The sequence below is a fragment of the Parasteatoda tepidariorum genome, chromosome 8, assembly GCF_982258835.1.
Source record: "Parasteatoda tepidariorum strain Cologne lab strain chromosome 8, Ptep-v5.0, whole genome shotgun sequence".
Classification (NCBI taxonomy): domain Eukaryota; kingdom Metazoa; phylum Arthropoda; class Arachnida; order Araneae; family Theridiidae; genus Parasteatoda; species Parasteatoda tepidariorum.
Genome location: NC_141762.1, coordinates 108,600,316 through 108,744,494, shown reverse-complemented (window position 1 = coordinate 108,744,494; position 144,179 = coordinate 108,600,316). Strand labels below are relative to the sequence as shown.

At 29.7% G+C, this 144,179-nt stretch overlaps 2 protein-coding genes across 3 annotated transcripts; one reads left to right on the top strand and one right to left on the bottom strand.

Annotated features, from left to right (window-relative positions):
* Positions 1-26,516: 26,516 nt before the first annotated feature.
* Positions 26,517-131,589, bottom strand: Nedd4 (E3 ubiquitin-protein ligase Nedd4). Its single transcript, XM_043053387.3, has 22 exons — positions 131,133-131,589; positions 119,267-119,346; positions 116,059-116,140; positions 112,693-112,731; positions 104,246-104,296; positions 101,273-101,379; positions 98,531-98,627; positions 96,184-96,377; positions 91,177-91,327; positions 89,417-89,464; positions 85,744-85,878; positions 83,022-83,120; positions 81,019-81,073; positions 78,932-78,990; positions 74,997-75,062; positions 69,322-69,551; positions 63,261-63,382; positions 59,841-59,911; positions 53,353-53,522; positions 42,540-42,768; positions 39,236-39,405; positions 26,517-31,199 (listed from the first exon to the last, which is right to left on the bottom strand). The coding sequence occupies exons 1-22, from the start codon at positions 131,199-131,201 to the stop codon at positions 31,097-31,099; spliced, it is 2,427 nt and encodes an 808-aa protein (XP_042909321.1). The 5' UTR covers positions 131,202-131,589; the 3' UTR covers positions 26,517-31,096.
* Positions 131,590-131,848: 259 nt separating this feature from the next.
* Positions 131,849-143,330, top strand: Ntmt (N-terminal methyltransferase). 2 transcript variants are annotated; one of them, XM_016070384.4, is made up of 3 exons: positions 131,849-132,149; positions 136,058-136,247; positions 141,376-143,330. In XM_016070384.4, the coding sequence occupies exons 1-3, from the start codon at positions 131,982-131,984 to the stop codon at positions 141,693-141,695; spliced, it is 678 nt and encodes a 225-aa protein (XP_015925870.1). In that variant the 5' UTR covers positions 131,849-131,981; the 3' UTR covers positions 141,696-143,330. The 2 variants fall into 2 exon arrangements, with proteins under 2 accessions (XP_015925870.1, XP_042909323.1); XM_043053389.3 differs by lacking the exon at positions 131,849-132,149 and adding an exon at positions 132,179-132,474.
* The last annotated feature ends 849 nt before the right edge of the window (positions 143,331-144,179 follow it).

Here is a 144,179-nt window from a genome sequence, read left to right as displayed (position 1 = left end):
AGAAAAGGGAATTTCCAACGGATTTATGTTGCAATATTTGTGTGTCTAACCTCGAAGGCGATTCACTTAGAAGTTGTTTCCGATTTAGCAACCGATGCTTTTTTTTGCTACCTTAAAGCGTTTTGTGGCTAGGCGTGGCAAATGTGCTACAACATCATCTGATAAAGCAAAAAACTTTGTTGGGGCTAGTAGGGAATTGCAGCGATTGCAGAATTTAACTAGATTTCCTGACGATAAACTAGCATCCTATTTGGCATCTGAAGGGATAGTTTGGAATTTTATTCCTCCCAGAGCTCCAAATTCCGGGGGCCTCTGGGAGGCAGGGGTCAAATCCTTTAAGTTTTACTTAAAACGAGCTGCAGGAAATCTGAAATTAACATTTGAGGAATTCCTTACAATAACAATACAAGTCGAAGAAATCCTGAACTCTCGGCCATTAATACCTTTGTCAGAGATGATATTGATGACCTGGATGTTCCTACACCAGGGCATTTTTTAGTTGGAAGGTCCATAACTGAACCAAGTTCGTTGAATAAATCGGAAACCCGACTTTCTTGATGGCAATGGTTGACAAAAATTGTTCAATACATTTGGACTAAGTGATCTCGCGACTATTTGAACAATTTGCAACAAAGAACAAAATGGAAGGTAGAGAAACCCAACATAAATTTAAATGCGATGGTTTTAATAAAGGAGGATAATCATCCTGTAAATCAGTGGACGAATTTAAAAACTATTTCCTGGAAGGGTCAGGGTAGCGGAGATTAAAACAAGCACTGGACAATTAAAAAAGTTATATGTTATGTGTACCTACAGCATTTATTCAATCTTTGTAAATTTTATACTGGAATATGTTTATGTACCATTGTTATGCTAATTTGTATGTTTATTGAATATAATTCAACGGCGGGTGGATGTTCAATATCTCAGAAATATAGCGCCAACTTGGCATCTTTGTCTTAGCATCCTCGCCACCTTTTCTTGTAACCCCAGTCAGTTGAAAATTAGTTGTTGTTATTATAGCATCAGCGTGCTCGTAGCACCAATCATAATAAAATCTTAAATACAGTCCATATGATATCTTATTCATTTGCTATCAAACGAACATTAGAACCTTATTTTTTTTTTTTGGATATGAGTAAAATATCATTTATTATACAGTCAAACCTCGAACTTGAAGGGAGAGAAGAAAAAATTCGAGATATCGAAAATTCGAATTATCGAAAATCTCATGTTATCGATGGTAGAATAAAGAAAAATGCTCTTTACATACCTTATTTACTACTCCATATTTATTCTAAAAACACTTTTTGCACTTTCATTTAAAAAAAGATTCAGTTGTTGTTTGCTTTAGAGATGTGTAAGAAAGTTTGCCTATAACACTTTCTAAGTGGACTATAGCTTTAAATGTCTCCTCTGACATATTCGTCTGCCTCTCAATAAATCTCCTTACAGTGTCCACTGCAGAAAGTGCTTGTTTGTTACAGGGTTTCCGCTATGGTAGCTTTTTTCGCAAAATGCGAAAAGACCCCTCAAAAATGCTAAAATTCAACAAAGCATTTTCGCATTTTTGCTAAAGGATTTTACTAAATTCCATTTAAAAAAAAGCTTCCGAGAAATTACTGATAGATTGGGAGATTTGGATAAAATCGAAATGTTCAATATATTTATACCTAGCAGGATGCCCCATAGTTCGGAAGAATTACAGCATTATGGTGTAAAGGAAATCCGTTGCATTTTCAATTTGTTTTCGGAATCTCCCAGAAAAGATTTTCAGTTTACAGAAACTGAATTACTTTGTGAATGGGGATTATTTAAACACATCTTAATGCAACGATGTAAAAACATGTCATTTAATGAATTACTTTTATTTTTATATACCAATGATGTGTCTGAACAGTACCCATTAATAACTTCTGTTATAGAGTATTGTGCAACAATACCAATGCCCACTGTTGACTGTGAAAGGGGCTTTAGCTGCCTTAATTTGATTAAAACTAATATTCGAAACAGGTTGTTAATCAACCATGTAAACAATTTGTTAATGATTAATATTGAGGGCCCTGAAAGTGCATTTAACTTTCAAGAAGCATTTGTAAAATGGGCAAACATGAAAGAAAGGAAGATTGTTAATTATAAACCAAAATGTTTTGATAAATAATAAATGTGTTTTTTTTTGTTATAGGTATTCTTTTTGATATTCTTGTACATTAAGCTATTCTTTGTCAGATAACTTACAGTACTTGTTTGATATAAAGTAATTTTATAAACCTAATGGCATTTTAGCATTTTGCTAAAACTTTTTTTCAGATTTTAGCTTTTTTGCTAATGAATGTTTAGACTCAGCTTAAACCCTGGTTTGTTAGTAACATTGAGCGGTAAATCTTCGATTTCCTCATCCTCTTCTTCTGATAGTTCACAAGTCATCCCACTGACTGCATCATCTAAGTTTACAAAGTCATGAAATTCCATGTCATCAAGTTTCATGAGTCCGGACAATCTGCTCCAATCATTTTCGGTGTAGTTTTCAGCAGAATTAACGATATTGATTGTTTGACTACTTTTGTGATCTTTAATGAATCCAGACTTCTCGAAGCCATTGACACATTCCGTGCCTTCAGCCATTCTCAAAAGTTTTTATTTTTTTGGAATATTTTTATAATTTTAGAAAAAAAATCTACACTATTTATGGAAAAAAAATTCAAGTTATCGAGGGATTAGAAAAAAAAATTCGTAAATCAAGTTTTTTTTTAACATTGAGTGTATAGGAAATTTGATGGGAATTTTTTCTTTTCTTCGAGATATCGAAAAATTCGTGAAATCGAGGTTCGAGTTAGCGAGGTTACTGTATTAATAAACTGTTCATAATGTTTAATGGGTAAATCATTTTTGATAAGCTGTTCATCACCGGGTGCTTATGCAGGGTGTTTGATAAGGACCCATCTTTGCATATATTTTTTAAACTTGTCGGAAACAAAATAAATAGTTTACGCGTTTTAAAAAAGCAAATTAATAAAGCGAAACATATACACTGTCGAAATCTAAAGAATCACCAGTGATGAAAGTGAGACTTGTTTGACAACCTGATGACGACTTCCTGTATCTAATAATCACAATTCAAGTTTTTTCTGTTACCTCCAACAATCAATCAGTCCTCTTTCTTAATACGTTTTTGTTTTTCCTGGCATAAATATTATTTCGCAAACCTCTAACTTAGTACTAAATTTCAGAAAACTTTCCTTAAATATATATTTAACTAGATCGGAAAAACCTAGCATTGACCTATTACCTATCCTTAACTATTTTATTCGTTTTAAACAGTGAAATAGAGAGATTTTGCAAAACGTTTGTCTTACATTAACTGCAGCATTAACGTTTTTTTTCCACCCCTTATCGACTTGTATGGAAATTTTTGCCTATCCACTAGGAAGTACAAATAACATTATGCAAAATCTTTATATAAATGAGGTCAAATATGATACATTTATTTTTAACATTTCTTTTAAAACTCCTGTGAAAATAAGCTTCATGCAATACGGAGAAATAAATCAAAGAAGCTAATTATAAAACATTAAGATATTTTCTCATTTTTTTAACTTGCGTTAATAATAGCATTATCTAATAATATTTTTTTAAAAACTTTTTGTAGTTGAGCAGTAATAAATAGTAAATGCAATTTCAAAAAAAGTTAATCACAAAAATTTGCCTATATAATTGATAAGTAGTAAAAAAAAAAAAAAAAAAAAAATGTGTCTCAGACTTTTAATTGATCGATCCAGTAGCACGTGACCTCGAATATTAACATTGTAGCTTCTTTGTGATGATTTATGCCGAATAAAGTAATATCTCTGTTTCGAGTTTCCCCCAAGTTAGCATTTGGTGGTGCACTTTAGAGACTAATAGAAGAAGTATCGCCATTTCTTCTTGGATTTCAGAATTGTTTATTTTTGATGGAATCAGTGTTGGTAACTATAAATTTTTTTACGATTTCTGTGTTTATTTCAATTACTTTTTGTAAAAAATGTTGTTTTTATTTACATTACAATGTCAACTTCATTATACGTCTATAAATTTCGGTAATTTTTAATTATGTAATTTGTTTTTGATATTCCATGTGAGGCAAAAGTTCTTAAAAAAGAAGTGTGAGTTCATGCATTAATTGAAATGATAAACTCTCTGTGGGATAAAATATTTCAATAAATGCATGTAAAGGTAAACATTTTGAGTTGAGACTGTCGTTTTCATCATTTGTTCTTTTAAATATCGTCTGAAAGCTTCCGAACTTTAATTAAACTTAATTCGCTTAAAATAAATATTTAAATTCAAATAATTTTTAATTATATATTTCCTAGACAGAAATAAAATTTCAAGAATTTTCTACATTGCTAATATTTATCAATTGCATTTCCTCAAAAATTTATTTTGAATTTTTAGTAAAGATATTGTGGTTTGAAGGTTAAAGATATTCATAGTTGAAGCAATCATTTCCTTCTTTTATTTAATATCGTTTGATAGTAATTTCGAAAGTTTTAAACATTTAAATAAAAATTAGCAATGCCTGAATTTGTACTTAGTTATTTGTAAGCTATTCATGCTACTTGTAAAAATTAATGTATATATGAGCAAGTGACTAATCATTTAACAGTGATAAATAAAAGAAAACAAAGAGACATATTTTATTTAATATTTTAGTGGACTGACTGATCGTTAAGACACAGTTCCATTTCAATTAATATTTTAGTCCCGCAGTAGACTGATCGTTAAGACACGGTTCCCAGCAGATCACCGAAGACAAGCATCGCTGGTTGCGGTCAGTGTACGGGTGGGTGACCACTTGGATCAGTATGCGTAGGGACCGAAGATGTGCGGTATGGGTCCTCGTTAAACTGTTCTACCGCAAAGTGCTCGACTTCGCGTGCAGGTCGTCGGGCTACCGAAGTGGGGGTGCCATCCCCTCTGCAGAGGATCAAAATTTTGATGGCATGTCTTCGGATCATCCTCCGGGATGTTTCCCAGACAGTCGCCAATAGCCCATTGTGCAGTTCTAGTGCCACTTAAATGAACTACTACCACAACAACAATTAATATTTTAAGATACTGATTAGGACTGGGTGATAAATCGATATATCACGAAAAATCGACTTAACGCATAAATCGTCATGCCGATATAGCGGATTTTGTACTCAAAATGATTGGTCTAATAATGTTCCAAGTTCTTGTTTACAATCAGAGTTGCGATTTCATCAGGAATAAATCTGTTTCTTTCAAAACACTGAAAAGTGGAAAAAATGGAGGAAACTAAATGTTGAGAAATACAATTGCTTAATGATAACCAATATATGAATCGTTCATATTTATAAATTGTTTTTTAAAATATTTTGTATCAAAAAAATTTTGTTAAATTTTTTTAAATAATTTATATATAATTCTCTTACGTGGCTCCCACATTTTGGCTGTATTTCTTTTACGCCGGTGGCAATGTTTGCTTTGTTTTGTTTACTTTACTATTTCTCTTACACGGCGAATCGACCAATGATTGCCGCTAAAAATGTCACATGCCAAATCTAGCTAAGGTGGCTCAACATATAGCGCTTTTAGAAACGGAAACGGAAATAACCAGAGAGCATCAGCTGTGGCAATCTCATACTATTAAGCTAGGCAGAAATGAGTAGTCTTTGTCAATAGATCTCTATTTTAGTATTTTGTCGAAAGCGCTTTTTTTCACGAATATTACGAATTTATTTGACGATTTTTGATTTATATCACGAATTATACTATAGCACATTTCTAATAGGTTTAACGAATTACATGTCATTTATTTGAATTCAAATTTATGTTAGTGACTTAGTATTTACTAAAAAGATGTAATTTTTTTTAAAGAAAAAGTTTTTATATGGATTTGAATGATTGTTTTGAATTCTTAGGATTTTGTGCATTTGCAATGTACCTAAGTTAGTAGCGAGAGAAGGGAGCTTGGTTTGCGAAGCAAACCATATAAGATTGCGTAGCAATTTCCAGGGGTTGGCGAGCGTTAGCGAGCAGGGGGCACAGCCCACTAGTAATTTATATTTTAATTTCGCTGGAGAAGATGGCCGAGCGGTTGGCGTGTCTCACTGCGAAGCCAATGGTTGAGAGTTCGAAACCCGCCCAGGGCATTGATGCAACTATTGAATGAATGATGAGATATGTTCTAAGACTCAATCTTAATTGGTTCAGAAAGGTGACCTCAAATATGCCAATTACTTAGTGCGACGATTATATTTTAGGCTACGAAATCCGATACAAAAACGTATGGTCCAAATCGTTTGACAAAGGGAGCAGTCCAAATCTTGGACTCCAGAATGTTTATTTTACTTTTAGCGTATTTCACCATATCTCGAGAATTTTTTAAGAGATATGAAAAATGTTAGCTCACAATTATAAAAAAAAATCGTCTATCAAAAGATAATTCCATGCAAGAAAATACATTTCAGTAAATATTTATTAATTTATTTAATAATTGTCTTAACTGTAAGCTCTACAGCTTGCTTACATCTTTTTAAAGTACGTGATTTTGCATGGAACAATGCAAAATTTGAGCAAAATCGGTTGAAATGTTCCTAAGAAAAGGTTTTTTTTTAAAAAGTTGTATACTTAAATTCACTCAAATTTTGTATTCCGCCGTGTAAAATTAAGTAGGGGAGAGTCGGGTACCCCCGCCCACTGTCAATTTCATATGTATAGAGTATTTTTTGAAGTCAATGGGCCATCGGACATTAATTGTTATATTAAAAAAAGAATATTTTCAAGGTTTCAAGCATTTATGCAGCTGTTAACATGGTAAACAATAGTTTTGAAAATATGTTGAATACAGTAGTGATGAAATTAAGAAAAATTGGTTGAATGTTTCGATTAAACTTCATTTTAATACTAAAAAAATAATTTTTTCTATACATACAGCATTAAAGTATGTAGTCTTAAGTTTAATTTGCACAAAGAAAGAAGTTTATATGTGAAAAATTGTTCGAGTCATTACAAATTTACAAAAAAATTGGATTTCGGGTAGCCCCGGGTATCACCGCCCAATTTTATTTCGTCGATAAATGTACGGTTGCAAAGATTATTATTTTATTGCTTCAAATTTGAATGTTATATGCATTTTTAACAACAAATATTGTTGTTATTAAATGATAGAATTCACTAAAAGTATATAAATATGTAATAAATAAAATAATTTTGTGATAAAAATGATAAGCGAGGTTTATCTATTGTCAATACATTGGTCATTTTCATTTACACCTGAAAAAACAGTCAAAAAACATAATTTTTGTAACTGGGCGGGGCTACCCGACACATTTTGAAAAGAGCTGAAAAACATGTTTTTTAAAATTTCTATTTTTTTAAGTTAAACTTTTCTTTTTCTGGTTTATTCTTTTTGCATTATTTAATTAGATGATAAAACAATAGAAACATACAAAAATATTGATTATTACTCAATATTATACAGAAATACTCCTTAAGTGGGCGGGGCTACCCGACTCTCCCCTACTTTAAAATTATGTTAAGAATCTTAGAACCATTCAAAAAATTGTCGACAATTATTAAGCAAAATAATAAAAAATATTTGCTAAAATTTTCTCAATTATTTTTAATGCAATTATTTTTGAATAAATGAATTTTATAAAAGTGTACAAATAATTCGTTTAAAATAGGTATGCACAATCTTTTTCAATGAAGATGCACAACAGGTAACTAACAGGTAAGGTCTTCGGGCTTATTTTATTTGGACATTTTGACGGCAAATGTAGTAATATTTAATTAAACATTAAGTGTACTAAGCACTGACTTTATCTCGGTAAACTTAGTACTATATTTTTAAAATATGCAAATATAATGTGCTTGCAATTGTCTTCTGGAAGATAAATGGAAAAACGAAGTTTGAAACAAGATATTTTATACTAAACCACAAGTTTTCATACTTCCGTTTTTTTTTTTTTTTTTTTTTTTTTTTTATTTATTTAGCAAGTCAATTTCGTGATTTTTTCGACACCTGTAGTTTTACGAATTAAGAACGATTGTTTTTTTGTATCATTTTTTTTTCTGTTTTATTATAGCTTAACATTTTAACGGAACATTTTAGATAGCTTATTCGTTTATTGTCACTTTTTCATTTACTGTAACAGACAGAGAGACTGTAACAGACAGTACTGTAACAGTAACAGATAACATAGAAGAATGCGTTATTTGATGAAGGAACTTTAAAAAAAAAAATTCCCTTTTTTAAAAATAAAAATAAATCTTCTTACTAACTTTTTTTATTAGCGTTTTAACATGACTCAACATTTTTTAAAGATCGCTTATATTAAACTTCATAGCAATTTAAATTGAGAGTTTCATTATTAAAGTTTTAAATTTGCTTTTATTTTATAAAGCGAAAATTTTTAAGAGCGTTTTTGTGAGACTTTATTCTTTACTTTTTTTTTTTTTTTTGAAAATACGGTAATTGGAAAACTGAGATGTCTAGCTTTAAAATTTTCTTTCCAGTATTAAGATTTTTGTTTTCTTAGTTTCGCTTTTGTATATATTCTTTTGTTTTTATGAACCATTTCTATGAGAGCGCGGCATTTTCAAAAACTTTTCTGATATGCTATATCTTTAACGTTGTTTTACGAATAAGTTTTGCACAAAAATATTATTAGCATTGAAATTTCGATTTAAAATGTTACTTTGCTGTTAAATAAAATGTTGCTATCTGGCTCCGAAAATATGGAATTCGGCCGATTTTTTATTTTCGAATATTCGGTTGATCCTCCAAATCACCTTCGTCACCGAGAAAACGATGGAAAGATAACTCAGATTTCCGATGCAATTGAACCGAATTAAATCATGTCAAAAAGTGATTATTTAAATACGCGATTAGAAAATCTAGTGACGTAATAACATTGTACTTAAAATAATGGGATCGTCAAAATCACGCGGAAAAACATAAAAATAAAAACTGAAAAAAGTGAAAAAAATTAAAAATACTTAAATTTACGATAAAATCAGCACGAATATATACAAGATTTAAAACCCGCATGTTCGTAATAAAAACTTCGGATTTTAAAAATTGTGGGAATGTATAGTTTACTTTTATTTTATAACCGTCGTTGTTTAGATGACTCAATTTTTTGGGTTTACGACTACTAATGTTCAACTTCGTAGCCTTGTATTTTTGAACCCAATCCAGAAGACAATGGAACTTCTGCATCAAATATTGGGAGAAATTTGCCTTCATGAAGGACTTTTTGATGGAACTAACCCGCATTTGCATTACATGAAGAGTGTTAAAAACAGAATACCATTTTTTTTTTAATTAGTTAACGAACTAGAGGGCGCCACGAGATCTAGAACTCTTACTAATTAACAATTTTGGCAGACGAGTATGTTTATGTTACTGGCGATCGAGAGATCATCAGGGCTGATTGTGCTCCGGAAAAAATCCTGATTTCCGGAATTTTCGCTAACAGTGATCCGGGAGTTTCCGGAGATCGAAGGTCCAGACGTTTCAAAAAATCATTGATCACAGAAGTTTCCGGAAATCAAATTGTCAAAGGTGGAACTTAAAAACACTGTTTATTTTATTTGTTAGTAAGGGAGAGCCAGAGAGATACTTTATAAGCTTATATTCATGATTAATATTCATTTTTTTTTATCAGTAAATAGTTGTTATAATCATAAACTCAAGAAAGAAAGACATATTTGTAAATTTTAATTACTTCTCCAGGTCATCATAGCTATGTGTAAATGGTATAGGTATGTGTAAAATTTTAAATATATTTTAAGTAAACTAAGAAATATTGAGAGAAGGAAAAAAACCTTGTTTAAATTTTTTCATTTTAAACTTTTTTTTTTAACTCAAAAAATTTTACGGAATTTTGACTTGGTCTCACAATCACCCCTGGATCATGCTGTATTTGTAGTGTTGTTTCTGTAGTGCTGTTAATATGCATATGTTAACTAATTCGAAGGAGTATTTATCCTTGAGTTTATGGTCTTTATTTAGATACGAACCGCCCGGGTTGAAGAACAGGTAAGAAACCTTTCATTGATACCTGTTTCAGTTGAAGATATAAAAGAAATAAGTTTTTTTTATAACAGAAAGGAAGAACACGAGAAGGTTAGCCTAACGACAAAGGGACCCCTGAGGATATTTCACGTCAGCACTGTGGTCGGTGCAAGCCGGATAAGGATTTGTTTGGACCAATCATAATTGAGGATTCGAGCCCGGTTCACCTTAATCAAGGGCGAAGGCTCTATCCCCTGAGCCATCGCGACTCTGGGGGAATGTAGAGTAATAACTGTTAAAATGTAGAAGGAAATAATTTCAAACAAAAAAAAAAAGAAAAAAAAACACTTGAAATTACGATTAAATCGAAACAAATAAAGTGCACCAGAAAGTGATTATTTAAATCGAAGATTTGAAACTTTAGTGGTTAATAATATCGTTATAAAATATGGCATTTTCAAAATCATGTTAAAAAGCAGAAATGACTGTTAAAAAAGTCGTTTAGATTTACGATAAACTAAACTCAGAGGCGCGACAGCCCTAAAGGGCCAGAGCCTACTGTGCCCATCTCAGTTTTCTTGCCCTTGGGCTCTGGGGTGCAAGAGCAGATGTTCCGGTCAGGTGGTCAGCCGTTCGCGGAACCCCTAGTGTTTAGTTTCCAAGCATGCTTGGTAATCGTTTATCGACCCACTGAAGGGATGAAAGGCTGAGTCAACCTTGCCCGGCCCGAGGATCGAACCAGAGAACTGTGGCACGACAGAGCTACCGCTCAGTCACCGGGCGTCTAGATTTACGATAACATCAGCAAAGAACGCGTTAAAAAGTGATTATTTGATGACTTCATTGAGATTCATAATATTAAAACTATTCAGGTTTTCAAAACTAACTGAAAAGAGGATTTTATGCAAAGTATTACATGAAAAGACTTACGAATTGTAAAAAACGACTAAAATTTATATCAATATCCAGTTCTTTGTCTAAAGCTCATTGTGGCGGTATAATATGGCGCAGGGATGCCAACTGCTCCGCTTTCTAGAACAGTTTTAATAAAGTGATAGCAAATTATATAGTAAAAATCGTTAAAAAAGGATAGTTACGCCTACTTTTTAATAGAGTAACCAGTAGATATATGCTTTAACGTTGCATTTTATATGATAGGGGAGAGGGGGGCACACGTGAACAAATTTTTTTATTTCTTCACTTTTCGAAAAATATCATCAATTTTTCATAGTAAAAAAGTCCATATGTTTAAATAGTATTTTCTTTGTCTAGTGGAATTTTTTGAGATTTTTCAATAAAATATTTCTTTACTTTAAATTATTTTAGAAAAATGGCTTCAATTGTTCACATGTGCCCCTATTGGGGGCACATGTGAACAGGTCTGGGGCACATATGAAGAACATAAAACACAAAGCAATCATCATATTTCAAAGAAAAAAAATCTTTAATATAACAGATATAGATACGCATTATACTGAGGGGGTTGTAGCTTACTATGTGAATTTAAATTGTACAACAGTACTGTCAATAAGAAAATAATTTTTCAGCTGTACAATAATTTTTCCGTAATTGGGTTTTTCGCAACTTCACGTTCCACGGGTGTTGTAATGGGCCTTTTTCTTTCTTCTCTAATACTCTTTCATGCTTTTTTTTCATTTTTTCTATCTTTTCATTTGTAGCTTTAGCAATTCTATTTTCTCAGGTGTATCAGTTAATATGCGTGATGCGCGATCAACCATTTAATAAAAAAAAAATTTTTAAGGAAAAATTTATAAATTAATTATGGAAAATTAAATAATGATAATTTTAAATGCATACATATATTTTAAACTTATAATATCATGAGGATAATAATCTTAATACTATGTAGGGGCACTTGTGAACTGTTCACTTCTGCCCCAGATGTTTTGTTCACAAGTGCCCCCATCATCCTTCTTAAACCTAACTTGAAAAATAAAGAACTTTTAATTGAGTAAAAAAAAAAAAGAATAATCGTCATAAACTTACCTGAATGTTCATATAATGATCTGCAATAGTTAATTTTAGTTTATTAGTTGATTTATATTATGCTTTCACTTGAAGAAGCGAGCGATTATAATATATGCAACACCAGCTGATACAAAGAAATTGTCAGAATAGACTAACAAAATGTCTCATTGTTCTGAAAGTTTCTCAGAGAGGTAGGACTAGTACTGCCATCAATTGAAAATTTTTCGAGATTTTTTATTTCAAATCATATTGGTAAAACATACCATGTTCACATGTGCCCCCCTCTCCCCTACTTATAATTTTTGATATTTAGGGGTGAAAAAGTTACTTAAAATGAAAATAGCGAAACTGAAAGTAACTTAAATTTCGCTACCACTAGAAAATGGTATTTTACAAAGCGGAGCAAGTTGGCATCTCTGTATGGCGTCCTGCAAGGGAAGCCCAATGAGTTACAGGCCGCCTTAACGTTTCACTTCTTTTTTTAAAAAAACATTTTTTAGCTAAATAGCATTAACTTAATTTTTTTTATTTCCCTTGATCCTTTCTACCACTTTAAATAACTTTTCCATTTTCTTTTTAATTTTGAAACTAAAATTTATACTAATATCTACTTCTCTGTCTAAAGCTCATTGTGGCGGTGTAAGATGGCGTCCCGCTAGGGAAGCCAATTGAGTTACAGGCAGCCTTAACCTTTTACTTTCTGTACTAATATCTACTTCTCTGTCTAAAGCTCATTGTGGCGGTGTAATGTGGCGTCCCGCTAGGGAAGCCAATTGAGTTACAGGCAGCCTTAACCTTTTACTTTCTGTACTAATATCTACTTCTCTGTCTAAAGCTCATTGTGGCGGTGTAAGGTGGCGTCCCGCTAGGGAAGCCAATTGAGTTACAGGCAGCCTTAACCTTTTACTTTCTGTACTAATATCTACTTCTCTGTCTAAAGCTCATTGTGGCGGTGTAAGGTGGCGTCCCGCTAGGGAAGCCAATTGAGTTACAGGCAGCCCTAGCCTTTTACTTTCTATACTAATATCTACTTCTCTGTCTAAAGCTCATTGTGGCGGTGTAATGTGGCGTCCCGCTAGGGAAGCCAATTGAGTTACAGGCAGCCTTAACCTTTTACTTTCTGTACTAATATCTACTTCTCTGTCTAAAGCTCATTGTAGCGGTGTAAGGTGGCGTCCCGCTAGGGAAGCCAATTGAATTACAGGCAGCCCTAGCCTTTTACTTTCTATACTAATATCTATACCCAAAAATTAAAGTGTCCACCAAATGATCCTCACAAAACCAGCTACTAAGAATAATTAGAAAGCAATGAAAAGGAATGCCTATAGGTGAAGTAGACAATAGTAAACATTAAATGTAGGCTATTCAAAAGTTTTTAAGACGCCTCATATCGTGTTTTGCATCAACATCGATTATAGCGACACCTGTGCTGACTATTACATATTAAGTAACATGGATAAAGTAAAATATGTTTTCAAAATGTTTTATACATATTTCTTAGCATCTGTATATGTTTTTTGAAATTTTGACACTTATACTTTGATTTGGTATTAGTATCAAAGCTGTCACTTGAACCCAAAAATTATTAAAGTGTCCACCAAATGATCCTCACCAAACCAGCTACTAAGAATAATTAGAAAACAATGAAAAGGAATGCCTATAGGTGAAGTAGACAATGGTATACATTAAATGTAGGCTATTCAGAAGTTTTTAACACGCCTCATATCGTATTTTGCATCAACATCGATTATAGCTACGTCTGTGCTGATTATTACATATTGAGTGACAAGGACAAAGTAAAATATTTTTTCAAAATGTTTGATACATATTTCTTAGCATATGTATATGCTAAGAAATTAATATTTAAATAGTTTCAGACTGGTTATAACGAAACCGTCGAGAGGGTAAGTATTACGTACCCTTAATAACGCCTTGTTCACCTGTTTTTATTTCAATTTATTTTTTTCTTTAATCTTCTATTTAAATTTTATGTAAATTGCACTATTGTCCTGCTAGACTAGTCTTAGCCATTCCCAATGCATCAATTATTTTGAGCGTCAGGAGACCTCAACTGTTCTAGGCGATGACGCCACAATGACTTCGGTGGGCCGGGATAGCCTGGTTGGTTGTGTCTTGGGCTTACGTCCGAGGGTTGGTGAGTTCGATCCCTGCCGCCCTTAGAATCATAATATATGTATATATATATATATATATATATATATATATATATATTTCATCACTAATCTTTCGATTCACTTTTTATTATTTTAGCCACTGATGGATGGTGCTGCTTAATTATGAAATGTATAACCTTTATTATCACTTTACTACTCATCTATTCTTCTTGTTAAGAGCTCGCTTACTTGCTAATTATGTTTATTTAATAATAAACTCTTATCTAAAAAAGCGAACTTTTTACTGATTTAATAATGCTTTAGTTATCTTAAGTAAGTAAAACCTGGTATAATAGCACTATTGAAGTAAACACAAGTGAAGAAAAACGCAAGTGACCAGACACGTACCAAAGGTAAGCAATATTTTCTCTGCTACCTTTTACTATTTTCTAAGTCCGTGATTACCAGCAAAGACTCTATGTGTGGTAAATCGTGATGGGTGCACGTGAAATTAGTCCTCCGTGTTTCCATAACAAATCAATACCTCTTGGGGCACTGAATTAGAGATTGGTCTTTCTCTGGTTCAGGTCAAAATTACGATCTGTGGATGAATGGTTCCTGTGACGAGTGTGTGTGACTGATGTATTCTTGGCTATAGATGACGCTGCAGGAAAACAAGAAACGCACCTTCTGCCTTACGTTCACTTGACTTCCAGCAGGTTTGGATATTGGCAAGTAGCTTTAGAGGCAACAACAAGAAGACTTCTGTAGTTTCATTAAAATCAGAAATATCTTTTTTTTTTAATTAAATTATGCTTATTCTTTAATTTTTAATTTTAAAAAGCATATATTTGCTAATTTAATGGAATCTCTCAATTCCGGAGATGTACAGGAGGACTTCGTAATCACACTTGGCTACCGAAATTCTCTGTGGATCCACAGAGGGAAAAAGTAAAGGAACGGTTAAAGGCAAGCATGCGCTTTTCAAATACACTGGTGGACAAAATTAAGAGATGGAAGACATTTTCCCAAATATCTCAAAAAATACTGAATATAAATAAATGAAATTTGGTATGGATATAGCTTATTCCATGATAATAAAGTATACAAAACAAAAATGAAAGTGCCATTCACTGGCAAGACCTATTGCGAATAAATCCAATGTAGTCTGAACTTAAGAATAAAAGATGACAATAAAAGTGAGGCTTGTACAGTGTGTGTTGCCTCTAGTGTGGTGTATGGTCACCCCTGACAGACAGACAGCATGCACAGCGAGTATGCATGCTGTTCATAAGGGAGTTAAGGAGGACTTGTGGTAGACCCTCCCATTCTCCCACCAGAGCAACTCCAGAATGGTTCAGGGAGGAGGTTGGCGGATCGCAATAGCTCTCCCAAGAGCATCCCAAGCATGTTCAATAGGATTCAGGTCAGGGGATTTGGCTGGCCAATCTATTCGTTGAATATCCTCGCTTTCCAGATACTCATCAATCATGAGAGCCCTATGTGGTTGCGCATTGTCGTCCATAGAAATGAACTCAGGGCCAACAGCGCCCCTGAAAAGACGCACATGGGGCTCTAGGACCTCCTGCCTGTATCTCTGGGCATTCACGAACTATTGTCAAACACCTGGAGCCAGGGGCGGATCTACTTAAGGGCTTTTTGGGCTGCAGCCCAGGGCCCCGTGGATACAAAGGGCCCCAGTCCCCACTAGAAACAATAGGTGATATTTTGAATTTAAAAAAATATCTAATATTAAAAAAAATATCTTATAAGATTGGCAACCCTGAGATCAATCAACCCATGCATATGCGCGTCTATCGAATGGAACGGGGAATTACCCGTCGCTTGTTTTTGGTCAGTGTACTTTTTCGCGTCTATTATGGGGGAGTTCCCGCAGCGCCGCTTAACGCCCGACGCAATTTTGTCTTTTTCCCGCACTTCTGTTCTCGTCGTCAAAGTGACAAACTTGTTTAGTTTACTAATAACTGTCTTGACTACCAGAAACCCTCTGATCCCACTGAAAACTATATTGGTGTTCAGCAAGAGGACGGTAATACCGAGGAGGTAAGAAATTTAGAGAATATTAAGTTTGAGAAATATGTTGACGTGGGCTTGTGGTCAGAATTGCTAAATAAGGATTTTATTAATGACATACTCTCACATGAAATGACTGACTTTCAAAATAAAGATCCGAAAAATATATATTCAGCTTCAATAAAGAAATACAAAGAACAAAACAGAACATTTTCAAATAGGTATTTCATTAAGAAAATGAAAAATGGACAATCATTGGAAAGATCTTGGTTATGTTATTCAACCAGGGTTGGTACTGTTTTTTGTTTGACTTGCAAACTTTTTTTCTAAAATTCCTTCTCAATACACAACCGGATTTTCCGATTGGAAACACATAGGAACTTGTTTAGAAAATCATGAAAATTGTAATGAATATAAGAAATCAATGTTAGTGTGGTTGACACGTGAAGGCAACAAGTTATTTGTGAAGGCAACAAATTAATTGTATCATTAAAAGACTTCGTGAACAACATAAGGCACCAATCAGATCAGAAGCTAAAGGAATACGGAGAGAAAGCTAAGAAATTAAGTACTAGTGTGGGAATAGACTACAATGACATAAACAAGAGACGCATTACTCCAAAATTTTCAGATAAGTCTACAGATAAATTCTCAGTATACGGCGCAGAAAAATTTAAAAGAGACACGCTAAACGTTGCGTTGGATAAGCTGATTATGGATTTAAATAAAAGGAGCCAAGTCTATGAGATGTATAGCAAGAAATTCAAATTTTTAATGGATTTGCAAGACAAAAATATGGAAAACATAGATCTGGAAAGTGTACGTAATATTGTTGATTATTATCCAGATGACGTAGACGAGCATTTAGTGAATGAGTGCATTCAGTTAAAATCTTATTTACTTCAGTCTAAGCCGGAGTCTTACACCTCTTGCAGTGAAATTTTTATGCTAATTTATGAAAATAAATTTGTTGATGTTTTCCCAAATTGCTAGACTGTCTTAAAGATTTTTTTAACTTTTGCCAATTACTAGCTGTGAAGCTGAGCGCTCTCTCTCCAGGATGTCATATATAGAAAACAAATATAGGACAACAATGTCGAACCATTGACTAAATCATTAATCAGTTCTTTCCATAAATTGTGATTTAACGAAGAACTTACAGTGTGATGAGCAAATAAAGGAATTTGCAGCTCCAAAATGCAGAAAGGTTGCTTTATAATTTATATAACATAACTACACATAACCTGTCAATTTCTTTTGCAATAATGTTGTACAGTTGCTGTTTGTATAGACAAAAAAAAAAAACATAAATAAATAAATAAATAGGATTATTTTACTGTCCTATTTTTTTCTATATACTTATCTACATTCCTATAGAAAACAGTTTTTTTGACAAAATGGCTATTAGGGCCCCAAAGTAGCTTCAGCCCAGGGCCCCACAAATTCACGATCCGCCCATGCCTGGAGCGGTGTGCGGGTATCTTGCATGTGCGAATGAATGTGCGAAAATGCTTTCCATTTCTTAATTTTGTCCACCAGTGTAGTAAAAAAGTTAAAACCAATGCTCCCTGATGATATGTGGCTGTTTAAAAAAAAGTTTGCGTAACCTACGTTTAAAGTATCCTGCTTTCAATTTCGGTTTTAGACATTGGTTTCTTAGGTTTACATTAGGCTGTTTTTCGAAGGATCCGTCGTTATATGAAATTATGTTTTTTTGGCGAATAATATACTATTATAACCCTTTGTAGCGATACATGTGCTAATAATGTAGAAAGATATTTACGAAATAAAAAAAATTAATTAAAAGTTTTATTGATATTTCTTAGCATAACTATATGTTTTTAGAAATTTTGACACTTATACTATGACTTGGCATGAATATCAAAGTTCTCATTTGATTAGAAAAATTATAAAAAATTATTAAAGTATCCGCCTAATGACCCACTCAAATGCAGTTATTAATAATAATTGCAAAGTAAACGAGAGAAATGCCTATAACCAAAGTAGACATTAATATACTTTAAATGTAGGCTACTAAGAATATTTTTAACTCGTCTTTTATAATATTTGCATTATTACCCTTTATAGCGATACCTGTGCTAACAATGTAGAGAGACATGGGCAAAATATGCTATTACATTATGTTTTTTATAAATTTTGACGCCTATCTTTAACTTGGTTTAATATCAAAGTTCTCATTTGGACCAAAATATTCAATTTAAAAATATTAAAGTATCTGCCAAATGACCCTCTCAAATGCAGCTATTAATAATAATTTTAATAATAATTGGAAAAGTAAACGAGAGTAAAGCCTGTATATGAAATAAAAAGTAATAGGCATTAAATGTAGGCTACACAGAGTTTCTTTAATCCCCCCTCTATCATATTTGCTTTATCATCGATTCTAGCGACACCTCTTATTATATAGTGTGACGAGGACAAAAAAAAACTTTTTAAAAATGTTTCATAAATATTTTTTAGCATATGTATAGATTTTCAGAAATTTTGACACCTATCCTTCATTATTATATCTAAGTTCTCATTTGAAACAAATTGTAAGCAACCTGAAGCCTTATTTAGACGTACATCTTACAGAAACTCGAATTTATCCTAACAATGAAAAAAAAAATACTTACATTTATTTGACTGAGTTAAATATGTTGGTAATAATGGTGTAAATTATGTGGCAAAGAAGATATTTGTTAATAGTCCATATTAAAGTATCCATAGTATTCTGAAATATCATTCGTAAAATTAATTATTTTCTTCAAAAAGCACTTTGTAGTCAATTTATTATTATGTAGTAATTTTATGAAGCACAACATTCTCTCTCGTAACTAACGCAATGTTTTGCAACTCACTTTAAATGTATTTTTAATTTTAAAATGACAAAATAATATATAATAATAACAAAATATAATAATTTTGACAAAATAATATAAATAGCTTGAAAGTTAACTTTAATATGCTTAGTAACATTATCAAAAACCGAAACTTAAAGAGAAATAAAAACTTTTTAAATACTCAATTTTAATTCTCAAACAAAACTTTTCTTATGTGCTCGAGTGGGGTTTCTGGGAACCACTTCCTGTTAATAATAATAAATCAAATGGTTTTCAAAAACCACTTTATCTATCTAGGTAGACTAAAAAGGTGGTAGTTTTAAATATGTATCACACTTTAAATGAAATACGTGGAGTGTAAATTAAAAATCAAAATAATATTTTTAAAAACCACGTTTTTGTAGTGGAGAATAATAATTAAAAAACCAAAATTTGAAAAACGAAAAACGTGGGGTGCATGAAATACATAACAGTAACAGTATGTGGTCTCATGAGAATCTGAATGTGGATGTGCATTTGTATGAGTAAGAAAATGTGTATATATGTACTGTTACGTATTTCATGAGCCCCACACTTGTCGTTTTTCAAATTTTTGTTTTTTAATTATTATTCCCCACTACAAAAACTTAGTTTTTAAAAATATCATTTTGATTTTTTTTGTACTCTCAAAATCTCAATTTTTTCACTCACTGTACACAAAACTTTTCAACTGACATGTTGCACTCATTTGAAATAATCGAATCGACAACGAAAGACAATCGCGAAAATATAAATTTTTCCTCAATTTTATTTTACTTTGTATGTCTTTTTTCTCTTCATTTTCATGCATGGTCATCCAATTCTGAACTATGTGCCAAATTTGAAGTCTGTAGCTAGTCGGGAAGTTAGTTTAAAATCGGTTAAAAAATTCAACCCGAACTGACATACACGAAGGCAAGTTGTTATAAACGTGGTAAATAAAAAAAGAAAGAAAAACGAAGCTGAGTTGCTTGAGGTGATCGAAGCTTATAGAAAAAAAAGAATTTGTGTATCATGGTGATCAAAATTATTTGAAATCAAATTTAAATCATTATTTGCGGTACTACTGAAATACATTTTAAGAAGTTTTACTTCAGAAATTCCGAGGGCAAGATAATATCTTGACAAAGAAAAAAAAAATTATTTGCTATTTTAGTTTCCTTTCTTTCTTTGAGAAACCACTTTCTCATCCTTGGCGGTTGGCGACTATTTTTATTTAAGCATCAAGTTTTGTTCCATATCAAACGGGGTATATAAAAGGGTAATACGATATGCCTCTTTTGCAGGCAGATGTTTTACTTACTCCTCAAATTTTAATGCAGAAGTCGGGTGTGTTTCAAAAGTGGTTGGGAAAAAAATCGTTTTCATTCTCAAACAAAACTTTTCTTTTAATTTTTTCTTTCGTTGAAACAATTTTAAAACGATTTTATAACTCTAAAAAACATGTGCCTTTCTTTGACACCGCGTTTAAAAATAATTATATTTAAATCACAGTTTTTTTTTAAGTGTTTGCTAGAAGAAATAAAAGTAATTAAAATAGTAATGATATTTCTCACTTTTGAAATATTAAAATACAATTACATTTATTTAAAGGATACACAACATACCCTCTAAAGTACTTCGAACTCAAGAGGTAAAAATTTTTAGAATTATAAAAAATTCGAACTTAGAATGAATATTTGAAAAACACTGATTTCACTTATTTAAAAAGAAATAAACGAACTTCAAAATTGCTTATTTTTTATTGATTACTTACTAGTTGTGTCTCATTAACTTGATTTCTAGTCTGATAAATAAGCTACATGAAATCAGAAACGAAGCGACAATTTTGAGGGCCATTTCTTTACAAAGAATATTATACTCACGCTGTTGAAATTTTTACTATGTTGAGATTTTTTTTATTAAATTAAGAGTTGATTTGTGTATACTTTAAGTAATAATTTTTAGTTTAAATTAATATGGCTTTGATTTGGATTAAAAGTAGCTAAAGCATTTTGTTTCACGCATTTATCTACCTATATATATATGATAAAGTACAGTAAAAAGTATCAATCTGAATAATTTTCGTTCTCATGATCGAACTTTCACGTATTAAAAATCGATCTTAATGGTTTAAAGGAGTAAACTTAAATATGCTAATTGATTAGTGCTAATTATTAAGTTACGAAATCAGACAACAAAAAGGGTACTTTCTTCGAATAAATCAAACTTTTTTTGTTGTTGACGTATCTGGATTTTTGACCACTAAAGTAGCTAGAATTGTGAATAGCATGGTCCCAATAATTTAGTCTTACATTTGGGTCCCTTCATGTTAGTTTCCCTTTGTGTGTATTTCGCTATTTCGTGGACTTATCAAGAAAACCAAAACATTTTTTCACACAATTATAAAATTTGATTTTCCAAAGAAAAAATAATTTATTTTTTATTATTTCATTCAATAATTGTAAATTTGTAATTTTACGGTACGCCCAATCTATCTTCCTGTCTCGTCAGTCGTATACTTAGACATGTTGGAAAACTTCGTATTTTCACAACTATAAGAGCTTCAGCCACATGTCTTTTTGCAACAAGATGGTGCACCACCTCATTGGGGTATCATCGTTCATAGTTCTTTGAATGACCATTTTCCAGGAGGATGGATTGGGCGAGGAGGTCCAATTCCTTGGCCATCCAGATCACCTGATGTAACGCTGCTAGACTTTTTTCTTTGGGGATTTATAAAGGACAATGTTTACAGGAGGGTCGTGTCGAACATTGATGACCTAAAAGCCAGAATTACAACCGCAATAGCCTCTGTGGATGCCGACATGCTTGCCGCTACCTGGCGTGAAATTGATTATCGACTTGATATTCTCCGTGCGACGAAGGGGGCACACGTGGAAGTTCATTGACGAGGGTCATGAAACTTTTTGAGTCTATCTAACGATTTATGTAATTAATTTTAATCTATCTTTATTATTTTATGAGTTATTAAACATCAAAATGGGTTCGGGACTTTATAAACACCCTGTATTTAACCTTAACATTTTTAAAGCGCAATTAGAAAGAAAAAAAAAATGTATTCTTTTTTGGATTCAAACCATACATAAGACATTCTAAACAAAGAAATCCATAGTGTTACTCTAATAATGAACTGAAATAGATTTGAGGAATTAAAAGACGCACATTTAAAATACTTAACTTTTTGTTTCTTTTTAAAAAAGAAAATTGCCTCACTAGTTTGCCTTTTTAGATGACAGAAATTTTATTAATTAATTATTCTCTCTAAATTAAACATTTTATAGATTTAATCAGAAAAAAGTGATAATTTTGAATGTGAAATGCATATACAAAATTATTCAAAAAGAAATCTTTACTTTTACGGAAATAACAAATTAAGATAGATCTGAAAAAATAGACCTGAGAAAGCAATTAATGCCTTTTAAGTGCTTTACTTTAACCTTAGTTTTTTATTCATTTTCAATAAAAATTACGATTTTAATTTATCTGATCCAATTTACTATTATTTTAATTAGAATGAAGATTACTAATATTATATAATGGATAGCAATTTTAAAAGTGATGTTAGTATAAGAAGCAAATTTTATTTTACTCAAAAAGAGAGTGCAATTTTTTTATAGCTTTTACTAAATTAGATATTATATAAAAGTATAGAACAAAAAAATTACTTTTGGATTCAATAGAAATACTAATTAGAAATTCTTCAGAAAAATCGAAATTTTTTCATACATAATTGGGGATTATTTTAGGAAATGGGTCTTAAAGTTTAAAATAATTTATCCTTGAAAGGCAACAGAGAACTAATTTATTAAAACGAAATAAATTTTATATGTTTTTTTGTATATACACTGGTGGACAAAATTAAGAGATGGAAGGCATTTTTGCACATTTCTATGACGCTATATTCTTCTATGACGCTATTTCTGGATGGTTATTGATATGGAGGGAACCTGGAACCCGATACCATCCCAGCAACATTATCGAAAGGGACCATCATGCTGGTGGAGGACTCATGGTTTGGGCAGGGATCATGCAAGATACCCGCACACCGCTCCATGTGTTTGACAATGGTTCCGTGAATACCCAAAGGTACAGGCAGGAGGTCCTAGAGCCTTATGTGCGTCTTTTCAGGGGAGCTGTTGGCCCTGAGTTCATTTTTATGGACGACAATGCGCAACCACATAGGGCTCTCATGGTTGATGAGTATCTGGAAAGCGAGGATATTCAACGAATGGATTGGCCAGCCAAATCCCCTGACCTGAATCCTATGGAACATGCTTGGGATGCTCTTGGGAGAGCTCTTGCGATGCGCCAACCTCCCTCCAGAACCATTTTGGAGTTAAAAATTGCTCTGGTGGAAGAATGGGAGGGTCTTCCTTAACTCCCTTATTAACAGCATGCATACTCGTTGTGCATGCTGTCTGTCAGGGGTGACCATACACCATACTAGAGGCAACACACACTGTACAAGCCTCACTTTTATTGTAATCTTTTATCCTTAAGTTCAGACTACATTGGATTTATTGGCAATAGGTCTTGCCAGTGAATGGCACTTTCATTTTTGTTTTGCATACTTTATTAGCATGGAATAACCTATATCCATACGAAATTTCATTTATTTATAGTCAGAATTTTTTGAGATATTTGGGAAAATGTCTTCCGTCTCTTAATTTTGTCGACCATTGTAGTTTTTAAAAACTTAAATAAACATCAGTTATATAAGTAGTAGTTACGGTGCTTTTACACAAGTAACTTAAAACAATTTTTTTTACATAATACCAGATATCATTATTATCTTTGATAATTTTTTTTCTTTTTCTGTGATACTTATGCTTATCCCCCTTACATGTTTGTTATGAATGAACTTTTGTTTATTTCATTAATATAAAAAGTCATTTTTGAAATATCTTGTTTCATTAAAAAAATTTTAACAAAATAAATTAGTATCTCACTTTTGTTTGACATATTTCAATGATCAAAAACTTCAAAGAACAACATTTAAAGACAAATTAACTTTTTTTTTTATAAAGTGACTGGTTTCTAAAACATTTCATTCACTTTTGTTTCTTTTCAAAAATTCTTTCCAACATAAAATTTTTTAAAGAAAATTTTGAGATTTTTTTCTTTTTTAAGTAAAACATCTTTGTGTTCAGACGCTATTTCATAATAGGGAGGAGGAGCATTTTTCTCATTTTATGACAAAGAGGAAAGAAAAAGGTAAGTTTAATTATTTATTTTTATAAACCCTTTTATTTAGAGAAATTTGTTTATTATGATATTTAATAGGTATCTTTCCTGACCTATTTTTAACGCAACATCTCAATTTTTTGAAGTCTTACATTGAGTAAAATAATCTGTTAAAATGACTTTTCCAAATTCAAAGATATGAAGTTCGAATTATTATTATTTTATTTCTTTCATATTTTATTGAATATAGAAAATAGGTTTTTCACACCAAAATAGTCCTTCCATTGTGCTTTTACGATAATTGATATTTTTTATTTTATAACCGCCTTTGAACAACTGACCCAATTTTGAGTTTACAGCCCTGTAGCCTTGTAATTTTTAATCCAATTCAGAAGACAAAGGAACTTTCGGATTCGGAGAAATTTTGCCTCCGTGGGGACTCTTTAATGGAACTAACCCACATTTGCGTTACATGGAGAGGTAAACCTACCATGATTAGTCTGACAGCAAGGGGACTCTAACCATAGAGTTGAAATACTGGGTAGAGAGAGTAGAATAACCCCCGACCCGTGGACAAAAGATAAAGTCACGTGACTGTAGCCCAAACTCGCCGTTCACTGAGACCGCTTCGATTCCCGTCCATTCGTTTAGCATTGCGATCGTCTGATGCAATTAACTGTCTGTCTTTTTAATTCAGAAATAAGAATGGTACAAAAGTCCTGAGCATTTTGCTACACGGAGAGAAGTTTTCTAGGGACTGTCCGATAACTTTTTACAAGAAAGGGCGACTATGACTCTAACCCATGATCTGTCTACCACTGAGGATATTCACATCGGCACTGTGTTTGGTGCGAGCCATCGAGGCGAGCGCTCTGTCTCCTAAGCCACCATGGTTCTAAATCAGCTATTAATAAAAGCTTTTTCTTCTTTTCTTGTGGTGTAGGAAAAAAGGTGCCCAGTTGAAGGAGGAGGAAAAGCTTGAGAAAGGCAACAAAATGAAAATAGGCTATTAATATCATAATCCAAAATGTGGATGAATATCTATAAATGATGGACTATGAAACGATAACATACAGGGTGCGTTCTGAAAGCAATGCGCATGACTTTATTGTGTCGCGACTATTGATCGCAGTGCACTTAAGATTGGTTAAAAAATGTGGTGGGGGATTTGCCCTTCCAAACAAGCCTGGTCTCAGGTCGCTCCGAGCAGTAGGACGTGTCTTCGCAAGTCTTTTTTTCGATCGAGTCACGGGGTGACGGAGTGTTCGTTCTCTGGAACAGCGGTACGCGATGAAGTTTTGTGTGCAACTTGGGAAGAATGCGACGGAAACTCATCACATGCTTCAAGACGACTTTAAGGAGGAATGCATTTCGAGATCTCAATGTGGAACAAGGCCTCCAAGTAGGGTCGGGAGAAGGTCACCGACGAGCCTTGTTCTGGACGTCCAGCAGGTGCGTGAAGTTTTGAAGTCAGACAGTCGGTTAAGCATTCAGGTAATCGCTGACACCCTAAACTTGTCAAAATATGTGGTACATGGGATTTTGATGGAGGATTTGCAAATGCGAAAGGTCTGTGCGAAGCTTGTGCCGAAGGTGTCGACGGAGGAGCAAAAAGAAGTTCCAGTTTTGCGCAGTGAAGAATTGATGAGTTGGTGCCCCAGCCTCCCTATAGCCCTGAGTTGGCGCCAAGTGACTTTTTTTTGCTCCCCCGACAGAAAAGAGAGCTGAAGGGAAATCACTGGGAGTCGGTGGAGAACATCCAAGCTCATGTTACAAGGTTCTTGAGAGGCATTCCTGTCGAGGAGTTCCAGGGTGCCTTCCAGACATGGCAGAATCATCTCCGCAAGTATATTGATGCACAAGGGAACTATTTTGAAGAATTTTAACTATTTGTACCCATAGGATCAATAAATATATTTTTCCCAGAAAATGCGCATTACTTTCAGAACACACCCTGTATACACAGTTAGGTAGACTAGTAATATCGCGATTCCAAAAATTTAGATGAATATCTATAAATGATGGACTATGAAACGATAACATATTCCCAGTTGGGTGCACCAGTAATATCGCGATTCCAAAAATTTAGATGAATATCTATAAATGATGGACTATGAAACGATAACATATACACAGTTGGGTGGACCAGTAATATCGCAATTCCAAAAATTTAGATGAATATCTATAAATGATGAACTATGAAACGATAACATATACACAGTTGGGTGGACCAGTAATATCGCAATTCCAAAAATTTAGATGAATATCTATTAATGAAGGACTATGAAATAATGACACATAATAGATACAAACAAAAATATTTATTGTAAATCATTTTTTCTTAATAACTAAAGAGACATTTAAAAAAAATAAATATATTTTAGAAAATTTGTTTACAAATATTCTACATTTTAGCAGTTTTGGCAGAGACATAAATAATTTGATTGCACAAACAGCAATTCAATTGCAGAATAAAATTTTTAAACTTCAGAATGCCAGAACTATTTCTTTTCTTGCACAAACAGCAAATTCATTCACAGAATAAAATTTTCAAATTCATAGCGCCTATAGTTAATTGGACAGAAAGCAATTCATTCATAAGAATAAAATTTCAAATTCTCGGGGCTTGTACTAATTTTTTATTGTACAGAAAGAAATTCATTCACAGAATAAAATTTTTAAATTTGAATGTAATACTCTAACAATATGTATTGTGTACTAATTTTTAAGTAGATTAATTTAACTTCCAAGAAGTTTTCTTAGGTTTTTCGTAATTTACTATCATCCAGATACTCAATTTTTGACTAAATAGAAAAATTTGATCTCGTTCATTGTGTAGGGCATTCGTTTAGCACAAATCCTGACACTAGATAAATATAAATTCAGCTCTATAAAATACCATGATCCAAAAAAATGACTGATGATTAGAAAGAAAAACAGAAAATGTTCAGTTTGGCTGTGTTCTGCACTGGATTTGTTAAGAGTATCTGTTACATTCATGACTAATTACAATTTTTTTTTTCATGTCTTACTATTTTCTCCGACAAAAACAAAACAATGAATTTAAAAAAGCATTATAATAACATTAATTGAAATGATAAGTATAACCAAAACTGTAATACTCTGCATTTTCATATTTATTGATTTTAAATTTAAAAAACAGATTTAAGAAAGAATTGAAGCAATAAAACAGCTGAAAAAAATACAAAAGCAAATAATTTTTTTCCCCCTTTTTTCTGCAGAATTATATACTAAAGATACTTTTCTTGTTCATCGGGAAAGAAAGAAACACTCCGGAATTTTCTGTTCTCATTTCGGAATAAAACAAATTCGCCAATGACTGGCTTGCTTCAGCCATGGGTGCAAGTTGGAAAAAAGGTCAAGACTGAAAATTTTTTGACGAAATACCCCCTCGACATATGCAAACTATCTAAGAAAGCTTTACCATAATACATCAAGTTTAAATACTGTACAAAAAATATTTATTCATCTGTCTTTTGATAAAATAACAACAGGACATAAGAAAGTAGACCAATAACGTAGACCTAAAAAATATTTTTAAGGACAGAAAAAAAAATTCCGATTTCCGTCTTGGAGTCAGTCTTGTTTCCATCCGCGGACATTTTCGAAAGACGGAAATCCGTCCCGGGGACGGAAGACTTGCCCCAATGGCCTCAGCTAGAATTTTAAATTGTTAAAGTTTTAAAGATGATCCGCTATATAAATGATGTTTTTTCTTTCATTTTTTGAAAGAAAACCATAATTTTTTAAAGAGCAGGATAAAAAAAAAAATGTTAGATTTCAATAAAATAAGACTGTGAGTGTGGATTTTGTTACAAATTCAGATATTCAGAACACTGTGAAATTCCATTTTAAAAATTAGATTTTTCGGCAACCATAATCAAATACTTTCACAGGATTTAAAAAAAAAAATAGTTAAAATCATGACAAATTTTGTTCAATATTGAAATTCATGACTTTCCAGGTGTTCAGATACCCTGAATATTGAATGGTTAGAATGAATTCATTCTGAACACAGCAAACGATACTTTTAGTTTTTCTTTCATCGATTTCATCACATTTGGGGAGACGGGGGGGGGGGGGATCAATATGCAGCACAAATAAAACACACGAAGTATCATACACTACTATAACCCTGTACATAATTCACTACTTATTATTAATTTACAAATTCTATATATACAAAACCAACATAATTAAACCCAGAACAATCACACAAAAAATTACATGGATGCAGCTACTACAGTTGCAGTTAAAAGAATAAGAGTGCTCAGAAATGAAACACACATAAAGAAGCCAACTAGATCACATTACTGAAAAAGAATTGTAGTTTTGATAACTAAACTATATGTGTCTTCCTTTTTTCTTTAAAAAAAAATAAAATAATTTTTGAGCATAAAAGGGTGGAACAAAAAACAGAACATATTAGGAACTGCACACTAACATTCAACATTTGAAAAATACAGGACAAAATTAAACTATAAAGACAACATGTTTTGTACTTTATATTCACAAATTAAGCATCAATATTTGAAAAAACATTTATCACGTAAGCTTGCACATTAATGTGTGGTATAAGTTTAACACATTTAAGTTGCTACAAAAAGTTGCCTTTAGTTAATGCCCAAAATTTGTCAATTATTGGTACATAAATTTGACAATTATGTGTTCATTATATTGCTTGTAATTGGCAGATAAGAGTTGCTACAAAAAGTTGCCTTTAGTTCATGCACAAAATTTCACAATTATGTGTTCATTATATTGCTTGTAATTGGCTGATAAGAGTCGCTACAAAAAGTTGCCTTTAGTTGATGCACAAAATTTCACAATTATTAGTTCATTATATTGCTTTTAATTGGCTGATAAGAGTAGCTACAAAAAAAGCCTTTAATTAATGTGCAAAATTTGACTATTATTGGTACATAAATTTGACATTTATGTGTTCATTATATTGCTTGTAATTGGCTCATAAGAGATGCTATTAAAAGCGCACAAATAATGCACCGTATAGTCTGAAAAGTTCATGGCACGTTAAGGCTATCAGAAATTTGACTGCATGCAATAAAAAAAATCCTATTTCATTTTTGGAAAAAAAAAAAAACATTTCTCCAATTAGTAACATACATAACCCCACTTAAAAAAAATACCCCTAATACATAAATATCTCTTATAAGTCAGTAAAAGGCTTCGATAAACTTAGTTAAAAGTATTATTTTTGTAAAATGCAAAAATAAAATTTGAAATAGCAGCCTCTTCTTCAGATATTTAACTAATATTTGTTAATTTTTTTAATCTCACCAAAGATAATTTTTTCAGTTATGTTCAAGTAAAAGACTTGCCTCACCCTAATATGCATGAAATTATGTGATAAAAATGAATTTCCTTTTTTCTTCTCTCATAAATAATCTTATTAGCAAGATTTTAAAATCTATATTGCTTTATCCATAGACAATTGTAGAATAATTTATAGAAATATGCTTGAATTTAAAACAGCTAAAACAATTTATTTCGTTTCTTCAATTTCAGTTTGAGTCACGTAAGTTCTTTCTGGTTGTAGACAGAAATTAAAAAAAAAGAACAGAAAATTTTCCTTTAAAAAGTAATACAATAAATACCTTGATGCAAAACAAAGCCATTTTAAAATGATAATTTACAAAAAGAAAAAAAAAAAAACATGTTTCTCTTTACTAATTTTAAGAAATAAATTAAAAAGATTGTTTCAGGTTGTGATGTTTCAGTTTTTTGTATTTTATCTAATTTAGGAGTATTGATGCAAGGTTGCCACTCAAATCTGGAAAAAAAATTCCCAGCGTTTTCCCTGTACGTTCCAAGAAGAGCGAATTACTTGTATGAGCTATATTGGGCTATCTATACTAGTTTTAATTGCTGGAAACTCATAGAGTAAAAAAGGAACAGTTGAACATACTTAAATAATGTTATAGTAGGGGTGCACAACCTGCGGCCCATCGACTGTTGATGTGTGGCCCGAGGGAACTTCTGAACGCAAACAAAAACATTCTTTTAGTTTGTTTTTTGTTTAAACAATATAAATTTTCTTAAATTAAAATAATTAATTCAAATTTATATTACTCTAAAATGCCTATATTTTTTGCACTTTCATTCTGTATGCTTCTTTTTAGTTAGAATTTATATCCCCCCCCCCTAATATTTATGTATATCAATATATATTTGATAAATTAATTGTTGTGAAAAATTGAAAAAGTTTTTTCGCTAACATGACTAAATATGCTTGCGGTCCTTCGTTAATCTACCTGCCCTTCAATCAAAAAGGTTGTTCACCCCTATGGTATAGTAAATGAAATAGTTTAGAATAGCTGAAATATCATCCTTATATATTCCATAGATTGGGTTTGCTTTGAGTGGTCACCATTTTTTATAAGACAAAAATAAGAAACAAAATTCCCTGTATCTGGCTCTCCCTTACGAACAAATAAAAAAAAACTGTGTTTTTAAGTTCCACCTTTGAAAATTCGATTACCGGAAACTTCTATGATCAATGATTTTTTGAAACGTGAGGAACTTCGATCTCCGGAAACTTCCGGATTACTGTTAGCGAAAAATCCGGAGTTTTTCCGGAGCGCAATCAGCCCTGTAAAGGTGAAACTTTTATTCACTGTTTGAGTAAAAAAAATAAAAATTTGAATTTAAAGCACAAAACATGCACACACACTACATATGGAATCAAAGTGGAGGAAAATAAATAAAAGAAAAAATTTGCTAAATTTGTAATATATTGCAGCTTAAATAAAAATGGATTGGGAATCCAATATTTTTTACACACAGAGCCAGTGTTGAGCTTAATGTAGGCACACTTTTGGAGAAAAGAAATATATTTACAGTCTTTAATCGACACCACCAAATGTTTCGGATCCTTCGATTGCTTTTATGAGTCTGTCACGTAATTCTTGGTAGCTGTCATAGGGCGGGAGGTCTAGTCTGTTGAAACTGAAAATAAATGGTTTAACATTAGCACTTTATTCACTTTAAGTGACAATTGAATAAATCCTTCTACCTTTACTTCCAACAAAATACATTTGTTAAACACTGTGGCAGAATGTTTTTGAACATTCTGCGACAATTCTCTCTAAAACTAATACCTTTCTGAGAGACATTTAGAATATCCAAATATAAATTCAAATTCTTAAGTTAAAAATATTAAACAGGAGGTAGGAAAAATAAATAACCATTGCTACACTAATTCAAATTGGAACAGCGCACAAGGCAGCTAAAACCAAATTCAAATTATATAAATTAGTAACAATATAAAATTACTTAAAAATGATTTAAATTTTTTTTTTTTTTTAAATATTGTAAAAATATATTAACACAATTTTATGTTATTATTTTTACAATATTTAAAAAAAAAAAAAAATTTAAATCATTTTTAAGTAATTTTATATTGTTACTAGTTTAGACATTTAGAATAGTAGCAAATATACAGGGTGTTTCATATTGAATGGGACAAAAAGAATAGCTCAGCGTGACAGCCGTAATAGATTTATTCAGCAGAAAAAAAATTTCTTCTACAACTACAATTATACAAGTTTTATTTGGCAACATGGAAAAATCATCGATTGACGAACTCGCCGCTAGTAATGGATTTATTCAGCAGAAACAAATTTATTCTGCAACTACAATTATACAAGTTTTATTTGGAAACAAGGAAAAATCATCGATTGACGAACTCGCCGCTAGTAATGGATTTATTCAGCAGAAACAAATTTATTCTGCAACTACAATTATACAAGTTTTATTCAGCAGAAACAAATTTATTCTGCAACTACAATTATACAAGTTTTATTTGGAAACAAGGAAAAATCATCGATTGACGAACTCGCCGCTAGTAATGGATTTATTCAGCAGAAACAAATTTATTCTGCAACTACAATTATACAAGTTTTATTCAGCAGAAACAAATTTATTCTGCAACTACAATTATACAAGTTTTATTTGGAAACAAGGAAAAATCATCGATTGACGAACTCGCCGCTAGTAATGGATTTATTCAGCAGAAACAAATTTATTCTGCAACTACAATTATACAAGTTTTATTCAGCAGAAACAAATTTATTCTGCAACTACAATTATACAAGTTTTATTTGGCAACATGGAAAAATCATCGATTGACGAACTCGCCGCTAGTAATGGATTTATTCAGCAGAAACAAATTTATTCTGCAACTACAATTATACAAGTTTTATTCAGCAGAAACAAATTTATTCTGCAACTACAATTATACAAGTTTTATTTGGAAACAAGGAAAAATCAACGATTGACGAACTCGCCGCTAGTAATGGATTTATTCAGCAGAAACAAATTTATTCTGCAACTACAATTATAAATGTTTTATTTGGCAACATGGAAAAATCATCGATTGACGAACTCGCCGCTAGAGGCGCTGTTAAACAAAATGTCGTCCATGCAGGAGAAACCGTACTGCGTTTTCGAATACGCCAAAACCTCTTCGGTAACTGTTGTGTAAAGACATTTTCGCACGAAATTTCGTAAAGAACCACCGCATCGGCATAACATGAGCAGGTGGGTGAAGTAGTTCCAGGATACCGGCTGCTTATGCAAGAATAAAAGCCCAGGACGAAAAGAAACAAAACCGAAGTGGTTGAAAAAATTTGTGATTCGTTTTTACTGAGTCCCTCAAAATAAACGCGACGTGCAGATGCAGAACTGGCTGTCCCTCACATAACGGTGTCACGTGTTTTATGGAAGCATCTCCAATGAACGTCTACCCCATCGATGAATTGGCTGTGCTGGGCCACAGGATTTGACGTGTCTTAATTGGCTGCCGAGATCACCAGATCTAACGCCCTTTGATTTTTTCTCCGGGGTTTCGTTAAAGACAAGGTGTTTGTGCCTCCACTTCCTCAGGACTTAGAGGAACTGAAGCAGCGGATAACTACAGTGTTGGACTCCATCACAGGGGATATGCTATCACAAGTATGGCAGGAACTTGATTACGGTGTAGACATTTGTCGTGTCACCGGAGGGGCACATAATGAACACCTGTAGAATCTTGAATAAATGTAGTTTTGAGGAAAATTTGAATTTTCTAAATATATTAATTGTAGCGTTTACAATCATGTTTTCTTTTTGTCCCATTCAATATGAAACACCCTGCATATAACCGCGTTGCCGAGTGGAAGGATAAAAACAGCTCTTAGGCAGGGAAGGAGGGTAAAAATTTTTTTTTATTAATTATTAGACAGAGAACGTTTATGAAAGTGCACACGAAATCATTGAGTTCCTCAATAAAAGTTAGGGAAAAATCTGTAAAATGGTTCATTATCAAATAGATCGCACGATTCCCACAAAGAGCAAAATGTCTTACTTTTAATGAATGCATAAACTAAACTTAACTCAGTGGCGCGACAGCCCATAGAGGGCCAAGGCCTAATGGGCCCATCTCAGTTTTCTTGACCTTGGGATCTGGGGTGCAGGAGCAGATGTTCCGGTCAGGTGGTCAGTCGAAAGCGGAACCCCCAGTGTTTAGTTCCCAAGCATGTTTGGTACTCATTTATCGACCCACTGAAGGGGTGACAGGCTGAGTCAACCTTGCCCGAACCGAGGATCGAACCCAGGACCTGTGGCACGACAGCGCAAAGCGCTGCCGCTCAGCCACCGGGATGAATGTATATTTGAACCAAAAATAGATTAAAGGACAGGATGTGAATTTTAAAGTGTGAGAAAGCATTTTGTTTTGAATAATAAATTAAGAAAATAATTTACAGTGAAGGAATAACATAAAAAGATTAATTGAAGCTTTTTATGATTTAAATGTTACTAATTTGAAGTACCAAAAGCACTGGCTACTAAAAGCACCATAAGCTAAGGAATTTTTTTGTGAACAGAAGTTCACAAAAAAAAGAAAAGCTTTTATGTATAGAATAGAACAGTACATAATTTTTGTAAAATTATAAATGTGAGAATTATTTTTTAAGCTACATATAAAAGAATACATATTCTAATATTAATGGCGATATTCTCCTGTTCTAAAAAAGAATGTAGAAAAAAAAAACATGGGCATTTTTTCCGCCTCTGAGATGCGAGAAAGGCAGAAAATTCAGCAGAAAAGGGAAAGAAGTCTTGCAAAAAAAAAAATATTTTGAAAAATTCTGCAGATAAAAAACTTTTTTGCTTCCCAAATAAAAAATCCTTCTGCAAGAATTTCGTAATATTCGATGATAATGTCGCCACCATTCTGCCACGGGCCTTGTTGATTCCTGTTAATATTTTTTTGATTCACTCAGACAAACCATTAAAATTACAAAAAGATTCATTTAATTCTCAGTCGGGAAATTTTTAAGACAAATGTAATTCTAGGATTTGCTTAATAAACAAATACAAATCAAAAATATTAAACATTTTAACAAAGCAAAATGTTTAATTTATTGAAGAAAAAAAATAGGGGCAAGCATTTTTTAAATATTTTTACGCTGCCATATATTTTAAAAATATGTATAAGATATTTTCATTTAAATAAAATAATACCTTAACACTCCGTCGGGCGCGTCTCGAAACTTACGGCATCGGGCGCGATGCATCTGTCAGATACATCTCTGTTTTGTGTGTTTTCTGTTAATATGTATTACTTTAAATCTCCTATTTTTACTCTTTTTAGGTCCAGGCTTTTACACCCGGACCTTTTATTAGTTTTTTATGTATATTTTTTAATTTTTATATATTTTTAATTTTTATATATTTTTTAATATTTTCAATAATAATTTTTATTTATTAATCACAAACGCTATTACAAAAGTTAAATGCTGTAAAAAACATTTAATTAAACATGTTAAACTGTTGAAAAAGTATAAAAAGGACAGTTATGCACAAATAATACATAATATAAAAGTGACAAATCAATTATTATAATTGAATCCGATTCTAAATTTAAGTCAAATTTTTTTTTTCCGATCTGTTTTGCCCATTTAAGTATTATTGTCCTTTCCTACATAAAAATAATCATTATTAACATCATCATCGAGTTCTGAGTCATTATAAACACTTTCACTGCCATGACAATCAGCTTCACGTGTTTCTAAAATATCTTCTTCGTCAGCATCACTTTCATCAAATTCTTCAGCATTTAATTCCTCATTTCCACCACTAAATAGAATACTATGAACTAGCTCTAGGTCTTTCTGATTTTTCAAATCTAAAAAGCGTTTAGCACTCATCGTAGGAAAAAGATAAATCAAAAACGCTCAGGGAATCTCAATACTTCCATGTAGCTTCACGAGACAAACGTTATCGGGCGCGTGTATCTAACAGATACAAAATTCCAAACAAGCTTGGAAATAGGAAATACTCCTACACCGAACTGGTCACTACTGCATTCCAAAGTAGCAGGGGGCCAGATGGACAGATACTGATAAGGTCAAGGTCGTAAGAAAATGTTTCAGGGGACAAAAGCAGAGATATTGACACGTCTGTATCTGTCAGATCAACGCGCCCGATGGAGTGTTAAAGTATTTTCAAATAATTCATGGGAGCAAGTCACTTGCTTTTAATTGACAAAGTAAATTCAGAAATATCTGTTTGTTTAAATTCTCATGTTCATTATTACAGTTTATATTCTGGTTTACATGAGATGGTAAACATTTTACTCATTTTCAAACTTTACTTTACATGCATTACTCGTTCAACATTCTTAAGAAATTTCAGTCTGCTTTACATGGGATGGTAAATATTAATAATAAAATTCTAACTGTGCATGCTGTCCAATATAAAAAAACAGAAAAGTTTATAATTATTTTTGGTTTAATGATCTGTTAATTGAATGCAGTCTAAATGATTTAAGGGAATAAACGTAAATATGCAAATTTATGTGGGCAAATAATATTTTAAGTTATAAAATCAGACACAAAGAGATACAGCTTTGACCCTCAAAAGAAGCAGCAATCTGAAAATTAAGGTGTTATCAGTTTGACATATTTTTTGGAACTATTAACATCAGAATTGTAAGGCAAATCTGGAAAAAAAAATTCCCTGTACATATTATACACAATATATTAAGAAGAAACAACAATTACTGTGCTCTAGTGTGAGCTATATTGGGCTAACTATTCTAGTTTGAATTGCTCGAGAAAAAAGGAACAGCTGAATATACTTAAATAATGCTATGGCAAATGAAATAGTTTAATATAGTTGAAATATCATCCTTGAATATTCCATGATGCTTTGAGTGGTCATCATTTTTTATAAGACAAAAATAAGAAACCAAATTTCCTGAATTTTCCCAGTTTGTAAAGAAAATATCAAAATTCCCTGTATTTTCCAGGTTTTCCATGTTCTCCCTGTGGAGTGGCAATCCTGGACACTTTTGCATGAAGCATAAAGTTCCATGCAAAACAAATTTATTATTTGTTTGATTTAATAATTGCGGAAAATTTTTTGAATTGTATGGTATACGAATTTGTAAAACTATTTAACAATTGCGTAATTTTTACTGAAAAAAAATTCAAAAATTTCAATTGATTGGTCGAATAGTAGGGTTGCCAACATTTGAACAATAGTAAGAGGAGCATTTTGTCCTTTTTGCAAAACACTTTTTAAACGTAAGAGAAAACAAGAAATATAAAATAAAAACAATTTTAAAGTCAATTCCTACTTAGATCAATATAGAAATTTTTTTACTTTAGCTACTTTTTATTAAATAATTACAAATTTTTCTGCCATTAAAAAACTAAAATCAATGAATTCAATTTAATGAATGAATTAATATCTGAAAGAACTGTATTAACATTGAGTGTCATACGCAACAAGTTTAAGAAAATGTATTTGAACTTGAATGGATTTATAAAAAGTATTTTATTAACGATTGAACAAGATATATATTGGGAGAGGGTGAACTAATAGTAGGAATTAGAAGAAAAAGGAGCATGGTTTCAGACAAATATAAAAGTATAAATTGGGTGACCTACCACATAATGTTCTTCATTGAATTTATCTGACACAGCGAATATAAATTAATTAAATGTATGCCATAAACTATATTTTTTTTGATCAAATCGAGCTACACATGAAAAATTATCATTGATGTTGAAAACTGAATGGCTTATAGTAAAATTTAAAACAATGACAAATGTTAAACCAATCAGAAAATTCTATTTTTCATCCCTATTTAATGAACGAATTAATATTTGTAAAAATTGTCTTAACATCAAGTGTTACAAAATTAAAGAAATGTATTTGAATTTGAGTGGATGAATAAAAAAGTATTTTATTAGTGATTGAAAATTAGAACAGAATGGAGGAAGAGTGTGAACTAATACAGCCAGACCTCGATATAAGGTCACCCCAAGGGACATCGCAAAAGTGACCTTATAAGCGGGGTGACCTTTTAACCGATTCATTAGCAGTTTGTAACTAAGCACGCAAATAGTACACATTATGACTTTTTAAAAATGTTAATACAAACGAAAACGATCAGCCATAAATTAAATATTTAAGTCAATAAATTTTAACAGAATCAGCAAAGAATTAAAGAAAGTTAAATTTGTAAAATTTTTTTAAATTTAAAATAAAGCTGTTTAGCTGTTTACAAATTTCCTCAAAGTGTACATACATACATTACATCTTACCTTATTTAAAATAATCATTTATGCAGGTCTGTCTCGTATTTGGTTTCATTTTTCAAACAATGTTTTCTAGATTTTGTAACTTCTCAAAATGTTCCTCAGCTCCCCATGGTTTGTAAAAAAATTTCGTATGACATTTATTGCATTGAAGGCTTCCTTTTGGGTTACAGTTACAGCTTCAGGATCACTGTCATTGTCCTCACTGTCCACAACTTGTGAAACAATTTCAAAAATTGTAGCTTGTTCGTTGTCTGCAACATTTTCCTAGAAATCGAGTGGGGTAATTGCCTTGTAAGGAAGTTAAATAGGATTTTGTTAGAAAAGAGCTTCCCTCGCCTCAGATAAACATGACCTTATAAGCGATAACGATTTTTAAAACTTGATCATATATCTGATAATCTGTAACAAAGAATTCCTCTTCAGTGAGCCGGGACTTTGGAAAAGTGACCTTATATGCGGGGCGACCTAATATGCGGGTGACCTTATAGCAAGGTCTGACTGTAGTAGAAATTGACAAAAAAAAAAAAAAAAGAATAAAAGAATGTTCTTCTTTGATAATTAACACAGCAATGAAAAGTTAGCAATGTTCTCTTGAAGAAGGGGGAAATAAATAATGTTTTATAATGTTAAAAATGATCATTTTAAAATCTGGACATTTTCCTTTTGTTTTCAATTATTTCTTCCCCCCCCTTCCTTATATTAGAAAAATGATGCCTTATTTTTTTTCACGTCACATGCCAAAAAGTAGTACTTTGAAGAAATGTGTTGAAATTTTAGATGCAAATGATTGGATGGAGTTAGCGATCCTGAAATAATGAGAAATAATAATTTCAAAATTATGACTTTTTTTTTTTAATTTTCATTTTTTAGAAACTAATTAACTGATTTTACTCAAATTTATTATTTTGCCATTAAAAATAACACAGTTCAAAATGAATACTGCATGAAGTTATCTTAGAGGAGATGAATTTTCGTACAAAACGTTTTTTTTTTTTTTTTTTTGCTTTGCTTAAATAGTTTTTGAGGCCTGGCAAAACGCAAAATTAGAATGAGAGGTTTTAAATTTATGGTTGCTTCCTGACTAAATTATCATATTTTTCGTATTCAGGTTACCTCTTCCCTTCGATTTTGAGGATCAAGAATACAAAAAAGGACAGAGAAAAATTTACATGGCTCCTAAAAAAAATTCACACCTTGTGGCTAATTTTTTAACTTATAATTTTGCCCACACAAATAAATTAAATTTTTTTTTATTTGAATGTTCATACTAATTAAATATAAAATTATCAAGATTTTAAGACATTCCTTTTAATTTTGGATACTGTAGAAACAATTTTTACATGCTTAAAATATATAGTTACAAAAACTGGGGTGAAAAGTGTTACATACCAGGTGTGTGATCTTGGCAAGTCACCAGTTGTTCCCCACTTTTCAATGGTGAATAATTGTGGCCCATTACTGCCGTACAACTCCTTGAAGCCATTCATGGGTACACGAGATGTACCAGTCACAAACTGTAACAGCCTGGCCCTCATTTCGTTTGAGAACGACATCACCATCTTTAAAGAAAAATTGCAATGGATTAAAAGCTTGTGGGGATAGTAAGTAGTTGTCAACAATGTCAACCCTCATCCCCTGTGGCAAAATTTTTTCGATATATCTGCAACAAAACTCTCTAATGTCTTTCTGCTGGATGCTTTTAATAATAACAACCATGTATGTTACTAATTTAAAATAACAAATACGCTGTGTTTACAAAAAAAATAAGAAGAAAATTTATATTTTTTAGTTGAACATGTCATAATTTTTTATTCTAATATTATGGGTAATATTCCCCCATTTTGGTGGGGGGGGGAAGCACAAATTATTTCCTTCTTCGCATTTAGTAAATAATCATCACAATAAAAATAATTAAAAATCTTGGAATCCGTAGTAATAATTGCCGAAAAAAAAAAGATCTATGACGAAATCACGCGAATCGGACTCCTCAAATGCGTGTTTCATTTTGAGATTAGGTTGTTGTTGTAAATAATATTGTATAAAAAATATCGGATTTAAAAACTATGAAGAAATTAATGACAATAACTGCCAAAAATTCGATAGAATTATTGCTTTAAAAAGTAAATTCTCAAATGCCCGATTCGAATTTTCTATATTGTTTGAAATATATGGGGATATTTAAAATCCACGTGAAAATCAATTAAACTGCCGAAAACGTTACATCGATTTACGATACTATAAAATATTTCGAAAAGGGAAAATGAAGCATTTTTTGAAAACACTTTTTGACATGCTCAATTTATGATGATAGTATTGTAAATCGATGTAATGTTTTGGTCGTATTTTTATTGCTATTGATTTCTCTATAGTTTTAAAATCCACTATTTTTTTATACAATATTAATCATTACAACAACCTAATCCCCAAACGAAACATGCGCTTGAGAAATCCGTTTTGTCGTCATACTTTTTTTCAGTGAATACTACAACGGATTTCATGTTTTTTAATTATATTTTTTATTGTGATGATTATGTACAAAATGCAAAGAAGGAAATACTTTATGCGTTCCCCCCCCCCAAAAAAAATTTGAGAATATCACCCATAATATTAGAATAAAATAATCATGACAAGTTTAATTATTTTTTTAACAGTGTTCATACAGAGATCAGAAGAAGAAATCCAAGGAGTTCAAAATTTGAAAACTTTGTGCAAAAGAAATGAAAACTAGACAGTTTTTTTTTTAAAATTAAAAAGCTGTTATAATAAAGAACTTGCAAAAATGTATATTTTGCATAAGGTATATTTTTTTTAGCCCTTTTGAAATACATTTTGATTTTGCTGAACTTCATCAAGAAAAATAAAGGTATCACTTTGACACATAAATATATTTTCCAGTTTCAAATATTTTAATAAATCTTGTTAAAGTACAGATGTTAAAGATTAACATAAAAACCTACCAATCTTATTTTTTTAAATTTGAATACACAAAAAAAAATCTAAGGCATTCAAAAAAAAAAAATCACAGTAAATTATTAAGTTTGCTTGTAACATGTAAAATTAAAACTATTTGCTGTTATTTTTTTCTTCTAACTCTTGCAACTTAATTTTTTCTTTTCTTTTGAAGTTTTCTTCTTAAACTATTAGATTTTGACAGCTAAGTCATATCATTTCGTTCCCCTGCTTGGACAGCAAATTCATCAGCGGACTTAGTCTGTTCATCTATGCAACACAATAATCTAAGGACTAATTTGGAAATCTAAGTAGTTACAAGTGTTCCTTGGAGACCTTTTTATTTCCAAAGAGTTTCTAAGGAGTCTGTACGAACCCTGTTTTTTAATTACAAAATTTATTATAATTTTTTTTTTTTGTAAACACAGCGATTTAGATACAGTAGAGAACCAATTATCCGGGATGCTCGGGACCATCGCTATCCCGGATGTCTGAATTTCCCGGTTTTCTGGATCGACCAAAAAGTATCGTTAATCGATGTTTTATCGAACCCGAATTGCAAAGGAAAAAGTGTAATGCATAAAGTAAGAGAAAAAAAAAAGGTACTCCTAACTTTAAAAAGAAAAAAAAAATGGTAGAAAAATAACATTTAAAAGAATAAAAAAATTTGCAAGTTTAGACAAGAAAAACAAGATTAAAAAATACAAAATTCTCGTATTTATTTTTTAAAAATAATTACAATTCCTAAATTAACTAATATAAACAAAATCAATGGTTAAATAACGCAATATATTTCATACCTAATTATACGGGGGAAACGATAAAATAAAAGGAAAACTTATTAATCTAAATAAAAACACTTGAAAATTATCGAACCGAAACGATAGTTAAAAAAGGCACTAGCATAAATATTGAAACCTGGAACAAGGCAAGATCAACGGAATTTTAAAATGAAACCTAATGATAACATTTATGAATAAAAAGAATTAATTTATTGAGTGCGAAATTTATCGTGAAAAGGAAAAAAAAAATCAAAGGTAGTGGAATCAGAAAAACAAAACTGCAATCTGCTTCATAAAATAATCCTATGTTTAAATTAATAAACAATTCTCCTTTTATTTTTTTTTTTGTTGATAAAAACACGATATTTAATTACAGCAGATGTGATTCCACATCAATTTAAACTTGCAAATGATACCGCACTTGAATTTATTCAGAAGAAAAAGATTTTATTTTTATTAATCGATGTCAAATAGATAAATATATTTTTCTCTTTCAGCTTCTGTTTACTGATATGCATGCAATGCATTCCCCCCTCTCGTAAATTAAACAGAAAATGATATCAGCATGCCACACCCTTGAGCTTGATTGATGGCCTAAAGGAGAAAATAAAACATTCCTCCCTGTCCTGCCTTCAAGGTCACGGAGGAAATGACGTTTCTCTGGATAAACGGGGGCAAAAATTCTCCCCTTCCTTACATTTTCCTATACTCAACTTCAAGGATGAGTTCATTTCCGCTTTTTTTCATAATCGTTCTAGTTTAAAATGGCGGGAAAACTGATCAAAATTTTTCCCGGTTTTCTGGTTATCTGTATACCGGATAAATGGTTCTCTACTGTATTTTATATTAGTAGCATATGTGTTTGTTATTATTAAAAGCATCTTGTAGAAAGATATTAGTGCTAGAGAGTTTTGTCGCAGATAACTCGAAGTATGCACTTAGCATTAAAGAGATTAACTCACCCTCCAGAACCACTGTATGACAATGTGGTTTGCATGGTAGCTGCCTTTATACACAGTATTGGATTTCCAATCCCTCACGTCTATCTTTCCAATTCCGCACATCAAGAGTTCCAATTCATTCTCATCAAAGAGTTTGATGAGATGCATGGGGACGACTTCACCAAAACCTTCCAGAAAAGAATTCATCTGCTGTTCGATCCTCGACACAAACCTCCATTGGATCACCAAGCTGTAGGATGGAGAAAAAAAAAATATATATATAAGATTTTTCAACAAAAAAATTTAAAAAACCAACATATTTTTTTTTATTTTATTAATAAATACAAGGAACTAAAACACTTAATTTACCACCAGTTTACTATCACGAGTTATCTCAGGCAAACGAAAAAAGTTAAATATTAGTCTTTATATGATAGTTTTTAAAACAAGGGACAACACAAAGATGATAGTTTCCAAATACAGTCAAACCTCGATATCTCGAACTTGAAGGGAGAGAAGAAAAAATTTGAGATATCGAAAATCGCACGTTATCGATAGAAGAATAAAGAAAAATGCTCTTTACATACCTTATTTACTATTCCATATTTATTCTAAAAACACTTTTTACACTTTCATTTTAAAAAAAATATTCAATTGTCGTTTGCTTTAGTGATGTGTAAGGAAGTTTGTCTGTAACACTTTGTTAAGTGGACTATAGCTTTAAATGTCTCCTCTGACTTATTCAGCTGCCTCTCAATAAATCTCCTTACAGTGTCCACTGCAGAAAGTGCTTGTTTGTTAGTAACATTGGGTGGTAAATCTTCGATTTCCTCATCCTCTTCTTCTGATAGTTCACAAGAAGCTTTCGTTTGAGCGATGATACCATTGTCATCCCACTGACATGCATCATCTACGTTTACAAAGTCATGAAATTCCATGTCATCAAGTTTCATGAGTCCGGTCAATTTGTCCCGATCATTTTCGGTGTAGTTTTCAGCAGAATTAACGATATTGATTGTTTGACTACTTTCGTGATCTTTAATGAATCCAGCCTTCTTGAAGCCATTCTTTATCATAGAGAGAGACACATCATTCCATGCCACTGACGTCTTTTTGTCCATTTTTTTAAAAAAGTTTATCATTATGAGAATTGGTTTTCTATTCTTAAATTTTTTTTGGAATAGTTTTTTATTTCCAGAAAAAATATTTACACTATTTAAGGAGAAAAAAAATTAAAGTTATCGAGGGATTAGAAAAAAAATTAGTGAAATCAAATTTTTTTTAAACATGGAGTGTATAGGGAATTTGAAGGGAATTTTTTCTTCTTCGAGATATCGAAAAATTCGTGAAATTGAGGTTCGAGTTAGCGAGGTTCGACTGTACCGGTGAAGTGATCCGCTATTTTTTTAACTATCTTTTTTTCCTATGTAAACTCAGCAATCATTGTACATACAATCACACAAAATACATGTGCAGTAGTCCCACAATGCTATAGCGAAACTCCCAAACAACACTTGGCAAACTTCCGATCACAGCAAATTATTATTATTAATATTTTTTTATTGTTCACTTTCGGCCGAGTAAAAACTTGACGAAACAAAACATACTGACAAATTCTGCTTTGCCCGAGTTTTCTCGGGATAACCAGGGTAGTGGTCAAGTACTCAAAAAATATTTTTAACCACTTTTGAAAAAAAAAATCATAATAAGGATCGGCGCAGCGATAAAAAAAGATTTTTCTTATGGTTTAAAGTTCTTAATTTATCAATAAAATTCAAAATCATTTTCAAAATCAATAAAATTCAAAATCATTTTGAAAAACTTTACATAATCATGATAAAATAACTACTTTCTGATGAATATTGCAGCGAAAATTGTGAAAACCATGCATTTTTTTTGTAATTGAGAATGACAATTGACACGGCAAAAAAAAAAAAAAAATCTTTCTAAAGGATAGAAAACTAAGCACCTTTTACTTACTAACTCCGAATAAAACAGAGTACTTTTAGGGCTTTTAAAAACATTAATAAAAAATAAGCACCTTAAAGCACTTTTTAAAAATGCACCCTGAAATATGATAGCGGCTCTGATTTAGATGACTCCAAAATAGACATGTATATTAATCAAAATTATGATTAAGATTCAACATTCATCAAAATTAAAATCAATGTAAAATGTAGCACAGGGAAAAACAAACTTGCAAGGATATATTAAGAGTTATAGAATAATAAGGAAAAAATATTAAAATATTTTATATAAATATTTTATATAAAAAAAATAACCGATACTAAAAATATCCTACTAAGCTCCAAAATCTGAAGGGAAAAAAAATTTCCCAAAAGAGTAACTGAATTCAATAACAAAACAAAAATGAAAAGGAGATAAATATCTGAGCTTCTGTCATAATATTTTTAACTTATTTTTTTAGTAACAAATACCTTACTAGTTACTTAACCTTTTTCCTCACAGATAAAATAGGGGTCATATTTTAAGTGTTAAATTTATGTAACCAAATGATGTGATAGGATGTTTCAGAAATACAATTTCAACAGCCTTAAAAGTAAAAAATGCATATTTTTGGAGCAGTAATTTACACCCATCATTAAAAAGTCCATCTTTAATCAGAGGAATAATTAAGGGTTTTGATGCAAAAATGAAAATTGAAGAAATCAAAAATAAGTCTAGATAAATATAATGTAGGATAAATGTAAGTTTAATAAAAGAAATTGAAACTTTTTATTAGTAAAAATAAAAATTCAAATTTTTGTCTTAATATTAAATGATTACATTATTTTGACAAAATGGGCTTTTTTTTTATTGTGTTTAAATATTTTATATAGTACAGTACAGAACCCGTTATCCGGAAATCAGAAAACCGGAAAACCAAAATTTTTTTTTCCTTATAAGATTTTAGGATTTTTCTTTCTTTTTTGAAAGATGTTCACCTTACCATCATTTTGGAAATAATCATTAGTGTATTACTTCATCGTTTTTTCTTCTTTTTAAGATTATTTCCCCCAAAAAAAATTTTTTAGTTGGGTTTAACAATAAAAAAACGGCTTTTTGTAGCGATTCAGAAAACCGGAAAAATCAGTTATCCGGAATAGGGATGGTCCCGATCGTTCCGGATAATCGGTTCCCTACTGTATATAACAATAACTTTTTATGAAAATTATTAGTTGAATAAAAAATAATTTTAAATCTTCAGCAATGTAAAATTATTTCAATATCGCAATAAATATTTGAAAGACTTGACTACTTTTATTTTGTGCTAAAAACAGGCTGATAGAAATTTTTTTTTTTTTTTGAACTCATTAAATCCCACTATATAAAATGCTCCGAATAACTAAGAATATGTCTTAAGATCTTATGTGCACTTAGTTACATGGATGTAGATAAAATTTTTCAAAAATCTTTCTTGAAAATCTCGAAATGGGAAATGTCTCCGTTACTTTCAAAAATACTGGTAAATCAAGATAAAAATTTTATGAAATAAAAAAAACATTTAACATTTTTGTGTAAAAAATATATATATATAAACAAAAATCAACAAAGCCTATGATCATGTTATATTCTATATTCAATAAGCAACAAATCTCATTTTCTCTCATGATCCATTCCTCAAAAAAAAAAAAAAAAAAAAAAAAATACAATGATCTCAAAATTCAAATATTTTTGCATCTTCAAAATAAAAAGTTTCAGGCATGAAAGGGACACATAAAAAAGATGAATCACATGGAAGGGACCGCCCTGAAAAGACTGAACCCCAACCCATTAATGTTTGAAGAAGTAAAAATACATACGGCTTTCCAAAAATAGTGATTTCCAGTTCAGTTGTTTGAAAAAATGCGTAATTTCTACTGGTTCTAAATCATTTGTACAGATAAAAATTACGGATTAAGCAATTTCTGATAAGTAAGTGATAATAAATTGTTCCTTTTAATTTACTTGTTTTTGTGAGCTTTTAAAATATTGATTTGATATTTTTTAGATGTAGAGCACAAATAGATCATAACTGTAATTAAATGCAAATATTGATTATTTTATATGCAAAGAATTCCAATGCAACAAAATAAGTTTGGTTAATTTTGAAGCTTTTGATATCAGTATAACGAATATTGCGTAGCGATTGCTTCGGTCCCCAGGAATCCACTGTAACTGGATTTGACTGTATACAGTAATAAATATTGATTAAATAATAATATGATTATATTGATTAAATAAATAATAAATATGTAAATAAATATTGATTATTTAAAGTGAAAAAAAATCATAATCAGAAATTTCTAAAATGGGAGACCACTTAATGGACTAAAAGAAGAAGAAAAGAACTTATTCTTATTGTGATAAAGAATTTGCTAAGAATTAGTATTTTTTTTGGATATAGATTGCATTTTTTTTTCTTAGTTGAATCATGGAATGGCTATCCATAAAAAAATGAAAGGTAAGTTGAGAAAAATGGAAGTATGGAATGTGTTAAAGTTATTCCATTTCAAATTGTTTTAAGAAAAACAATTTATACATAATTATGTAATTAAAAATCGAATTACATACTGCAGAATTGCCACTATTATTGATAGTTATAAAGATTATATGTTTTTATATTATCTATATAATTTACACTATTAATAATTATATAATCATTATATAGTTATTATAAAGATTATAAAAATTACATACATAGAACCATGGGACATTAATAAACAAGAAAAGACTAAAAACATAAACAACTAATTTCATTAGCAAGTTTTAAAATATGCCAGAAGAAAAAGTAAGAACTATTTTTCATACAAATACATTCGGAACAAATAATGCAGGGCTTTTTTAACCATGAGAATCACTAGGTGTAATAAATAGGAATTTATTGAAGTTTTTTTTTGTATCAATACTTTTTAAAGAAGGGTTATTTTTCAATAGATGGCACCACTATGATAAAATTTAAATGCAATCAAAATTATGATATTTCATGAGAAATTTTTATTTATTCTTTTAAAATTGTATTTTTGGGGTAGATTATGGATATAAATTGTAGTAATATTTAAGGAGGTTTAGATTATCACTTTTATGGCGTATTAGTGGGTTTGTAGCTGGTTTTTCTTAGGGATCTTTTTTTTTTGTTCTGACGTCCACTGGATGCGGGATGACTTTTGAGCGAGTAAACAGGTCAGTATGAATTATTCCGCCTTGCTGAGAAAAGTATAAGAGGCGTGAAGAGTGGCTGAAAAAGTAGTAAGACGGGAGTGCCTGAAAAAGTAGTACGACGGGAGTGCGGATCGTGCCCGATGGAATGTTGAGTTGAAACATCACCGCTGACAGGATCTATCATGGCTGTTAGAAGTATGTTCTGAGCCGCTATCATCGAGAATGAGTTTAGATTTAGCTGGAGTCTCGAAATGATTTGATCTAGGCGGAAATGCTGAAAGGTTGATATTTGGAAAGAGTCCCTGGATACCGCGACCAAGTACGCCACATTGATAGGATGAGCTGTTGCCTGGAAGAAAGTTGATCGGAAGCCTCAGAGTAGTATGACTGGATATGGTAGACGGAGTGTCGCCAGATTCAAGACGGTTGACAAGAAGTGAGCGTTCCTCGGCAGAAAATCGAGTGTTTCTAAAGAACTGAATGGTGGTCGGAAGGTCGAAGTTCTCCTAGTCCACAAGTCTAGCTGCAGGCCCGGTGGGCGTTCCAGAAGGTGATCTGCAAGTTCCTTTGTATTTATAAACTCTAATTTCTTGCCTTTTTAGTAACTTTTTAGAAGAGCATTTTATTCCGTATTTTAAATTATTTCTATCCGGTGTTAAGATACCTATTTTAAGATGAGCATTGGATATTTATTTTTAATTATCTATTATAGGAATATAATGACCTAAAGTTAAATGTTTTTGTAAATTTAGAATGAGCTAGTAATTTTATTTCGTAAATGCCTCGTTTAGTATGAATTAATTTAATGTTATGCATATGAAATTTAAAAGTGCTTTTTATCGAAAAGTTTTATCTTGAGTATAACCATTTGGTAATTTAAAAGTGTATAAATTGAAATTTTGAGTGCACATGAAGGCATCTGGAAATGATCGGGATTGTGTTTTTTGATAATTTATAGTTATAATAAAATTTACTTTTTATTGTTAAAAGTTTCATGTACTTCATTAGTCAAGTGCCTATTTTTGAACCTGGGTAACCGTTACCAAAATTCAGTTAATAAATCACAGCCTTGCCAAAGTATGAAGGGTAACGGTACAGAATTGGTGCCGTGACCAGGATAGGCAAATTTAATAGAAAGAGCACAAATTAGTGTCGCAATCTTTTGCATTTCCAGATGTTGACATTTGACTTTACTTTTTATGTGTTTTAAGTTGTATCATATTTGAGTGTATTTCTGTATTCCCAGTTTTTGAAATAGACGTAAACAAGTTCGGATACATTCAATTAATAGTGTACTTGTGAAATTTGAGTTGTAACCGAATATGTGTCCTAAAGATAAGCTTTCGCCACAGGATGGTCAAACGGGTGTATTTATACCTGGCCATTTTTCTCTTTTGGCGTTGCAAGTACTTCGGCACTGTTAACATATGGTAGGAAATTAACTTTACAGCTGGAATTTCGTAGGAACCATAGACCTTTCTCTTATGCGGGTGCTGAGGACTTTGTCAAAGATTTACTTGGTAAATTGCATAGTACTTATGCATCAGCGAGGGAAAATCTAGAAAATTCTGCGGAAAATAGAAAGGCTCGTAGAGACAGAAACATCAAGCAATATAGTTTCCAAGTAGGTGATGAGGTATACTGGTTCAACCCTGTGTTAAAGAAAAACCAGTGCAAGAAATTTGCTAAATTTAATGAGGGCCCTTTCAGGGTGATTGAAGTCATATCTCCGGTCACTTTGAAAATCCAACATACAAAAAATATTGGCTATACTAGGGTTGTTCATGGGGAGAATGTGGCAAAGGCGGAGCAAAGATTGGAAATTTTGCGATCCAGAGATAGTGGGTTCGGTGACCAAATCAGTGGCAGTGTAAATGGGGAAAGAGTAGAGACGCCTGCTCCAGGAAATCTACTGTATGAGACAGGTAAATTCGTGCCTTTTCCGCAACCTCGTTATAACTTAAGACAACGAGTAAATGGACGGGTCGTAAGAAATTAATTTTTGCAAGAGGGGGTTTTAACTAAATTTTTCTTGTTTTAAATTGGGTTATAAATGTTTTGGGGTGGAATGTCAAATGTTCTCCAAATATGGAGGAGGAGTTTATATCTGGCGGTATATATTTTGGTTACATGAGCCGGAATGTAATAGGTCGGTGGAGACTGTTTTTTTTTCAGGTGGACCACGGTCCTTTTATGTACATAAGTGTGAAGTGTAGGTCTCCACTGGCAATTGTAATGATATATGTAATCTATAAAAACTGGGTTTGTCCCACTTTTTTTAAATGTTATTTTGAAAATGTAGATTATGAGTGTTTAGATGTTTAAAATTTGAAAGTTGAAAATTGATATCGTTGCTATACGGTCATTTCCTGATCCTTTATGGGCCTTTTGGAAGTGTATTGCTAATAATAGAGCAGATTAGTAATGTTTTCTTAATTATGTATAGTTTAAGCTTCTTCAGCTCAAATTTGAAGTTGATTCCTCTTTTCTGTTTCCTTGCAAGGTGCACATTGTTAGGGGCAGATTTGATTTTAGTGATAAAAATCTAAAAGTAGGTTTAATGCCGCGTGGTGCTTTTAGAGGTTTTGAACTTTAAGTAGGAATTGTTTTTTGAACAGCCTAAGGAAAAAGAAAAGACAGATTTTTGTTTGATACCAGTAATCTAGTTTGCTTGGTTCTTGTTAATGTTTCAAAAAAATTAAAAGTATCTTTTAATTTTTTTTTGGTGAGGCGATGGTATTGTAATAAATAGGAATTTATTGAAGTTTTTTTTTGTATCAATACTTTTTAAAGAAGGGTTATTTTTCAATAGATGGCACCACTATGATAAAATTTAAATGCAATCAAAATTATGATATTTCATGAGAAATTTTTATTTATTCTTTTAAAATTGTATTTTTGGGGTAGATTATGGATATAAATTGTAGTAATATTTAAGGAGGTTTAGATTATCACTTTTATGGCGTATTAGTGGGTTTGTAGCTGGTTTTTCTTAGGGATCTTTTTTTTTTGTTCTGACGTCCACTGGATGCGGGATGACTTTTGAGCGAGTAAACAGGTCAGTATGAATTATTCCGCCTTGCTGAGAAAAGTATAAGAGGCGTGAAGAGTGGCTGAAAAAGTAGTAAGACGGGAGTGCCTGAAAAAGTAGTACGACGGGAGTGCGGATCGTGCCCGATGGAATGTTGAGTTGAAACATCACCGCTGACAGGATCTATCATGGCTGTTAGAAGTATGTTCTGAGCCGCTATCATCGAGAATGAGTTTAGATTTAGCTGGAGTCTCGAAATGATTTGATCTAGGCGGAAATGCTGAAAGGTTGATATTTGGAAAGAGTCCCTGGATACCGCGACCAAGTACGCCACATTGATAGGATGAGCTGTTGCCTGGAAGAAAGTTGATCGGAAGCCTCAGAGTAGTATGACTGGATATGGTAGACGGAGTGTCGCCAGATTCAAGACGGTTGACAAGAAGTGAGCGTTCCTCGGCAGAAAATCGAGTGTTTCTAAAGAACTGAATGGTGGTCGGAAGGTCGAAGTTCTCCTAGTCCACAAGTCTAGCTGCAGGCCCGGTGGGCGTTCCAGAAGGTGATCTGCAAGTTCCTTTGTATTTATAAACTCTAATTTCTTGCCTTTTTAGTAACTTTTTAGAAGAGCATTTTATTCCGTATTTTAAATTATTTCTATCCGGTGTTAAGATACCTATTTTAAGATGAGCATTGGATATTTATTTTTAATTATCTATTATAGGAATATAATGACCTAAAGTTAAATGTTTTTGTAAATTTAGAATGAGCTAGTAATTTTATTTCGTAAATGCCTCGTTTAGTATGAATTAATTTAATGTTATGCATATGAAATTTAAAAGTGCTTTTTATCGAAAAGTTTTATCTTGAGTATAACCATTTGGTAATTTAAAAGTGTATAAATTGAAATTTTGAGTGCACATGAAGGCATCTGGAAATGATCGGGATTGTGTTTTTTGATAATTTATAGTTATAATAAAATTTACTTTTTATTGTTAAAAGTTTCATGTACTTCATTAGTCAAGTGCCTATTTTTGAACCTGGGTAACCGTTACCAAAATTCAGTTAATAAATCACAGCCTTGCCAAAGTATGTAATCATTTCAATTCTTTTGTTGCTGTTTAAAAGAGTTATTCCATAATATTCCATAAAGTTTTGCTAAGAATAGAATATATTTCTTATTATTAAATATCCATTTTAAAACATTCATTGAAATTAATGGATAGAGTATTTTGTGAATCAATGTATATACAATCCAATATAAAGCCATTTTATACTGTATTTTATCTAAACAGTGCTCTTTATAAAATTCATTTTTTCATCATATTTTCTCTAAACCAATATTTGAAGTCAAATGTTTAAATAATGTTGTTTGTTTTGAATTAGCATTATTATTTTAAGATACTCAGTATACAAAAATGAAAGATATTTAGCAAACAAAAATGAAAGATATTCAGTATACAAAAATTGTCAAATTTCTTGTTGTATACACTATAGAAAAAACTAGATATTATTCTTTAAATTTTTTTTTATTTGAAATTGAAATATTTAAAAACCTTCAATTTAACCACATGGTTTTTTGTTTAGATTAGTTAATTCTTTTATAAATATTTCTTCAATATTTTATGTGTATACATCATTTAACAAGTTTCTTATGCATTCCCTAAACTTTGCCAGCTTTTTAGGATAAAAAGAGAAACAGTTGCAGAAGTATCATATCTGAAATGCAAGCAAGATTCACCAACTTTCGATATTGTAATTATTATGCAATTCATATTTTAAATCAAAAATCTAATATTTACCAACAAAACAGTAAAATTGAATGTTAACATATAGTTGGCTAGGTAAAAGAACCTTTTTTTAAGATTTAAATATGTTACAACAGGTTAAAATGAAATTGAGAAAATTAGAACAAATGCAACAATTGTAATGATTTGTCGACAAACACTGCTATTAGCAATTGTAAGAAAATGTGTGCGCTAGCAATGCTGAAAAAAATAATTCATTGATTTTATTGGAAGGAGAAAATTAGAACAAATGCAACAATTATAATGATTTGTCGACAAACACTGCTATTAGCAATTGTAAGAAAATGTGTGCGCTAGCAATGCTGAAAAAAATAATTCATTGATTTTATTGGAAGGAGAAAATTAGAACAAATGCAACAATTGTAATGATTTGTCGACAAACACTGCTATTAGCAATTGTAAGAAAATGTGTGCGCTAGCAATGCTGAAGAAAATAATTCATTGATTTTATTGGAAGGTAGCGCAAAAACTTTCAGAAAAAAAATGCAATATAAAATATATTGTTTTAAATTATAAGCAACTAATTTCTTGAGAATTTTATAAAGTTTAAATTACTAAACCATTCAGAATCATTATGTCAAGAGAAAAAAAAACCCTCAAAAGTATCGGAACAAACCTGAACAATAAATTGATTTGGCCCAAGGACTAGAAGAAGAAGAAAAAAAAAAAAAAAAAAAAAAACTATTTTTATAATCAGAAGGAAGTATCCTAACCCCTTTGCCACAATCTCTGACTTTTTTTTTATTAAAAAATTTAAATTTTTTCTTACATATAAAAAACACTAAAATTAATTAATTAAATTTTATGAATGAATTTAATATTTGAAAAAATTGTATTAACTGAAGAAGAAGAATTTTACTTGATGTATTCCATTTTGTTCTCCTGAGTCACTGGGATTTCACTACCATTTGGTTTCAAATCTCTCTGCTGCATCTGCCCAAACAAGTCTTCGTCTATGGAAAACCTTAAGTCCAAGTCAGCAGGATCATTTTCCATAATCCATAACAGTGAATTATAATACTCAGAATCCTACAACAAGGTTTGAAAACAAGTTAAGAGATATATTTTCAGAATTAAAACAATATAACCTGTAGAACAATATAACCTTTACAATTAGTGTTTATCGGGGGCGATTGTGAGCTCAAGTCAAAATTCCGGAAAATTTCTTGAGTAAAAAAAGTTAAGTTTAAATCGAAAAATTTGAAAAAAATTTAAACAAGGTGTCTTTCTTTTCTCAATATTTATTAGTTTATTTAAAATATATTTAAAATTTTACACATACCTATGATGACCTGGAGAAGTAATTGAAATTTACAAATATGTCTTTCTTGAGTTTATGATTATAATAATTATTTACTGATAAAAAATGAATATTAATCTTGAATATAAGCTTATAAAGTATCTGCCTCTCCCTTACAAACAAATAAAATATACTGTATTTTTAAGTTCCACCTTTGAAAATTTGATTTCCGGAAACTTCTGTGATCAATGATTTTTTGAAACGTTTGAACCTTCGATCTCCGGAAACTTCTGGATCACGGTTAGCGAAAAATCCGGAATTTTTCCAGAGCACAATCAGCCCTGAATAACAAGCAAAAAATCTAGCACAAAACCTTTCAATTTTTGAAGGTTTTAAAAAAATTTTAATTATCAATGTTTATCAATTGTGTGTGTTCAATAAAGATGAATTAAAGAGGAATTTTTGCCATATATTAAACTAAAACAGAATATCAGAGAATACTGTTTAACAAGTTGTATTTGTTGCACCAGTGAGGGTGAAATATTGCTAAGCCCTGGGTATTTGCTACATTTTAGATTTCAAATTCATGACTTTCCATGCCTAATTCCAAGAATTTTTGGTGACTTAACGAAGTTACTATTTTCTCCAACAAAAACACAACAAGAAATTGACAAAAGCATTAATTGAAATGACAGGTATAACCAAAACTGTTATACTCTGCATCTTCATATTTAAAGACTTGAAATTTAAAAAACAGAGTAACGAAAGAGTTGAAGCAATAAAAAAGCTGAAAAAAATAAAAAAGCAAATAATTTTTTTTTCCTTTTTTTTCTGCAGAATTATATTTTAAAGATACTTTTCTTGTTTATCGGAAAAGAAAGACATACTCCTAACTTTTCTGTTCTCATTTCAGAATAAAAAAAAATTCGCCAACGACTGGCTTGCTTCAGCTAGAATTTTAAATTGATAAAATAAAAAAATTATATTAAAAATTCTGTAATTTACTCAAGAAATGATGTTTTTTCTTTCCTTTTTTGAAAGAACCCCATAATTTTTAAAAAACATGATAAAAACATTTTAGATTTTAATGAAATAAGACTGTGAGTGCGGACTTAGTTACAAATCCAGATATTCAGAACACCATGAAATTGGGGAGGGGATTTCCATTTTATAAATTAGATTTTTTTGTTACCTAAATGCATAACTTTCCATGACTTTTTAAGAAAATAATTTAAATCATGACATTTCATGACAAAATTTGTTCAACACCGAAATTCATGACTTTCCAGGCGTGCGGATACCCTGTAAGCCAAGCACTTCATTTGTACTATTTCATCAAGTTAAATCAACGGCTATTAAAATGGAATAAACTAAAAATTGGTTCTGTGCTTAAAAATTTAACACTGATATTCTAATGCATTAATTTGCTTTAAAAATGATTTTTTTAGTACAGTGAAAGGTTCGATTACAAATTAATATTTAATTAAAATATGTCAATATTTATTCTCTGATAAATATTGAAATTTTTTTGCTTTTTACATTTTTGCTTTCTGAATTGTAATGAATGACTATTTAATAAGTTGTCCACACTAGCCATATAGCTTAACAGCATTTTTAAAAAAAATTACTATGGAAAAACAAAACAACTTAGTCTGGGTTGGCACTCTAATCTAGAAAGAAAAAAAAAATTCCCTGTGTTTTCCCAGTACATATTCTACACAATATAGTAAGAAGATACATACATTTATTGCGGTCTTGTGTGAGGTACATTGGGCTAACTATACTAATTTTAACTGCTAACTAATTTGAACTTAGAGAAAAAGGCACAGCTGAACATACTTAAAACAAATAATTCTATAGTAAATGAAATAGTTTAGTATCAGGGGTCAGTCCAGACATTTTTGTAAAAGGTCCTGTTTTTGTAAAATTGTGAAAAAATTACTCGTAATTTGGGAATATAAAATAAGTGTCAAGTCAAATTCTTTCAACCAGGGTCCTGTTTTGTGAATTTGTGCAAATAGGGTCCTGTTATTGCAAAAAACCTTTTCAATGAGCTTTTATATATTAAATGGATACAAGATTATGCTCAACACTGTGAAAATATAATTTAAAAAAAAAATTTCAAAAATAAACAGCTATTGCTGCTACTAAATTAGAGATGCAACATGCAAATATTTGGTATTTAGCCTATACTGCTGAACGCAGAATATTAATTTCGGAAGAATAAAGAAAACAAAATCTCTCACATTTTTAATAATTTCAATTGACATATTTTAAATAACACAACTTAGTTATGTATTACTTTTAATGTGTTACACATTAAGTAAACTTAAACAATTCTTAAATTAATAATATTTTATTTAAAAAATTGACATAAGTTAATTTTTAGTTACATAATATTTTATCAATAAATTTTATAAATATATTGCTCAATTATTTATTGACAAAAAAAATATCCTTTTAATATCAATAAGAATGTACACACGATGTTTGTATAAGTAGAAATATTTTCTTAGAATACTACATTTGGAATTTAAAAATTTTTTTTGACTTTGATTAGGTTAAGGTACATAATATAAATGAAATGAGATCAGACTTAGTCTTAGAATTAAAGCAGAAAAACATGATTAACAAAATGTTAGAGCGATATACGTCGATGGCCAGTAGATTTGAAAATATCTAAAACAGCTGAACACTCAGCATCAGTCAATTTTTCCCGCTCATTTACAATAATACGCAAATGTCTATCGAGTGTCTCTTGTGAAGGGTCCGATTAAAAGATAAATTATTTTGTGAAGGGTCTGTTTTTAAGTTAAAATATTTTGCGAAGGGTCTGTTTTTAAGTCAAAATATTTTGCGAAGGGTCCGTTTTAAGTTAAAATATTTTGTGAAGGGTCTGTTAACAGACCCAAATTTTTCTAAATAGACCCCTGAGTATATCTGAAATATCATCCTTAAACATTCCATAGATTGCGCTTTGAGTGATCACTATTTTTTAAAAGACAAAAAAAAGAAATAAAATTCCCGGAATTTTCCCAGTTTGTAAAGAAAAACTCAAAATTCCCTGTTATATTAGGTGATTTTTACATTTTCTGTATTTTCCAGGTTTTCCCCGTGGAGTGACAACCCTGTTAGTTATTATACAGCTAGAATTCAGGCAATTGTTTAATTTATTGGTAAAAAAAATGACTTTATGAGTTAAAAATTATATTTAAGACAGTTTTTTGCCAAATTTGTAAAATTGTCTACCCAATCCCCTATGATATTTTAATTATTATTTTCCCTTTCTTCATCTTTATTTTATTTTTTTCAAAAGCAGAGTTACTATTCTCCACAGTTTTATTTAAATATTGATTTGTTTGAAATTTTTTGCAATTTTAAGTACTTCAGTTGCGAATGTTCCCTCATTTTTTGAAAGGCATTATCTTTTGGATAAACGAGTTTTATTATTGCGTGCAAAATTCAAATTTTTTTTTCAATATTAGTCACAATAATCAAAAAAATAAAATTGATATTAACGGATCCAAAAATTTGGGCTGTTTTCCTAAACAAATTATTGGAACCCTATTTCTCAAATTGCATTCTATATTCGGTTGAAAAGACGCTATGTTTATTCAGAGCCTTTTTGCGCCTGATTTTGTAACTTAAAATAGTGTACTAACTAAATAGCATATTTGAAGTCACCCTCTCGAACCATTAAGATTGAGTCCCAGAACGTGAATATACGATCATTAGATCAAAAGTTATTCAAGCTGATCTGTTTACTTTTTGCGCACTGTGTATTAGATATAATAATAATAAACATTCGTTCTAACCATAATTTTTATTTCGATCTAACCATAATTTAAAAAAAAGTAGTCTCACATTAGGAGTCTTTCTCCTACTTTTTAAGCATTGTTAAACATTCTTAACACTAAACATACCATAATCGGTCAAATGACCGTTTAAGAACTTTTACATTGAAAATGTACTTCTAACAATTAATATTCTTTTTTGTATTTTGTTGGTTTCGAATAATACTTGTCGTATACCTATTTCTACCACACCTGGTCATTTGACCGGGAGAAAAATTTATTGCTTTACAAGGTTATCAGATCAGAAGTTACGATGTAATGCATGTTCAACGTATTGCATTCAATTAGTTGCACATTTCTGCAAAAAGACTGTTGCGTAGTTAGTGCAATCAGAATAACTGAGAATTCAAATTTCAAGAAAGTACCTAAAATTTTAGACTGGCATTTTTGTGTCAGAAGAAGTGACAAAAACTAAATGTTTTGGCAAGTAGCTTACATTTTATTTTGATAGCTTTACTTCATTTCTAACTAACTGTTAGTTTTTACCCAGAAAAATGTCGAAACAATCAAGACAGCACAAGTTCTTAGAAGATATAATATTAATTAGTATAAGAATAATTATAAGAATTATAATTCTTATAATTATAATTCGTATAACCAGGGTTCTCACTCAATTTCAGAAAAAAAATTCCCTGACTTTTCCAGGTATACCAGGAAAATTCCAATGAAAATCGAGACCCTATTTTCATCAGAAAACTTTGATTCTTTTATTTTCAATTTGAAATATTCGATTTTCTGTGTAAAAAAATATCATTAAATGAGGAGGGGAATATTTCAGTTTGATTAAAATGTGAAATTTTCACAACAAATAATTGCAATAGATGTAAGAATTATTTAACTCGAATCTCAATAACTGATTACTGTTACTGACAATTTTAAGACTGGTTATTTTCCACGTATAATACAGAAATATTCCAGGTTTTTATAAAGGAATTGCAACTTTCCCAGACTATACCTTGATTTTTGGAGTTAAAATAAAATTCCCTGACAATTCCAGATTTTCCCTGTTCTCCCTGACCTTTCGGAACCCTGATAATGTACAATTCTTATATAATCTTATAATTATGAGAATAATTATAAGAGTTATAGAAATAATAATAATTTGAAGAAATATGTTTGCTGAAAATGCACAATGGAAACACACTGTAGGGGAGAGTCAGGTAGCCCCGCCCACTTAAGGAGTATTGCTTATATTTCTGTATAATATTGAGTAATAATCAATATTTTTGTATGTTTCTATTGTTTTATCATCTAATTAAATAATGTAAAAAGAATAAACCAAAAAAAGAATAGTTTAACTTAAAAAAAATAGAAATTTAAAGAAACATGTTTTTCAGCTCTTTTCAAAATGTGTTGGGTAGCCCCGCCCAGTTACAAAAATTATGTTTTTTGACTGTTTTTTCAGGTGTAAATGAGAATGACCAATGTATTGACAATAGTTAAACCTCATTTATCATTTTTATCACAAAATTATTTTATTTATTACATATTTATATACTTTTAGTGAATTCTATAATTTAATAACAACAATATTTGTTGTTTAAAATGCATATAACATTCAAATTTGAACCAATAAAATAATAATTTTTGCAACCGTACATTCATTGGCGAAATAAAATTGGGCGGGGATACCCGACATTCATGTGAGCGGGACTACCCGAAATTCAATTTTTTTTTTTGTAAATTTGTAATTACTCGAACAATTTTTCACATATAAACTTCTTTCTTTGTGCAAATTAAACTTAAGACTACATACTTCAATGCTGTACGTATAGAAAAAAAATATTTTTTTAGTATTAAAATGAAGTTTAATCGAAACATTCAACCAATTTTTCCTAATTTCACGACTACTGTATTCAACATATTTTCAAAACTATTGTTTACCATGTTACCAGCTGTATAAATACTTGAAACTTTGAAAATAATCTTTTTTTAATATAACAATTAATGTCTGATGGCCCATTGACTTGAAAAAATATTCTATACATATGAAATTGACAGTGGGCGTGAATACCCGACAATCCCCTATATGTAAAAAATGTGTTGAGCAATGAATTAAAAATTCTTATTCGTTTGTAATACATAAAAATTGGCAATATACAATTTTGTTTAAGTAGAATTAAGTTTTTGTTAGTTTCTTTCTTTCCTAAAATCCATATTTCACGCATTCAATCAAGAAACATAAAGTCTGGTCATTCGACCGACTATGGTACAAGAAATAGGTACAGTGTTGTATGAGAGAGAAAAACTCACCACTGATTCCATGTCTTTAAGGCTAATAGGTTTCCCAAGCATCATCTTATAAAAAGGACGAATAAAGAAAGCTAAAAAGAAGAGCAATTTTACGTTAATTACGTGACTGAACATTAACTGAAGGGCTTTCAATTAACAAAAATACACAAACAGATTGAAAGAAATAACATTCGAGTAGCTTCTTGTAAAGCAAAAAAATTTAATTCATTCATATTCTTTTTGTCTTTTTATTTATGCAAAAATATTCATGGTGTGCGGTAGTGGGAAGAACAGAAAAAATTAGTTTCCAAAATTGGTAACATTTTATTATCTAACAATCAAAACCTAGATTAACAATGATTCACCACCACCATCATCATCGGCTCAACAGACCAGGGTGGGCCTGGGCCTTCTCAAGAAGTTTTTTTCAAGGCTAACCCGTTTTCCTGCTAGCTTTTACTTTTTTTTGGTTTTTAAGATCCACGAAGTCTAAGGCCGCCTGCTGCTATGAGAACAAGAAATCGCGCATTTCTAAGGTCTTCTTTCTCAACTGACTTACTCTCTCTCGCCCACCCTAGCCAAACTCTGTCTTAAATAATGACGTGACACCCCTACCTGAAATGGTTAAACCTGGTAATTATAGAGACTGTCGCTACTCCAGATGAATGGCCAGACATTAAATTCATTAGATTTTAACAAAACAGTTCAACATAGGTTTTTTTTTACTGAAAAAAAAAACTATTTCAATGAAAAACCTTAAAAAGAATACAAGTACACTTCACATTTTAGGGGGTCACAGTATCCTTGCAACAATTTTTTTAAATAAAGATATAATCATTCATTTTGTGGGTGCTTTACATGCTCATTTAAATTATAATCAATAATTTATCTTCAAAAAACAATTAAACTGTTTAATTTTTTTAAAATTTTAAAAAAAAATTTAAAAAATTCAAAATTTTTAAATCTCTAAGGCTTTTTTATTTTTACGGTTTTTAAAAAATGTTTTTTTCTTAGTGATTACAATATTCATCTTAACAATTTTGTGCATTCACTTTTTTGAAATAACAATTAAAATAATTTTTACAAAGTATTTTGTAAGAAAGTGGCAAAAAAAAAAAAAAGGTTAAAAATTCCTGTTAGGGATATATAACATGCTGTAAAAATTGTAATATCTCATAAAATGTTTATTCCATGCCCAGTTTAACTAAGTGTATTATGCTTAAGATAAAAAAGTTTACTTCAAAACTTTATCTTAAATAGAAAAAAAATCCTTAGGGATTTGATTAAGATTAAAACTCAAAATTATCATCGATGAGAAAAAGCACTTTACAGTTTGTCTGCTGAGCAAGTTTTGGTATTAGGGCAATCTAAAATCATTCATAACTTTTTTAAAAATGCAGATAGAGAGATGATTTTTTTTTCAGTGCATTTGAAATAATTTTAAGTTTTATTATAAGCAATAAATTTTTTTTTAGATGTTTTGGTCATTTTTTAAATCAAGAAAACAATGTTTTCCTCAGTGACACTGTAATGAATGTTAGGCTAAATAACATCTTATCAATTAAGACTAGGTCAGAATTGCTGCAATTGATGTATCTTACACAATATTTATCTTTTTATGACTTTATACAAAAGAGGTAATGGGACCTCTACAATTATGTAGTAATTATTATGCACTGCTTTTGAAGTCCTATAGAATGGATGCATTGCGAAGCTAATAATGCAATAGAGTACTGTCGTGATGAGCTATCGTTTGATGCAAAATAAAAAATATATCAAAGTATGAAATAAACTGTTTAAAAGTAACTCAGCAAATGTCTATATTAAGGTGTCTCTAATTTCTTTTAACTTTTAAAAACTTAAAATCAATAGAGCTACCTCTAAGCCTTAAAAGTTTTTTCTCAAAATTCTTATATAGTAGATTCAGCACTATTTGTTGTTGTTGCCATCGAGGATGAGGGGTGTGATGGTTCTTGTCTCCAGTGACGCCATCTATGGCCAAGAATTCAATTTCTACCACACTTGCTTACAGGGAGAGAAAGCTCAATCTCCAATTCAGTACCCCAGAGGTAAAATTTGTTATGGGAATATGAAGGACTTTGTGACCCAACAGATTTAATGTGTGCCAGCTACCATTTACTACACGGGGAGTCTTCGGCCGACTGGATTTGAATTTCCGTTCTCACGAGCGGGAGCCCAGAGCACTATTTTTAATAAACAAAATTAAGTGTTTAACATTAAAGCAGTGTTTCCCAAACTTATGACTTTTGTGTACCCTTTTTAAATTTTTCGTAACGCTGCGTACCACTAATAAAAAAATGAATGTATTTTTTAGGATAAAAAAATTGCACAAAAGTTAAATATCACTACTGGCTGTTGACACCACTTATTATTAACTGTTAACTCCGCAAAAAATAGCTAATAGAAAAATACCTAATCGTACATTTTCATGGCTAGCTTTGTTTTGAAACAAAATTTTTGTTTGTTACAAGATATTTTGGATAAGAACGCATACCCCCGCTAAACTGTTCCTGTACTCCTCGGGGTACGCGCACCACACTTTGGGAAACACTGCATTAAAGCATCAAATACATACATTAAAATAGCCATTTAACTTTTATAAACTTAAAATTCATAGAGCTACCTCTAAATACTTAACATTTTAGTTAAAAAACTTCATATTAATCTTTACAGCAAATTGAAGAAAAGACTTTGTAAAGCTAATATTTACTACTAATTACTAATTATATATATATTAATATATATATGTTAAAGCATATAATGCAGTTATTTCATAGAATACCTAGTTATTCCATGAAATAACTGATCGTGTCAGTTAAAGTGTGTAATATGTTATTAATATGACACTTTAACTAGTTATTCTATGAAATAACTAGGTATTCTAATGAGAGACTAATGAGACTATTAACTAATGAGAGACAGTTAGTGTAAAATAAACAATTTATCTAAAATGAAATAACTAGGTATTCTATAAATAAACTAATGATGGACAAATTTGTGCAGCGTATAAATGGTATTTATGGAAACGTACCACAAAATTATTTGTTACAACAAAGATTACTTAAGTGACACTTGGAATTACAAAGAACATTATTTCTAAAACAAAAAAAATTTTTGTTGACATACTGGGTTTTACACGAAAATTTTTTACATTACTTAGAATTACAAAGAACATTGTATTTGTCGTGCGAGATACATGATATAGATTATTTCACATTTTAACGGGCTGCAGATCGTTATTCTATGAAATAAGTAGTTAAACCATGAAATACGAGAGAGTTTTACACTTTAATGGACACGATCAGTTATTTCATGGAATAACTAGGTATTCTATAAAATAACGGATTTCATACTTTAACGATAACATTTATATAATTAGCAAACCTTGAGTAGATGATAAATATGTTTTAAAAGACTTACAATCGAGGAGTTTTCCATGATATACAGCCATGCCTGCTACCCTTCCAATAAACTTAAAGTAAGATATATGCTCTTCATTACAAACTCCAGAAGCAGGATTGATTTGCAAGGTGTAATTATCTCTGAAAACATATAAACCATTATACATTCAGCAGTTTAATAAAAACATAACCCTAATAAACAATATTACTTCATTATTGAGAACCAATATTACAAAATACAGACCCCGAATACTGCAAGCCTCCAAGAGTCCTGTACAGAAAATAATATTGGTCCATTATAGAAAGCCATTCAAGGATCAATATTGAAAAATCTAAATATCCCAAAGTTTACACAACATTATGAATTTATAAAGGTTCGATATAGAAAATAATATTGGTCCATCATTGAAAGCCATTCTAAGACCAACATTAAAAACACATTCCAATATTTACCCAACTTTATAAGCCTATAAGGGTCCTGTATAGAAAATAATATTAGTTCTTTATTGAAAGCCCTTCTAGGACCAATATTACAAAATATAGACACTCCAATATTGACCCTATATCGTAAACATACAAGGGTCCTAAATAGAAAAATAATATTATCCCAATGTTCAAAACCATTCGAAGAAAATAGTTTAAATAATATATTCATGTTAAAAAATATAAAAACCCCAATATATTGTCAACCTTTAAAGCTCCTGCATAGATATAAATATTTATCCAAAATATAAACCCATTCCAAGACCTATTAGTACAAAACAAATACACCTCAATATTGATCCAATATCAAAAGCAATTCTAGGAACATTGTGTATAGAAATATATAGGACCATTACAGGCTTGCAATTTAGGACCAATTTTGTATTGATATATATTAAACCTGGAAAGATTTGGATTTTTAATAATTAGGTATTTTTTAAAATTTTCTAGACAACCATCTTATACTGCCAAACAAGCAAAAAAATACAGACTATTAAACAAAACAAAAAATTCTAAATTAACATTTATCTTTACTAAGATTCAGCATTCTTGAAAATGAGTGAATTTCTTAAGCACAGAACACATAATTAATTTATTAGTTTATATTATATGTGTACCATAAAGTACATTAGTAAAACTATTATAGAAGTTTAATTTACATATGCCTGATACTCGTAAATATAAATTTCCCTGCGGCAGAATTTTTTTGAGCCTATCTGCGACAAAACTCTCTAGCACTAATATCTTTCTACAAGATGCTTTAAATAATAACAAACATATATGCTACTAATTTAAAATAACAAAAGTCCTGTGATTACAAAAAAAGAAAGGGAAAAAAAAAAGAACTACGTAATTTTTTTAAATTTGACATATTTCTTATCCTAATATTATGGATGATATTCTCGTATATTGTTAGGGGGAAACACGCACAAATTATTTCCTTCTTCGCATTTTGTAAATAATCATAATAATTAAAAATCATGAAATCCATAGTAGAAAGTGCCGGAAAAAAAATCGATGTTGAAATCACGCAGATTAGACTTCTCAAAAAGGGGTTAGGTGTTGTAATAAATAGTATCCTATAAAAGAATTCGGATTTAGAAACTATGGAGAAATCAATAGCAATAACTGCCAAATATTTTATAGAATCATTGCTTTAAAAAGTAAATACTCATATGCATGATATGAATTTTTCATATTGTTTGAAATATATCAAGCAATTTAAAAACCATGTGAAAATCAATACCAATAACTGCTGAAAAAATACAATCAAAACATTACATCGATTTGGGATACTATCAGCCTAAATTGAAAAGGGATCAAAATTTGATTATGTAAATGCACAATTCAAATACTACGAGTAAATTTTTGTAGAAAAGAAAACTTTTTCGGCAAGAACTCCGTAACGTTCTGCAACAACGTTGCCGTGTCGCTTAATCCATGGGTCTCTAATCCATGCTAAATTAAGGGATCTAAGAAAGGACTGCATATGAGCGCATTTCATTCTTTGACATAGTGGTCTCTCTTCAGATATCATCTCCGAAATTTCCAAAGCAAAATTTTTAAAAATAATTGTCGAATTTTTGTAATTAACATTATTTTAAAGAGAATTTAAAAGTTTTTTTTTACATTTTTGCATATCATCATCATCAATGGCTTGACAGCCCAGGGTGGGCCTTGGCCATCTCAAGAAGTTTTTCCCAAGCTAACCTTTTCCTGCTAGCATTTTACAGTTTTTAATGCTAAAAGGTTTTTTTCTAGGCCACCTATATATTAATCAAATTTGTCCTGCCTCTTTTTTGTGCGCTAACTGATCTGGCATTAAAAACTCTTTTTGTGGTACAGTCTTCATTCATCCTGTTAATGTGGCCTGCCTGTTTTATTCTTTGTTGTTTAATAAAGTAAATAAGGTCAGGCTCATTATATGAGTGATGAAGCTCTAAATTTGTTCTATTGAATCAATAAAAAAATATTTTTTTCACAAATAATTAGTCAGGATACATTAAGTGGTGTATTTTAAGAATTAATACACAATTATGTATAATTTTCTGGACAACTTTAGAATGTCATACAACACAATATTAGTTAGCTTATTTAATTTTTGGAACAGTCTATGTTACATATTTTTGATTTGGTAATTGGCAGTGTACAGGGCTGTGACTCAAATCTGGAAAAAATATTCCCTGTACATATTATACACAATAAAATAAAAGGAAACACACAATCACTGTGCTATTAATTGACCAATATTAGTCTAGCTATACTAGTTTTAATTGCTGGAAAAACTTTGAACAGCTTTCAGGGTGTTTTAACAAAAAATAAGCCCCGTTTCAGTACATTTTAAGCACTCAAAAATATTTTTAAGCATTATATACATTAACAAAATACAAAATAATGTTCCAAAACTTTACAAGATCATGATGAAATACTGATTCGTACAAAGAACTCTTTTCTTGATTGTATTAAAGCCACCTTAAAAATATGGAGAGATTTTCCGGTTCAGAGGGTGGAAAATGAAGGCTGAAATGGAGAATATCTTGCAAAATGCAACAGAGTCGCACATGACAGTGCAAGAATCTCACTGAACACAGCTCAGTAGATGCACATGCGGACTCGCAAGAATTACATCAAACATGTAAAATAAATGGCGCTTTCATACACTATGAACCGACAGTAAGCCAAAATGGATTGTGGTTAAAGGAATTGTGAAAACCTTGAGCAGAACAATGTGAGAACCAAGATTTTGCATAATAAGTTGTAAAAATGGACATGGTAAAGAACGAAAATCTCATTTTTGAAAAGGGAAAATTAAACACTTTGTAAAAACACCCAATAAAAAAAGCACTTACAAAGGCTTTTAAAAAAAATTAGGAAAAACGGTACGCACCATGACTTTACTTAAAACAAATAATGCTGTAGTAAATTAAATAGTTTAGTACTAGGAGGCTTCGCCCCCTGCTCGCTGGCGCTCACCTACCCCCGGAACTGCTTTCACAGTTCATTTCGGATTGCTTCGCAGTCCAATGCTCGCTCATTGGATATGTTCTTAACGTCTAGTTTTTGTATACTTTTTTTAATACTGAAGTTCCGAAAACTTTTCACTGTAGAAAATTCTAAACCTGTACATTTCAATATTAATTTGAAATTGCAAACAGTTCACATATTTTTCACACTATTCTAAATCACACTATTCTAACTTTCAGTTGTTGAGAAAAGTAACTGTTGTAAGTTTTGTTTTAAAGTCTTTCCCACCAGAGGGCTAAGGCCATGTGTTGTAAAACAATATGAAATAGTAGTCTGCCACTGAACGCCGGATGTAAAGCATCGGCTTTGATGAAGATAATTTTGTATTTTTAATTCTCTGAAGGGCGCCACCTTAATAATATGGAATTTGTAAAATAAATGTATATATTTTTGATTATTGATGAAGCCCATCATTTTGTGTTTTCATCAGTGTTCAGAAGCAGAACAACTATAAGTTTTTTTATTTTATCACAAAAAAATAAAATGTATACAAAGCAAAGAAAAGAGTAAAAAAATGAGTATAGTCATAGAAAAAGTTAAAATTATAATATAGTATTTGTCAGCTAAAATAAAACTTTTTGTTTAAATCATTGCTAACAATTCAAATTTCTCCGAGGCAATCTTAAAGTATAAATTAAGGTAGTATTGTTAAGTTGAAACACAATATTTTTAGTTTTGATGTCAACAATACAATTCAATTTTTCACAAAAACGATTGTTTCCATTGTTAAGTTCAATGTCAACAATTTAAATTTTTCTGATGCAACTCTTAACCTCTAAATATTTTTTTTTTATGTACACATTTCTAAATGTCAGTATTCAACCACAAAACAACTTAAAGTCCTCAAATTTAGCATGAAGTTGTAAAATGTAATAAAAGAGGGTCATAGCAATAATGAAAGTCGAAGTAAAGTTAGTACTGTAAAATTAAAACATAATTTTTAATCAATGAGCCAAGTTCTTCAAGAAGCAGTTGTAGAAGTAGATTGTTTATTTAAAACTTTTTATCGAATTTCTTTAAGAACACAATTGTTTATTTGGGCATTTGGCAATACAACACTTTTAGAATTGAAGGATTTGTTACGTCAAGCGCTCAGGTATCATAATTTTGATCTAGTTGCGCTTCTATGTCATTTTGATTTATGTTGCTAAGTTAACTTTCAAAAAATTCTATGGCAGGCAACAGCATTTTTATTTTTTAAGTTGTTTATTTTTATTTCTTTAAGAATTCATTATTTTTTTAACGAAATGGTTTTTAACCTAACAGAATTCTTTGCCGACTGTTTTCTCTATGAATGAAGAAAATAAAGTAAATATTCAAGTGTTGTGAAAAGAACCTTATTTAGTTGTACAAAGTACTTCAGCCAAAATTTGGGAGCCATGTAAGACAATTATATATATTAGATCAGAAACACATCATTAAAAGGCAGAATGCTTTGGTGTTTTCAAAGCAAAGCAAACGTTGCCACCAGCGGAAAAGAAATACAGCCAAAATTTGGGAGCCACGTAAGAGAATTATATATAATAGATGGTGGAAATCAAGGTTGGCAAGTTTTTGACACATAACGGTTTTTACCGGTTTATACCATGGTTTTTACCGTCATGTCAAAAACCCCTCTATCAAAAATCCATAGTTTTGGAAAAACTGTATTTTTATTTGAGATTAATTGCTTATAATTTAAATTAATTCATTTTTGGGCAATAAAATTAGAAAAAAAAAGTTGTTAAAAGATATTTAAGAACAGATTCTTGCATTTCTCAACATGATTATATCAAAACATACTATTTGAAGTAAAATATTGGTACACTAAACAAAATTTCAAACATTTCCAAGCATCATTTTGTTTGGCATATTACATTACTGAAGAATGCCAAGTCATTCTTGACTTAGAGTTTGTTACAAGTTTTGAAAGTATTGTTTAGCTTATTTCTAATATTTAAGAAATGCCAAATTATCAAAGCAAAATTCTTTTCAGTTCTTGAATTTATTAATAGTTCCAAGCTTTTTTTGTTTGTTTATTTCTAACAATTAAGAAGTGCAAAATTTTGAATCCTTTGCAAATCAAGCTATAATGATAAAAGTAAAGTATCACTATTTTCAATAAGTATATTACAATATTTCTATATGAATGTATAAGAATACATGTATATAGTTGCAAAATCAATAGAAATCACTTACAACATTCATTTATAAAGGCAATTATGTGAAAATAATATATTGTCGGCTATATGCCATAAATTAAAGAAAACAGTACGTTTTTGACGGTTTTTACCACTGTCATGCCAAAAACCAGTTTCTGACGGCAAAAACCCAACCCTGGCTGAAATATCATCATTGAATATCCCATAGATTGTGCTTTGAGAGGTCACTATTTTTTAAAAGACAAAAGTAAGAAATAAAATTCCCTGTATTGTCCCAATTAGAAAAGAAAATCAAGATTATCTGCATTTTCCCAGTTATTTTACAGGTTTTCCCTGCGAAGTAGCAACCCTGGTGTAGCACCAAGGGGGTGACTAAGGTTAGAGAGAGAGAGAGCAAATTGGAAAACACTGAAACGTAAGAATCAAACTTACACAGCGGAGTATTCAAATAATCCATAGTAAGGGTTAAACATTTCTTTTGAAAGAAGGAAAAACAATTCTCTGGAGGCACCACCATAATCGAGGACTTCCTCTCCATCAAACTCCACCCACAATTTTGTCCTCAACAGTTCCACCCTGGTGACAGCACTGATGATTCTGTAACAGTCCTCCAGAATGTTTGCTCGACTCACCTTCAGCTCAAACTTGCCAGACACATTCGCCTACAAAAACATCAAATGTTTTATTAGAATCGAGACATGCTTTTTAAGTCAGAAATATGCAATTAAACAAAGAGTAAGTAAAAATAAATGTCGTAATTTTATGGGTGTACTACGCAACATGTAACAGGGAGCGTAGCCAAATCCTTCAACAAAAAATAGGCATCTTTTAAGTACTTTTTAAGCACTCTAAAAATATTTTTAGGCTGTATATACATTAACATCAAATGCTTTATTAGAATCGAAACAAGTTTTTATAAGTCAGAAATATGTAATTAAACAAAGAGTAAGTAAAAATAAATGTCGTAATTTTATGGGTGTACTATGCAACATGTGACAGGGTGCGTAGCCAAATCCTTAAAACAAAAAAAGCAACTTTTAAGTACTTTTTAAGCACTCCAAAAATATTGTTAAGCCTTATATACATTAACAAAATGCAAAATAATTTTCAGATTTTATATGATTATGATAAAATAACTAGTTTCTGGCAAAAATAAGTTTTCTTGATGATATTAGCCAACATAAACAGATCTAAAGATTTTTAGGTTTGATTTCAGAGGGTGGAAAGTGAAGCCTAAAATGGGGAATATCTTGCAAAATGCAGCAGAGTTGCACATGAGAGTGCTTGAATTTCACCGAACTCATAAGTATTTCATCAAACACGTAAAATGATTGGCGCTTTTATACACTACAGACAGACAGGACGCCAAAATGGATTGTGAAAACGTTGAATAGAACAATGTGAAAAGCATGCCTTTGCATAACACGTGGCGAAAATCCACATGTTAAAGAAGAAAAAAAATTTCATTTTCGAAAAGGGAAAATTAAGCACTTTTTATAAACACCTAATGAAAAAAGCACCTCTAAGAGCTTCTAAAAAAACAAAAATAAGCACCGTTAAGCACTATTTAAGAAAAACTCCACACTATGCGTAATAAATGTTAATTAAATAATTACAAGAAACTGAGGAAGTAAGATATTATCTGATTAAAAGCTTCATTTGCTTAAAAAATACATAAAAAGTAAACAGTCAAATTTTGTTGCTTATTTGCAATAATTCAAGTAATTTGCAATAATTTAAGTAATAATTCGAGGAATGCTCAAGATTGTTCTTTTTTTTGACCGTGAAGCAAGTCTACTCTCTGTTTATAGTAGCAATATCTTTTGACTGCTTCAATTTATTTGACAGGCCAACAATTTTTAACAGACTCTTCTAAAAGGTGACATGTAAGTCATAGTGGCTCAGGGGATAGAGCATTTACCTTCTCACAGTCTCTTTTCCAAAAATTACTTCTTTTTCATATTTACTTCATGTTAAATTAGTTACTTTTTAAAAATTTTGAAGAATTTTTATTTAAATCTGTGCAATCTTAAGTGCTTTTTTCACCATTTTTTCTTACTTTTCTTGTTTTAAGTGATAATTACTTATCCATTGTGATAGAAATATTTTCTCTCTCAAAACCTTTATTTGATATATTTACGTTACAGTTGATGTCAAAAGTAACAACAAAAAAGAACAATCATTATAAAACACTTATTACCTTGTCAACAATAAATAAACTTCAAAATTTAATTAAATAAATAAATGATAATTTGTAAAATGAACTTAGTCAGGGTATCTGCCACATTTTGATTTTCAAATTCATGACTTTCCATGCCTAATTCCAAGAATTTTTGGTGACTTAACAAAGTTACTCCAACAAAAACACAACAATAAATTCACAAAAGCATTAACTGAAATGACAGGTATAACCAAAACTGTTATACTCTGCATCTTCATATTTATAGATTTGAAATTTAAAAAACAGAGTAAAGAAAGAGAATAATTTGTTTTTCTTTTTTTCTTAAGAACTTTATTCTAAAGATACTTTTCTGACAGGTATAACCAAAACTGTTATACTCTGCATCTTCATATTTATAGATTTGAAATTTAAAAAACAGAGTAAAGAAAGAGAATAATTTGTTTTTCTTTTTTTCTTAAGAACTTTATTCTAAAGATACTTTTCTAGTTCATCGGAAAGGAAAGAAATACTCTTGATTTTTCTGTTCTCATTTAGGAATAAAAAAATTCGCCAATGACTGGCTTGCTTCAGCTAGAATTTGAAATCGATAAAATAAAATAAATGAATAATAATAAAAATTGTGAAATTACAGAAGTTTAAAAGATAATCCGCTCCAGAAATGATGGTTTTTCTTTCATTTTTTTGAAAAAACACCATAATTTTTAAAGAACATGATAAAAATATTTTATATTTCAGTAAAATATGACTGTGATTAGGGATTTTGTTATTCAGTACACCATAAAATTAGGGGGGGGGGGGGAGAGGTTCCACTTTAAAAATTAGATTTTTCGGGGACCTAAATCCATGACTTTTCATGATTTTTTTTTTTTTTTTTAAATAGTTAAAATCATGACATTTCATGACACACTTAGTTCTATACCGAAATTCAAGACTTTCGATGATTTTTCATGACTTTCCAGGTGCGCGGATACCCTGCTTAGTCTCGCAGGTTCAACAATGTGCTAACAGTAAAGTATGATGGTGCACAACTTGCAACAAATACAAACAGTAATAAAGCAAGTAAAAAGAGGCCAAATCAGGACAGTAAGAAAAAAAGCGAGTTCTTTCGAAATCTAGCAACCATGCCATCTTTTTGAACAACATATCTAGGAATAATTAAAATAAATTTTTTACTTCAAACTCCCCAGAATTACTTAATATCATTAATATAGTATTACAAAATACAGCAGATTTATGCTCATATTATATACAATTTATTTCTTTTATTAAAACAAAATTATCTGTTTGAAAATAAAGCCTAAGAAAATAAACTGTAGTAAGCAGTTGTATACATTCTAACCGGAAGTCAAGCATGTCCACAGCTCTAGTTAGTTGCTGTTTACCTTTATATTGAAAAAAAAAACCCACCCATAAATAGGTGGATTCTAATTAGTTACTAATATACAAAAATGGCAACTGGTTCTAATGCAAAGTTTTATGAAACTACAATCTGATAATGTTTTGATAGTAAATAAATGGCAATGGAATCATCATCATAGTTGGCCAGACAGCCCAATGTGGGCCAATGCCTTCCTCTGAAGATTTTCAGATAAATCTTTGGTCTCTAATTCTTTTAATTGATTGCAAGAAAATCAGACTCCACCTAGTCAGACCATCTCAAACGTGGCCTTCCCCTGGTTTTTTTCCCCCAGTGCGTTTAAAAAGCAGCATCTTTTTTATTGCATTGTATCACTCATTCAAATCATGTGAGCCACCCAATTCATTCTATTTAATTTTATGTACTTAAAAATATCGGGTTGTTTATAAATCTTGTACAGTTCAAAGTTAAATCCACTTTTTTTAGTAATTTATAACCAAAAAAGATAGCCCCAGCAATAAATATCTTAGGTTAAGAGATTAGTTAGAATACCATCCTATCAGAACATGTCTAATAGCAGGAATAAAGAACCAACTTTCTGAATCAAAATGTATTTCAAAAAATTTTACAAGGTGAGAAGGTTTTTATGTTGTCATTTTCCTGTCCTTTTGAAATCATTAATAATTATAAACTATGTACATTTATCTTAGTTATTTCAAGAAATCCTCATGTTTTCTGTCGAAAGTAAACGTCTTAGGCCAAAATTTTAAATTAAAGTAATGTTAAATGCTGTAAAATGGCAAAATTGTCATTATCCTGGCTTATAAATTCCAGGACATTAACATAGTTATAAGAAATTTTTTTAAACACTATAATGTAAAGAGGGAAAGCATATACTAACAATACCCAGCTTATGAAAGATAGTAATATGCTTGCATGTAATTAAAGTTATTTATTTATTTAATGATTGATTATTATACACAATTTTATTCAGTACATACCAACAACAAAAACATTTTTGATTCCTTCTACAGTGGATAAAAGAATTAATTTAAACAAATCATTGTCCATCTAACCGAAAGGGCTTAGGTTAATTTTCTTTAAAACACAGATAGTTAAAAATATAAAGGATAAACTAAGAACATCACTGTACAATTTAATTCTGTCATAGTCTTTAAACGTTGCTTGGGTGTTTAAACTAAGGAATGTAATAAAGTTGTAAAATAAAATGTTTTGAAATATTTTAAATTTAAATAATATTATAAAAAATTTCTGATGTAAATTATAATAAAATTAATTTTAATGCAAATTTTTATAAAATTAATTAAAAAATTCCTAAGATGATCATTTTTATTGTAGAAGTTTTTGAAGTCATTCATAAAGATATGAAAGTTAACTATATTACCGGACTGGCAAACAGACTGCTAATCACTTTAAGTGCCCCAGGGAAAAAAGACAGTCAAAATTTCTTAGAATATCACAAATTAAAAAATTTTTGCTCGTTACCCAATATCTTCCAGGCATTTTGCTTCCTCTAAAAACTTCGAGATAAATGACATTTTACAATTTTTCTTTGTTTTAACTGTTTCTTTGGAAATTAAAGTGTAGTAAAATTTAAAACCATCTTATTGTGTTACTCTTCCACTTTCAGTATACTTAACTAATTTGTAAAAATTGGAAGTTTAGTTACATAAAAAGTTAAATTTAACTTCTCAACTTTGTCTTTTTTGAGTTTCTTAAGCTGAGTTACTTACTATTAGCTTAAAATGACTGTGTTTTTAACTTACAAGCTAATATGTCATTTTTCTGTCATTCAAAATTAGGTGAATTTCTATTTAATTTTTTTTTTCTTGAGCAAATGTCAAAAAACTACACTGCTCTACGTAAGAAATTAATAAATGTAACTAAATATACCAACAAAAAAAAAAAAAAATTATTTTGAAGACTTTAAATTTGAAGAATTTTGTTTTCTTCAAATTGTCACGTTTCCAAAGAATCACCCATCACTAGTGAATTGAATTGAATTTTTGTAGTGGTAGAAACACAACAGTACTCCCCCACCAAAATTACATTTGTGACAGAATTCGATGAACGGATACCATCGGTGATTCATCGCTGTTATGTGAGAAGCTGGAAGAGCTGTATTAAGATCACCATACTTTTGAATGCTGATCGTCAGGGCTGTATTAAGTTCACGGTCGTGGTCACTCCTGCGTTGCCTTTAGCAGTCGAGTGAATATATTGCGTGTGATCGAGACTAAGTGGCAACAGAGGGAGGAGCTGGATAATGTTGCAGTCCCAAGTAGTAAGTCAACTCTTCAATGTGGACAATCCATCGAAGTAGGCGTGTTCACATCACGTTCTATAATCACCAATGTAGGGAGAGTGTTATCGACAATGTCAACCTTCATCTATGAAAAGGTACCCCAACATAGAATCGAGTTGACATGTCTTATATAACAGGGAATTGTATTTTTGTAGTGGTAGAAACACTACTAATACAATAATAAAAAATACAATATAATACAATAGTAAAGCTCAGAGTGCAGATAAACAATAAAAACTTACTGGTTTAGGAAGTTTAGATTTCAGATATTCATATTTTCTTTTGTAGTCTCGTGAATAAGGAACAGCCTATTAAAATATGCATTTATATGTAAATAAATAGGTAATCAAAACACATACTTGTTTATAAACATCGATAAAAAAAAAAGCACAATTTTATTAATTGATTCAACAACTTATTTTATCGAGCACAATTTTATTTGGTCACTTGATTTATTATAAATTTTCGTTTTGCTGTATCTGAAAATTTGAACTATTCCGCTTAACGAGTAATAAAAAAATTTAAAGTCAACAAAGAAAAGTTTTATTTCAGTTATTTTTTCATTCAATAATTACAATTTTATCTCCTATATAAAACTAAAATTAATTCATTAAATTGAATGAATGATTGAATATTTGAAAGAACTGTATTAACATCAAGTGTCCTAAACTACAAGTTTTAAAAAATGTATCTGCACTTGAATGGATGATTAAAAAGTATTTTACTAACAATTGAAAATTTGAACAAGATATATAGGGGGAGGGTGAACTAATAGTAGGAATTGAAAAATTGAAACATAAAAACTTTCCCATTACAAAAATAGCTTATTTTTACATTGCTTAACCTTAACGGAAAAGAATACAGACAGTCCACTTCAATGCATATTTCATTTATAAAACTCTTTTAATAGTTTACCTTCCTGATATATAATAGTAGTCATATGTTTTTTTCTTTATTCCGTGAAATATCACCCAGCCACTGCAGCCCAAAATTTTTTTAAAAATTCAATAGCAGATACATTAATTAAGCTGATAGCTTTCATAAAGTGTAATGGGAAGCAATAGCATAAAATAGTAATTACTATGAAATAAATAAGAAAAACAGTTGCTTCTTTCATATCTCGCAGTGAAATGCACAGTGGGCCAGCATCCAAGGTTTGTGGCCAAAATTAGTATTTCGATAAAATTTGTTTTAAAATTTGGGGTTTTTTCTTTATGGGTTTTTATGTGCAGGTAAATTGAATTCATAGTTGAAATACACTAAAAATACGAACAAAAAAAAATTGCAATTCAAATATGGTGAGCAAAAAAATAAAAAATATAATACGTTTAAATAATTAAATATAGCAATTAAAATATAATAATTTTCGCAATTTTATATTAAAAATGAAAAACAAATTATATTTCCGAAGTAATTTAATAAATATTGTGAAAACATGGAAGAAAAAAAACATAATTTTTGTTTTTCGGTATATTTAGTCCACCTTTGCAATACGGGTAAAATGGGGCAGGTTTTTTCAAAGGAAGAAACATCAAAGAAGACACCAAAAAAAAAGTTTAGCTAATTAATTCGAGGAACTTTTTGGAGATAAGTTTCGAAAGTGATTCAAACATTGTAAAATGTCAAATGATAAGATACAAACTATAAGTTTGTCAAGAGTATTAACTAATCCAACACATTGAAAAATTGTACTATAATTTATTATATTTAGTTTTATTATATTTTAGTTTTATTATATTTTAATTATTTAGTTACTTATTTTTGAAAATGAACTTGAGACTTAAAAACTTCTAAACTAATTTACCAAATAATAAATCCCAGTTTCAACTTTCACATAAAGTACAACATCACGGTTTGAAAGTGATGATTACTGAAAAGTTAAGTGGGGAAAAAGTGCCTGAAAGCTCAATCTTTTATTATTTTTATATTATTTAAATAGATAAAAATAAATAATATTAATTCCAATCATATTTCAATGTTATTTTCTTTAAAGAGTCATACTTAAGGTAACAACAAAAAAATTTAAGTTATTACGAAAGTAAAACTAAAAAAAAGTTTCAGTATCAAAATCATAGTAGTAAGTTCTATAAAGAAAAAAACATGGCTCATATTTGTGTTCATTTTTGGATTAAAGGTTCTGAATTAAAGCTGTATAAGTCAAATCTAAATTGAAATATAGTAAATGCATAGATATAAGACAAATGCTTGCTATTTTATCTCTTAAAATTATGTAAGAAACATTTTTTGAAAATGAAAACTAATGCAAAATTTTTAATACTTGAATTTATTTACCTAAGTTATTTTGTAATTTTTCTAAGGAATTTCAAAATTCAAATTTAAATACATTAATTATCTAATAAAATTACTAAAAATATATGAAATATTATTTTGAAGCCTGTCTTAAAACAAAATATTAAGTAATATTATGTTTTGTTGTTTAAGTTTAGTACAAATATTAGCAATTGTAATCTGAATACTATAATTTTTTTAAGTATTCAAAACAATTTTATTTTTATGAAAATATTTTGATATAATCAATTTAATTATAAAAGTTCAATTCCCACTTTAATAGCATAAATGTTAAAAAAAATATTAATAAATTAATATTGCATATACAGTGTAACGTCCCATATCCGGACGTCCCTTTCCCGGAAGGGTCGATTTCCCGGACACTTTTTAACAATCAAATAAACAAACATCTCTCCATCTTCCCCTTTCCTAAAAAAAAAAAAAAATAAAAAAAAAAAAAAAAAAAAAAATCTTTTGACAAATTTTCTTTTTTTCTAGCTTGCACTGAACCTCTGATTTATGCATTGAACCCATAAATCACCAGAAAGGGGAAGTGAAGATCTACCGCAACAGAGTCTCCTCCCTCCCCTCCTTTCCCATGCAGGTGGCTAGTAAAAGAGGCATTTCCTGGAACCTTTTTTATTGAAATACTGTGGGAAAGGGTAAACGGGGCAAGCGTTAAGGTGGAGGGGGAGTCAAAATGGAAAATTTGAATAGGTCTAAAAGGATACACGTCCTTGAGAAACAAAACATTCTTCCCCATACCATGTAATATTCAGGAGGCGGGGGGAAAAAGGGGGTAACATTCTTTCTTTAGCAGATTCTTTCAGTCATAAAAGAAAAAATAAATAGAACCCGATCAGCGTGTCCCGCCTTTATGCTTGATTGATAGCCAATGATTGGAGAGAAAATAATTTGTTACTTCCCACCCTCAACTTAAATGATCTCCTCTTTACACTTATTTTCTTTCACAAATAAGGAGGAAATGAATTTTTCTTCTCCATCTACCCACCTTAATGAATGACGGGAATTTCCCTTTCTTACTTGTTAAAAATGGCGGATTATTATTTTCATATGTCAATTTTTTTTAGTTTTCTATATTTTAAGCAATAATATTTTTTTTCTAATATTTCATATTTTATTGATTAGATATTCTAATACTAAAACATTATTCCCCTTAAAAATAATGTTTATTTATTTTTTGCTTCTTAGATTTAGATCATTTTAAGCTTTGTTCCAGAATTTCCCCTTCCTGCTTGAATCATTCTAGTTCAAAATGGCGGATTAATATTTTCGTAACTGTTAAATTTTTTTCGTTTTCCATATTTTCAGCAATAATATTTTTTTCTAATATTTTATATTTGATTGATTAGATATTTTAATGCTAAAACATTATTCCCCTTAAAAATAGTGTTTATTTATTTTTTGCTTCTTAGATTCAGATCGTTTATTAAATCATTTTAAGCTTTGTTTACCTTGGGGGTGTATTATACGGAAAAATCTATTATACGGACTTCTGGAAGTCCCACCGATTCCGGATACGCGACTTTACACTGTATTAAGATTAAGGCAATAAAACTATTTATATATAATCAAAACCCGCTTTGAATTGATTGATTTATACAAAATCTGTGCAAGTTTTCAGTTATTTCATATTAATACAGCTTTATGTCAATTCAAAAAGTATTCTGACACCAAAAACAAAACACCTGCATGTAAAGTTAAAAAATTGATGTGCATGTAATGTTTTTGCTACAAAAACTTCACAGGTAGGAAAAATAACTCGTAATAAGAAGCAGAAACTCTATTTTTAATTCAGAAAATAAAACTAAATATGTTGAAAAAATGTCTGATACTTAAAAATATGAAACTTAAAAAAATGTCTTACTGGTCCAGCTATATTTGGATTGTTTAGCCTAGGGTCTTCCCATTGTGTGACTCTAGAATCTAAAGAAATTAATTTTATATAATTAAAATTTGAATAGAACTCAACACAGATACATACAAGGGGTGTCCCAAATTCATTCATGCAAGAAGTAATTTTGATAGAAAACTCAGGTGAGTCTCAAATTAAAAAAGTTTGCTTTTTATTTTAATTTAATATTCTAATGAACTGTGCAACAAAGGTTTCATGCATGAAATAGTACATTCAGGGTACTTGCTACATTTTAGATTTTCAAATTCATGACTTTCCATGATTAATTCCAAGAATTTTTCATGACATAAGTTACTATTTCCTCTGACAAAAGCGCAACAATGAATTTAAAAAAGCATTATAACAACATTCATTGAAATGATAGGAATAACCAAAAACTGTTATAATTTACATCTTCATATTTATTGATTTTATATTTAAGAAACAGAGTAAAGAAAGAGTTGAAGCAATAAAATAGCTGGGAAAAAATATAAAAGCAAATTTTTTTTTCTCTTTCTCTTCTGCAGAGTTACATTCTAAAGATACTTTTCTTGCTCATTGGAAAGGGAAAAAAAATACACCAATGACTGGCTTGCTTCAGCTAGAATTTTAAATTGATAAGATGAAAAAAAAAATAAATAAAAAATAACAACAAAATTTCTGAAATCACAGTTTAAAAGATAATTCGCTTTAGAAATGATGTTTTTTCATTCATTTTTTGAAAGAACACCATAATTTTTAAAGAACACAATAAAAACAATTCATATTTTAATCAAATATGACTGCCAGTGGGAATTTTGTTACAAATTCAGATATTCAGAACACCATGAAATTAAGGGGTTAATTCCATTCTAAAAATTAGATTTTTTTGGCAACCTAAATCCATGACTTTTCATGATTTTTTAAAAAAAATTATTAAAATCATGACATTTCATGACAAATTTTGTTCGATGCCGAAATCCATGACTTTTAAGGTGCGCGGATACCCTGTACAAGTCGTTCTTTGGTCAAAACTTTTCAATGACCCTTTTACATTTAATGAGGCTGAACATGGCTGATGTCACAGTTTTCTCCTTTAATGCTCGGGTCATTATTAGCTTGTTTGCATAAACAAAAAGAAGAAGTTCTGAGGCGTTAAACATTAAATCACATGATGTGGTGAGCCAATTGTGATATACAAAATAGGAAATCACATAACCAATGATAATCATAAGAATGAAAAAGGCTTGTTCTTTTCGCATAAACAATGTGCATAGCTAAATCTTTCAACAAACAATAAGCACCTTTTAAGTACTTTTAAAACAATAAAATAATATTTTTAAGCACTATATAGAGCAGCAAACTAGTTTTCAAAAACTTTACATGATCATGATAAAATAACAACTTTTTGATAAAGAACTCTTTTACAGGATGCACAGCCAAATGTTTTTAAAAAAATAAGCACCATATACATTAACAAAATGCATAATATTTTAAACTTTGCATGGTCACGATAAAATAACTACTTTTTGATAAAGAATTCTTTTTGTTTTAAATCTATTAGCCACCATAAAAAGATCAAAAGATTTTTCGTTTCGATTTCAAAGGGTGGAAAATGAAATTGAGAATATCTTGCAAAATGCAGCAGAGATGCAGATGAGGGTGCAATGATCTACCCAAACCCAGGTCACTCAATGCACACGCAGACTCATAAGCATTTCATTAAACATGTGTAATGATTGGTGCTTTCATATCGACGGTGCGCCGAAAGGCATTGTCTTTGAATGAGTTGTGAAAACGTTGAATAGAACAATGAGAAAACCACGCTTTTGCATAATATGTGGTGAAAATCGACACGGTAAAGAAAAAAAAAGTCATTTTCGAAAAGGGAAAATGTAGCACTTTTTAAAAAACCCCAATAAAAAAAGCCCCTTTCAGAGGTTTTAAAAAACGAAAATAAGCACTTTTTAAAAACGCTACGCACCATGTGCTTCCTTCTGTTTTTTCGGCAACACTTTATTGCACAAATGGGGATTAATGCATGAATTTTGGGACATTTTTAATATAAAAAAGTCACTTACTATGGTCAATAAAAAATATTCTACCATCTGTATGGAAACGTTCTTCCCATCCTTCCTAAAAAGGTTAAAATTTTTTAAAAAAAAACAGTTAAAGTCAACCCACAAAATTTAGATATTTTAACAACTGTTTTTTAAACTTAAATTAGATTTTTAAAAAAATTTAATTATTTAAAGCCTATTGAATATTAAAAAATATAATTTTTTACTAAATTATTTCATGATGCATATTTTGGTTTCAATTTATTTAATCACTGTATTATGTGGAACCATATCTGTGGTTATTTCTCAATTTTAATTGGTAACAGTGGCTTTACATGTAACATTAGGTCTACGTCTTTTAAAGATATGTAAATACATCAGGATAAATACTTTTAATCAGATACTTACATGCACCTAGAAAACAAGTATCACTGCAATTATTTTTTCACTACAAAAAAAATTTTCATAATTTTTTATTTTGGAAAAAGAAATAGGTAAATAGAGTGGCTACGTTAGATTGTGCAAACATTATCAATACCACAACAGTTTTAGATTTGTGAAGACAGATTTGAAAAGATTTGTGTAAGATTAAATAGATTTCAGTTGTAAAGAATCAAAATTAGATATGTATAAATAATGGTAGTTATTATGTCAATTCAAGCTTAAATTTTACAATAAAGTAACTTTTTTAGTAGTTTGATTAATTAAAGTGTTCCATGACATTTACTGTCTATTTATTATTGTCCCCTGGGGCAGAATCGTTGCAACACGGCAACATTTACGCAGAACATTACCAAGTTCTTGCAGAAAGAATTTACCTTTGGGAAGTAAAAAATTTTGGTTTATCAGCAGAAAGTTTCAAAAGATTTCGAAAGACTATATATATCTTTTCTTCAGAATTATATTCAAAAGATGCAGAGAAGAAAAAAATGCTTATGAATTTTCCAATCTCTATTGAGAATAATGAAGAATAACGAATAATGAAGTAAAAAATTTGGGTTTCTTTTCTGAATAACTTTTGGTTCTATTTTTTTTATGCTGTTATTACTACTGATTTCCACATAGTTTTCAAAATCTGATATTTTTAATACGATATTATTTCTTACAACAACTGAATCTCAAAATGAAAACACACAATTAGTAACCTCTTTTTGAAGAGTCCGATTTACATAATTTCGTTGTCGATCATTTGTTTTTTGGTAGTTACTATTACGGATTTCACGATTTTTTTTTTTTTAATGTGATGATGATTTACAAAATGTAAAAAAAAAAATAATTAGTCTGCATTTCCCCTACAAAATACAAAAACATTGCCCATAATATTAGAATAAAGAAAAAATATTACATATTAAATTTTTAAAAAAATATTATTTTATCCAAAAAGTTTTTTTTCTTCTTTGAAATTGACATTTTTGTTATTTCAAATTAGTAACATGGATATTTGCTATTATTAAAAGTATCTTGCAAAAAGAGTTTTGTCGCAGATAGCTCAAAAAAGTTCTGCCACAAGACTACTGTCTTTTTTTTTCTTCTTTTCGAAAAATAAATGGATTTTTTTTCCATTTCTTTAAATTGCATTTTAGAAGCATCCTGTAAAGTTAATTTATTTTAACTTTTGAGTAAACTGACGCTCAGTAATGTGTACTATTAAAACGAAGTCCACCGCTCTTACACTCACAGTGTTTTGTCAATTGACGAAATGTCAATCTACCGACAATACTGACCGATTTCAAACATTTGTTCACATTTCAATCATTTAAATTAGAAATACTAAGCATTTAGCTCATAATATTTCGATAACAGTAGGCAATACTAATACATTTTATCAGATTTTTGGTTGGTAAATGTAAGAAAATAAAATTTGACTTAATTTTTTTAAAAAATTAATTTATATAGAAAAAAAAAACTGATTTGATTTAAAAATAAAATCATACATTTTGCCACCCCTGAATATATAAATATGTAAAATTTAAATCAAGACAGTTTTGTAAAATACTATGAAATATAAAAGAGTGAAAACTTACAGGCAATGGTCCCAGATCATCAACACTGCTAAAACGAGGCCGATTTGGCACATTGCTCTGGTTTGGTAAAACACTAGGTTTACCTGTTCTAGGATCAACCTGCAAAAGAAATAATACTATTGTACACCTTTATACAGAAAGCAGAGTTTCCACAGAAAAAAAAATTAACAAGATAGCTTTTGTAGCCTAAAGAATGAAAATAATTGCCTAAACAAGAACTCAAAATTTTCAACAATATGACTAAAATTTTATTAAATGACTTAATTGTCATATAGTAGTTAATAGATCAACTTAGTCAAGTTGGTTGCAAATATGATAACTTTTATATAAAAGTTAGTTTTCTAGCACTAAATTTTTACATCAAAAAATTTAGTATATTTGCAGAAAATTAAATACTTTTTCATTAAAAAAAACATACTTTTTCTAAAAATTTTTCACTTTTATCAATAACAGATTTAGCAAATATGAATATATACATATATAGATTGTAAAAAGTGACTATTCAAATTCGAAATTCACGCATCGTAATATCGTATCACAATATTGAAAATCATGCAGAATTTCGAAGCAATAACATTTGAACAGGAGATCGGGAAACAAGACAGACTTATAATAAAATATGTGCAAATTGAGCGCATTAAAAAGTGATGCCTCAAACCTGCAATTCAAAATTTTTTAAGTATAAATAATTCAGTGTGTTCAGAAGCTCAAACGAACTACAGGTTGCGCAATCCAATTTATGCTAAAAAAGTAGGAGTACAGAAAAGTCTCCTTTTCCTGAAAATAGCTGCCTTTTTAGCCTTCTCAGGCAAACAAAAAGTTACCAAGGGTGTCTCAGGCTGAAAATAGTTGCAAATAGTTAAATTTTAGTTGCCTGTGGCAACCCAGACAAAGTTTTCAAACAGAAAATTTTAACCACCAACAGAAAGTGAAAGTGATTTCGCTGGACTAAAAGCTACAAATCCTCTATGGACCCAGCACTTCTAAATTTTTATTAAGAGTAGGTCCCAATTTAAAATAATATAAATCACTTACACTATTTTAGTTTTCAAAAGCTAAAATATTCTACATGAAATAATATAAATTTGCACTCCAAAAGAAGTTCCGAAAATTCGGGGGGGGGGGGGGACTAACGTACAGGTAGTTTTGTATTGAAAAATGAAAACTTTCCTTATTATTTTAATCATATTAGAACAGGGTGTACGGCCAAATCTTTCAACAAAAATAAGCACCTTTTAAATACTTTTAAAGCACTAAAAAATATTTTTAAGCACTATATACATCAATAAAATACAAAATAATTTTCAAAGACTTATTAACAAGATCATGATAAAATAACTAGTTTCGGACAAAAACTCTTTTCTTGTTCATTATTAGCTACCTTAGAAAGTTCTAAAGAATTTTCGGTTTGATTTCAGAGGGTGGAAAATTAATTTTGAAATTGAGAATGTCTTTTAAAATGCACATGAGAGTGAAATAATCTCACCGAACCCAGCTCAGTATACGCACATGCCAACTCGCAAATATTTCATCAAACATGTAAAATGATTAGAGCTTTCGTATGCTACAAATCGACGATAATCCGAAATGGGTTGCAAAAACGCTGAATAGAACAATTTCAAAGCCACGCTTTTGCATAATATGTGGCGAAAATCGACATGGCAAAGGAAAAAAGTCTCATTTTCGAAAAGGGAAAATTAAGCACTTTTCAAAAACACAACTGAAAAATCACCTTTAAGGGCTTTCAAGAAAAACGAAAATAAGCACCTTTAAGCACTTTTTAAAAATGCTACGCACCATGTAGAATATACTTAAGGCATAGCTTACAAAAGCAGTAGGATACTCATTATTACAAACTGTTCATTGAAATCATTAAATCATCGAATCAGCAAAATTAAAAATGCTCAAACATGTTTAAATTATCATTTAAATACAAGATTCTAAATATCCTAAGACATCCTTTATAAAAATTTAAAAGTATAGTAAAAATGTAAAAATTTTTTTTTTTTATTTGCATGCATTTTAGAATAAATCAAGGAGAAATAACCACACAAATTTATTTCTAACGCACCCTCAAGACAAGTTTCTATTGGACTAATGGACAAATTTCTTATCTTAAAGCCTTTGAGCTATTTCCAACACACTGATTACTGCCATTGGAAAATAGTATTTTTGGCAAATTTTGGACTTTTCATGCCTCTAGTTTGCAAAAATAAGCAAATCACAAACGCACTACCATCCTTATGCAAGGAAGTCACAACATCCCCCCCTCAGTTTTTGTCTTAATTTTGACTTTTACTGTATTAACCAAAATTTAGGATTGAATTCAAATAAAAGATGCAGTTTAGTAAAAACCAAAGTTTATATATTTAAATCTGTCTTGTAAAATTTTATTAGAATATTCTTTAGGAATCTTAAATGTTCAAAACTAAACTAGAAAATTTTTCTCTGACTTCCACCTTTTACTCCGAATTCGAATCATTCCTGTAATTCACTTTCGTTGTTGAATTCCATTTGTGATTTGTTTTGTTAGATTATTTATTTCGCTTTTCAAGAAAAGCTTGAAAATAAATAAAATTTTAGGGCCTCACTTAAACATTGTCGGCAAATACAAGCAAATCACAAAATTTACGACCTTTTAAGAGACAATATTTTTTTTTCTCGCTTTTTTAATAAACAAATGATCTTGTGTTAAATAAAACAAAAAGTGTTGATTTGTTACCCAAGTTGTTGTTTTAGAGTTGTGATCAATGTAGAATACACGTCCGTTTGGAGCAACTTGCATGGACCAGCCTGCAGGGAGTCCCTCAGAACTTGCCTGGTTTGAACTACTCTGTCGACTTAGGCTTGCAACGGGCTAAAAAAAAGAGGGAAAATTTATAATAGAGTACTTTTAAAAACTATCCAGCACACGATTCCAATATGTGTGTTTTACTGGCTAGTAAAAATTTTGATTCATGATAAATCCTCTCAAGTGATGAAATGGCAATGAATCCTACATGCAATGATCAAGAAACAATTGAAACTTGAATTTGTATTATCATATTGGGCAGAATTCTAAATAAAATTAGAGTGCTTTATTCAGTTAGAAAGTGACCAAAATAAGTATCATAAGACTATACACATATGTTTGTAAGGGTGGAATCTTATGATTTCATTAAATAATTCTTTATATAAAAAATTATTTAATAAAAACACCTGTGAGATGATATAAAGAAAAGTTTAAATTGGGGCGTAAATTTTTCAAGATAATCCTTCAACTTTTACCACAGAAATTTATGAAATTGTTTAAAAACAAGCATAATGAGCACATACAAAAATAGTTAAGGGACATTCAGTAGTTTGTTTCAATGCTAAAAATAAGCATCATGATTATTTATAGCATCAAAAAAGCAGAATGTCTCTATAATAATGGAATTAGGCGTGGTTGAAGTTGCATGGTATAATTGACCAATTGAAGGTTGGGATAAAAACAGGATGATGAAAATGACAGTTGAAGATGAAAACTGGATCATAATCTTACTAAAACTTGTATTTAGAACTTTTAGAGCTTGAGAGACAAATTATATTTTATCCATAATGAGTCTTTCTAAATTAAATACATTTTGAACAATATGGGAGATATAATATAATAATAGATAATAATAGATAATAACAATAGATATAAAAGAATAAAATATAATAAAAATTAAATAATTGATTTAATTTAATTAAAATTTCATCAAGAATGATTAAAAATAAGTTTAAGAAATGAACAAAATTATAAAGGCAAGGAAATATGTAATGCCTATTGTGGCATCACAGTCTCTTAACTATTTTGCTCATTAAAAGTATTTTTATTTGTGCTATTTAAAAAATTTTGTAAAGTCATTTTTTTCAAATTTAAATTGTTTCTACAACAGTACAAGATTTGAGATAAGGAAATTAGTATGAGAAAAACACAGTATATTCACGGTACATGTCCGTCTCGATTCTTAGACAGACATTTGAATAAAAAAAAACACTCATTGCAAAGTACACTATTAAGATGGCTACTGTTAGAAAGGAAGTTTGGACAAAGAAATTATTATTATTAATTCTTATTTACCAAAATGTATTTAGAAACAAAAATAATTATGTGAAACTTATCTGCACTTATCAAAAACTTATTCAAAATCTCCAAAAATCTCATGAAACAGTTTTTTAAGTTTTCCCAGTGGTGTCTACCTTAAATATATATAAAAACTGCACTTTAAATGATGCTTACAGGCATTGCAGCAGTTATTGCTTTAAACTTTGACTTTAGTGAGAGTAATTCAAGTTTAATTACTCTCACTAATTATTATTAGTAATTATTATTAATAATGTTCTAATATTAATAATATTCTAATATTAATTATTATTAATATTAGAACAAAATAAAGCATGAAAGATAAGAAAATAGTCTGAAACATTTTTTTAAGTTTTCCCAGAGGTGTCTACCTTAAATATATATAAAAACTACTCTTTAAATTATGCTTACAGGCATTGCAGCAGTTATTGCTTTAAACTTTGACTCTAGTGAGAGTAATTCAAGTTTAATTACTCTCACTAATTATTATTAGTAATTATTATTAATAATGTTCTAATATTAATAATATTTTAATATTAATTATTATTAATATTAGAACAAAATAAAGCATGATAGATAAGAAAATAGTCTTCCTTCAATTTTTGTGTGAAATATATTAACTGCACAAATATTTTAGCATAAACATTACTCCTTCAAATCATTAAGATTGAATCTTAGTAAAAAATTCCATTATTAGCTCAAAAATTATGAATGTATTCTATTTTTTATTTTAGGTACTGTACTTTGTTTGCTAATAACTTGAGAAAGAGTAAACAGGGTTGCAACTCAAATCTGGAAGGGAAAAAAAATTCCCTGTGTTTTCTCTGCACACATCCTACGGAACATATTAAGAGGAAACACAATTACTGTGCTCTTCTGTGAGCTATATTGGGCTAATTATACTAGTTTTAATTGCTGAAAAAAGGAAGAGATTCAATAACGTTATAGTAAATAAAATAGTTTGAATATCATCCTTAAATATCCCATAGATTACACATTGAGTGGTCACCAATACTTAAAAGACGAAAATAAGAAACAGAATTCCTTGTATTTTCCCAGTTTGTAAAGAAGAAAAAAATCAAAAATCCTTGCCTTTTCCCTGTTATTTCAGATGACTTTACAATTCCCTGTGTTTCCCCATTCTCCCTGTGAAATGAGAACGAAAAATTGGGAGTTATTTACACCACTGAATATCATAGCTGCCAACCATAGGAATAAAAAATTAGGAACACTATATGCGACAAAATTATATGCACCAATTACGAGAGTAAGACAAAAATTTAATCATTAAATAATAACATTAGTAGACATATGTTTAAATACCTTATGAAAATTAGTGAAAAAAATTATAAACACTATCGTTTGTGGGAAATTTATAAGATAAACATTTTATAATTAGGAATACCGGTATAGTAGTTAAAAAAAACAACTATAAAATGTATAATTATTCTTCTCCAAATCATAACACCGATGCAGAGATCAATATTGTGATGGCATGTCTTCGGATCATCCTCAGGGATGTTTCCCAGACCGTTGCCAATAGCCCATTGTACAGCTCTAGTGTGACGTAAATGAATTACAACCAAATTATAAAACACAGGTAAATATTAAACTACATCATAAACAAATATTTCTGATTTAAATGTTTAAATACTACAAAAATTTTTTAAAAAAAATAATAATACAGTAGGGAACCGATTATCCGGAACTATCGCTATTCCGGATAACTGATTTTTCCGGTTTTCTGAATCGCTACAAAAAGCCTTTTTTTTTTATTAAACCCAAATTAAAAAAAAAAAAATTGGAAATAATCTTAAAAATAAGAAAAAACGATGAAGTAATACACTAATGATTATTTCCAAAATGATGGTAAGGTAAACATCTTTAAAAAAAGAAAGAAAAATCATAAAATCTTATGAGGAAAAAAAATATATTTTTTTTTTTAAATGGCGAGAAAATTTATCGAATTTCGTTCCGGTTTTTTGGTTTTCCAGATAACAGCTTCTGTACTGTAGTTGCTTAAGATTCAATTTAGTGAAATGATCAGCAACAGCTATTGGAATAGTATTTCCCAATAAAAAGCTACTAAAAATTACTTCTGCACAATAATCACAGGAAGCATGGTTGTGACGATCAGAACAAGGGATTGGTTTAAAAGCAAAAATACTGCAATTTTACGAAACTTCGGATTTTTTGATTTAATTTTTGATTTAAAAATTAGGAACAAATCCGCAAAAATCCTGGACAGTTGGCAGATATGGAATATTAATAGAGAAGAGTGAGAAAAATAAATAAAAGAGTTTACCATAGAATGACGCCTACTACTGGGATCCACTCTTTGGGCTTCCAGCATCTGAAATATTCATTTATATTAATAAAACTATAATGCATATATTGTTGAAACATAATATAATCTTAATCAGGGTGGTCACTTTAATCAGGTTTCAAAATTTCCAGATCAGTATGTTGTTTTTTTCTCAGAAAGTGTAGGTTGGTACAAGAAAATTGTATAAAGCATTTTATTTAAAATATTTTTTTAATCTATCATCTTGAATAGAGGTGGAGAAAAATATATGCCATCGGTAATAGAAAAAAAGTCTGTTAAACATAAATAAATCACGTCATGTACAAATAATATCACCAAAACTACCAACGTTTATGGAAAACTTTCCTTGTGTAAATTAAAATTAAATATTTCTCCTTATATAGAGCCGGAAATCAAATTAGAAATCAATAGGCTTTTTCAAGTGATTTGGAAAAATCGTAATTCTTGGGGAACATTTTGTTTAACTTCTTTGTTTCATAATTCATTAAAACAAAGAATGAATATGAATTTTGCAATTTGCACTTAATAAATTGTCATAAAAATAGTTTTATTGTTAAAATGTTCTGATGCATTGTAAATGAAGGTCTACAATAGATTTTAAGTTTAATACTGTTTCATTGCGATCTGTGTCATGCAGCGCATTGCACGATTTTCCCTAGTGTTTCACACATGACTAACTATTGGTAAATTGTAAAAATAACTGAAATATTACAATGACTAATAATATTACAAAACATACAAAAACTTGTATTTTAAGAAAATAAATATTTTATATAATTAAATTATAATTTTTTTTTTAGTTCGCTGAGTTTATTTATTAATTAAATAAATATGTCTATGCAATTTCAGCTCTGTGATATTCGATTTAATTAAATAAAATAATTTAGTGTTAAACTTTCAAAAAAGACAATCTTAAAAATTAAAAAATCGATCCCACTTCCAAAAAAATACTTATGATTTATATTTTTAAAAAATTGAATTTGCATTAATACTAAAAATAGTGAACAGTAAATTGGATAGAATTAAGAAAAGTCAAAATGCTTCAGGGCATAACACTAGGGATTTGACGATCGGCTGACCACCCGACAGGAACATCTGCTCCTGCACCCCCCCCCCCCCCAAGAGCTCAAAGTCAAGAAAACTCAGATGAACACAGAAGGTCTTGGCTCTCTATGGGCTGTCGCACCACTGAGTTTCAGAACCTATACACGGTGTGTAGCCAAATTATTCAACAAAAAATAAGCACTTTTCAAGCACTCAAAAAATATTTTCAAGCACTTTAAAAAAATACCATAACTAGGCAAAGTTAGAAAGTTTTCTGACAATTGACAGTTTTATCTTGCTTTAACCGTCATGTAAAAAAATCCTTTTGCCATTTTTTTGAATCGGCATTGTTCAGAAATTTTGAATCATGTATAACGAATGGCGTTTTTATACGCCACGGACAGACAATATGCCAAAATAGATTGGGGTTGAATGAATTGTGAAAACGTTGAATAGAACAATGTAAACTGTGTCTTTTGGCATAATTTGAAGCAAAAATCAACATAGTAAAGGAAAAATCTAATTTTGATAAAGGGAAAATTAAACACTTTTTAAAAATATCCCATGAAAAAAGCACCTTTAAGGGCTTTTAAAAAACGAAAATATGCACTTTTAAGCACTTTTTAAAAACACTAAGCACCATGTGGAAACTTAGTATTTCTAGTCAGATTGAAAGATTAGGATGTGAAACTTACATTTCTTATAATTTCTGTGTTATCCCTCGGATGATCTACTTCTGAAGGTGCTGAATCATCACTGTGGTCTACACTAATGTGAACACGCCGACGAAATTCTTGTGCTGATTCTATACTCCTCTGTTGAGCCTCTTCCACAACATGGGTAGAACTGAATAAGTTTGTTTACATCAGTTAGTATTACAGTAGAATTCATATAACTAATCAGTTAGTATTATATTAGAATTCATATAACTAATCAGTTAGTATTTTATTAGAATTTATATAACTAATCAGTTAGTATTATATTAGAATTCATATAACTAATCAGTTAGTATGTGGCGTAACTACCACTACAAAAGTTTAACATCATTCACTAGTATATAAAGCATGCTAACTTGATTCTATCACGAGGTACCTTTTGATAGATGACGGTTGGCATGGTCGATAACTCCGCCCCCCACACTGGTGACCCGGACGTGATAGAATCAAGGTGATTGATTCTTGGTGATTGATTCAAGGTGATTGATAGAATCAAGGTGACTTGATTCTATCACGAGGTACCTCGTGATAGAATCAAGTTAGCATGCTTTATATACTAGTGAATGATGTTAAACTTTTGTAGTGGTAGTTACGCCACAAGTATTATATTAGAATTCATATAACTAATCAGTTAGTATTATTATTAGAATACATATAACATCATATTCATATAACTATATCAGTAATCAAATGCTCAAAAATACAGAAGTATAAACATTTACACAATTTAAATTAGCATAATTTTAAAGGGTATACACTACTTAATTCTACACAGGCCACAACCTCTAACTCTTTAATAAAAGCTTACGCAATATTTGAACAGCCCCTAAGTTAAAGGAGAGCAACGCCTGCAGCAAACATTAATATGGTAAGTAGTAATATTTTTCTAGAGTTTGTTAAAACTTAAACAGTAGCCAAATCTTTCAACAAAAAATAAGCACCTTTTAAGTTCTTTTTAAGCACTCAAAAAATATTTCTAAGCACATTAACAAAATACAAAATACTAATTTTCAAAGAATATACAAGATCATGAGAAAATAACTAGTTTCTGACAAAAAACTTTTTTCGTGATTATATTAGCCGTTATAAAATTATCCAGAGATTTTTCGGTTCGTTATCAGAGGGTGGAAAATGAAAACTGAAATTGAGAATACCTTGCAAAATGCAACAAGTTGCACAACAAGAGAGTGCAATAATCTCACCGAACCCAGTTCAGTAGACGCACACGCGGACTGGCAATTATTACATTAAACATGTAAAATGATTGGCGCTTTCATACGCTACGGACCGATGGTCAGGCAAATTGGACTCTGTTTGAATGAATTGTGAAAATGTTGAATCGAACCATGTGAAAAACAGCGCTTTTGCATATTGTGTTTCGAAAATCGAGCTGGGGGGGGATATCCTTTTCAAAAAGGGACAAATTAAGCACTTTTTAAAATCACCCTAATGTAAAAAGCACCCTTAAGGGCTTTTAAAAAACGAAAATCGAAAATAAGCACCTTTAAGCACTTTTCAAAAATGCTACGCACCATGTTGAACAGCCTCTAAGTTAGAGGAGAGCGAAGCCTGCTGCAAACAATAATATAAGTTGCAATATTTTTCCAGAGTTTATTAAAATTTAAAGTTAAAAATGTGATAATAATAACATTTGAGGGACTTTAAAATAGCTACAGCTGAAAATCCAGCTTTGTATAAAGTAACAAAGGGAATCTATTTCGAAACCTTTTTCCTTCAGAATAACAACTGAGATTACAATCCAAAGGACTAATACATACCTGCCAACATTGGATTAATAAAATAACGGATAAATAAAATAAGTAAGTCAGAATGAGAAATTCAAGATTGGAAATAATATAAGCACTTACATTTAGCAAAGTAAAATATATGTATATAAATCTTAATCTTAAGAAGATTTTTTTTAACTATTATTTTTAATTACTTGAATTATTAATATTCAACATCAGTACTGGCTATGGTACCATCTGTTGAGGAATAAGATAATTATTTTTGCCATCAGCAGATATTTTATAAGCATATTTTTATTATTTTTTCAGGGTTGCCACAGAAAAAAATAAACAATATAGTTGCTTTTAGTAGCTGAAAATAGTTGAAAATAGTTGCCTAAATTGGAACAAAAATACGACTAAAATTTTATTAAATGATTTCATTGTCATATACAGTAAAACCTGTCTATAACGATACTGCAGGGACCTAAATAAAATATTGTTATAGGCAGGTTATTGTTATAGACAGGTTTGAAATTTAAAAGTATACGTTTAAAACTAATGATAAATGAAATTTCTTTTATAGGCTCCAAATGAAAATTTTACTTAGAATTATGAAACAGCACACAAGAAAAATTTACTTACAATTTTATGAATCAAAACAGAAATTATTTAGAAAAATAATCGGTTAGTTTTGTATGCTTATTTTTGGAAGCAATTGCCATTTCCATGCACATAGATTTCAGTCCATCTAATGAATTCAAATGAACATCAGTTACATTTGGTAATGTTGCAACAAAATCTTGCAAAGTGTTAATTAGCAATATGGCATTCTCGGGTGAAATTCGGGTGTCACCCGTTTTTCTGACGAAGCTCTCTCCCTCCTACAATACCCCTTCACCCATTTCTACTGCTCTAATTTCCCCTAAAAGTGGCTTTTTTTCCTCAGAAACAACGAAAGAATATTACATACAAAGGAGATGAAAAAAAAAAAAAAAAAATTTGTTATCTCACATTTAGGCTCGATGGGGAGTCATTTTCCAAATCGGAATAGAACTATCAACTATCAAAAGAGGAAAAATTATCGTTGTAGACATGTTTAACTGAAAAGTGGTTATCCCTATAAACAGGTTAAAAATACATTGAGTAACCCGTTTTTCTGACGAAGCTCTCTCCCTCCTACAATACCCCTTCACCCATTTCTACTGCTCTAATTTCCCCTAAAAGTGGCTTTTTTTCTCAGAAACAACAAAAGAATATTACATACAAAGGAGATGAAAAAAAAAAAAAAAAACATTTTGTTATCTCACATTTAGGCTCGATGGGGAGTCATTTTCCAAATCGGAATAGAACTATCAACTATCAAAAGAGGAAAAACTATCGTGGTAGACATGTTTAACTGAAAAGTGGTTATCCCTATAAACAGGTTAAAAATACATTGAGTAAATAGGAATTTCACCGGGACCTCAAGGAAATATCGCTATAGACAGGTTTATCGTTATAGACAGTATCGTTATACACAGGTTTCACTGTACAATGATTCATGTTGGTGGCAAATATATTTTTTATATAAACATTAGTGTTCTAGCACAAAATTTTTATATCAAAAAAATTTTTACACTTGCAGAAAATGAAATACTTTTAATTACTAGAAAACATTAAAAAAAAAATTTTATTAAAAAAACAGGGGTAGCAGCAAAGTTTTTTAAAATTTTAGGGTAATTTTAGGAACTTTCTTCAAAAAATTTTAGGTAAATTTTAGGGGTAATATATGATTTTGCTAGGATAGAAACAGATCACACGGTAGTTTATTACATAACGGAAAATTATTACAATTCATCCACACATATCATAAATAATTTCAAGCCATAAAATAAAGCTCTGAAATTTGTTAAGTCAAGAATGAAATCTCTAAAGTGTAAAAATGAAATTTCAACTTTACATATTACCTATCAGAAATTAAGTGCATAATTCAGGAACAGGCAAAAGTGAGAATAAATCAAGAGAAAAAATTAATTAACACCAACTTGGATTTTTATTTAATTTTTACCTTCTTAATCAAAACTTTTTTATTACCCTTTACCTTACTTTATTAAGAAAAACTATTGTGTGATAATATTAGATTTCAAATCAGCAATTTATATTAGAAGTTAGAGAAAAACAAATTAATTATGATCATTTTTCTAACATATTCTTGATATGATTTGTGAGATTCTTTTACTGCCCTCAATAGTGTTGTGGTGATCTTCAACACTCCTCCATAATTTCGAATGGTATCTTTGATTAGTCTAAGAGACATAATAGTATTCTCATGGTGACTCACATTAAGCATTGCTTTATTTATTGAAAAACCTCTCTCAGGATCAGAATTCCCATGTGGCAAAATTAAAACAGTTTTAATTAATGTAGTAAAATTCTTATATTTTAGATTATTGCTTTTTTATTTATATTTATATTATAACTCTAATTTTTTAGGAACACCAACAAAATTTTATCAGATTTTTAGGAATTTTAGGGTTTGCACATACTTTTAGGAATTTTAGGGGGAATGCGACCTCTGAAAAAAAAAAAAACTATACTTTTTCTAAAATTTTTTTAGTTTAACAAAGAATCGATTTGGCAAATATATAGTGAAAAGTGATTACTATATATATACATATTTTCACTATATACACAAATATATAGTGAAAAGTGATTATTCAGATTTGAAATTCACGCATCGTAATATTGTATTAAAAATTGGGTTTTCTAAAATCATACAGAATTTCGTTGCAATGACCGTTGAAAAGAGGACAGAAAAACAAAATAGATATACAATGGAATCTGTTCAAATTGAGAGCATTAATAAGTGATGGCTCAAATTTGTAATTCAACATTTTTTATTTTGTGTTCAGGAGCTATTGCAGGCCACAGGTTGTCAACCCAATTTATGCACAAAAAAAAAAAAAAATTGCTAGGAGCACAGTAAAGTCTCATTTTCCTGAAAATACGTAGTTGTATTTTTAGCCTCTTGAGGCAAAAAAAGGCTGCCATAGTCGCCTCAGGTCGAAAATAGTTGCAAATAAAAGGCATTTTAGTTGACTGTGGCAATCCTTTTTAAATTCTTTAATAAATATTGAGAAATTTGAGAATATCCGGGTAAACAGAAGATAGTCATAAAAAAAATAGAAGATAGTTGTAAAAAAACTTTAGACTTGGGCGGTACGCTAATATTGTGCTTGGAATGGGTGCACGCCACCTTAGAAGGTGGCATACTTACCCTGTCGGTCTCTCCCATTGTGTTGTTCTTGCAGCATGATTGACATAGTATGTTCGGCCATTGGCATCTTGTCTCTCCTCCCAACCCGGGGGAAGGGGAGAGTGATTGGACGGATGAGCAGGCACATTAGTTGGAGTCGACGGCGTCTCCTCATTGATACCACCTTCTTCGGCGTTCACCATTTCCCAGCCAGCCTGCAATTCATTCACTCAATTTATACATTTTATTAATGAAAAAAAAATTTAATACACTTAAAATAAATGTATAATTCGAAAGCAACAAGTTATTTTTTTGTTCTTAGGTTGAAATTTTTTTTTCTGCTAGCTTTCGCATTTTGTAAAACTGGAAAGTGTTCGTGTAAAATAACAGTTTCTTTAAAGAAGTACCTAATTTCATTTAGAAAAAGAATCAAATTTCAGTTTAGATGTTCGTGTAACTTAATTTAAATAACTTCACAGATATCTGATACCTTGCACTTAAGCTTTCCTTTAAAAACTTTGTGCAATGAAAATTCTATTCTGCGGTATGGCATCCTCTTCATTGTGGTAGTAGCATATTAAAAATTTGTTCAATTTAATTGCAGCGAAATAGAAAAGGGGGTAAATATATCACATGGATTGAATAATTTTTCTGTTACAAATCTGAATTTATAAATTTTTAACAATAGTTATAAGGAACTATAATTTTATTTATTTTTTTTTTTTTTTTAAAAAAAGAGAGAGAAAATACCATTTTTTCTAGAGAACAATCTTTTAAATTTTTGCCATTTCAGAATTGCATTTTAAATTATTAATTTTATACTTTTTTGTGTTAGCCGTAGTAGTTCATTAATTTCAGCCAAACTTATTAGCTGAGCTTCTTTTTTTCAGTCTTGTTTTATTGAAGTTTATCCGAACTCTCTAACAAATCTAAGTATGGTAAAGTCATTATCACACGAATTAGAGCTCAGATTTTGTGCAAGTAATGCAATTTAAATCTTAGAACAGTGAAACTCAGAGAAAACTTTGTAGGAATACAAATTATTGACTTGCAGAAGTACGTGAATCAACGGTCTTCAGAGTTGCGAACACACACCTTCAATAGAAAACTAGTTTTTATAATCCAATACTGCTAAGTATAAATACTCAAACCGACTCTTAAATAATAAGATATAGATTTAAGAATTCTCAAAAAGCTACATAAATAAAAACTAACCTTTTTTTATCTCTAATTTTTAATTAAATGTCAAAATTTTTTAATTTTCTATTACAATATTAAATTAACCTTCTTTAAACATAAAATATATTAAATTTAATTTGTTTAAATATAAGCTATATTCAATTTAATTTGCTTAAATTTGAGTTTATTGCTGAACTCAGACCACAAAACTCATTTGCCATTTTGGTTTACTCCACTTTGTCCAGTTTCTTCTGTTTTTTCCAGTGTTCTGTATAAAATATGTTTCTTCCAAGCAAACTCTGCGAGCCGTGATGGCTCGAGAGACAGAGCGTTTGCCTTTTGATGAAGTGAACCGGGTTCGAATCCCCGTGACGGCTCGTCGATACCAATTCCACATCCAGCTTGGACCGACCACAGTGCTGACGTAAAACATCCTAGATGGTAGGCGGATCACGTGTGAGAGTCCTCTTGCTGTTAGGTTAACAGTGGGAGGATTTTGCAGTTTTCCTCCCCATGTAACGCAAATGCGGGTTAGTTCCACAGGGTGCGTAGCCAAATTATTCAACCAAAAATAAGCACTTTTCAAATACTCAAAAAATATTTTTAAGCACTTTAAAAAAATATAATCAGGCAGGGTTGGAAAGTTTTTGACAGTTGATGGTTTTAACCGTCATGACCCCCCCCCCAAAAAAAAAACTTTTGATATTGTTCTTGACAATTGTCAAAAATCATGACATTTTGAATCATGTAAAACAAATGGCGCTTTCATACGCTAAGGAACTGACAATACGCCAAAATAGATTGGGGTTCAATTAATTGTGAAAAAGTTGAATAGAACAATGTGAACCGTGTCTTTTTGCACAATTCGTAGCAAAAATCAACATGGTAAAGGAAAAATCTCATTTTGAAAAAGGAAAAATTAGGCACTTTTTAAAAACACCCAATGAAAAAAGCACCTTCAAGCACTTTTTAAAAACGCCACGCACTCTGTTCCATTAAAATCCTCCAAGAAGGCAAATTTCTCTCAATACTTGATTCAGAAGTTCCCTTGTCTTCTGGATTAGGTTCAAAAGTACAAGGCCACGGAACTGAACGTTAGTAGTCGTAAACCCAAAAACAGGGCTGTTCAACACCGGTTGGACATTTAAAAAAAAAAAAACCTGTCTTCCATCATAAAGTTAATACTTACTTCACTTTCTTGTTGACTGGTGTTATCTTCTTCATCTTGGGATCCTGGGGTATATGCATGGTATATTTCTAGGTGGCCTTTCACTCTCGATTTTGTACTATAAAAACAAAAACACTTTTGCTTTATAAGCATCAAAATAAACTATACTTAAAAATTGAAATGTAAGAAACATATATATAGCAATTTAAAAAGCACAAATTAAAATAACTATGTACAAAATTCATTATAGTTTGTCTAAAATAAGAACTCCCCCAGACATTCGTCTGGACCTATAGTGGTGACTGTGGCATAGCTGCCAACCTCCAGTTATAAAAACGCAAAAGATAGGCAAAAAAAATGCAGAAGATTCGTAACTGCATACTAATTACCAATAAATTTATAAAAGAAGCAGATTTTAATTAACCATTTATTTATAAATCCACTATGTGAGCATAAAGAAGCAATACTCAACTTTTTTTTAAAAAGAAAAAAAGAAAACTAATGACTAGTTACTTGATGGTACAATATTCTTGATTAAAGGGAAATATGTCATATTTTAAGACTTATATTAACATTAGTTTAATTAAAATATAATAGTATGCACTCAGGGGTCTGTCCAGGCCGAATTTACTACCATTTAGCGGTACCTCCACAAATTAATTTTAGGTAAAACGGTAGTTTCACAAATTCAACTTTAGGAAAAATGGAAGTTTCACAAAATACTTTTTCTTAAAATTTTATTTTTGTATCCCTTAAGAAATGATAAATCCATATTTTTGTGTTGATTTTTAAACATAATTTTTCACAAATGATGTCTAAATTTTCACAAAATAGGTACCTCTCAGAAAGACCTAGACAGACCCCTGGCACTATATATAAACTTAATAGAAATTATGAAGAAAGAATTACATTAAAATTTTTTTTGTTCTTCCGGTGTTTTGTCGATTTTATGTGTCCGACTATATCAGTTTTACCACCATGCACTATGCTAGTAATTTTAACATACATTGAAGCGTACATCATGCACTCCTCGATCTAGAAATAAATGGAAATTCAAGAGAATAAGACTCCTTAAAGGCTTGTTTGTATTGTTTTCGTTCAGCCATAATAAATTAACAAGATTAATCTAATAAGTAAATGTAAATAAATATTGCCATAAACCAATTGTTGTTTTGCTTTTACACAAGCCATTTTCTTTTAACGTTTGCTTTCGTGCCAGCAAACAGGAAGTCACGTGATAACGGGAAGCGCTCTCACAACAGAAGCTGAATTCCTTCTCTCATTGGTAGAAGAGAGGAGAAATCCATTACGTCACATTGAACGATGTGACGTAAATGGAAGGAAAGGGAGGATCACCGCAAGCGAGCTTTCTAAGGCCATTACTAGAGGAGCATCGACGTCTGATTTAAAGAAAATGCTAGGTATCGGGCGGACGAGTAAAATGGCGGAAGATCTTATCTTCAGCGTGTAACAAATAGCTAAAATAAGTAAAAATGCGGAAGGGTAGGCAGCTATGCTGTGGTAACAAGGTATGACTATTTCAAGTAGGGGTGCAAGGTCAGTGTTTTGGCTCAGCTCGGCGAGAGAAAGGGAATTTCTTTCTTCTGTCTATTGTGAAGCTACCCTTCCTCAAATGCGCCGTTCTTGTTTTCATACAGGGTATCTGCTACATTTTAGATTTTCAAATTCATGACTTTTCATGATTTTCCATGACTAATTCCAAGAATTTTTCATGGCTTAACGAAGTTGCTATTTTCTCCAACAAAAACACAACAATAAATTAAAAAAAGCATTATAATAACATTATTTGAAATAGGCATAACCAAAACTATTATACTCCATATCTATAGATTCCATCTTCATATTTATAGATTTTGAACTTAAAAAACAGAGTAAGGAAAGAGTTAAAACAATAAAATAGCTGAAAAAAATACAAAAGCAAAAAAAAAAAAAATTTCTGCAGAATTATATTCTAAAGATACTTTTCTTGTTCATCAGAAAGGAAAGAAATACTCCTGATTTTTCTGTTCATTTCAGAATAAAAAAAATTCGCCAATAACTGGTTTGCTTCAACTAGAATTTTAAATTGATAAAATTAAAAAAAATAAAAATAAAAAAAATTCGTAAATCACAGAAGAGATTTTAAAGGATAATTCACTCTAGAAATTATATTTTTTCTTTCATTTTTTGAAAGAGCACCATAATTTTTAAAGAACATGATAAAATCATTTTATATTCAAATAAAATATGATTTTGTTAGAAATTCAGATATTTGGAACAAGATGAAATTGGGGGGAGGGAGATTCCATTTTAAAAAATACAGTAAAAAAAATACAGTAAATTTTTTAAAAAATACAGTAAAAATCATGACATTTCATGACAAATTTTGTTCAATACCGAAATTCATGACTTTCCATGATTTTCCAGGTGTGCAGATACCCTGTCCATAGCATCAGATGGCCTCAGACATTGTGGATAGAGGAGTTCTTAGCTTAGACAAACTATACAATGAACTATGATTTTAATGATAATTACTATTTTAACTATTTAAAAAAGAATTGTCTTTAATTACGAACACCATTTATCAATTGCAAAGATCGTCACTGATAAGAAACTAAACAGTCTGGATTCATATTTTCAAAACACAATTAAAGATTCATTCAACTAAAGCTTAGCCTGATAATAACAGCAAAATAACTCTCATTCCCCTGAGGAATAATTATTGACTGCATAGTCTTAGAATCCTATGAAGAATATAGTTACCTTCTTGGCCTCAATATGTAAAACTTTGTGGTGATGGTCCGGCCAGGTCTTTCACTTGGAATGTATTTAAGCGGGAGTTCTACCAATCCCAGGAAATCATCCCGAGTCTACAAAAAAAAAAAACAATTTATTTTAATATCTTTACGCTATATCCATGCATATTTGACACAGAGGTTTAGGACAGAATGGATTAATCTATGGTTTAAACTGTCCTGTCCAAAAACCCCTCTCTCCAAAATCCTTTTATACAAATTCTATCACAATTTTTAAAGAAATATTGGAAAAAAATATTAGGTCAATTTTTGAACAAGAAACAAAATGAAGACAAGTTTTTGTTTTATTAAAAAAAGTTTATCATTATTTTAAACATTGCATTATTTATCCTTATGCAAAAAAATAATTTATCAGTATAAAGAGCATATTTATTCATATTTTTTGTTGTTCAATGAATTGTGAAGCTTCGTAAGTTATAAATCTTTTCTTATTATATTATTTTTCTTTAATAAGTTAAAGCAAATTGTATGAAATGTATCAAGTATTTATTAATATATGTAATTATGTGTACAATGGTTACACATATAAAATTTTTATCTTTTACCAATTTCAAAAGTTTTGGACACTTTAAGACAGTTTCAGTCATTTTAGGACAGTAAAACCCAAATATCCTGTCCTAAACCAGTTTAGGATGTCCAAAACTCCGACCCATTTTGAAAGGAAATTTATCAAGTCTATAAAAATGTTTGATAAGAATTGATAATTCGATACTACGTAATCGAGATCTAAGATGCGATATTGTAGAAAAAGTATGATCACTGAATCACATGTAGATCCAATATGATGGGTAAAATGAATAAAATTGCACTATTTAAAATTTCTTAAGTAGCAACAGCAAAATAACACCTATACTGAAACAAATTATTCCCTGATACTTGAGGTAAAAAAATATATTATTATCATTCATAACTTCATATGGATCATATTTAAAGAGGAGAAAAAAAGTTGGACTTGTTTAGAGTGTTCGGGGACCACGCTTTTTCTACTTTATTTACACTGCACTAGAGTAGCACAATAAGCTATTCACAACAGTTAGGGAAACATTTCAGAGGATAATTCTAAGACATGTCATTACAATTTTGATTCTCTGTAAATGAGATGGCTCTCTTGCTCTGATAACCAGATAACCTGAATGCAAATTCAAACTGTTTATGGAAGAACAGTTTTGCTGGTTGGGATTTTTATTTTTTATCAATTGTCGATTAAATGTACAAAATGAAATACAAAGACATTATAGGCTACTCATAAAAGAGGCATGTATAATCCGTGTAGGTACAGGGAATGGCACATTCAAGCAAATATAAAGAGCAAAGATTACTGAGAAATCTCAACGCTTTAAGCATCAAAATTTGGCTTAATTGACGAATTCAACACAACTGAGCATTCTTGCATAAATAAAAGTACAAGTAAAACGTTGAATAGTAACTGTTAAATTTTTTATTTTCAATGTATCATGTCACTGCTGTGATTTATTATTTTTTTTTACATACAATTCTTTGATAACTAGAGAAATTTATAGCACTTTTTGTAAGATAACTAAGGATTGAGTTAATTACAAGAATATAACTGCCTCAGTTTATTAATCAAAAAGTAAAAGAATTCGACATTATACAATACCGAATGCAAAATATTAGTATAAGGAAACAGCGTGATGTATTGAAATATCGCGATGATAGAGTGACGATGCATTGAGATGCTGAAAGCTTAACTTTACCAAGTGCTAACACACACTCTTAATGCATTAGCATGACGGACCAATCCTTCAAAATGTATTTATTATTAATTTTTTAAGATTATGATTATATTTTTGTCACATGATTACATAAAAATGTGATGTTTCACATTGCTTCTTAGAATTCTTAAATAACTTAAAATAATATTTCTTAAAAATTTTAGAACAAACAAATCATACAAAAAAAGAAGAAAAATAAATTAATTAAATACAATCACAAGTGAAAAATGTTAAAAACTAAACAAAGAATAACAAATAAAGACTGAAATGTATAAAAAGAAATGCTACATAAAATATATATGTATTTACACTAGATAAATCAAAATTTTAAAAACAGGTTGTTATAATATCAATATAGGTTTAAACTTAAAACCTTATGACATATATAAGTAAAAATATAGGCTAAAGCCCCCATGGCAGAATTGCGGCGACACAGCAACATTGTTGCAGAAAGTTACATAGTTTATCAGAAAATTTTTTCTTTTGGAAAGTAAAAAATTTTGGTTTCATAAATCCATAGTTTGACAGTTATTGATATTGATTTTCGTGCAGCTTTTAAAGTCCGATATTCTAAATATATTTATTACAAAAACTGAATCTCAAAACAAAACATGCATTTGAGTAATATCTTATTAAAAAGTCCGATTCCTGTGATTTTGTCGTCAATCTTTTTTTCGGTAGTTACTGCAACAGATTATTGATATTTGCATGTTTTTTAAAGTTCGGTATTCTTAATATGATGTTTATTACAAAAGCCGTATCTCGAAACAAAACATGCATTTGAGTAACCTCTTATTAAACAGATTCGATTTTGTTGTCCATCTTTTTGTTTTATTGGTATTTACTGCAACGGATATCTTAATTTTTACTTAGTTTTTCTTTTTTAATGTGATGATGATTAACAAAATGTGAAAAAGGAAATAATTAGTGTGTTTTTCTCCTACAAGCAAAATAATCCATAGTATTATAATAAAACAAATATTGCATATTCTATTAAAAAAATTTTAATACAATTTATTTACATACATATATATTTGTACATATATATATACATATATATTTGTCATTATTAAAAGTATCTCACTGAAAGATATTAGTGCTAGAAAGTTTTGTCACAGATAGCTGATAGCTCGAAAAGCTCGGCCATGGTGACTTTATGAATATTGAATACAAAATGTCATACTTACTAATCTATTTTCATCAAAGACTTCAATTTTTAAAGTATTGTTGGGGTTGACCTAAAATAAACAAGATTATAAATAAGAATCATTCTTTTAAATTTTAGAAATATTCACAAAAAAGAATATTTACAAACATACTTATATATGTTTTGTACACTTACATTTATACAATTTACTCAAAACATTACATATTTTGTTTTTATTAAAAAATATTCTTTCCTAATGCGAACATTCCTGAAATACATTCAAAAACTAATAATTAGATTTTTATTATAACGTATACAAGACAAATAATTTTGATAAATTTAAACAGTATATTAGAAAAAAAATCAACAATAAATACTTTATACTGTTGAAATTAAAAGGACATGAGAGAAATCAGTACAGTTAATTTTCAATGATAATATTTAAATAGTTTTTTAATAATTTTGTATATCTGATTTAAATAATTCTTAATAAAAAATTTTCTGATTTTTTTTCCTCCTTTTATAAAATTTTTTTGCTCAAGTATAATATGCCCAGCCATGTATGTGAAGGCACGGATACACATGCCCAATCGAAATTTTGACTTGTCTGTGCATTTCAAGTGTTGCAAATTTAAAACCTTGAATATAGCTAAAATAAATAACTTTTAAATATTTTTAAACTGCACAGGATCAATTTCTAATATAACAGGGTTACCACTCAAATGTGGAAACAAAAATTGCCTGTACATATTATACAGAATATATTAAGAAGAAAAACACAATCACTTTGCTCTTGTATGAGCTATATTGGGCTAACTATACTAGTTATAATTGCTGAAAAAACTTAAGAAAATAGTAATATAGCAAATTAACTAGTTAAATATAGCTGAAATATCATCCTTAAATATCCTATAGATTGCACTCAAAATAACAGAAAAATTTAAAGATTTGAAAAATTATTAAAACATACTAAAAGATAATCTCTATGCATAAATTTTTTTCTTCAAAAAAGTGAACTAAAAAATTTATTAATTGATAAACAACTTGAAAGCTTTTTAATATATTTTTTTAACTGAAAAATTATACGAAAATGAACATTTAAAGGTGAATTTTTAAATAAAAGGTATTCATTTAAAAAAAGTACTTGTAAAATTTAAAATCACTAAAAATTTACTTAATATCCCCCTCACCGAAAAAAAAAAACTAATTTAGCTCATTGAGAACAATCCAAACAATGTATTTGTATTAATAATCAGAATTGAACCTATTAACACAGAATTAAATTACCTTAACATTGAATTAATTTTTTTAATGGAATATGAAAACTAAATATAAATAGCACTAAAAATATAAATAGAGTTTAAATTAAATGAATAGCATTAGAGTTTTGGAGCAGGTTAGAGCAATTTTGGAGGGAAATGGGATTTTGGAGTAGGCTGGAGCAGAAATTTCATTTTGGAGCAATTTGAGTAGCTGTTATAGCAACCCTGCTATAAACAGCAAAACACTCAGAAGCATAAAATAATTTTTTGTCATCCCCTACCGCTTTTTTCTTTAAAACAAATACTGCATTTCTTTTTTATTATTTCACTCAAATATTATATTGAGTAAAATTTGAAAAAAGAAAGCTTAATCACTGTTAAACATTCCTCTGTACATTTACTTTAAAAATATTTTAGACTATACAAAATTTATTATTATGTTTAAGAGTTAAAGTTAGGTAAATAATACCTTTAGTAAAAAAGTGCAATTTATTTATTACTAAATTGTAAAAAACAATAAATAAAATGGTTAAATGAGTAGATGGATTAAGTAACTTGTTACCCATAAACTCTAACCCAAACTTTTTAAAATAAATTAATAAATAATCAGTTTAAACTATATAGTATACCTAATTATAGTAATTATAAAATTTAAAAAAAAAAAAAACCTATGTTACATTTGAGAAAAATTATAAACCACATAATTCCTATAAGCTTATGTGTGTTGCACATATTAGCTTAACAGAATTCATATGCATAAATCATTGAAACTAATAACTAACTTTAAAGCATTGACAAGAAATAATAGAAAAATGTTGCTTCACTTAAATATAATCAATAAGCATACAGATAGGAGTCAATTTAGGTAGGAGGATGAAGTCAAGACTAAACTTTAAATCAAACCAAGTAATCAGAAACAATAGAATTACTCAACAGAATAAAATGAAGTTTTGAACTAAAAATAACCAACTACTTAAACAGATGAATCTGGAAACACATGTGCTTAACAAGAATACTTAACACATGTGCTTAACCGGAATTCATGTGCAAAAATTAATGATTTATCAGAAGTAATAACTAATTTTAAAACCAAGACATGAAATAGTAAAAAAATTATTAGTTGCAATTGAAAAATAATACGTAATAAGAAGTCAATTCAGGGGTCTGTTTAGAAGAAATTTGGGTCCGTTAACAGACCCTTCACAAAATATCTTTTTATTAAAACGGATCCTTCACAAAATATTTTAACTTAAAAACGGATCCTTCACAAAATAATTTATCTTTTAGTCGGACCCTTCACAAATTTGTTTATCTTCATTATTGTTTTGTTAATCAAATAAACCCTTCCCAGGAAGGGGGGAAAAAGACAGATGTAAACGAACAAAATTTTGTCTTCGACAGACGCTTCTTCCTTTATTCGTCCGAAATGAATATTCAGCGTTCAGCAGTATAGGCTAAATACCAAATATTTGTATGTTGCATTACTAATTTAGTAGCTGCAATTGCTGTTTATTTTTTAAAATTTAATTTTTTTAATTAAAATTTTACAGTGTTGAGCATAATCTTGTATGTTTTTACAATTTATAAACTCCTTGAAAAAGTTTTTTTGCAATAATTGCACAAATTCACAAAAGCGAACCCTGGTTGAAAGAATGTGACTTAACATTTATTTTATATTCACAAATTATGAGTAATTTTTTCACAATTTTACAAAAACGGACCTTTTACAAAATGTCTGGACAGACCCCTGCAATTAAAAATAAGTATGATTCAGCTCTAGTGCTAAAAATAACAGATACTACATAATGTAAAATTGCTGACAGGCATTTTTTTAAAGGAGCATTTTTTTTAAGGAAGTCGTCCTGGAGAAATTTTCAGAGGAAGGCATTGGCTCACATTAGGCTGTCTGGTCAACTATGATGATGATGAATAACACTTTCTCTGCTCTTTAGGTTAAATTTTTTCATCGAGTTCAAATGATTACATTTCAAATCAAGGTAATCTTTACCATTGATATGTTAACAAAATTACTGTTTATTTTGAAAACAAAATATTCAATCTTTTGTAGTAAATATTGGTGTTTAGGGACTAAAATACAATGATGAATGAGAAACAATTACAAGAGTTGGCGACTGAGTAACTTATAAATATGCAATAAATATTAAAATAATTAATAAATAACTTAAACAATTTATCAGGGTTGTGTTTGAAAAACCCAGGTTATTTCGGGTTTTCTTAGGATTTGCAGAATTTTACATGACTTGCTTCTAACATATAAGTTAAATGTTTAGTATTCTTTGTCTCATGTTTTGTAGAAATGCAACCATTTTTAGTTTTAGTTAGGGGGAAGTTTAAGATTGTTGGTCATTATTTTTTAACAACAAACAGATTGTTAAGTAAAAATCTTTAATTATTTATTTAAAAGTAAAATTTAAATTTTTGCATATTTCATTTACTATAAAATTATTTAAATGTTTTTTTATTAAACAGATTGTTTAGCAATGTTGTGTAAAGTTAATTCGAGATAATAATTTTGAAAATTTTATTGCAAATTTTAACTGGAAACTGTTTCAGGTTGAGCTTATTATGTAAATAAATATAACTCATTCACTGATTAATAATTGCATAATGATAAAGTTACCACTGTTTTCAATATGTTTTTCAGAAAAGTTATGTAATAATGGAAAGATACAGAATTACTTTATTTAAGAAAAGAAATCTACTTTTAGTTTTAGGCCTTAAATTTAGAATAATAGTAGAAATAAACTTATAATAATAGTAGAAAAAAAAACATTAAAAAATAAATAATTTATAGATTGAATTACTTTTTAAAGTACTTTACCCTCAAAATGTTCTTCTTCAAACTTTAATTTTATTTAGTATGAAGAAAAAAAAATGAATTTCAATTTATGTATTCAACTGCGAAACTCGGAAGGCTATTTATAAAACCTAATTAAATTCTAATGCAATCATAAAAAATTTACTACTAACTAGTTTAATATTTATGATTAAAATATTAAAAAAATATTTTTAATTTTTATATACATATATTTCACATAATTTATAATATATATATTTTTAATTTTCTGTGTTAAAGATTTTTTTTTCTCTAAAATTGCTTAGTTAAACTTATTCTTTACACAAGCTACATTTTTTGCTATTTTCTTTCTTTCCGTTTTAACATTAATGTATTTTTAGTGAAATAGATATTAATTTTATTTTTAATATAGTAAAACTGATTTAAAAAAATAAAATCTAAATTAATATCTACCTAAAATACCTCTAACATATTATCTAAGATTCATATTGAGTATTCACACTCAACATTATTCAATATGTACATTATTTGTAATTCTGAAAACAATATCTATCAGTAATTCCAGGTGTGATTATCTGGCGGTTTGTTAATTTAAATGTATGTATAAAGTTGGAATATGACACTTCAGTAGGTTTTTATACTACAGTACAGAACCCGTCATCCGGAAATCAGAAAACCGGAACGAAATTCGATAAATTTTCCCGCTATTTAAAAAAAAAAAATTTTTTTTCCTCATAAGATTTTAGGATTTTTCTTTCCTTTTTGAAAGATGTTTACCTTACCATCATTTTGTAAATAATCATTAGTGTATTACTTCATCGTTTTTTCTTCCTTTTAAGATTATTTCCAAATCTTTTTTTTCTTTTTTAGTTGGGTTTAACAATAAAAAAAACGGCTTTTTGTAGCGATTCAGAAATCCGGAAAAATCAGTTATCCGGAATAGCGATGGTCCCGATCGTTCCGGATAATCGGGTCCCTTCTGTATTATAATATGAAGTTCTATAAAACAACATACGTAAAACTTTGAAAGAAGCATTTAATTGCTTCAATTTAAGAGATTTATTCATTTTATTTTGATCAAACTTCAAATTTCGGCAAAATGAGGGTCGGATATAGTTACAAGAGTTACTCAATGCAGGCAGAGAGTTCTTAATTGAGATTTTGCATTTGCAGAAAGTGTTTAATATTATCTAAGTGTGTCAAACATATTTAAAAATAAAGTAAAAAGAGAAAAACAGAAAAAATTAAGGAAATTAATGGCATAAACTATTATAATTAATATAATATTTAATAACAAATAAATTTACAATTAGTATACATTATATTAATATTACATTGTAATATTACATTGTAATATTAATTTATACAATTTGCATTAACAATAATTCAGGCATAAAGCATTAAAAATATAAAATTATTAATTTTTCTCAAAATTCTGGAACATAAAAACTAAACACTAATTTGGAAAATATGGGAGAATTTTGTATAAAGTAAATTAATGCTTCAAAATTTGTTTAATAGTATTTAATATAATTAAATTACTATTTAAATTTTGGAATATGAATCTCAACACCCGCTGCTAAAGTTAATAGTATTTTATGAATAGAAAAGCTTGAAGAGTTTTGATTTTGTTTCAGCTTGACCTATAGCACTTCAAATGTGAAACATAGAATTCAAAATGGAATGAAGACAACAAAATTTGAAAAACAGTAAAAATCAAAATAAATATAAATTTTTTTAAAAGAAATACTAATTATAACAATTTTAAAATGTTCCAATATTATATCACTTTCTGAATTTAGGTACATAAGGAGCAATAATAAAGTAGTTTTATAGAAAATAAATTAATTATTTTTACATTTTGTTTAATATTTATGTTAAATCTAAAGAACAAGGAAAAATTTGAGATAAAACTTTATATAAATATATTACATTTGACATATTTTAGATGCACAGCAAAAAAAGAAAACAAACAAACATTAATATTATCTGTAAATTCTTAAAATAAACAAACAAGGATATTAAAATCAAGAAGGAAAAATTTAATAACAGTCATCATTCCTCCAAAATTTATAATACACTGGTGGACAAAATTAAGAGATGGAAAGCATTTTTGCACATTTCTAAGACGCAATTTCTGGACGGTTATTGATATGGAGGGAACCTGGAACCCGATACCATCCCAGCAACATTATCGAAAGGGACTATTATGCTGGTGGAGGACTCATGGTTTGGGCAGAGATCATGCAAGATACCCGCACACCGCTCCATGTGTTTGACAATGGTTCCGTAAATGCCCAGAGGTACAGGCAGGAGGTCCTAGAGCACTATGTGCGTCTTTTCAGGGGCGCTGTTGGCCCTGAGTTCATTTTTATGGACAACAATGCGCGACCATGGTTGATGAGTATCTGGAAATCGAGGATATTCAACGAATGGATTGGCCAGCCAAATCCCCTGACCTGAATCCTATTGAGCATGCTTGGGATGCTCTTGGGAGAGCTATCGCGCTGCGCCAACCTCCCCCCAGAACCATTCTGGAGTTAAAAATTGCTCGGGTGGAAGAATGGGAGGGTCTTCCACAAGTCCTCCTGAACTCCCTTATTAACAGCATGCATACTCGTTGTGCATGCTGTCTGTGTCAGGGGTGACCATACACCATACTAGAGGCAACAAACACTGTACAAGCCTCACTTTTATTGTCATCTTTCATCCTCAAGTTCAGACTACATTGGATTTATTGGCAATAGGTCTTGCCAGTGAATGGCACTTTCATTTTTGTTTTGCATACTTTATTATCATGGAATAAGCTATATCCATACCAAATTTCATTTATTTATATTCAGTATTTTTTGAGATATTTGGGAAAATGTGTTCCATCTCTTAATTTTGTCAACCAGTGTATTTAAAGGATAAATTTATATGATGGATTATCTTTCCCTCTTACTATAAAACATATTTCAAAATAATAATATACTCAATAAATTAAAACAAAAAATTGAAGGGAAAAAAAGTTTAAATATATTAAATTTGGTTAATTCCAAATTTATCTCTTTAACGTTTAGCAAAAACTTTTAAAAAATTAATTTTATACCAACTTCAAAAGAATATTGAATCTTTTTTATATGAAATAAAATTGTTAGTTGAAAATTGTTATATGAAATAAAATTGATATTTTTTTTTGCAGGGCAAGGTTAAATGAGAACTAGCAAAGATTGCTTTTGTATCATCCTGCATTTGAACCACAAAAAATTTTGTTTACGTTTCAGATTTCAATTCAAGCTCTTCTGCTCCTCTAGAATAAGTTCGAGAGAAGATTAAGTTTCAGAAAAACTTGTTGGAAGAGGAAAAAATAAGATTTTTCATCTTCTTTAAAATTATTTTTGTTAGTTTATTGTGTGTGGAATTGTTTAAGAAAAACAAACTTATCAATTGTGTGTGGAATTGAGTAGAATAACAAATCTATCATAAATTTGTTGCAAACAGATAACAAAAATTCTCTAAGACCATAATTTTTATTAATCAACCGTAATTGATTGTGAAAGTTCAGGGGTCTTTCCAGGGTAACTTTACTACCGTTCGGCGGTACGTTCAAAAATTCGACTTTAGGAAAAAAAATAGTTTCACAAAATACTTTTCATACAAATCATGTGGTTTGATATGGAAAAGAGGAGCTTTTTTGACAGCTGTTTTTTACGAAAAGATAGCACAAGTTTGGCCAGGTACTGCAATGTGGTAAGCCTAAAACGTCGCTTTTGCCATATTAAAGCAATCTTTTTTTTCCGCTGAGTTTTTTCAAAATGAAACAACAAGGCTCTCCCTCTATAAACTGTACAGGAAGTCGAAATTCAAACGTTATTCCAAACATTCGAAGATTATCTTAAACACTATTGTAAATTTATTCTAACAGACCTTTATTTTTTATGAAACCATTTTCACTCAGCGGAATTTTTTTTTGTATGATCTAGTTGAAAATGGTCTCATAATGAAAATAACTTTTAGTGCTAGTACTGTTAAATGCTTGCAAATTAAAGTTGAAATTTAACTATGAACAATGATTTTTAAATTTGGATACAATTTTAAGGCCAAAATTTTACAATAGCAAAATTATTTTTTTCGAATATATGAGGAAAAATATATAGAAATTTACCAGTCATAAATGATTTTCATTTGTAATGACAATATTTGAAAATATTGCCTTACTTTACCATATTTTTGTGTTGATTTTTTAATTTTCACAAAATAGGTACCTCTCCCATAGACAGACCTCTGAAGTTTAATAATAACAGATAAATCATAATAGTAAAAATAAAAAGGATGAAGTGAAAGTGAAATAAAATCCTTTTTATTTCACTTTTGTTGAAATAAAAAGAATTTTACAGCTTTCAAAAAAAAGAGTTTAAAATTTACCTTGAAAATAAATTCTTCATCCCACACAGGATTCAAAGTCTGAAAAAAAAAATAGGACTTTTAAAATTAATCAGATAAAAAAAATAATGAAATTAAAAAGGCATTATTTATATTCACATAAAGTTTTTAATCTTTATAAGTATAGTAAATAGACTTATAATCGTAATAGACTGTGGGGATAGTAGATAACGACAATGTCAACCTTCATCTATGAAATCCAACATAGAATCAAGTTAATTTGTCTTATATACTAGTGAATTGGAATCAGGGTTGGCTTTTTGCCGGCAGAAACTGGTTATAACCGATAAAAACCGGCAAAAACTGTCAGAAACTAAAAAAACTTCTATATTATTTCTAGTAATTGCTTAATGACATTTTGTTTAAGTAAACTGAAAAATGAATTAAGTAAAGAGAATCTTATGGCTGTTTATGAAAAAGAAGTGACATACAGATTTAAACAGGCAGTTACTGATTATCATTTGCTATCTTATATGCTGCATCCGAAGTATTTGGGATTGAAATTATTATGTGCTCAAGAAGAAAGTGCCAGAATTTTACTCGCCAATATCAACCCAGGTTTTGTACCTTATGCCATAGCTTTGCAAAACAAATCAGCCCCATTTCCTGAAACTTATTTTTCCAGTCAAGTTTTGACAACTACCCCAGCTGCTACTTGGTGGTCCAGTTTTAAAAAATATGCAATAGAATATGCAAGTTTCACAAATCTTGCATGCTCCTTGATGGCAATGCCTGCTAGTTCTACTGGATTTGAGATATTGTTTAGGTTTAGAAACTGCATCAAAACTTGTCTTTTGTTACAGATTATTGCAGAGTGCAAACAATGATATATATGATTTTGAATGGTGATAATTTTATAAATAAATTGCACTTTAACATTTAATTGTTTTTTCTATGAATTATCCATTGTTTGTCAATTTCAGTATTTACTTTTAGGTCATTTTCTGAATTTCTGCCATGCCAGTTTTAACAGGTTTCTACCAGTGGTTTTAACAACCTCGACAGAAACTTGCCAACCTTGATTGGAATTGTATTTTTGTAGTGGTAGAAACATAAATAAATAAATAGTGCAATACACAAACACCTAACCTTTATCAAATAAAAAATCCTAAATCTTTCATTTATTATTTATGACAATACCATAACTGTGGAAATAGATTAAGAATAAGTTTTGAAAGTAACCTCATCTATTATTTTTCAAATTTTTATATTCCTATCACAACTCTTCAATAACTTAAGTTTGGAATGTTTTTTAAGACTACATTGAAAAAAAATGCGTTTTTTGGCCTATCATCATTTATCAAACCTTAAAAAATGTTCTTCCAACGAAATTTTATGTTATTCGATTATTATGCTTAGGATTAAAATAGTATATTAATTAAAATATTGGAACATATTTTCTCTTAAATCTAACATTCAATAATAGAGATTTTTTTTAAAAATTTTGAATGCCCTTAAAAAGGAGCAAAAGCTATAGTTTGTCTGTTGTAAGAACTCCTCCCGCCACATAGTCTGAGGCCATGTGCTGCTGTGAAAACAAGAATAGCGCATTTCAGGGAGAACAGCTTTTCTTCACTCTAGGGCAACACGAAGAAAATGATTCCCTTTCTCTAATGCATCTGAGTCAAAACCAGTCCTAAACAGTGACCCCACACTCCTACTTGAAATAGTTATATCTCGTTACCATAGTCACCACCAAGGGTCCAGACAAATGTCCATGGGAGTTCTTACTTCAGACAAACTATACGAATTTAATATGTATAACACTGGTAATGATTTAACCACTCCTAAGGAAATGCCCTCCAATACCAGTAAGTCAGATAGTGAAATTATTGGAAATAGTGAAAATGAACTAGATAAAGGGTGGGCAAACTTTTGACAATTGACAGTTTTATCAAGAAATTTGAATGTCAGTCAAAAACCATTTTAACATAGTTTTTGACAAAATTTTCAGTGAAGCTATTATAAATAGGAAGTATTTATAAATAAACATACATACAAAATTGCAAGTGATCAATCAATAATATTTTCGAATTATTTTGATATTAAACTCCTTCTGTTTTGACAATTACAGTCGAAAACCCAAATTTCAGTAGAGGAAATATTAAATAGTTATAAATAAAAATGTGCAAAATTTAAATTTATCACACATGCTTATTTCTTAAATCTGAGAAAATAAAAATATGAGTACAATCAATTTAATAAAAAAAAAACACTCAACAATCATCTTATTATGTATGAAATCAATTTCCATTTTAACTCCTTCTTTCACTGAAACATGCAATTACTATTACATTATATATATATATATATATATATATATATATATATATATATATATATATATATATATATATATATATATATATATATATATATATATATATATATATATATATATATAGTTTTGAAGCCCTCAGTACTTAAAATTCATTTTTCAGTTTTCAGGCATAAGACCGAAATTCGAAACTATTCTTTTGTTTAATGCTGAGCTGCACAATTAACAAAATAGATGTACTAAAGACTAAAACTATTATAACGTAATAAAATAACATGTAACTAGGAAATTTATTCTAATAACTGTACTAAATATTAGCATAGCTGCCAACCTTAGGAATAAAAAATTAGGAACACTATATGCAACATAATAATACACAAAAATTACGAGAGTAAGACCAAAATTTAACCATTAAATAACAACATTAATAGACATATATTTAAATACTGTACGTAAATTTTGTTGGTAATAATTTTGAAATGTCTACATCACAATAAATACTTATACTGACTTTTAAAACCATATATAGAGTGGAATGTAGCGATAAGCATCTTTTCTTATTTGCTACTTTTATCTCCCTTTCCCATCCCCAAATAAACGCCAACTCAGCATGGACAAAATTTTTCCTGAATCAGCATCGCATCACCTAAAGATTACTGATTTTTTTTTTCCGTACACAAGACGAAGAGTAATAAGAAATAAAAATAAGTTAACACATTTTTTGTCACTACGTATTATTTTTCAGTCATTTTTGCATTTCATTCTAATGGTCATTTATTTAAATAATGTGCAATAAAAGTAAGGAGTTCTTAGCCATTAGTTAAAATTTTTTGAGGAATGGATATAGTGAACTCCGGTTATACTGAACCAAAATTTTGGTCCCTCGAAGTTTCACTATAGCTGCGTTTGACCGCATATATAAACACACATACACACAATATAACACAAAATATTTAATTAGTCGAACTTTCGGCTACTACTTCAACTTCCGATACAATTTCAAATTTTTGATGTTTGACGGTTAATGCAAAATAATGTGAAGCAGCATTGTAAGTACAAGAAAGACATACCCGTTTTTTTGTACGTGTGCAGAAGGTTTCTATGACTGTATCCTTATCGCTCTGTACAACATCAATACGCACGTAGGGATCACTGAAAAGTACAATTAAAAGTTCAATTAAAAGTATTTTCTCATATAAAATATGCTTATAATGCCACAACCAACAATTCTCCCTATCTAGTTGTTTAAAATTTTAAAAATTAAATATTATATTTTTTTCAAAATGCAACTACAGTGCAGAACCTCTTATCCGGAAATCAGAAAACCGGAATGAAATTCGGAACCGGAAATTAATTTTCTTCCATTAAAAAAAATTATTTTTCTTGCAAGATTTTGAGCCCATTTTGTTATTTAGAGCGTACGACGTATCCAGTTGACGAAAGAGCTGATTTAGAGGACGGATCAAAAGCCATTTGTAGACGAATCTCACATAAGCACAAATAGCTTATATATGTTATTAATGTTAATAATAACATTAATAACATATATAAGCCTGTATATAATTTTTATTTCATGATTTCTTTCCTTATTTAAACTTAAGTGTATTATTATTTATCATTTTTTATTATTTCTAAAACTATTTCAAAATGATTTTTTAGTTTTGTTTTATAAACATTAAAAAAACGGCATTTTGTAGCGATTCAGTAAACCGGAATCGCGATGGTCCCGATCGCTCCGGATAATCGGTTCTCTACTGTATTTTGGTTTTGCACAGCGGCCAAAATAAGGAACACCCTGAATAACTCTTATTAATAACTCTTATTCTTATTTAACGGATCTTCAGGTAACAAGTATTAAATAAGTCATATTTTTAAATTTTGATTTTTCATCAGAGCTCAGTCTAGGCAGAAAAAAAGGGCTGGGTGGAAAAGTTTAAAAAAAGGGCATTATTATTCTAAAAAGGCAATAATTTCTTTATATGGGCTTTACACGTTCTATTAAATAACATTGTCAATTAGTAAAAAAAAAAATTTTTTTTTTACTTTACTAAAAGTAACAAAGTGATCATATTAATTACTAATTTTTATTAATAAATTAACATATATATAGAGTTAATGAGCTAATTAGCTTAGTAATTTATTTAAAATGCATGCATATATTAATAAAATAAAAAATGTATATTTTTGAGTGTCTGTAGTTATGATTTAATAAATAATATGATTAATAATAATTATGATTAATAATAATTATGATTTAATGATAGTGAAAGTAACTGCAAACTTTCAAAGACATGTACAACAAGGGGGTGGGATGGCTATTTTTCCTTTCCCATATAAATCTATGTATTGACACCAATGACAAACAAAATAAAAAGAGTTAAAAATAACAAAAGTTTAAGCAATCCATTGTAGAGTTTGGTGAAAAAATAAAGAAGGGTTAAGAGCAAAAAGAGTATGGAGTCTATTACATCAAGACACTAATTTACTTCAGGGGCAACAGGGTGAATTCTTTTGACTAAAAGGGCACCAGGGTGCTGCGCCCTGTTTACCCTGCCTAGAATGAGCTCTGAGGAATTATTTAATCAATTTCAATCAAATTTTGCCCTACAAAATTACATAATTTAAAATAATGCAAACATTTGTATGTCTAAGCATTGGCACACTAAATTTAGCAAAATTCAAATTTTAGTTTGTAGCAAAATCGACCAAATCTAAAATAAAGAATGAAATAGCCCCTTTCCTTCACATGCCCTTGCTTCATTTTTTCCCAATGCCCACCTGGGATGACATTCGTCAATTCAGGCAAATTTTAGGGCAGATTTGTTGACCCCTATCTCAGGTGGGCTTCAGTTGCTCCCACAGTAAGGACAAACAGTACAGAGAATGAAAGCCCATAGCTGCCTTTTCCGGGATTCGAACCCGCAACCTTTCTGATGCAAGACCAGTTGCCTGACCCCTACACAGCCCAGTCCGCAATTTATATGCTTCCTAACATAGTGTTTTAATTTTAAAACATGCTGTTTTAATGCTTTGTACAGCAAAGAATTGACTCCTATCTAGTGTTGGAAATTAGTAGTCATTATTTGCACCTAAAAATTAAAATTTAATTCCTAGAAAATTAAGCAAAATCACCATTTTTGATGCTTAACTTTCAAAATACCTCTACTCCTACAATTCAACTCCTGGCCGAGCTATAAAATGGGGAAGAAGTTACTTCATCACATGCTCTGAGAATTGGCAGCAGGTACCGCGGAACCAGGAGGGCTTAGCCCCCTCAATTTTTATAAAAAATTATCATCAGATTGTGATTTTTTGTTTAATTTACAAATTATTTTAAATGGTAAAAATTTTAGTAACTATGATGACTTAAGGTCACACTTACTAATAAGAACTAGAAATTCTATGAACCAGACATAGTTATCAGAAAGATGACAAAAGATCATCCAATAGAATGGTAGGTATTTGACTGATTAAAGTTCATTTTTGTATATGAAAAATTGAGTTTTATTTCACACTAAAAATTAAAAATTACTTTCTTACCTACCCAATGATAAATGGGGAGGAACTTGATTGGATAGTATTGTGGGGAGAGTTGTTATCGACCATATCAACCTTCATCTATGAAAAGGTACCCCAACATAGAATCGAGTTAACATTTCTTATATACTAGTGAATTGGTATCATATTTTTGTAGTGGTATATACTCTATAGTACTCCCCCACCAGAATTTTAAATGTGATAGAATTCGATGAAGGGATACCACTAGTTGATTCATTGCTCTTTTGTGAGAAGCTGGGAGAGCTGTATTAAGATCACCATACTTTTTGAGTGCTAATCGTGAGAGCTGTATTAAGTTCACGGTCGAGCCTGTGTTGACTTTTAGCAGTCGAGTGTATACGTTGTGCGTGATAGAGACTGAGAACCAACAGCGTTAAGAAGACAAAGTCGCAGTCACAAGTAGCAAGTCAACTGTTCAATGTGGACCATCCATTGAACGTAGTGGTAGTGGGCGTTTCTGCCAAGGTAGGCGTGTTCACATCACTTCCGAAAGTCAACTATGTGGGGACAGTAGTTCTCGACAATGTCAACCTTCATCTATGAAAAGGTACCCCAACATAGAATCGAGTTAACATTTCTTATATACTAGTGAATTAGCATTATATTTTTGTAGTGGTATATACTCTGCAGTATAAAAATAATGTATGCTATAAAATACAATTCTATCTAATCACAATGCATGCAGTAAAATTATCACTCATTTAAAAAAAATCACCATACCTTGCTCCAAATATATCTTTTTTGGCCAAGTTGTGACCAGCTTTAATTTTCAACCGAAGCAATCTGGTGGGTCCTTCATCCTGGAAATCAAAAATTGATAAAAAAAAATAATTGATAAAAATAATTGATGAATAGTAGATAAAGAAAAAGTTAGGTTTTTGATGAGTGGTCCAGTAGATTTTAGCGATTTTTCAAAGACTCATTTAAGTCAAGAAAATTTGTTGGAATTTTTGAAAATCATAATTTTTCTATATTTACAGGGCTGCAGATTGGCAAATAAATTTAATTAAGTACTGATAGTTAATAGAGTAAGTTCTTAAATTAAAAATGATTTTTTTTATTTTCCTTTTCAGTTGTTTTTAAGCTTTTTAAAAGAAAATTAAGATAATCTGCAGATAAGGTAATAACACATGCTACTGTGCTACAGAATTTAAACTACTGGGTAATGTAACTAACCTAATGTAACAGTAAATGTAACTAACCTAAGATAAGATTTCAATTAGAAACCTAATAAACATAAAAAGTAATATAAAAATTCCTTAAAGTCAATTCCTACTTATATCAATGAAGAGGAAAAAAATTTTAAGTTACTTTTTATTAAATAATTAAAATTTTTTCTTCCATATAAAATTAAAATTAATTAAATTTAATTTATGAATTAATATTTGAAAAAAACTTTATTAGCATCAAGTGTCATCCACTATATATTTTAAAAAATGTATTTCAACTTTGGAATAAAAAGTATTTTATTAACGATTCAAAATTTGAATAAGATATAGGGAGAGTGCCAATTAATAAATAGTAGGAATTGAATAACCTAAAATCTTCACACAGTTTGATATAACATTTGATAAATGAGAATAATATAATTTTTTTTTCTAATTTTCCAAAACATTAAAAAAGTACAAACTAGTCAAATGAAAAATGTTTTTAAAACAAAAAATTAATAACATAAGTTTACAAAATAGTTGTCTTAATGGTAGAAAACTTAAGACTTTTTAGGAAGAGGGAAGAAATTTAACAATTAACAAGAAATAAAAATAAATATCAAGAATTGCAATTTTTAAAAAAACATGATCAGGAAATTTCTAATATTAAATTAAAATCAATAATATAAAAAAAAATATTTAAAACTATTTTAAGTTTTTACGTTTGCAAAACTATACTTCTCTTTAAAATGAGATGCTTTTTAACTTCTTATGTGTCTGTGTGTACATATATATATATATATGGATAGATGCATTTAAAATTGCCATAATATTTGTACACTATTTTCTTCATAGTTTCAAATCATGGATTTCTTTCATCATACGACATTTTTTCAGCAATTATGCTTCAAATTGAGCTCTTATATTTTTGGATTATTTCTGCATTTCATGAAATAGAAAAATAGTTTGAATTTTAAAATATACTAATTCATAACAACAAAAATTCTTTACAATCAACATATAATAAAAAAGGAACAGTAAAAATAAACTTAAATTTAAAAATAATAAAAATAAATTAACAATGTAACTTACTTTATCTTTTATTTAAATATGACACATTACACAATTAGACACCTGTTTCAAAAAATCTCAACAGATAAACATTTTAATGAGAGTAGATAGTTATAAATGTTTAACTTATCACCCTAGATGTCAGGAGCTCTAGAATTTATACCTTAATTGTACGCAATTTTTTAAATTGTTGTCTAGATAAGAAACAGGTCTTGCACTACAACAAATTCAAATTATTATTTTTTTTTTTTTAAAAAAGGATGTTATGGTATCAAAAGTTCAACAACATAAGTTTCACAATGGTAAAGTTTTAAAGAACTCGACAGATAAATCACAGACACACTGCATAACAAAATTAGATAATAACTTGAATGGTTTCCTTAACCTTTTCTCAGAGAGAAAAACATCTACGCCTCTGTTGGAAGAAGAAAAAGAAAAAAAATGGAGCTTATTTTTGTAATTCTGAATCACATGACATATGGAAGAAAAAAAATTACATTATTACATATTTTATGGTACCATAAATATTATATATGGAACAATAAAATATTCTCCAGAAATTTTAAGGATTTCCTATTATCAATATTATATACATAAATTGCACTATTAATAAAAAATATCTTTAAAAATATGATATGCTAAACAAAATAAATTAAAATTTTTAATTACAAAACATTTCAATTAATTACAAAACATACATATAAATTGCACTACTTTACATTTATCATATACTAAATTAAATGAATTAAAACTTTTTAATTACAATTAAAAAATTATTTGAAAATTGAACTTCTAAGTTCAATTTTCAATTAATTACAAAACATTTAATATAATTACAAAAATGTGTATATATATATATATATATATATATATATATATACATATATAATATAATATATAAATAATATAATATATATATAATATAATATATATATATAAATTGCACTATTAATTAAAAATATCTTTAAAAATATGATATGCTAAATAAAATTAATTAAATTTTTAATTACAAAACACTTATATAAATTGCACTATTGATGAAAAATATCTTTACATTTATGATATACTAAATTAAAACTTTTTAATTACAATTAAAAAATTAATTGAAAATTGAACTTTTTAGTTCAATTTTCAATTAATTCAAAAACATTTCATATAATTACAAAACACATACATAAATTGCACTATTAAATAAAAATATCTTTAAATTTATGAAATACTAAATAAAATAAATTAACTTTTTTATTACATTTACATTTTTCAACTAATTACAAAACATGAAAAATACCATATAATATAGAATTGAATATTTTTTTTAAAATTTCACAAAGAAATTTACTACAAGGGAATAATGTTTTTAAAAAAAATTTCTTAAATCTATTTTCGATTATGCTCACATCATTTTTTAGTAGTGCTCTTAGTTATTTAAATTCTCAACTAATAAGCTGAGTAAAATATTTATTCTGATTGAAATTTTTTCAATAAATTTCCCAATTTTAAAGAATTTTTCAAATGTATACATAAAGAAAAAAACAGAATTTTTTAATAAAATTAGGAGATCAGGAGTTAACTTTTAGAATCCAGTAGTTTACTGGATAATCCAGTATAGAGGTGGACACTATGAGTTTAGTTTATTGTAACAACTTTTTAAAATGGGAACCTGTACAGAAATGCTGATTTAAGTTTAAAAACTAAATTTTAATTTTAAATATAAATTTTAACTAAAATAAAAAATTTAAAAGAAAAAAATTTCATGAATAAATGTGAATAACAAAAGTTCTTAAGTTAGTTAAAAGCAATAAAATATATACCTTTTTTTCAAATTTTTTAAAAAAAAGAGAAAAAATGAAAAACATAATTTGATGATGTAATTTTCACTGAATAGCAACATGAAAAAATATTTTAATTAGAAAAAACTTACATGAATAGTGGAATTTATATTTTAATTATATAAAACATATTTTTATTGTCTTGAAAGCTTTACTTTTCAAATGGTTTTTTTTTTCCACCCCATTTTTTAATGATTTTCAAACATGTATTTCACAACATATTAACAAATATTATCTAATAATCATGAAATTTTGTACACCATTTGTAATTATGAATAGAATATGTAATTTATCCCTTCCACCTCTAGAAACATATTTCTGCAATTTGTCGTTAGTGATTCACTTGTTTGTGTTTTAATGCTAGTTGAAGTGTAGCATATGGAAGAGAATAAAATACTAAGGAAAAACAATAAAATTTAGGATTAAATATATGTAATTGCTTATAAGACTTATTATTTTTATCGACTTATTCATACAATCTTGTATTATATGTGTGGCAAATAAATTTAATTCTTAAAAATTATTTTAATAAATAATGTTTTCACTAAATTAGTACCTATATTATGGTCTAAAATAATGAAAAGTTAAAGGTTTTTTTGTTTTTTTTTTGTTAATTTTTTCTGCAAATGCATTCTTAAGTATGCAGATATTGAAATTATATTAAGTTAAATTATTTAAAGTATTAATTCTTATCAAGTTAAATACAAAAAAAAAATTAAGTTTGGTAATCACATAATAATGTGAGTTTTTGAGTACTCTAAAGGGTAAAATATGATTGGAACAAATTAAAAAAATTTATAGAATAAAATTATTCTGAAATAAAAAGTTCATTAAATTTTTGGCATAAAAGTTTAATTTATCAGTTTTGAGAAAATAATGTTTCTTTAAGATAGGCGTGCACAACCTTTTTAAATGAAGGCCACTTGCACATCAGGTAGATTAATGAAGGGCCACATGCATATTCAGTCATGTTAGAGGCAAATATGATAATTTACATATTATAACATTAGTGTTCTAAGCTCTAAGTTCTTTTTTATATCCATAAACTTAATAATAAATTTTCAGAAAAATATATACTTTCAATTATTTGAATTTAGTTAAAGATAAAAAAATAAAAAACTTATACTTTTTTTTAAATAAGGTACTTTCTTTCACAATAATTAATTTATTGAAATATGTATAAAAAGGGGGTAGGTATAAAGAAAAAAAAAAAAAATAGATATTTTCTAGAGTAATAGAAATTTGAATTAAACATTTTTATTAGAGAAAATTTATAAAGTTAAGGCGAAAACCAAAAATTAAAACAAATCCATTATAGTACAAAATAAAATTCAATATTTTCATTATTTTTCAATGCGTTCAGAAGCCTCTACGGGCCGCACATTAACAGTCGAGGGGCTACATGTGGCCCGCAGTCCACAGGTTGAACACCCTTACTTTAAGCAGACTATAAATTATAACTTTTTAGAAAGGTGTTTAGATTAGTAAATTATAACAGTTAATTATTCTTCTTGCTCTATGGAATATTCTGCACTAAAATTGTCTTGGTTTTGTCAAGTATTTTTTTTTCCTGCCATAGTTATATTTTTTGTTTATCATCTATTGATTTATTAATTAACCTAAATTTTGGTTAAAATAAAACATTTGTGTATTTATATATTGTCAGTGGTCTTGTCTTCTGACTTGAAAATAAAATTTTTATCTTAATTTCTTATGATATTGATTTGATTAATATTTGTTGCTCTTCTGATTTTTGAAAACTTATTACGTGAAAAATTATTTTTTATACTTTCAATTTACTTGATCAAATGATCATTTAGGAATATTTTGATCCCAAAAATGTACAGATGTGAACAGATGTACAAAGTGAAATAAATATTAGAGCGTGCAGCCAAATCTTAAATAAAAAAATAAGCACCTTTTAAGTACTTTTTAGGCAATCAAAAAATATTTTTAAGCACTATATACTTTAACAAAATGCAAATTAATTTTCAAATACTTCACATGATAAAATAATCATTTTCTGACAAAGATCTCTTTTCTTGATTATATTAGCCATTATAAAAAGGTGAAGAGGTTTTTCGGTACAATATCAGACGGTGGAAAATGAAGTCTGAAATTGAGAATAACTCGCAAAACGCAGCAGAGTTGCACAGACGAGTGCAATAATCACACCGAACTCAGCTTAGTTAGAAGCACCTGAGGAATCCAAAGTATTTCATCAAACATGTAAAATGATTGGTCCTTCTAAACGCTACGGACCGAATGTAAGCCAAAATGGATTGTGGTCGAATGAATTGTTAAAAGTTTTGAATAGAACAATGTATAAAGCACGCTTTTGCAATAATACACGGTGAAAATCGACATGGTAAAGAAAAAATTCTCATTTTCGAAAAAGGAAAATTAAGCACTTTTTAAAAACGCTAGGCACCATGCAATAGAAATAATTGATCCTAGAAAATCTATTTCAAAATAGGCATCTTTAGAATAACATGTATTTTGTTTTCTCTACATTCATGATTAAGCCTCTTACAGCCACCTCAAGGTCAAGAAATGCCTTTTTCAGGGCAGGAAAGGAACGAGCAATAACATTTATTTCATCAGCAAGTAGTTGTACTGATCTTGTAAAAATATGACCAGGGGTCTGCTTAGAAGAAATTTGGGTCCGTTATCGGACTCTTCACACAATATCTTTTCATAAAAACGTACCCTTCACAAAATATTTTAACTTAAAAACGTACCCTTCACAAAATGATTTTTCTTTTAATCGGACCCTTCACAAACTTGTTTATCTTCATTATTGTTTTGTTAATTGAATAAACCCTTCCCAGGACAGAAAACAAGAAAGATGGATACAAACGAATTAAGTTTAGTCTTCGGCAGATGATTCTTCCATTATTCATCCAAAATGAATATTCTGCGTTCAGCAGTATAGGCTAAATACCAAATATTTATATGTTGCATCTCTAATTTAGTAGCAGCAATTGCTGTTTATTTTTGAAAATTTAATTTTTTTTATTATAATTTTACAGTGCTGAGCATAATCTTGTATCTATTTACAATTTAAAAACTCCTTGAAATAGTTTTTTGCAATAACCGGACCCTATTTGCACAAATTCATGAAAGCACTACCCTGGTTGAAAGAATGTGAGTAATTTTTTCAACATTTTACAAAAACAGGATCTTTCACAAAATGTCTGGACAGACCCCTGATGGCCACTGTATTGATGCTTGAATCACGTATAGCTCCTCTCAAACGCAATATTAAAAAGAAGACGGGAGAGAGAATCTCCCTGTCAAACAACTTTAAATGTGTCAAGATTTTCTGACAAAGATCCCAGAAACTTAAATCTTACACTTTATATCTTTCAACGTAAGTCGCGTCAAATTAATGAGTTTTGAAGATATTTTAAAATCATCCATTGTTTCAAAAAGATAATTTCTATTGATACTATCAAAAGCAGCCGTGAAATCAACGAAAAGATGATGTGTTTCAATGTTAAATTCCATTGACTTAGACAAAACTATCAAATTTTAAGTTGATTTCTTTTCACGGAATCCACGTTGATATTTTCTTATTTGTGAGTCAAAGATTAGTAACAGTCTGTGAAACAGAACTGTATAAGTTATACAAAGCAGACTAATGCCACAACAGTTTGCACAGGATCTCCTTTCTTGCAAATTGGACACAAAATGTTAATATTCCACTCCATTTTGATAGTCTTAAAGTACCTAATAAGTTCAGATAAATTCCTCAATAAGGATTTTTTAGTAGTTCTGCAAAATAAGATCATGTCCCGAAGCCTTCTTAATCGGCCAATCGATACATTCAAGGGCGCCGGCAGAACAATATAAAAGGGGTGCAAACCTCTAACAAACTACCCCCACACACACCAAAAAAAACATTTAAAATATTTTGTTATTACATTTTGTTTTGTTATTACATATACTTTCATCTGTCAATTTTTTTAAGATACATTTCTTCGTCGCTAACAAGATATTTAAAAAAAAAGTACAAATTTCTTGTACTTGCAAATTTGGCCAGGATAAACTGTATTGATGGCGCTAGCATAGCTACTGACTTTAAAACACAAATAGCTATAAACAGCAGTTTTGTATACTAACGTGTTTGTGCACGCTTAATATTGATATTTATTGTGTTGATGAAGTTTTACAGTTGTGAGAAGTCAGTTCGTGTAATACACCTTTGTTAAACTAAATAACTAAAAATATAATATTATTTATATTTTATTAAGTGAAATTTAAAAATATAACTTAGATATCTGCCAAGTTTATGCATAAGAAAAGAATTAAAGATGACTCAGAATTCATTGAAAAAGTTATAAACAGATTTGGACAGCAAACAAGACGATTACAATTCTTGTTTGATTAAAAAATTTTTTAATCGTTATGTATCAATAATGACTTAATTATTTGTTTTTGAATAGAAATATTTTGAATAAAAATTTTTTATAACAAAATTTTTTTTCTGTAGGTAGGTATCTCTTCATTTTTTTTTTAAAAAAAACCAGGGGGGTGCAAGTGCACCCTCTTGCACCCGCTGGCCCCTTGGATACATTAATAACATTTTCATATCAGAATGTTCTTTACTTGCTTTGTTTAATGTATGTGAAATTTCGAGTTTCTATTATCGAATAATTTTTGCGTCATGAGAGTGAGAAGCGTAGAAATTTTCTGACAGAGACAATAATTTCACATTATCACAGAAATAATTTTTAAGCTTACAATGAGTGTTAAATTGCACCAAACAGTACAAAATGCAATCGCACCTGTTTATCTCGAATCTCGCAGGAAAGGCAAAAAATTCGACATTTAGAGGTTTCGAGTTATACAGGTACTTTAAAAAAATTTTATTTAATTAAGAAATTCTATTAAAAGTGCTTTAATTGTCCTTAGTAGAAAAGTATAGACAATTCCTTAAATTAATTATATACATCTATTCACATAAGTTTTTTATAACATACATTAAAGACTGAAAATAATTTTTCGAAGATTTTGGACGCATAACCTTATTTGTTTCGATTATTCTTTAGAGGTTAGAAAGATCGCAAATTCCTCATTGCCAACATTTTCCTGGGATTCAAAAGTAGTTTATAAGAATTCTACAGTTTTTTTTTTTTCATCTTTTGCCCTCACTTTTAGTTCATCAATATGATCTTCAGCTTCTTCCTCTTCATCTGATATTCATTTGAAATTATCTAAGACTTCCGCATCTGTCAATGTTCCGCATGTTGCCAGGCTGTTGTCCACTTGTAAAAATCTTCAAAATTAATGCCAACATTAAATTCAGATTTTATTAAATTCCATTCTGGCAAATCTGGCACTGCATTTACAGCGTTAACATTTTCTTCTTCTTTACTGATGTCTTCAACCTCTTATTCATCGTCCTCACAGCTAGTCTTAAAACCAGCTTTTTAAAACCATTTTGGATAGATTTTAGAGACACATTTCCTCAGGCAAAAACAGTAATTCTGATAGCGTTAGCGTCTTACTTGTTTCATCGATGACATCTACAAGTTTGCATACTAACTCTTTTCTATAGCTTTCTTATCTATGTTGAAAAGCTAACCCCTGATGGTCACTACTTATTAACCCCTCACTTACTGCCAGAATCATTGTATTTCTTTCTAGTTAAGTAAGTGCAGGGATAGTGATTGAAATTCCAAGAAACACACCCTACCTGTTTATCCCTACCCTGTGGATTCACGAAATTCATCTATGTCTACGAGTTCTACTTATAAAGAAAGTTTTGACATTTGTGCTCTATTATTAGAAAGTCGAGAAACGGAGGTTTTGAAGGAAAAAAATTCGACATAAACATGGGAAATACATTGATTTTAGACAGTTAATGTAGGGAATTTTAGAAATTTCGAGATAAAGAGGTTCGAGATAAACAGGTTCAACTGTACATCAATGAGAGCAAAAAATTTGATTTATGTTTACATTAAAAAAATGAATCTGTACATTATGGTATCAAAATTAGTAATTTAAACTACTTAAAAACACATGTCTGAAAAAAATTATATTAGAAAAGCATGAAGAACAAAAAATATGTTTTAATTTAAATATTTTGAATCAATTTGTTTGAGCTCTGCTATCAGGGAAAGCTTGACCCCCAGTCAGGCAAAAAGCCAAAAAGTAATGCCACCCTTAAGCTCCTGATACAGTGGCAATAACAATTATGTCATCCTGATACAGTGGCAATAACAATTATGTCATCCTAATACAGTGGCAATAACAATTATGTCATCCTGATACAGTGGCAATAACAATGTCATCCTGATACAGTGGCAATAACAATTATGTCATTAAAGTAAATATATATATTTTTTAGGTGTATTTCCTATTTTAAAATATTTTTGTTTTCCTAATAAAGAATTTTATGTAAAAAAACATCTTTTTTATGGAAAACAAAACATAAATAATTTTTTCTTCTAAATACTGGGTTCAGAAACTTCAAACATGGTATAGGGCTGGGACCAAAGCCGGATTATACTTTTCGTAGGCCCTAGGCACAGCCGTTTATGGGCCCTCCCCTCCTTCCCTCTTTTCAAAATATATGCTAAAATTTTCTTCGTATGGAAACGTATTACGCCATTTTAGATGTATTAATTTCAGAAATGACTAAAAGGCGTAAAGCCTACAGTGATTTGTACGATAATTTCGGTTTTCTTGTTCACAAAAATTTGTCAGAATCTGAGATTAAACTAAAAGCGCAAAATTTGGTGAAAATTTACTCATCCGATTTAGAGGAAAACTTTGTAGATGAATTTTTACTATTTTCAAATTTGTATGAACATAAATCTGCACAAGAAATGTTGAAGGCTCAAATTAAAGATAAACTTGTGAATACTTTTCCTAACGTTCACATTGCATTAAGAATATATTTGTCGATTCTTGGATCAAATGCAGAAGGAGAAAGATCTTTCTCCAGATTAAAATTGATAAAAAAATTATTTGCTTTCAACAAAGAATCAAGATCGTTTGGCATCACTCGCACTTATGTCTATTGAATCCGACATTTTGCGTAGTTTGGAATTCGACAGCATAATACAAGATTTAGTTGAATCCAAAAATCGCAAAAAAATAATATATTAGATCATAAGATTCTGCAAAATAATTTATTACCGTAAAATATTATATTTTTTTTTTTTTGTATCTTCATAATTTTGTGCAAAATACATTTGTTGTTTTTAAAGCTAAATTATTTTTGTCAACAAATTTTTTTCTCCCAAGTTTTTCGTAGGCCCCTGAATTTCGTAGGCCCTAGGCACGTGCCTAGTGTGCTTATAGGTTAATCCGGCCCTGGCTGGGACTATTTATTTGGTACACTATTAACAGGGTGCGAACTGGTAACAAACTGTTGCCTAGGGAAGGGGCTAAGATTAGGTATAAATTGGGGAGATTTTCATTTCGTAATCTGTGGCGGAATAATCACCAAGTCTTGGCAACTTCCATTCAGCAGCCCACGAGAAACTACAAAAAAACCTCACAGAGCGGGGCCAACTTGAAGGGTAATGCAGGAGAAATTTCAATATTCTAATCTGTGGCAGAATAATCACCAACTCTTGACGATGGGGAGATCTGTAGCTTAATAATTGCCAAGTCAGGGCAACTTCCGGGCAGTGGCCCACGAAAAACTAAAAAAAACATCATAGAAAGGGATCTACTCAAATGGTGTAACTTGTAGTCCCCCCCGGGACAAATATCTACAGTTTTTTTAAAGAAAAATTGCAAGTTTAAAATCTTCTTGGCACCTTGGCGATTGCAGTTGGCGCGACAGATCAAGATACGAAAATATCTCCCCTAGGACAAATATCATACATGCTTCTTTTTCCTGTTTAAAATCAATTTGGCGCCTTGGCGAATGTAGTTGGCATGGCATCGCAATATAGAAATATCCCCTATAGATCTGTGCTATTTTTTATTTATAAAAGGTAATTTTATGTTAGAAAAATATATTTAATATTGATAAGAGTGTAATTTTATAGGGTTAAAACAATTGATTTTGTTTTGGGATGTTGTGATATTGGCACAAATCAAAATGCACCAAAACTAGTTGACAATGAAAACAACTGCCATAACTGTGCGTTCTGGTAACCAATTCAGCATAATTTTTATCAAATTTAAAAACTCCATTATGAAGAAAAATAATGTGAAAGCTAAAAATTTTGTACTTTGAAGGACCGGTCAGGGCAGCATTAAATTTTATTCATTAGCGGCCTTGGCCTACAATTCCCGATTACGACATTTCATTTAAAACTCAAGAAAAAAGCATAATCTCGAAAACTTAAGTTCAGAAAATGATGAATAAATTTTCAGTTTAAAAAAATAAAAAAACAAGGGAGAAAAAGAAATTAAACGTACTAAAACAATTGAGCGTTAGATAACAAAAGTTTTATTTTTAAAATGGTGATAAAATGTACTATAAGAATAGTGAAAGAAAAGGTCATTAAAATAATAAAACGTAAGATCTATTAAATTAAATAAAACTACTCAATTGAAAATCGCACTCACTTGGGAATCATTCTCCGATGTTTGATTTTCAACAAATCCATTATATTCGGAAGTTGCTGCCTCCGCCATACAATAAATTCTAATTAAAATTTCACTAAACGTTTAGTTGTAAAAAAATATTATAATCTGGACTATAACTTTCCGGACACATCAGAAAATAGATGATTTGTTGCACAAAAACTTCGCAATACAGGTCTTTTTAAAAATCTCGTATCAGTTCTGATTCACACCCTCTTGGTGACAGACTGCAAGACATCCAGAAATTATTTTTTTAAATGAAGTAATTAAATTTCAAATACTGGTTTAAAATCGACCGTCTTTTATAATCCTAATTTTGTAATTATTTATTTTATAGTTCTAAAATATCAGGTTAAGCATATATAAACACTTTGTTTACTACAATGATTACTCATTACGCAAAGAAAAAAAAATAAAAGTGACGTCACTAGCACAGCGAAATGCTTAGCACCTGTAAATAAAATTTTAAAAAAATTATAAAAAAGATTTGATTGCAGTTATTTCTGATAAAAATAAAAGAAAGGAGGAGTATAAAAGTTAAAAATCAAGAAGATACATTTTAGTTTCTGTTTTCAGAAACAAAACGAAACAAAAATATTTTTTCAGCCATGCTTCTGCGAGCTTTTTCGAATCGTAATTTCAGTAAATTTTCAGGTTGCTAAATCTTATTATTTTCAGTCTTAAAATGTCCAAAAATAAGCCGCTGATAACGTGTCATTGATCAACTCAAAAAGGTAAATAAGGAAAGCCGCTAGCGACCCAAAAATATATTTATGAAAAGAAAATAAAGAAAGTTTCATCAACAGTGGAAGCATTGATCAATCGAAAGGAATGTCTGTGACATATACAGAGCAAGCAGATGCTGCAGATTACTATGCTAAAGGGAAAAGCTATTGGGAAAACATACCTCCAACTTTAGATGGCATGCTTGGTGGGCATACTAGTGTACTGAAAGCTGATGTTCAAGCCTCTTCCAGATTTATCTCTGTTTTTATTCAAGTAAATGGCTTATTTCACCTCTCTGCTTAGTTATAACAATTAAAATAAAATAGAGCTTAATTCTCCTGGCATAATATCTCCTAATGGAGATTGGGTTATAGTGTTGTAACTTAAAATAAGGATAAATATCTCTTTCGTGACTAATTAATGACAATTTCGTGATTCTATTTTCATAATTATGGGAAGATTTCTGGAAAAGAACGTGTGAGAACAGAAGAGAAGAAATGTTGAGTTTCGATCGACTACAACTGTGCAGTTACATGTGAGCTATTTAAAAAAAATGCTCCATGGTATATTACAAATTCAAAGGGTGTTTAACTCGCAAGTGAGGAGTAGCAGATTATTTTAGAAATTATTTGCTATTCTAATAAGCTCTTTTTAAAAAAATTACGATTTTTGTTATCATGAATACATGTTGTCATAAATATGAATATTTAATACTGATAAATTATGTTTTTGAATGAGTTTAAATAAAGCAATATTGAAAATAATAATTAGCTTTTTAATAAAGCAAAAACTTATCCTCATTTTGTTTCTTGTTCAAAAGTTAACCATTTATTCTTCCCAATATTTTTTTTGAAATTGTGACATAATTTGAATGAAAAGGTTTTGGATAAAGGGGTTTTAGACAGGACAGTTTAAACTCTGGTTTAATCTGTGGATTAATCCATTCTGTCCTAAACCCTGCCAACTCTATAATTCCAGCCTCTTCAGCAACAGCTGAAAGGTCTTTTAGTGCCTTGAGAAGGGTAAGAACATGCATGCGTTCAACTATGACCAAAAAGAGACTAGGTAATACATCTTTTAACAATGCATGTTCACATGGACAAATTAATGGAAATAGATTTTGATGACATTTGTCACAATTCATAGAGAAAAAAACAGTGAAAGAAAACGAACTTTTGGGGAGCGACCTAACTAAATTAATTGTAACATGGAAATTGTTTTTAAATTTATAAATTATCTAGTTATTTAATATAAGAATTAATTTCTTCATTTGTTTTTTCATTCATTCCTTGTTCTTTATCATTAAAAATTAATGTGATAAAGTTAGCTATACTTCATCATATTATTGTATGTTTATGTGCTTTAAATTATGTATGTATATATTTTACTTTGTGCATATGTATATTTTTTTTCTTTTATGTGAACGTAATTTTTACCTTGGAATAAATTAGAGAAATCAGAAGACTTGTTAAAATTTTTAGTCATTCAAAAAGGAAAATTAATTTCTTCATTTTTTTTTTCATCCCTTGTCCTTTATTATGAAAACTTCATCAAAGTATGATATAGTTAATTCTTCGTAATTAATTTACTGCATATTTATATGTTTTAAATTGTATATATTTTTTTTCTTTGTATATATTTATAAGTTTTACCTTAGAATAAACCCGAAAAATCGGAAGACTTGTTGAAATTATAAGTCATTTCAAAAGGAAAATTAATTCCTTCATTTTTTTTCTTCTTCCCTTGTCCTTTATCATAATTTAATTAATATGATAAAGTTGATTCTACTTCATTGAATTATTGCATATTTATATGTTTGAAATTGTATTTATCTTTTTTTACTTGAATATGTTTATAATTTTTACCTTGGAATAAACCTAAAAAATCAGAAGACTTGTTGAAATTATAAGTCATTTCAAAAGGAAAATTAATTTCTTCATTTTTTTTTTTTTTTTTTTTTTTATTCCTTGTCCTTTATTATGATAACTTAATTAATATGATAAAGTTAATTCAAAGTTGTTAAAATTCAAAGTCATTAAATTTCAAAAAATCAATTTATTTTACGTCCTTCATTTGTTTTATTTTTTTATATCTTGTTCTTTATTATCAAAATTAAATTAATATGATAAAGTCAATTCTATTTTTTTGTATACTGAAAATTTATATTCATGATTCAAGTCTATGCCTGAATCAAAACGTAAATCACAAATTATTCTTGATTCAATGTATTTTTGAGGAGCGAAAAACCATTTTATGTCATTGTGATCAGAATGTATTGCTCGACATTAAGAAATTTAAAGGAGTAAAATTACGAAATTCATTTATTCAAATTTAATGCACTTTTTTTCTTCTTAATTTGTTTTAGATCGATAAAAAAAATTTTGTTAACTAATTTGTTGGTGTGGATGTAATAGTTAAATCAAAGTCGGCATAAACAATGGAAGTAATTTATGCAACTATAACAAATATAAATGTGATGAAATGTTTAAAGTAATAACCAGTTTTAATAACAATATTATAATACAACTGATTTTGAAATATTAAATCGAGCAAAGTTATGACTTGGCATTGGCTCACCCCCCAGTCAAAAAAAGTAGACACGCCACTTGTTTGAGAATATGACCTTGCGGAATAAGCTGTAGTAAGCAGCTGTATACTTTCTAACCAGAAATAGAGTAGGTCAAGAAATCGAGATTGGTGTTGTTTGCATTTATATTGAAAACACTCCTGCGGCAGAATTTTTTCCGGCTTTCTGCGACAAAACTTTCAAGCACTAATATCTGTCTGCAAGATATTTTGTGCTGTGTTTACAAAAAAGCAATATAATTTTTTAAACTGAATATGTAATATTTATTTGATTCTAATATTATAGGGGATATTCTCGCATTTTGTTGGGAGAGGGGTAAAAACAATGTGAACATCAAAGGCAATAACTGCCAAAAAAAAAAACATTTCAATAGAATCATTGCCTTAAAAAGTAAAAGATCAAATGCACAATTTGAATTTCCTATATTGCCGGAAATATATTTGAAATCTAAATGATCAAATGCACAATTTGAATTTTCTATATTGGTTGAAATATATTTGGAAATCTAAATAATCAAATCTTCAATTCGAATTTCCCATATTGCCTGAAATATATTTGGAAATCTAAAAGCCACGTTGAAATCAATGTCAATAACTGCAAAAAATACAATCAAAATGAATTTATGCTATCGGCGTAAATTGAGCACTTCAAAAAGTGATTATTTAAATGTGCAATTCAAATTTTAAGTTTAAATTTTCACAGAAAAGAAACCAAAAATTTTTACTTCCCAACAGAAAAATCTTTTTGCAAGAACTATGTAACATTTTGCGACAATGTCGCTGCGATTCTGCCACGGGAAAAAAACACCATCCATAATTAAAACAGGGTTCCCACGGGTCAGGGAAAACCTGGAATTGTCAAGGAATTTTATTTCAACTCCAAAAATCAGGGAAAGTTGCAATTTTGTTACAAAAACCTAGAAAATTCCTTCATTATACCTGGAAAATAACCAGTCTTAAAATTTGTGAGTAACTGTACTCAGTGGTTGAGATTCAAGTTAAATGATTCTAACATATATTACAATAATTATTGTAAAAATTTCGCATTTTAGACAAACTGAAATGCTTCCTTCCTCAATATAATCTGGGGTCTGTCTAGGTTTTTCTGAGAAGTACCTATTTTGTGAAAATTTAGACATAATTTCTGAAAATTAAAAGTTATATTAAAAAATCAAAACAAAAATATGGTAAAAATATAAATTTACCGTTTCTTACGAGACTCAAAAATAAAATTTTAAGATAAAGTATTTTGTGAAGGTACCGCTAAACGGTAGTAAATTTGGTTTGGACAGACCCCTGATAATGATATTTATTTTACACAGAAAATCTAATACTTGGCATTACAAATAAAAGAATTAAAATTTTCTAATGAAAAATTTCGTTATATAGAAAAAATATGGTATTGATTTTCATTGAAATTTACCTGATATACCTGGAAAAGTCAGTGAATTTTTTTTCTGAAATTTAGTGGGAACCCTGTTAAAAAAAAAATTCTGTAAACTCTGTTCACGCATTCACGTATACTGTGTGAGTTTGATTGTAATATTTAAGTTTCGGAAAACTACGGAACTAATATCTTTTGTTAATTATTATAGGATAAGGAGAATCCAGTAGGAACCAATCAAGCACTGGATTGTGGGTGTGGCATAGGTAGAGTGACAAAACATTTTCTTCTCAAGCATTTCCAGAATGTTGATATGGTGGAACAGAATAAAACTTTCTTAGATGCTGCTGATGATTATCTAGACCAAGATGCAAAGAGAGTCACAAGGAAATTTAATTCTGGTAATTTCTTTGTTATTTCTCATATATTTTGCATACAGGGAGCAAACAATTTTCAATCTAACATTATTGAAAGTAAACAAAATCAGTGTTTTCATCATAGAAAAAAAATGGGTGAGAATTTCTCACCCTTTCTCAAAAACAGGGTGAGATTTCAAAAAATTAAGTGAGATTTCTAAAAACTAAAAAAACACAAAAACTCTTGAAAGAAAAAATCATTTCTTTAATTATAATACATTTTTAACGTCTTCTATTTTTTAAAGCATTGAATATTTTGGGTGCATCATCATAGAAGATTTTGCCTTTACAAGGTATTTGTCCATCTTACATTAGCACATAAAAAATTTGAACGTCTTACATGAAGAAACCTTACCTATGATAAACACGTGGTTGCAGAGAAATGTGTTCTGAAAGGGGTTCCGTGGTTGTGTTCTGTTGTTCGAAAGGGTTCTGGACAATACTGGTAAATAGGGAAGCTAGATAACGTGGCAGATGTTGAAAATAATGAAAGATCCGGGAAGAAAAGTGAAACGGATTTTATTCTAAATGGCGTAATTCAAAGCTTTTTCCGAAATGCGAGAAATTTGCGAATTTTGAAATTGATTTGTAGAGGAGGGAGTTTAAAATAGGCACACACTCGCACACAAAAATTAGTAAACCTAGAGAAAAAGACACAAATAAACAAATTGCAAAGAAATTTTATTCAATGATGAAATAACTTTATCTGAATTTTTTGCTGTATTGTAATATTTATACTGCACATTATGGATATTCAACAAACAAAAACTCTAATTGTAATGGAACAATTTCAAGTGATTAAAAATAATGTTTTAGATTCTTTGCAAATAAATTTAAATTTGTTTTATCATCAAATGGTATTCAAATATTGTTTTATTATATTCAAAATGAAATGAAAAAAATAAGGTAAACATGATAGTTTCTGATTCTTGTGGTCCACTGTCCAAAGCAGGGTTACCATTCCATAGGGAAAACGTGGAAAGTACAGAGAATTTAAATATCGTCAAAATTTACAGGGAATTTTGAGTTTTTCTTTACAAAAAGGGAAAATACAAGGAATTTAAGTTTTTATTCTGGTTTTCTAAAAAATGGTGACCATTAAAAGGGCAACTATTTCATTTACTATAGCATTATTTAAGTATGTTCAGCTGTTCCTTTTTTTCTCCAAGTTTTTTCAACAATTATAACTAGTATAGTTAGGCCAATATAGCTGATACAAGATCACAATAATTCTTTCCTCTTAATACATTGTGTATAATACATAGGGGGAAAACACGGGTAATTTTTTTCCAGATTTGAGTGGCAACCATGCAAAAGAACATCCCTGATAGATTCTGTATCAGTGGTTACTGTAATTATCAACGTCCTTCCATTTAATAAGAAGAGGAAGCAAAAATCTCGTATCATGATGCATAACGTTTTTGAAAAGTGCTTAAACGTGCTTATTTTCAATAATTGTTTTTTAAAAGCCCTTAAAGGTGCTTCTTTCATTGCATGTTTTTAAAAAGTGCTTTATTTTCCCTTTTTGAAAATGAGATTTTTTTCTTTACCATGTCGAATTTTACCACATATTATGCAAAAGCCCGGAAATCAATTGCTGGGAGAAGGGCAGAATGGGAAAAGGTTCTGAGGAAGGCCCAGGCTCACAAAGGGCTGTCGTGCCAATGCTGCTGGTGATGATTATGCAAAAGTGTGCATTTCACATTGTTTTATTCAACATTTTTGCCATTCGTTCAGCGATCTATTTCGGTATACCGTCGGTCCATAGCGTATGAAAGCACCAATAATTTTACATGTTTGATGGAATACTTGCGAGTCCGCATGTGCCTCTACTGTGCTGGGTTCGATAAGATTCTAGCGCTCTCATGTGCAACTCTGCTGCTTTTTGAAGGATATCAGAACTCATTCTAGGCAGAAAAAAGGGCAGGGTGCAAAAGTTTAAAAAAAAGGGCATTATTATTCTAAAATGGCAATAATTTCTTCCTATAGGCTTTACTTGTTCTATTAAAAAACATTATCAATTAGTAAAAAAAATTTTTTTTTTTTACTTTACAAAAAGTAGCAAAGCAATTGTATTAATTACTAATTTTTATTAATAAATTAACATATCTATCAAATTAATTAGCTAAGTACATGTAATTTATTTAAAATGCGTACATATATTGATAAAATAATAAATGTATGTTTTTAGGTGTCTGTAGTTATGATTTAGTAATTAAAATGATTAATAATAATTATGATTTAATGATAATGGAAGTAACTGCAAACTTTCAAAGACAAGTGCAACAAGGGGGTTTCATGGCTATCTTTCCTTTCCCATATAAATCTATGTATTGACAGCAATGACAAACTAAATAAAAAGAGTTAAAAATAACAAAAGTTTAAGAAATCCATTGTAGAGTTTGGGGAAAAACTAAAGAATGGTTGAGGAAAGAAAGGGTATGGAGTCTATTACATCAGGGCACTAATTTACTTCAGGGGCAACAGGGTGGATGATTTTGATTAAAAGGGCAACAGGGTGCTGCGCCCTGTTAACCCTGCCTAGAATGAGCTCTGAAGGATATTCTCAATTCCAGGCTTCATTTTCCACCCTCTGAAAACGAACCGAAAAATATCTTGATCATTTCACAATGGCTAATGTGATGAAGAAAAAAGTTATTTGTCAGAAACTAGTTATTTTATCGTGATCATGTAAAGTCTTTAAAAATTATTTTATATTTTGATAATGTATATAGTGCTTATAAAAAATACTTTAAAGGTGCTTATTTTTTGTTGAAAGATTTGACTACGCACCCTGTGTGTAAAGCAGTTAAATACTACAATTCCAAAGGAAAGTTGTGCAATGCAGCAGAAATTCCATAAGAAAATTTAAGCCAATCGAAAATTTTAAAGTAGAAAGCAATGAAAAAATATTAAAAACAGCAACCAAAGTTGAGGTCTTCAGGAGGTACCATCTCCGGAAGTCATAAAAACACAAGACCTTTTCTATTGAGAGAGCACAACAAATGTCTAGAAATTGCTCTGTCTCTGTACCCCAATGGTTTTGTAAAAAGTCCAGGAGAAGAGGAGAAAAGAATTTTTTGCTTTCCTTTTTTTTTTTTTTTTTTCTGCGCTTTAAATAAGGGCGAAGTTTGTTTTCAAATTTCAGTTTGGTGAAAGATTTTCAGAAGTTGTGTTGCTTAGGTTTGAAATAGTACTATTTTATTATTATATCATTTAGCCTATGAATTATTTACAAATAGTGATGGATAAAAATCTACTAAATTGAATTTATTAAACCAAGAATCACAATTGACAGGGTTGCCACTCCACAGGGAAAACCTGGAAAATACAGGGAATTTAAAAATCACCTAAAATAACAGGGAAAATGCAGGGAAGTTTGATTCTTTCTTTACAAACTAGGAAGATACAGGGAATTTTGTTTTTTTATTTTTATCTTTTAAAAAATGGTGACCACTCAGAGCGTAATCTATGGGATATTTAACCATGATATTTCAGCTATTCTAAACTATTTCATTTACTATAGCATCATTTAAGTATGTTCAGCTATTTTTCCTGCAATTGAAACTAATAAATGTAGTTAGCCCAATATAGCTCACACAAGAGCACAGTAATTGTTGTTTCCTCTTAATATATTGCGTATAACATGTGCAGGGAAAACACAGGGAATTTTTTTACCAGATTTGAGTGGCGACCCTTATTGATAAACTATCACTTTAAAATATTAATTTTGCTGTCTGGAGTAAGTTTGCATCTCTGTGAAGACGTCTGAGACACGTCAATTATTGTTTTGACATAAGAAGCAAATGACGTCTCCCAGACATTTTCGTATGTGGAAGGGGTTAATTGTTTTTATATTTTGGTTTTTTTACTATTACAGGGTGCGTAGTGTTTTCAAAAAGTGCTTATTTTTGGGTTTCGTTTTTTAAAAGCCCTTAAAGGTACTTTTTTCATTGGGTGTTTTCAAAAAGTACTTAATTTCCCCTTTTCCCAAAATGAGATTTTTTTCTTGACCATATCAATTTTTGCTTCAAATTACTCAAAAAGCGTGGTTTTCACATTGTTCTATCCAACGTTTTCATAATTCACTCAACCGCAATCTATTTCCACATACCATCGGTCTGTAGCGTATGAAAGCTCCAATCATTTTATGAAGTACTCGTGGGTTCAAATACTGAGCTGGATTCATGAGAATCTCTGCTGCATTTTTGCGGGAGAGATAATCTTTTTAAATAATAGTTAAATTAATTATTTATACAGGGTGCGTAGCGTTTGTAAAAAGTACTTAAAGGGTCTTTTGGGGGGATCTCATTTTTAAAAGCTTTTAAAGGTGCTTTTTTCAGCTGGCGTTTTTAAAAAGTCCTTTTTTTTTCACAAATATTTTTTTTCCCTTCAGTGATATCTGGCGGATCCCCTGCATTTCACGAAAAATGGGGTGTTTGCTACGTAATCATTCACATGGACTTCATGTTGTACCCACGTTATGACTAGCGCATGCGCGCACACTCGAAACTGAAACCCGAGTGCTCCAATTCGGATAGAGTCATATCCTTATTAAATGTTTTTCTTTTTAATTTATTTTAATTTTATTCTTGTTTATTTTATTTTACTTCTAACATTTTTTTGATGTAGGGGGTAAGGGTACTTTTGTTCTAAGCTCAGAGTCAAGTTGAATTCACTCGGTGAGGTGGGAAAGTACTGATTGTTTCGATTTACGTCCGTTTCTTTTTTGGGGTTTTTTTAATGCTGAAACTGTTCATCAAAAATTTGTTTTCAATAATATCATTGATTCAATATGAATTTTTTGAGTGCTTGAAAATTTTTGTAAAGTGCTTGAAAAGTTTTTAAAAAGTGCTTATTTTTGATTCAAAGATTTGGCTACGCACCCTGTTATAATTTTGAATAAAATTTTTGTTTACATAATTGTGTAAAGTAATTATAAATTTAAAAAATTGAATGCTTCACTCAATATTGAATATATTTAAAATTGTGCTTGAAAAATATTTTGAGTTCTTAAAAAGTGCTTAAAAGGTGCTTATTTTTTGTTGATAAATTTGGGTATTACACAAAGTGTCTTATAATTTTTGTTTAAAGAAAAATTCTTTTATTTCAGGTCTTCAAGACTTTGTGCCGGATGAAAATTATTATGATGTTATATGGATTCAGTGGGTGATTGGACATTTGACTGATGATGATTTAATATCTTTCCTGAAGAGGTGTCAGAGAGGACTGAAAAAGAATGGAATTATTGTGATAAAAGATAATGTCTCCTCCTGCGATGTTGACACTGATCATTTAGACGGTTCAGTCACCCGTCCGGCTCAGAACCTAAGACAATTGTTTAGTGATGCTGGTGTTAAAATTTTATTGGAAAGGAAACAGGTCAAGTTTCCCAAAGTCTTATATGAAGTGAAAATGTTCGCTCTTAGATAATATTGTAATGCTTAATTCAATTATATACAGAATTGTTATAGTAAGAAGTATCCAATTTGCATTTTTTTTATTTCTTTAATATCTTGAAATTCTGATTTATCAGGATTTTTTTTTTTTGCATACTTAAAGTGGTAGTAACAGGGTATCCGCGCACCTGGAAAGTCATGAAAAGTCATGGATTTCAGTATTGAACAAAATTTGTCATGATTTTAACTATTTTTTTTTTTAAAAAATCATGGAAAGTCATGGATTTAGGTTGCCAAAAATCTAATTTTTAAGATGGAATTTACCCCCTCCCGATTTCATGGTATTTCGAATATCTGAATTTGTAATAAAATTCCCCCTCACAGTCATATTTTATAAAAATATAAAATGTTTTTATCACGTTATTTAAAAGTTATGGTGTTCTTTCAAAAAAATGAAAGAAGGAACATCATTTCTGGAGGGAATTATCTTTTAAACTTCTGTGATTTCTGAAGTTTTTTTTATTTATAATTTATTATTTTTATTTTATCAATAAAAAATTCTTGCTGAAGCATGCCAGTCATAGGTGAATTTTTTTTATTCCGAAATGAGAACGAAAAAATCAGAAGTATTTCTTTCCTTTCAGATGAACATGAAAAGTATCTTTAGAGTATAATTCTGCAGAAAAAAGAGAAAAAAAAGTATTTGCTTTTATTTCAGCTATTTTATTACTTCAACTCTTTCTTTACTCAGTTTTTTTAAATTTAATATCTATAAATATGAAGAGGCAGAGTATAAGTTTTGGTTATAATTATCATTTCAATTAATGCTATTATAATGTTTTTTTTTTAAATTTATTATTGTGTTTTTGTCGAAAAAATAGTAACTTTGTTATGTCATGAAAAATTCTTGGAATTAGTTATGGAAAGTCATAAAAAATCGTGAATTTGAAAATCTAAAATGTAGCAGATACCCTGTAGTAAATTTAATGCTTTAACATTTTATTATTGATTGATTAAACTTGATTTAGAATGATTTTGTCTACCACCATCAGGGGTCTGTCTAGGTTTCTTTTTTTTTTTAAGAGGTACCTATTCTTTGAATATTTAGACATAATTTGTGAAAATTAAAAATTATATTAAAAAATCAACACAAAAATAGGGTAAAGTAAGACAATATTTTCAAAAATTTTCTCTACAAATAAAAATCATTTATGACCTGGTAAATTTCTGTATATTTTTCCCCATATATTCAAAAACAATTTCGCTATTGTGAAATTGTGAACTGAAAATTGTATCAAAATTTTGTAGTTAAATTTCAACTTGAATTTAATAAAAACTTGCATTTTATTTACCGTTTTTCCTAAAGGTGAATTTGTGAAGGTACTGCTAAATGGTAGTAAACTTACCCTGTACTATGTACAAGTAATTCAAATGCATGTACAAGACCTGATAATCAAGCTGTGAAAATTGTTAATGGAGGCAAAATTATTCAAATTAAATTTACTTCAAATTGGTTTTTCGCTTTAAATATTGTGTGGACGACTTCTATATTACCATCATTGTAAATAAATTTTAATTATGATTTAATGTTGAAATATGTGTATCGAAAATGGAGTGTGAATTTTTGGTTTGCCTGAAAAGTGTGCAAAGATAAATATGTAAAAATTTATAGTATTTTGTGAATTATATCACAATTTCATTCTAGAAAAGAAAACATGGTCATCTGAACATCTATTAAAAACTTATAACAAATCCAGACATTTAAAAAAAATGTTATTCACCTCCCCTGTGGCAATTTTTTTTTTAGCATTCTGCGGCATTCCTCTCTAGTACTAATAATATCTTTCTGCAAGATACTTTTAATATTAATAAATATACATGTTACTTGGGCGACAAGGGCGACGGCAGCGGGGTGCAAGGAGGTGCAATTGCACCCCCCTGGCTTTTTTAAAAATAAAAAAAACAATTAAAGAGATACAGAAAAACAATTTTGTTATAAAATTTTTTATTAAAAATATTCTTATTCAAAAACAATTAATTAAGTAATTATTGATACATAACAATTAAAAAATTTGTTTAATCAAATAAGAAATGTAATTGTTTTGTTTGCTGTCCAAATCTGTTTATAACTTTTTCAATGAATTCTGAGTCATCCTTGATTCTTTTCTTATGCACACTGAGCATGCACAAACTTGGCAGATATCTAAGCTATATTTCTAAATTTCATTCAATAAAATATGAATAATATTATATTTTCTATTAGTTATTTAGTTTAACAAAGGTGTATTACACAAACTGATTTTTCACAACTGTAAAACTTCATCAACACAATAAATACCAATGTTAAACGTGCACAAACACGTTAGTATACGAAAATTTGTGTTTCAAAGTCAGTAGCTATGACAGCGCCATCAATACAGTTTCTCGTGGCGAAATTTGCAAGTACATTCGTACTTTTTTTTTAAATATCTTGTTAACAATGAAGAAATGTATCTTGAAAAAAATTAGTAGATGAAAG

Excerpts from the sequence above, each read along its gene's own strand:
- Nedd4 (XM_043053387.3), bottom strand. The coding sequence starts at position 131,201 with ATGGCGGAGGCAGCAACTTCCGAATATAATGGATTTGTTGAAAATCAA. Across the intron at positions 75,063-78,931 it reads ATCCAAATATAGCTGGACCA|GCTGTTCCTTATTCACGAGA; the intron begins GTAAGACATTTT and ends ATATTTTAATAG. Across the intron at positions 53,523-59,840 it reads TTAAAGACATGGAATCAGTG|GATTCTGAGTATTATAATTC; the intron begins GTGAGTTTTTCT and ends ACCTTGTTGTAG.
- Ntmt (XM_016070384.4), top strand. The coding sequence starts at position 131,982 with ATGTCTGTGACATATACAGAGCAAGCAGATGCTGCAGATTACTATGCT. Across the intron at positions 132,150-136,057 it reads TTATCTCTGTTTTTATTCAA|GATAAGGAGAATCCAGTAGG; the intron begins GTAAATGGCTTA and ends TAATTATTATAG. Across the intron at positions 136,248-141,375 it reads CACAAGGAAATTTAATTCTG|GTCTTCAAGACTTTGTGCCG; the intron begins GTAATTTCTTTG and ends CTTTTATTTCAG.